This window comes from Dipteris shenzhenensis, chromosome 22, assembly GCF_047967505.1.
Source record: "Dipteris shenzhenensis isolate YYH24624 ecotype China chromosome 22, Dip_SZ_1.0, whole genome shotgun sequence".
Lineage (NCBI taxonomy): Eukaryota > Viridiplantae > Streptophyta > Polypodiopsida > Gleicheniales > Dipteridaceae > Dipteris > Dipteris shenzhenensis.
In genome coordinates this window covers 39,808,622-39,952,800 of record NC_141617.1, presented here as the reverse complement: position 1 = coordinate 39,952,800, position 144,179 = coordinate 39,808,622, and the positions used below count along the sequence as shown (strand labels likewise).

Sequence of the window (144,179 nt, the reverse complement as noted above, 5' to 3'; positions counted from 1 at the left end):
TGTTATGCATTTTTCATACTAAGGTTTTGAAACCTTAGATTTATGCCACATGGCAGTGGATAAGTGTTGACTCCCATTTCTCACTCATCGGTTGGGATTTTGGAGTTCTGGCAGAAGAGAGATATTTGCAGATTTTCTTGCTGAGTCTGATTATGCAATGGCGCCCATGTTTTGAAGCATCTCAGGTTCTATTTTCAGTAGCGCTCATTACCGTGGGACTATGATTTCTTGAGCATACCTTATGCAGATCACTCTGGTTGTAGTTTGAGCAATGTGCGCTCATTCGTGGTGTGCATTAGGTTTCAGTGGATGATTTATAGGCCATTTGGATGCCAAATGACTCAAGCATAAACACTGTCCACTGGCATATGCATCAATAATGTCTCATCCAAGAGAGCATAGCACTATCAGTCCATCACCTGCAATGTGTCAAAGCTGTCCCTCAGCTTAAAATAGCATCCATGTGCAAAGCGTCCATAAAAAATAGCATCCCACAAGGTAATTGGGGCCTATCAACGCATCATTGGCATTTTCTTTTGGGCCAGATTTGCTCATATGGATGCATAGTATATGCACATGAGTCAGATGCATCTTTTGATGCTTTGAGTTTTGAGTTTTGGTGATATTTCACTCTATTGTGGCATACACATTTGGGTGCACCTGGTATTTGGTGTGATTCTCTCTTTCAGGCACTAGCATTTGGGATTTTGCTTTATTTGCATCATGGCATCCTCTTCCATGCCTGAAAAGGAGTTTTTCAGCATTAAAAAGTTTGATGGGACAAACTTTTCTTTGTGGAAAGAACAAATAAGGGATGTGCTTATTCAAAAGAAGCAGATTAAACCCTTGACAGGGATTGAAGCTAAGCTTGCAAATATGTCTGAGGATGATTGGAATGAGTTGGATGCATTAGCAAAGTCTACTATTAGACTTCATCTTGCAGAATCAGTTTATTTCACAGTAGTAAATGAGCGGACTACGGAAGATTTGTGGAAGAAATTGTGTGCCACTTATGAAAAGGAAACTGCCTCTAATAAAGTTTACCTCATGAAGAGGTTGTTTGAGCTGCAGATGAAGGAAGGGGTCTCCATTGCTTCTCACTTGAATGAATTCAATATTATTTTCAGCCAGCTTCAGGCTCAGAAAATGAATTTTGATGCGGAGACTAAGGCAATATTTCTCTTATGTTCATTGCCATCCTCATGGGATACCTTCCGTACAGCTGTCAGTAACTCTGCACCTGGTGGAGTACTGAAATTTGATGATGTTGTGGGTAGCTTGTTGGCCGAGGAGATTAGACGGAAGTCTATGGATGGCAACAAGCAGGATGCAGCCTTAAATGTGCAAAGGGGCAGATCACAGTTCAGGGGGAAGTCCCAAGAAAGACGGAAGTCTCGTAGCAAATCCAGGGCACGGAACATTGAGTGTTACCATTGTGGCAAGAAGGGCCATATGAAAAAGGATTGCTACAAGCTGAAAAGAGAGCAAAAGGATAAGAAAAAGAATGCAAATTGGGGTGCAAATCAAAAGGAAGAGAGTCCAAGGGAGGACAAAGGAAAAGTGAAGATCGAGGAGATCAATGCAGTCACACGTGATAGTGACAATGATGTTCTCTTCATGTCTAGTTTATCTGCAGAGTTGCTTACCACTTCAGATGATGCATATTCCCAGGATTGGATTTTGGATTCTGGTGCTTCATTCCATGTTACTCCCCATAGGGAATGGTTCTCCACTTATGATAGTGGAAAGACAGGTTGTGTGCATCTTGGAAATGACTATGCATGTGATATAGTGGGAGCAGGTGACATAAAGTTTTCTTTTGCAAATGGGTCTGCATTTGTTTTGAAACATGTGAGACATGTGCCTAAGCTGACCAAGAGTCTTATTTCAGTGGGTCAGCTAGATGATGCTGGTTTTCACACCACTTTTGGCTTTCAGAGTTGGAAAATTCAGAAGGGCTCTATGCTTTTGGCCAGGGGTGCCAAGTGTGGGACTTTGTATCCCTTACATGTATCAGGGGTATTTGATCATGTTGTTGCAATAACCGAGCAGCCAAGCACTTCTTTGTGGCATTGCAGGTTGGGGCACATGAGCCAGAATGGAATGAAACTCTTATGCCGTTTGGGTTATGTACCGCATTTGAGTTTCTCTGATTTTGAATTTTGTGAGCATTGTCTCTATGGGAAGCAAACTAAATCAGCCCATAAAAGAAGGGGAAAGAAAGAGTTTGAAATGCTTGATTTGGTGCATTCAGACGTATGTGGTCCCATGCCTACACGGTCATTAGGCGGGGCTGAATACTATGTGACATTCATTGATGATGCAACTAGGAAAGTGTGGGCTTATGCTATAGCTCGGAAGAGTGATGTGTTCCAGGTATTTCAGAAATGGCTGGCCTTGGTTGAGAATCAGTCAGGTAGAACGCTTAAATGCCTACGGACTGACAATGGTGGAGAGTATCTCTCTCATGACTTTCAGCATTTCTGTGATACACGTGGGATTAAGAGGGAGCTCACATCCCCTCGTACTCCAGAGCAAAATCCAGTTGCAGAAAAGATGAACCGTACCATTCAAGAAAGGTTGCAATGCATGCTTTCCAATGCAAGTCTTTCTGGTGGTTTTTGGGCTGAGGCAATGAAGACTGCAGTGCATGTGATCAATAGATCACCTAGTAAGAGTTTGGATGGTGGTATTCCTGAAGAGGCATGGAGTGGCAAGAAGCCCTCTTACTCTCATTTGCGTATATTTGGGTGTGAGGCATATGCACATGTGCCAAAAGAGCTTCGAAAGAAGCTAGATCCTAAGTCTAGGAAATGCATTTTTCTGGGTTATGGTGAAAGTGGAGAGATGGGCTATCGTCTCTGGGATCCAGAAGCAAAGAAGATCATACGCAGCCATGATGTGGTCTTCAACGAGAAGAAGATGCATAAGGCACCCATGAGGGATGTGGAAATGAGGAGAATCACTTTCCAGGATGTGAATCCACCTATATATGTTGATAGACAGCAAGCTGTCCATGCACCAAATGTGCAAGAAATGGTACAACCAAGTACTCCCACAGGTATACAATCAAGGGTAGATGATGGATCATCTATTGGTGGAAATGATGAGCCAAATGTGGCTGATATGCAAGTGGGACAGCAAGCTGAAATGCCCTTGAGAAGATCATCTAGAGTGTCTAGACCACCTGATAGGTTTGTTCCAGGGGTAGACTATGTGATGCTTACTGATTGCGGGGAGCCTTCTTGCTACAGAGAGGCTATGATGCGTGAGGATCAACGCAAGTGGGAGTATGCTATGCAATCAGAGATGAGTTCACTTATGAAGAATAAGACTTGGGACTTGGTTTCTTTGCCACATGGAAAGAAAGCATTGCCATGTAAATGGGTCTACAAAATGAAGGTCACAGGTGATGATGTGCCTAGGTACAAGGCCCGTTTGGTTGCTAAAGGGTTCAAGCAAGAGAAGGGTGTGGACTTTGATGAGATATTCTCTCCGGTTGTGAAGATGACCACACTTAGATGCATGCTTGGACTAGTGGCAGTAGAGGATATGGAGCTTATGCAAATAAATGTCAAGACAGCTTTCTTGCATGGGGATTTGCATGAGGAAATTTACATGGTGCAGCCGGAAGGCTTTGAAGAAAAGGGCAAAGAGCATTTAGTTTGCAAGCTGAAAAAGAGTCTCTATGGTCTTAAGCAAGCACCTAGAGAATGGTATCAGAAGTTTGATGCTTTCATTCGGTCCCACGGTTTTAGAAGGAGTGAAATTGATCACTGCCTCTACACTAAAAGGGCTAAGGATAATAGCCTGATAATCCTGGCACTATATGTGGATGATATGCTATTGGCTAGCAAGAATACTTATGAGCTAGATGCATTAAAGGCCAAGTTGCATGAGGCCTTTGATATGAAGGATTTGGGACTTGCAGGTCATATTCTTGGTATGCGCATCACGCGTGATCGGAGTGGGAAACTCCTTTGGCTTTCACAAAAAGAGTATGTTACAAAAGTATTGCAGCGTTTCAATATGGAGGGGGGGAAGGCAGTGAGTACTCCATTGCCTCCATATGTGAAACTGAGTCATACAGATAGTCCCAAATCAGATGAGGAGAGGGCCATGATGGCCAAGGTTCCTTATGCATCAGCGGTTGGGAGTCTTATGTATGCTATGATAGCTACTAGACCAGACATTGCATTTGCAGTGGGAGTTGTTAGCCGGTATATGGCTAATCCAGGAAAGAGGCATTGGGAGGCAGTTAAGTGCATCATGAGGTACATGAAGGGTACCAAGGAGATGTGCATTTGCTTTGGTAAAGGAGACATGCGTGTACTTGGGTACACAGATTCAGACTATGCAGGGCATGTGGATAGTAGGAGATCCACTTCTGGTTATGTGTTCACCTTTGCAGGTGGTGCAGTGTCGTGGATGTCTCGCACACAGAAGTGCGTTGCTTTGTCTACCACAGAGGCTGAGTATGTTGCAGCCACAGAGGGTTGCAAGGAGGCTATATGGCTTGATCGGCTAGTGGGAGATTTGGGGATTCATACAGGTGTACCGACATTGCATAGTGATTCCATGAGTGCTATTCAGCTAGCACGGAATCCGGTCTTTCATGCAAAGACCAAACACATTGAGGTCAGGTACCATTTCATCAGGGAGGTACTTGAGGACAAGCGCATAGAGCTTGTCAAGGTTCATACAGATGATAACCCTGCAGATATGCTGACGAAGAGTCTACCTAGTCAGCGGTTTGAGTATTGTCGTGTATTAATGGGTATTGGATAGTATGCTCACTGGTTGTTCTCCCTTAAAGGCACATTGTCCTTTAAGTGGGAGGTTGTGGGGGTTAAAGGTCACTGTGCCTTAACCCCAATTATGTACAATACTCAAACACATATATAAATGAATGAAAAAGAAGATTAGGGTGGTTCTGCACCCACCAAAACTTGTGTGGCTCTCTGTCTCTCTCTCTCTCGCTCTCTCTCCCTCTTCCGTTCTTGCTTCCGTTGAGAGCACTCTCACATCAGATCCTTGTGTTTTTGATAAAATACACGGGTTGTCAAATCCGGGCGATCTTGTGCTCTTTGACCTGGCAATAATCCTTCAGATATTTCTGACCATTTTGGGTTGCAGGTGAAGGTAATAAACAAATCTGGTTTACCCTTTTTTCTCACAATTGCCATTGCATCCTGGTATAACTGGCACATATACCGCGGTCCTCCTGTAAAAGAGGATGGCAACACAACTCTACATCCGACAGCATTGCCCAATACATTATGGACCGCATCAGTTGCGTTTGGCATGTCCATCAATCCTTGATAAACTTCTGCACGTAAAGAAGATTGATTGTTACGTATCCACACCAATCTGGACTCTTCCATACTACTATATGCATCAACAATATATTGTTGCAATAATCTCCCCCCTTGTAGAAGGCACGCACTTGTATCAGGCCTTACCTGCACGGTACGCATAATACTGTCTCTATGTCACACAATTTTTCCTTTGTACATCATGTAATGATACGTGAGAAGGAACATCTCTATAAGGAATATATAAATGCCATCCATCCTCCCCTCGGGGAAATAGAAGAACATACATGAGAGACATGTATGATCGATGCAAATTTGATATTCTGGTTATCAATCCATTGCGTCTTAAAAACTGGATGTCTCGATTCCCAACATCAGAATCATCCCCTTGCCCTGGCATGATAGCGGCAACCTCGCTAGCTATTGGGACCAAGTACTGTCTTGAGGTTGACCGGCTCTCACAAATTACCATCTTCAAGTTTGCATGTGGATTTCTTCTCAATACTTCCCCCACAGCAACCAGTGCATTGGCATACGGATTGCATTCATGCATCATCCTTTGCAACAATTCCAAAATGCCAAGATTCAAACCAGGCATCCCATCCAAACGGTTTTGCAACTCATGATCTGTATCATGGACATATAATTGTGCAAACCGTGGAAGCTCCTGTCTAGACTCATCAGGTAGCAAACTCCCGACACGATGGTACACTGTGCCATGAATCCGAAAATTATGTATACCCCTATTCCCAAAAAACATTTGATCAACTTGGGCTCCCAATGAGGCAAACGCCATGACACTATTATAGGCTCTTATATTATCCTTAAATGATCTGCTTCTAGCGTCACTTCCATGAAGTAGAACTTTTAAAATCTCTGGTGGATCTTCCAATGGCAACAATGACACACGGCCAACTTTACAACAATACTTTCCCACAACCCGATGCATACTTCTGGTCTCTTGCTTCCACAATTGAGCATGACAAAAACTGCATATGCAATCCATACCTCCAAGTGAATGAACAACAGGACTATTGAAAGTTGTGTGTATGTATGTATCTACATGCATGACATACGCTAATATCATAATTAAATATGTACTCAAAAAGAGAGCACATTAAATAAATGTATCTGAAGGACTTAGGATCATTCAAGGTTACTCACATATATTTCACTCATCAATCTTTCTTCCTTACCTTCCATGACATATAACGATACTCCATCAATTGTAGCTCAAATAAAGATAAGAAAGCTCAAAAAAATTTATTATTGCAATTGAAAACCAAATACAGAAGTTTTGTGTGGTAGGCACAAAAGGCTATCCTACTAAATAACTTAAGATTGACCCCAGTATGCAAATAACATAGAAGAACTTTGCGATCCTTTACAAAAAGCAATATAGAAGTCCCAAAACCATCTCAATTTTCATGAGCTGTAATGCGCTCCAACTTACGGCTCATCCTTGTCATCAAGGCTGTTAGCCTCTTCAAACCAATTTTGAATGTTGACACCTCGGTGCACAACAGATCAACTTGCTCTTTTAGCTTGTCAACTTGCAACCTACATCCTCTATCACATACTACTGAGCCTTCTTCACCCCCCCCTAAAAGTTGTCGTACATACTGGTTCGTGTCATTTACATTATTCTCAATATGAGCAATCCTCTCAATGAGAGTTTCAGAGGATGCACCCCTACCCTCTGTTACCACTCCATCATTTTCAGGATGGACTTCTCTCCATAAGGATGTTAGATATCTTGTATTCATAGCATTCACATCACCATTATGCTCGCATACATTTTGAATGGACTTCAAAGGACGCGTAATAGAGAGACCATATTGCCTTGAAGATGACAGACACTTCCTTGCAGACTTTTTTGCACGGGTGGAAGGTCCCTCCCCTCTAAGACGTTTCATTATAGCAAAAGTGCGATGTTCATGGATGGACTTAATAGTAACACCATTTTGTTTGGCGAAGCACTTAGCTGTTTGATTTGTCCCACCAGTGGAAGCCCTCGCTCTTGCTACTCGTTTCATTGCACGAAGGCTTCGTCGTTCATGAAAAGATGACACGACAATGTCAGAAATCGTAGAACTCTCTGCCCTTGCAACTTGTTGCATTTCACACACACTTCGTCGTTCACAAAAGGATGGCACCACAATGCCAGAAATTTCCTCTTCAATGTGGGGAACAATGGCAGAAGTCATCCTTGCAAACTCCGGCCGAAACAAAATAGAAACACATTTTTAGGGATGTATATTGACTCAGTTGTCAAACTGCATTAGACTCAAGGCTTTAAAGATTGAGACAAATCCTATACATCTATCAAAGCCTCCTACATTGGATCCTTAATTGACGCTGAACTCCCTATTGAAGAAGGGCATCTCCTAAGCTATGATGCAAGCTACACCATTTTGCAAATGCTTCTTCTACCTCCCATCCTCATCTACAGGGACATTCCCAAGGTCACATGCCCCCCAACAACGTCCTTCTTGCTCTCACCCCTCCCGACATCTCATTTGGCAACCCAAACCTGCTCTTTGAGCAACATCATGGCTTTCTCATCAACAGCCACAAACAAACTTTTCAACCCTACTACCTTCCCCACGAATCATCATGCACCAAGTCTAATTACCAACACTGCCTAAAATTTATGGAACGCCCACCACCATTGGCTTTGGACACATTTCTATCTATTCCTAGACATCTATCAAAGTCTCCTATATTGGATGCTTAATTAATGCTGAACTCCTTGTTGAAGAATCTTCATCTCCTTTAAGCTATGATGCAAGCTATATTGATTTACAAATGCTTCTTCTACCTCCCATACTCATCTACAGGGACATTCCCAAGGTCTATATGCCCTGAACAATGTCCTTCTCCCTCTCAATCCTACAACCCAAACCTGCTCTCTAAGCTACATCATGCCTTTCTCATCAACGGCCACAAACAAACTTTTCAACCCTACTACCTTCCCCACGAATCATCCCTCGCCCCCCTCCTCTCCCCCCGAAATAAATGCTTCTCTTTTTGCTTTCTCCTTGTGGTGCAACTACTGTTGAACTCTCCATCACCTCTACTCACCATCACCTCTCTCTCTCTCTCTCTCTCTCTCTCTCTCTCTTCCCTCCCGCGTCTCTATATATTATTATAACGAACAACTATGTGTGTGTGTGCCTATGTGTCTGCATATGTCATGGTGTGTCTACACATATATGTGTGTTGGGCCTTTGGGCATGCTTTAGTGTGCACATGGGGTCTATTAGGTGTCTCTCTCTCTCTCAAGGAATATACCTTATTATTTCTTACCATTAGCCCCTAACCTATTGCCCTCCATTATAACACATTCTCAATGACGGTTTGCCCTTATAAAGTGTAGAAAATGTGGATCATTATTGCCCATTTCATGCATTTTTTTAAAGAATCTATGGCAATATGTCAAACATACATCCCTCCCCCCCCCCTCTCCCCCCGAAATAAATGCTTCTCAACTATGTGTGTGTGTGCCTATGTTTCCGCATATGTCATGGTGTGTCTACACATATATGTGTGTTGGGCCTTTGGGCATATTTTAGTGTGCACATGGGTTCTATGATGTGTGTGTGTGTCTCTCTCTCTCTCGTCCCTCCCGCATCTCTATATATTATTATAATGTTAGAAAAATAAGTTGGGCATGATCAACTATGTGTGTGTGTGCCTATGTGTCCACATATGTCTTGGTGTGTCTACACATATATTTGTGTTGGGCTAGAAATTTCCTCTTTAGTGTGGGGAACAATGGCAGAAGTCATCCTTGCAAACTGCGGCCGAAACAAAATAGAAACACATTTTTAGGGATGTATATTGACTCAGTTGTCAAACTGCATTAGACTCAAGGCTTTAAAGATTGAGACAAATCCTATACATCTATCAAAGCCTCCTACATTGGATCCTTAATTGATGCTGAACTCCCTATTGAAGAAGGGCATCTCCTTTAAGCTATGATGCAAGCTACACCATTTTGCAAACGCTTCTTCTACCTCCCATCCTCATCTACAGGGACATTCCCAAGGCTTTAAAGATTGAGACAAATCCTATACATCTATCAAAGCCTCCTACATTGAATCCTTAATTGATGCTGAACTCCCTATTGAAGAAGGGCATCTCCTTTAAGCTATGATGCAAGCTACACCATTTTGCAAACACTTCTTCTACCTCCCATCCTCATCTACAGGGACATTCCCAAGGTCTACATGCCCCCCAACAATGTCCTTCTCCCTCTCACCCCTCCCGACATCCCATTTGGCAACCCAAAACTACTCTTTGAGCAACATCATGGCTTTCTCATCAACGGCCACAAACAAACTTTTCAACCCTACTACCTTCCCCACGAATCATCATGCACCAAGTCTAATTACCAACACTGCCTAAAATTTATGGAACGCCCACTACCATTGGCTTTGGACACATTTCTATCTATTCCTAGACATCTATCAAAGTCTCCTATATTGGATGCTTAATTAATGCTGAACTCCCTGTTGAAGAATCTTCATCTCCTTTAAGCTATGATGCAAGCTATATTGATTTACAAACGCTTCTTCTACCTCCCATACTCATCCACAGGGACATTCCCAAGGTCTATATGCCCCGAACAATGTCCTTCTCCCTCTCAATCCTACAACCCAAACCTGCTCTCTAAGCTACATCATGCCTTTCTCATCAACGGCCACAAACAAACTTTTCAACCCTACTACCTTCCCCACGAATCATCCCTCCCCCCCCTCCTCTCCCCCCGAAATAAATGCTTCTCTTTTTGTTTTCTCCTTGTGGTGCAACTACTCTCGAACTCTCCATCACCTCTACTCACCCCTTCTTGCCCATATGGGATTTATTACCTCAAGGAATATACCTTATTATTTCTCACCATTAGCCCCTAACCTATTGCCCTACATTATAACACATTCTCAATGAAGGTTTGTCCTTATAAAGTATAAGAAATGTCGATCATTATTGCCCATTTCATGCATTTTTTTAAAGATATGGCAATATGTCAAACATACATCCCTCCCCCCCCTCTCCCCCCGAAAATCTAGAGACCATGCTAAAAAAAAGCCGTTAAAAATATTATTATCTAAAAATGCCATAAATGTTTTTGTTTTAAAAACATATTAAAATCTAGAGAGCATGCTAAAAAAAAGACGTTAAAAATATTAGTATCTAAAAATGCCATAAATGTTTTTGTTTTAAAAACATATTAAAGTCTAAATCTCTCCCTCTCTCTCTCTCCACATTCAAGAACATGTCCACATAGTAATGTTTTCATAAGATGTTTTCAAAACAATAAAAACATGTTCTTGAATGTGGAGAGAGAGAGAGAGAGAGAGAGAGAGAGAGAGAGAGAGCATGCTAAAAGAAAGACTATGCCTTGTTCCCAAGGAGAGCTCGATCAATTCCGTCCGCTCGAGGTAAGATTCCGTCTGCTGGAGGGAGAGCTGGCACTTCAACTGGGCAGCTGTCAATAAAACATGTTTTCATAACATTAAAAAAATAAAAATTATTATCGAAGCAAATTAAAAACATGGGGTCTATGGTTTTTAATGTCTTAGCAGAGCATGCTAAGGCATGCTCTGCTAAGACGTTAAAAATATTAGTATCTAAAAATGCCTTAGCATGCTCTCTCTCTCTCTCTATCTCTCTCTCTCCACATTTAAGACATGTTTATGGTATGTTTATAGTACGTTAAAAATATTAGTATCAAAAAATGCCATAAATGTTTTTGTTTTAAAAACGTATTAAAATCTAAATCTCTCTCTCTCTCTCTCCACATTCAAGAACATGTTCACATATTAATGTTTTCAAAAGATGTTTGCAAAACAATAAAAATATGTTCTTGAATGTGGGAACATGTGAATGTGGGGACATGTTCTTGAATGTGGAGAGAGAGAGAGAGAAACATGTTGAAACATTATTAGTATTAATTATTATTATCAAATTGATTCATTAAAAACATCTTTAAAAATAGTATCTTAAAAACATAATAAATTTCTCTTTTAGATTAAAAATAGTATCTTAAAACCATACTATAATTATATTTAAAATAATTATAAAAATATATTATTAAAACGTTGAAAATAGTATCTAAAAATGCCATAAATGTTTCTAACATGGTAAAATCTTATAAAAATATATGATTAAAATCATCTTGAAACATGTTTTCAAAACATTAGAAATATTAATTGCTTCATTAAAAACATCTTAAAAATTAGTATCTTAAAAATTAGAAATTTCTATTTTAGATTAAATTTATTATCTTAAAAACAAACTATAATATTATTATGTTAAATGATTATGGAACTAATATGATCATAAAATATATTTAAAAATTTTATAAAAATATATTATTAAAGCATTAAAAATATTAGTATCTAAAAAGTGCCATAAATGTTTTAACATGCTAAAAAATGCTATTAAAACGTTAAACATATTAAAATCTCTCTCTCTCTCTCTCTGTTTCACTCTCTCTCTCTCTCTCTCTCACTCTCTGTGTTTTTATCCCTCTCTCTCTCTCTCTCTCTACATTTTTATCCCTATCTCTCTCTCTCTACGTTTTTATCCCTATCCCTATCTCTCTCTCTCTCTACATTTTTCTCTAGGGATAAAAACGGAGAGAGAGAGTAAAACGTAGAGATCTCTCTCTCTCTACGTTTTTATCCCTATCTCTCTCTGTCTCTACGTTTTGCTCTAGGTATAAAAACGTAGAGAGAGAGAGCAAAACGTAGAGAGAGAGAGAGATAGGGATAGGGATAAAAACGTAGAGAGTGAGAGAGAGAGAGAGTTTTTATCCTAAAAACGTAGAGAGAGAGAGAGGGATAATTTTTTAGGATAAAAACGTAGAGAGTAAGAGAGAGAGAGAGAGAGAGCATGCACTGATGTAAAAAGAAAGACTATGCCTTTTTTCCAATGGAACATAGGAGAGCTTGATTGATTCCGTCCGCTCCAACCAAGATTCCGTCTGTCAAGATGTCATGAGACTCCAGAAATCTGTCAGGCGCGTGTCGGAAGAACAGAGGGCAGGTAGGTGTCGGAAGAACAGAGGTGGCGCGCGTGTTGTTAGGCGCAAGGTGAAACGAAGGGGAGGCGAATCGGAGTTAGAACGGAGGGGAGGCGGGAGTCGGAACGGCCATGGGTGGAGTCAGATGGGAAATTTGGAGGAGGTTGGAGCACGGGCGGCGAAAGTGGAGGAGGCTGGAGTGAGAGGCGACTCTGGAGAGAAGGCGGGTGCCCAGGTGGGTTGGCGCGCCGTGCAGTCGTTCAAAAACCCGCCGCCATGCATTTACAGCACAGTGCACCTGCAACAGCCGCCAACCTCGGGTCCTCATGAATGATACCACGCAGCCAGCTCACGCACTGCCTCTGATCCGTGCACCCTCTGTGCACTGCCTCCACGATGTCTCTCTGCTCCCACGCTGGGCCACGCCATGTGGCAACTCGAAGCCTCCCTATCCTCCACGCCGCCATCCCACCTGGTGTTGCTCTCGAAGTTCACGTCATGCCCCCACTCTGGTCTGCGCAGTGTCTAGCAATCTGCCTCTGCCGCGCCATGTCTGGCAGCCCCGCCTCCATAAATGCTCCCATGGCCCAGTCTGCTGCGAGGCTGCCCGCCACATTCTCCATGGATTTCGCCAGCTACCGCTAAGTGGCCCTCTACTACGGTTGTGATGCCACATGGGAGCGTCTGCTTCCGCCCCACCTTCTGCCACATGGCAATGGAATCCTGTACCCCGCGCTCTCGCTCGTGCCAGCCTATCGCGTGCTTCTACGTGGCAGTTTCGCCGCCTTCTTTACTCGCGTCTGAACTCGAGTACTGTGCATCTTCTGTCCGCATTGGGACTGCGTGCACCGTCAGCCAACCGTTACAGTGAGGCAGCCCACTGCGCATTTACTGCGCCTCGCGGCCCCTTCGCTGACGTGGCCTCGGCGCCGCCTCAAACTCCCACCCTTGCATGACATGTGGCATTCACCACTCGCCGCGTGTCCTTGGCACGTGTCTGCCGTTGCGCCCCCCCGAAACCCGCGAACTGTGCAACTGTCTGTCCCTCCCCCCGAAACCCATGAACTGTGCAACTGTCTGTCCCTCTGTCCCGCTGTCCCGCTGTCCTGCTGTCCCGCAAACTGTGCAACTGTCTGTCCCTGTCCCGCTGTCCCGACCTCCTTCCTCCTCCCCTGTCCCTGTCCCGCTGTCTGTCCCTTCCTCCACCTCCCCAAACCTCCCTCCTCCTCCCCCGAACCTGCCTCTTGCTTCCCCGAACCTCTATGGCAGGTCTGGTAAACCCCGCCTTAAGAGATGTAAGAGAGAAGAGAAGAGAAGAGAAGAGAAGAGAAGACGAGTGAGAGCACGTATATGTGCAGCACCTTGTCACCCAGTGCAAGCTCGGACATGGGCTTCATCAGACCGTCTACAGTTTGAACCATGGCATCTCCTGCACAAGTGGAAATTCGGCAGACCGAGATTATTTACAACCGTCACGGCGGATTTGAGCGCTGCAGAAACAAAATATGTAAGCTGAGGAAAGCAGTAGCAGTAACTGAGACCCATTCATTGTTTGAACACCCACCTGGGAAGCAGTTGCTAGTGGGTATGCATCCTGAACCACCAAGCGCACCAAAGATGATTTCGATTCCGAGCACACCAGCCAGACAGAAGGGTGCGTAGACGGTGAGGTAGCCGCACCCAAGCGCAGTTAGAGCTCCAGTGCCCAAACCAATAAGGCCACCTGCACAGCAGCCGGAGTCCGGAGCACACAACCGCGTTGAACAGAGCCATGGCGCTAATGAACACAGGCTCGGACTAGTGTTTATGATGGACAATTCAATCGACACTAGTTACATGTACATGATCTTCAAGTGCACCATGCAGAGTGGAGATTCGATAGGATATTGATGAGAAATTTGCAGTAGGCAGCTTAATTACCTATAGCTGCTCCTTGGGCATTGCAGTCGAGCATCCTGCGGCCCGGCAACGTAAGGAGCTTGCGCTTAGAGCCTCCAGAGGAGTAGAAGGCGCTTATGTCGTCTCCTGTGACGAAAACTCCACAACCCACGGATCCAGCGTTGCTGGGGCACACGATCTGATTGATAGACCACTTGGACGTTAGTAGCTAGAGAAAGCTACGTACCATGCCCAGGAATTAAGAAACGAAGCGAGAGAAGTAAAGGAAAGAATACATACTGCGCTTGTCCGAAAAAAATTGTCGGTAAAAACAAACTCGGTTCCTGAAGCATCGCTCGCAGCAAGGCAACCTCCAGTCGCCACGAGCTGTGACAGCAGGTGGAGACAAGGGCGTTCAAAACTCAGTGTACACTTCTTTTTGGTACATTTCCACACTAATTTGCAAGATCAATATAGAAAAGAGAACACTAACAAGATCACCTGGAGCGTGAGATCCTCGCTCCCTCCACCCCACTCATTGTTCACGGTGGCGGTGATGGTCTGTGTTCCGGTATTGACGATGAGCTGGCAAGCTGCATTGACGGAGTCGGAAGGAATCAGAGCCCACAATAGGGCGGGGGTGCCGGAGGCCAAGAGGGAGCTGGCGATCTCACTACCAACGGCGCCGATGAAGGTGTTCGGGACGCCGGTGGAGCTGGAGGAGATGGAGGGGGTGATGGCGGAGATAGTAATCTGCTGAGACAAAGTCGATGTAGGCAGAAGGATGGGCAATAAGAGCACTAGCAATATTGCAGAACGGATCGATGGAGTACAGAAGCGAATCATTTTGCGAGGGAGGAAGGAATGTTGGTGTGGCACTATCTGCAATGGAATACTGAAGTTTCTTCTGCAATTCCTCACTAAACTAAACTACGATGGCTATGGCCGCGGACGTTGATTGATTGTGATCGCTCACAACGGGAAACGAAACTACGATGGCTATGGCTGCAGACGTTGATTTATTGCTCAGAAGCTGCTTCATTGTTTCATGAAAGGAGGGAAAATGAGAGAGAGATGGCGTATTTGGGCTGCCCGCAGGGCTTATATAATACCATGCGCTCACGACTTCGTTAGCTAATAGCTAGTACTCAGTCAAATGAGATCAGCCTTTTCTTCCTTTGGCTTTCAAAGTCAAGCCTTGATTTGGGGTTGCGTTCATAGTTAGTACTCAGTCAAATGAGCTTACCCTTTCCTGATGTCAAGCCTTGATTTGGGGTTGCGTTGTCGAAAATCTTCAGTTTTCTCTCTACTCAAAATCCGGATCTGATTGATTGCTTCAGTCGAACAGAAACTTTATCGACACTCATACATGAATGTAATGTGTACACTCCAAGAGTATGACACGAGTACAAGGTTTTCCAAGGGACGACGAATTCCATGCTCTCTTTGTTGACGCGTTGGTAAGGAACATCGGGAGGAGGGAAAGTGACGTAGATGGCTAATGTCGTAAAGGGCGAGAAGGAAAGACGACCATTAGGCCACCATCTCCTCTCGAGATGACACTTCGCCATCGCTACCTTCTGTCCCTCGCAAATCCCAACCTTGCTTTCCCTCCCTCCGAATTACTTGGGAGAGAGAGTGCTTAGCTTCACCAAAGAGGGAAGCCTTGTGGCAAGCCAACAATGTTTGCAAGGATCTTGCACTCTCAAACTAGTGGGAAGAGTGTGGCAAGCATGGAGTAAAGCTATAACTCTTAAAGCTATAACTCTCACTTTCAAAGGTTTTCAGAATAAAGCTATAACTCTTACTTTCAAAGGTTTTCAGTTCAAAGACATTACAATTTCTCTTATATTCTTGGACATATTAGGAAATTACAAGAGAGAAACACAAACTACCGAATAGAAACACATCATAGAGACATAGAAAGGAGGATTGAGGGGGATTGTTCATGCTCTAGTGATATTATAGTCATGATTTGGTGCAAGAAGTTTGGATACAAATGCACAATGTTTGCAAGGATCTTGCACTCTGAAACCATGCTGGTGTGATCCTACTCCTTTCAGAGACATGATAGTCGAATGCTTTGCTTTCTCATTACATTCAAATAGATATCTACATTTGCATTGGAGAAGTGCTCCTTGCACGTCATGAAGTCATGTCATGTAGGCTCCTCTTTGATGGATAGTGTGAACACTCCCTACTAGCTACGAGGCAACCTTTTCTTTTTGCCTCTAATAACATAAACCTTGCTGTGAAAATGTATAGCAAGATTATGATGATCAAAATTGGATGTCCACTTTTTTCAGGCAATGCAACGAAGTCACCCTTCTCGTTTGTGATTGTTCAAGAATAAGTCATTTGAAAGGTGAAAGAAAGTCTGAGATAGCAAACTTTGTAAGAGTCAAAGTATTTTAGGTGCCATCCACAATCCTTGTAATTACAAAGATCATAGACCAACTCTCAAGAGTGTTAGAAATCCTAGGTAGAGGATGAAGGGGCCTTGGCCTATCATCAAGCTTCAAGTAGCTACATAATCACGGGCCATTTTACGTTAATAACATGTGTTAATAACAACTTCACATCATCATGTTATTAAGAGCTTGGTAACAAGCCAATGTGCAGTGACCTGGTAACCTGCAAAAACCCCAGCGAGATTTGGCAAAATTCTACTGGGGCCCATCGGGAAATATGCTTTTCCCACCAAGCCCGACAAGAAAACTCAAAAGCCTGTCGGGATAATCAAAAAGCCCAACGGGCTATATATTATATAAGGCGGGCCTGCGGCTGACTCCCTCACATTCATCTCCCTCCCTACAACCTACTTGTCCTATAGCCTTCAAGTAAAATTTATACCTTTATCATTATGTTATTTTGAAATTTAATTTCGTAGTTTTGATTTAGCTCTATGTCGTTAATTCGACATAATGAGTCGTCTCACTAGTTTAGGTAGTCAATGTAAAAATGCTCATCTTGATGTCGTACTTTCGACATATCAGGTCGTTCAAAAATACTATAAGTAGTAACATAGTAGGCCGTATACATGGTACCTAGCTATCGGCCCTTTGTCATCAGGGATTTGTGACAGTATTAAAAAGTCAGTTTTAAAACATTGTATTAAAACATTTTTAAATTTGCTCTAGGGCATGATTTTTATCCATAACTCACTCCAGTTGGTTCCCAGTCGGTATACCTATACATTGGCTGGTATCTTCACACCATACCGACCGGTTTAGAATATACCGATTGGTTTTTATCTACATGAATCTGTATACCTCTACACCAACCGGTGTTTAGTGACACTGGCCGGTGTTGTTAATGTTATATACACCTGCGTTGCACTTGTACTATTCATAAAATCTGAGATTCCTAGAATATTGTGGAGTCTTGGGAAAGACAAGAAGCATAAGAAAGATGATAAACAAAGCTACAAAGAAATTTGTAAGTTTTGTTAGTCCTTCAAATATGAAAAAGTATCTAGTGCCGGTGGTGGGCTCGCTTTTGCCAGTCGGAATCCTCTTGCACTTAGATACTAATTGGAAAATTACCAATTGCGTTACACATACTATTAGGTGAAGAGTAAATTAGTTGCATGTGACATTGTACTTAGCTTTGAAAAAATAGATGATTTTGATTTTATGCATGAAGTATATAAGTTGTTACTTCTCTAGATTGGAAACTTTTTGGAATGACTTGTCACTTAGGGCTAGCCTCTAGGTAGTTGCATGGCTTGGAATTTTAGTTTAGTATCATAACTTATAAGTGAAGAGTAAGTTAGTTGCATGTGACATTGTACTTAGCTTTGAAAAAATAGATGATTTTGAATTTATGCATGAAGTATATAAGTTGCTACTTGTCTAGATTGTGAACTCTTTGGCATGACTTGCCACTTAGGACTAGGGAGCTGCATGGCTTGGAATTTTAGTTTAGTTTCATAACTTATGATTTCATTCTACATGCATAAAATATAGTACATAGATACTAGTGAAATTTAGGAAAATGGTAGAGTAGACATTAGTGCATGAAATGATTTACTTTTGGAATAGTTCATGTTTGTGTGTATGATTTTCTTACTTTTAGCATATTTATAAGCATGTAAGTATAGCTTGCAACTATACCTAAAGTAAAAGTTAATGGGATGGTTGGAGGTTCCCTTAAGCCATCCTATAACAACTCATTCGTTGGTGAATAATATTATACCACGTGCTGGATGGAGGTTCACTTAGGTCGACCCGAAACATCTCCTATGTGATTGAAATTCATACTATATATTACTGAAACTCTACAAGCTAGTATTTAAGAGGGATGAGGGAATATTTGACTTTGAGCTAGTTGCGGGCTCACTTAGGCTAGCCGTTTACATCTCACTCGAAGTCTAGCTAGCTGTGGAGCTTGCAATTGCTGGCTCATAGCAACTCGCAAAATTATGTTGCGTATGTGTGGAAAGATAGTGGTATACATAGGTTCACTATCCTTGTATTTTATGGATTATTAGGTGAAACAAATCATGTATGAATATATTACATCCGTTTTAATTTGTAGCTTTTATTAGAACTCAAACACCATAGTACACGTATACATAGAAAAAAACAATATTGAGGATTGAGGGTATTAGGTTAACAGTTTCTCCTAGCTTAGAAAGTAGTAGTAAAACAATTTCTCATAGCTTCAAAAGTAGTAGTAAAATTATTTACAAGTACATGTGTAAGTGATGCTAGCTATTGTACTAGTCACTGTGTGTAAAATACCGACATCCATCATTAGAGCATGATGTTGCAAATGATCATGGTGCAGATACAGGCTTACTTGAGAGAGAGTGGAACGTGGGAAAAGGCAATTTGCCATCCCATGCCTATTTCAAGAGGTATATTACCATGTTCACAATCATCCAATTACGTCGGGAGGGGACAAGACAATTGGATGATTTCTCTCTCTCGAGGTCTAGCAAGCTTGCATGGATTATTTTAAGTCAGTTTTGCAAATAGCCATATTGATTTTGGACGTAGAACTGCAAATGATTCAAGATAATGTGATGTGATACAGATCCTAAATGATATGGTAGTATCCAGAACATGATTACTAATGGGAATATACATAGAACTTATATAAGTTTTTGTATGTTTCTCTTACAGCTTGTATTGAAAGCATGGCTCCAAAAAAACGAGGAAGGAATCCAACAAAGGCTCGCGATTACGTTACGATGTTGCCTAACAAGAAGTGGAAATGCAACTTTTATAATGAAAAGTACTGAGGCTCTAGCACAAAAATGCTAAAGCATTCTTGGGTGATAGCAACAAACAGATTGGAAAATGCAAGGGGCCAGGAGTTGAGACAGTTATAGCCACTCTAGGCAGCCAAATGCCTAAAAGTATAGACAACCAGGTAGATGATATAGTCACACATCACCAATCCTAGCCTCAAGAACATATGCCTAATGATTTACTCAGACCTCCAGCTAGTAGATCTGTAAATGTGCCACCTCAAAGTAGTGGTGTGGCCTCATTCACACAGACGGCAAGCTGCTCTATGAAGTATATGGATAGTGGACAATGTAGTGACATTTCTTGCTCACAATTGCATGCATGTTCACATCAAAGATCTTTGGAGGAGTCATTTAGACAACAACATATAGAGAAAGCGCAACAAGATGTTTTTGAGGCCATTTGTCGCACTGGTTACCCACTAAGCATGGTTCAAATCCCACATTGGAAGAGAGCTATGGAATCTGTAGCAAAGGTAGGTCTAGGCTTTACATTGCCCAGTTACAATGCTGTCTACAGCAACTACCTAGATGCATACTATGAGAGGATAAACTAGAGATGGAGCAAGTAGTATATGATAGTGATGGATAGAAAAATGTCACCAAGAGGCCTCTTATCAATATTATGGTAGTGACATTTAAGGGAGAGGCATTTTGTCAATCCATCCACACAAGTGGGACATCCAAGAGGTGAATACATTGCTGAACAATTGGAGGTGGCAATCCTAGATGTTGGGGAGCATAACGTGGTTCAGGTATTCATTGACAATGTGAAGAACTGTAGGAAAGCTAGAAAATTATAAATAAGAAATATCCTACCATTTGGGCATTGCCGTGCTCTTGCCATTGCCTTGACCTTATGCTTGAGGATTGGTATAAATCAATGGAGACCGTGTGGTTCAAAGCCACTGTAGATGAAGAAAAAGGTTGGTGTTATACTTCCTCAACCACGAGAGATTGTTTGGCATATTCAAAAACCACCACCCTACAGAACATCCACTAGTCTAAGAGTTTTTGAAACTTGGTGAAACACATTTTGGAACAAACTATGTAATGTTGGACCATTTGCTCAAGCTATAAGGAATTGTAACAGAGACATTAATCAGTGTAGAAGCTAGCAAGTTTATAGCTGAGTCAACCACACAAAACACTCGCACTGAATTCACAGAGATGAAGCAAATGGCTCACACTACTAGCTTTTGAAAGAGAATAGCTGATGCGGCTGATGCAATGAGGCCGGTATGGTTTGCCATTTGGAAATTAGACATGAAAGGTCTAAGTTTGTACAATGCTTACATGACATGGTGGATTGCCGAGCAAGACCTCTTAAAGAAAAATAGAAGATCCACAGGTGACAATGTTGGCTATAGCTCCGTTCATCGTGCCACTTTGCAAAAGATGTTTGGAAAGCGATGGAATCATGCTCACAATGGCCTCCACTATGCTAGCCATTTTGTAGATCCCTAATGGTGGGAGTATCATGCGAAAACATTGGAACACCTAATGCAGAGCCTTGGCATAATCTCTTGGGACGATTTTTTGAGGATGGATCTGAATATGATGCTGTTGTCAAGGAATTATCCACTTTTCAAAATAGGAAAGGTTTGTTTGCATATACAAGAATACGAGACCTTGCAAAGGAGATGCCTACATGGAGATGGTGGGAAGAGTGTGGAGCAAATGTTGGCATTGAAAGTGCTATCCTAGCCTTGTAGCAATTCGTCGAGTGAACAAAATTAGAGTAATTACAAGTTTGTTCATTCAGTCACAAGAAATCGCTTGAAGATAGAAAGAGTAGAGAAATTGGTATATGTTTATGCAAATGGTAGAGTTTTGGATGATGTTAAGGGAGAGAGCAATGATGGAGATTTAGGCAAGTGGGTACATTGTGATCTCCCAGGTTCATTACATGATCCTCCCAATGTTGCACAATTGCAATTTGCAGCTACTGTAAGAGAATAATACAACGTCTATGCTCAATAGATAAAAGGATCTTGTATGCAAGAGAGAAAACAAGATAGTATGGAGAATCAAAAATTTGATTACTGTAGAATTAATACAATAGATGGCGCTGCCTCCCAACCGTGCGTTCCTGTGAAAGAAGCTTCAATGGCTTGCTAGAAACAGTAGAAGATGGAGGCTGAATGCCAAGGAATCAAGGTTGTTGTAGCCAGTGATGAAATGGGCTTCACGGGCTTGCTCTTATATAGCCACCGATCATAGTCAGTTAGGATCAATTGGGTGGCCGACCCAGTCCGCCCAAAATGGTCGACTGGGGGTCGATCCTGAAATAGGCCACCGACCATATGATAGAACCGGTGCGCAAAACAGAGCAACTGACCTATGGCCTCCATTCAGCCACAGCCATCCGGGATCATCTGAGGCTCCAAACGGGCCTCGCAACCTAAGAGTGGGCTACCCCGAGAAATGCTTCGTCTACCCTCAGTGCGGTCAATCAAGGGATGCCTTCCCACACTTGCATGTAGCCTAGTTGGCGGTGTGCCAACTCTATCTGAAGCCGTCTAGCCATCAGGCCACACATGGCCCCCATCTGGTGTCCAAACCAGGACCTACTAGATAACCAAACTACTCAAATGCCTTCTCCTCATATGGGGGGCTTACAAGTAGAGTTAGCTGGTTCTTGTGTAGTTACACAAGAGTGGAGCATTGATATCTAGCACCCCCCCTCAATGTCCACCCGCAAGTGAAATTACTTTTCTGGCCTAATGCCAAGTCGATGAAGATGCCTCTTCAGCAGGTCTCTTCCAAGAGCCTTTGTGAAGATGTCCATAGCATTCTCTGTAGTCGGACAGTACACCAAGTCGACCTCTCCATCCATGATCAGCTCTTGTACAAAGTGATATTGAATCTCAATGTGTTTTGAGCGAGCATGGAATACCGGGTTCTTTGCAATTGCCATGCAACTCTAATTATCACATGATAACTGTGTAGGCTTATTCTGCGGCTTATTCTACACTGCACCCATATCCCCTAAAATCCTCCTCAACCACACTGCCTCGCAAGAAGCAAAGCATGCAGATTTGTACTCAGCTTCAGTAGAAGAAAGAGCAACTGTGGGTTGCTTCTTGCTAACCCATGACACAACTCTAGATCTAAGTGACAAACAGTACCCTGTCACTGATCTCCTGCTGTCCATGTGTCATGCCCAATCCGAGTCACAGGATCTGGTCAAGATGTTGCCCTTGGTATAGGTGATGCCATAATAAAGTGTGCCTTTGATGTATTTCAGCACCTGCATCCCTGCCCTCCAATGGTTCTCCCAGGGCTTATTGGAAAACTTGCTTAGTACACCAGTCGCAAAGCTAATCTCCAACCGTGTGTTGCACAGGTAGATCAAGCTGCCCACAAGCTTTTTGTACTTCGCTTCATCCACCAGTGGTGATGAATCCTCATTTGAGAGCATCGCATCAACCTCCATAGGGGTACCAACTGTTTTGCACTCAGTCATGCCAAATGCTTTCAGTATCTCTCCAGCATATTTCAGCTGTGAAATGAAGATCTTTTTTGGCTCCTGCCAAACTTCAATTCCCAAACAAAAATGCATCAATTCGATGTCTATCATTTCAAACTCTCTTCCTAGTAAATGCTTCGTTTGTGAGATCTTCTCTTCATGGTTCCCTGTTATGACAAGGTCGTCCACATAAAGGACCACGATCATACACCTGCCTCCTTCTCTGAAGATATAAAAATTTGCATCAGATGGGCTCCTCCTGAACCTGTTTTGCAAAAAGTAGGCACCAATTCGTTGGTACCATGCTCGTGGGGCCTGTTTCAGCCCGTAAAGTGCCTTCTTTAGTTTGTAGACTTTACCTTCTGAACCAGGAATCTCAAAACTTGGTGGTTGTTCCACGTATACCTCCTCCTTTTGAGATCTCCATTCTGAAAGGCAGATTTCACATCCATCTGAAACACGGGCCAACTTCCGTGGGCAACTAAAGCCAAAACACTGTGAATTGTGGTTAGTCGAGCTGTGGGAGCAAAAGTATCTTGATAATTAAAACCATGTACCTATGCAAATCCTTTTGCCATGAGCCGAGCCTTGTACTTATCCAACGTGCCGTCGAACTTGTACTTGATCTTGTACACCCACTTGGTTCCGATTACCTTGCACTTTGGTGGTCGATCCACAAGGTCCCAAGTGTTGTTCTCCATTATGGAGCCATACTCCGACTGCATAGCCTCCTTTGCTAGTTGACCAAGTGTTCTTGCGTCCTTCTTTGCTCCTCTAATATCTTGGACCGACGGTGTTCGGATGGTTCCTCCTCAATTGCTGGAGGTTCTCTGCCATCCAAAAGCTGCTTTACCCACTTTGTGAATGGCCGTTGTCATTGTGGTTCTGTAGGCTCTTCTTCATCTTCTTTGTCTTGAATCCTCCCAAGCACTATTGGGGGAGTTCGGTCTGCTGTTGGTGATGGTACTGGATGGATATCCTGGTCCTAGTTGTTTGGGAAGGAAGCATCCTCCTCCAATTGATGCGGTTGTTCTGAGAAGACCACATCGCAAATTATAATTACCTTCTTGGTAACAAGGTTATAGAGACAGTAACCCTTCGCCCCTTCACTGTAGCCCAAGAAAATACACTTCTGGCTCTTCGGTTCCCATTTGTTCCTAGTAGCATCAGGGACATGCACAAAACAGTCACATCCAAAAACTCTGAAATGTGCAGCTAAAGGTTTCTTACTAGAAAAGGCTTGCAGTGGAGTCATCCCATTCACAGCCTTCGTGTAGCTATGATTGAGGATGTAAACTGCAGTGTTACATGCTTCAGCCTAGAAAGCCTTTGGCAAATCTTTCCCTTTCATCATACTCCGGCCCATTTCGCAAATGATGCGCATCTTGCGTTCTGCTACTCGATTTTGCTGTGATGTATGTGGCGGGGGTTTCTGCCTCTTGATTCCATGACTTTTGCAGTAACTTTTGAATTCAGTCGATGTGAACTCTCCACCTCTGTCTGATCTCAGCTTCTTCACCTTCCTCCCCGATTCTTTCTCGACCATTACATGCCATTCCTTGAGCCTACTGAAAGCCTCGTCTTTCGTCTTCAGGAAGTATATCCATATCCTTCTACTGTAGTGATCGATCAGCATCATGAAGTAGAAGGAACCACCCAAAGCTTCTGTCTCCATCTTTCCGCAGAGGTCCATGTGAAGAGCTCTAGAGGAGCCTTTGCTCTGCTGGCCTCTTTAGGAAAGGGTTGCCGATGCTGCTTGCCCATCATGCAAGCTTCACATACATCGAGCAGATCTGAAATTTCTGGTAGGTCTGAAATCATTCCACTTTTATGCATCTCCTTCAAAGAACTAAGTTTTAGATGACCAAACCTCTCATGCCACAGCTTAGTGTTCTTTAAATCTGCTTGAGCACTGAAAGCTGAGAGTTTGTAAATGTTGTTGCGCCGTGTACCTTTACCAACAACCTTTCCTGAAAGGTCCTGGATATGTGCACCATTCTTATCGAATTGAACTTTGAGGTCCTGATCCGTGATCGCAGAAATAAACAACAAGTTCCTCTTGATATTTGGCACATAAAGAACATCAGACAACTGTTTTACAACTCCATCTGACTTGAGAGCAATCGTACCTTTTCCTTTTGCTGGACATTTTGCATCATTGCTGACTGCTACCATGATGTCATTCCCTATCGTTTGTAGAGAGGTATACCAATCCTTCCGACTGGTCATGTGGTGCGATGCACCACTGTCAATGATCCAAGGTTCATCTGCGGGTACATGAACTGCCTCCATGCAAATCTCCTCAATTGAGATGAATAGCTCTATGGGTACTGCCTGCGTGCTGTTATTGGACTCTTTCTTCACTCCGTTCTTCTCATCTACAATCTTCTTGCGGCACTCATTCTACTTGTGCCCTGCCTTGTTGCAATAGAAGCACTTGATCTTCTTCTTTCTCTTTTTATCATTAGAAGAAGATGGCTTACGAGAGTCCTTACTCTTACCTTTCTTTGATCCAGTCTAAAAAGCCGAATCTTCTCCAGTCCTCGTCTTTTGATGCATCTCCTCCTCTAGAAGCATTGCACTGAAATCCTCAAAGTTGAGAGGCGGATTTCTATTCTGCGTATTCAGTGCTGTAACAAGACCATCGTACTTTGGTGGGAGAATCCATAGGCACCTTCATGCTAGATTCTCGCTGGTGATGGTGATGCCAATCGCAGTCATCTAATCACACAGATTCTTCACCCTGGTGATGCTAGATGTTGCACTAGTGTGTGTAAAATACCGACATCTATCAATAGAGCATGATGTTGTAGATGATCATAGTGCAAATAGATGCTTACTCAGGAGATTGAAGGATGTGGGAAAAGGCGACTTGCCATCCCACGTCTGTTGTAGATGATCATAGTGCAGATAGATGCTAACTCAGGAGATTGAAGGACGTAGGAAAAGGCAACTTGCCATCCCACATTTGTTTTAATAGGTAGATTACCACGTTTATAATCATCAAACCACATCGAGAGGGGGTAAGACACTTCAATGATTTCTCTCTCTCTCGGTCTAGCAAGCTTGTATGGAGTACTCATGTGCTGCAAGTTTGGTTAAAAATTCATTTCAAACAGATAAATTTTTTTTTATGATTATGAAAGCAATTGAATTGACTCAACTCCTTCATTTGATAGTACTCAATGGCTCTAGAGAGGAATGGAGGAACAATAGCAGCATGTAACTACATTACAATGATAGCAGGAAATTGTTGGAGATGTGATATCTCCCATCAAGAATTTCGAGGCTCACCAGAGAGGATGTTATGGCACTTCGTGGGAGATGTTAATAAGGCAATGCCATGGTGCAGAGGCGATAGTGCACAAAGAGTGACTGCCATCTTACAGCCACCTGCTACTATTGATGTTGACATAACAATGCAGTCTACAGATGTGGGTGAAGTTGTCGCAAACATGGAGAATAATGTTATAATGCTAGATGGTGGACGGTGGAGATCATAATATCTATCATCAAACATACATTGGATCTCGCTTAAGAAGAAGGTTGCATTTCTTGGGTGATGTGCATGGAAGAATTTCAAAATGCAAGGGACTAAGAGATTAGGGCCCTACAAACTTTTGTTGCAACCGTTTTGGGACTTGTTGTCTAAAATTACTATTTTGAGGCATTGTAAATCACCTTTTTAATTTTGAATTGACATATGGTAAAATTGATTTTGCAAAGGGTGAATATGGTGAAACTAACATTGAATTTTTATTTCACTTCAAATTATGCTGATAATAATTACTTCAGTAATTGCACTTATGTTGATAATAATAATTCCTAGTTTTATAGGTTGACTGAAGGATGTTACAAAATTATCACTTGAAATGAAGTATGTTACAAAATTATTATTTGCAAACTGTGATCTCTTATTAAAGTTCCTTGAGTGGACCGTATTTAAGTGGAGTAGACGATGCATTATTTATAATTTCACTTCAAAGTATGACAATAACAATGCATCCACATTAATTACTTCAATAATTTTCAACAATCAATGCATCTATGGTAATTAATTCAACAATTTTAAACAAATAAAGTATTTTTAACAATTCAACATGGAGCACTCCAACCTTTTCACAATAATAATTAGACTTGGAAATTACGTGTCCAGCATTTGAAAATATTATTATTACAAAAAATGAGCTACCAACATGGATATGAGCTCATTAAAAAAATAGGCTATAACATGGAAATATTCATACAGTATCGAGTATATGGCAATACCGGTACAAAATTGCCTTAGCAAAAAACTAAGCCAACAGATGCCTAAATGCATAAAAGATTCTATCAAGATTGGCTATATTCATACATGACTTCATGAAGATCAAATTAAATTAACCAAAAAATGTTCTCTAGCCAAACTCATGTGCCAGTGGTGGTTGGTACGTGGGTTCGACCCTAAGCACCCAATAGAATATGCAACCCGTGACAATATAGCATGATGAAATAATCGCAAACAATCGTTATCCCGAGCACCATGCTAGTGATAAGCATCAGTATTACGAGGGTGATCACCATGGATAATATAGATGATCGACTACTAAAACAAAGTATTACAGTTATGAGAATAAGATACATTTCAATTATCATCGTAAACAAATTTATGCAGAATTGAGAATACACCATTGTAATAGGAATATTAATTCAATACACCTTTGAAACAAACCTTCAAAATGTGACACTCCAATTTTGTATATGAAATATTTTGGAATATATATCACAGATATTAGTGTTCAAAAAGGATGGTTTTCATGTTTTGAAGGTTTTGGGAAAGTTTAGTGTTGGTGAAGAAGAGCCTGCAAAACCACAACGGCAAAGGCCATTCCCCAAATGGGTAAAGCAGCTTTTGGATGGCAGAGAACCTCCAGCCATTGAGGAGGAACCATCTGAACACTGTCGGTCCAAGAGATTAGAGGAGCAAAGAAGAGCGCAAGAACACTTGGTCAACTATGCTTTGATGATAGAAGTGATCCGTGCTAATGAACCCAAGTGTCTTGAAGAGGCAGAGGGTGATGATACGTGGATGGAGGCTATGTAGTCGGAGTATGGCTCCATAATGATGAACAACACTTGGGACCTTGTGGATCGACCACCAAAGCACAAGGTAATCGGAACCAAGTGGGTGTACAAGACCAAGTACAAGTCCGACAGCATGTTGGATAAGTACAAGGCTCAACTCATGGCAAAAGGATTTGCACAAGTACATGGTTTTGATTATCAAGATACTTTTGCTCCCATAGCTCGACTAACCAGAATTCGTAGTGTTTTGGCTTTAGCTGCCTAGGGAAGTGGGCCCGTGTTTTAGATGGATGTGAAATCTGCCTTTCTCAAATGGAGATCTCAAGAAGGAGGTATACATGGAACAACCACCAGGTTTTGAGATCCCTGGTTCAGACAGTAAAGTCTACAAACTGAAGAAGGCACTTTACGAGCTAAAACAGGCCCCACGAGCGTGGTACGAGCGAATTGATACCTACTTTCTACAAAATGGGTTCAGGAGGAGCCCATCTGATGCAAATTTGTATATCTTCAGAGGAGGCAGGTGTATGATCGTGGTCCTTTATGTGGACGACCTTGTCATAATAGGGAACCATGAAGAGAAGATGTCACAGACGAAGCATTTGCTAGGAAGAGAGTTTGAAATGACAAATCTCGGACTGATGCATTTGGCATGGCTGAGTGCAAGACAGTTGGTACCCCTATGGAGGTTAAAGCTAAGCTCTCAAACAAGGATTCATCACCACTGGCGGACAAAGCAAAGTACAAAAGGCTTGTGGGCAGCTTGATTTATCTGTGCAACACACAGCCGGACATCAGTTTTGTGATTGGTGTACTAAGCAAGTTTTCCAATAAGCCCCGGGAGAACCATGGCAGGGCAGGGATGCGGGTGCTCAAATACATCAAAGGCACACTTGATTATGGCATCACCTATACCAAGGGCAACATCTTGACCGGATTCTGTGACTCGGATTGGGCAGGAGACGTGGACAATAGGAGATCAGTGATAGGGTACTGTTTCTCACTTGGATCTAGAGTTGTGTCATGGGTCAGCAAGAAGCAACCCACAGTTGCTCTTTCTTCTACCGAGGCCGAGTACATGCTCTTCATTGATTTTTTTGTTCTGAAACTTGGACATGAATATATGAGCTTCAAAGGCTTGATGTGCATGCTCTTGTACTTTTATTTTCTCAAAGGATCAAACATGTCTGAAAAAGAAAAAAAATTTGTCATTGGGAAAAACTATCTTTTAGTGTCGGTATGAGAAAAAACACTTTCTGTAAAACGTAGCTATAGAAAACTGTCTCAGTGTTGCTATATAATGACCATTCACAAGTCTAATAAGTGTTGCTATATAGCAACCATTTACAACTAATAAAGGTCGCTATATAGCAACATTCTTTAAACGTCACTATATAGCAACCCTTAATGAATCCCGCTTTGATTACCGATGATTAGCACCCCATGCACGCTAATGGTCGGTCCTTAAGCATCGGAATAGGATCCGTGTGTAGTAGTTAGGACGATTGGAGAATTATCCATCGTTAGATTAGAATAGACAATCGTGGGCTATTGGATGATGATTTTGGGAAACATTCCAAAATTGGTAGTTAACATGCAAATTTGGCGTTCAGCATCTTGCTTCTCCTGCATTCCTTGTCGCTTCTTGCGTCGCTTGATTTCCATCTTGCTTGTCCTACAGTCCTTGGCGCTCTTTTTACAGATTCCTTCACATCTTCTTTCCTCATACATACCGTGCTAAAGCGTCAGTTTTCATTCCATGCAAAATTGCAAAATGTTTTCTCGGAAGTGTTTTATTATCTCTTACATACCCCCCACATCTCCTTCTTTGCAACCTTGCAAGGTCAAGAATTTGTTTATCGGTCTTAACCTTTCTTGAAAGTTTTTATCTGCCCTTCACGAATGTCTTTTGTTGTTCCGCCTTGATGTGGTCCGCCTTTCCGTCTATAAATTTGTCCTCGCTGCCCACCATGAGTAACATGCAGCATCTGAATCCTTTCTCCCTTCGCAGGTGATCTCACATGGACGGGTGACATTTGGAGTTTCTATTTGCTTTGAACAAGGCCAAGACTCAATGGTACCACTTTACGATGATCATCATTGCAGGGATGGTTTTCTTTATGGATGCCTGGAGTCGCCTTTTGTTGCTTCTTGATGCATAGAGCCATTGGGCTTCTTCACTAGTAGAGTGATTGGATGTGTGTTTGCTAGAGGAGCAGTTGTTGTTGAAACACCATTTGTGTTGAGGCATGAATGTCGGCCCTCGTGTCTCGTTAGAGTCATGCTGTTAGACTCTGTTGATGGCAAGAAAGCCCACATGTAAGTGGAGAGTGACTCTGTGACAGCAAAGAAGGCAATTTCTAATGAGTACTAGCGTGGGACTCACACTATGTTATATTGAACATAAACATGAATATATACATGAGAGCCCCTTAGGGTTAGGATTAGGGTTTTTCCCTAATGCCCTATCTAGATGGTGCAATTTAAAACATCCTTAATACCCCCTCTGAATTGAACCTCTCTCTAATACCATTATAAAGTGGGGGAAGAGAGAGAGAGAGAGAGAGAGAGAGAGAGAGAGAGAGAGAGAGAGAGGTGTACATGATATAGCTACATGTACACTCTATTTTATTGAACATAAACATGAATATATACATGTGAAACCCTTAGGGCTAGGGCTAGGGCTACGGCTAGGGTTAGGGTTAGGGTTGGGGTTAAGGTTAGGGTTAGGGTTAGGGTTTGTCCCTAATTCCCTAGATGGTGAAATTTATACCATCCTTAACATAGTCCTCTTTTTCCCTATCTGTTCACTTAATCTTAAACTCAAGAACTTCGTGAAATCAAATACTCTTTCAAGTTCATCTAGAATACAGATCAAATTCTCATCTTTCATGTAATGATTGCAAGTATCTGTTTTGCATCTCTACGGTGACCAAGCTACCAGGCTGTCATTTGGCAGCACTGCAAAGTCGACTTGAGGAATCCACGAAGAGATTGATATTCAACTTCGATTGATGATTCGATTTACTTCATAGCATGCATAGGATCGAAACAAGGTGCTCGATCACATTGTCAATATGAGAGAACCACTACCCGAGCAGTAGTAGGTTGTAATATATACAAAACGAAAATGAGCTTTGAAATCTAGAAGGTGGCTCGCAGATGTAGTTCATTGTTTACATTGAATTGGATGTCGTAGCAATGTGCGGGTGATGTACTAGCTGTATATATATATGTATATCTATGTATGTATGTATATGTATGTATATATATATATATATATATATATAGAGAGAGAGAGAGAGAGAGAGAGATAGAGAGAGAGAGAGACTTGGGGGGGGGAGATATTGTTATATGCTAGTCACATATTTTTCATGCAAGTGTATTTGAGTTGCAAAATGTCTTTGGGGATTTGCATATGACAGAAGAGTATATACCATGAGTCATGATAGTTGAATTTGAATGGATAGAGAAGAAACTTTAGCTACATAATTTTTTTAATTATTAAATTTGCATTTTGTTTCCTTTGCCCATCTCAATAAATTCTGCTCACCCATAAATGTATTTATCCTATACATAATACAAGTGATGAGATAGAGCTGAAAGAAATATGAGTGTATCCATAGATGTAATTGAGAGAGCAAAATGAAAAATCAATGGGGAAAAGAAATAGGTGATTGTTACCCATTGTCATTAACATTGAAATAAGACTACATAATATCTTGAGTAAAGTAAGAATTCCATGTATCTATAGGGTAATAATATCTTCCAATTAACTTAGTTGTTAAAAAGATACAAGGTATAAGAATGGACAAGATTCCTTCTTTCAACCATAAGAACATTAGTTTGTTGAAGGACTAAGCCAACATATGGCTTTGTAGTTGCCAATTAAGTAAGCATAGCTCTGTAAGCGTTGAGTACACAACTTGTACGACATAAAGCATTCACTCAATAGTGCTTGCATGCAAGATGAAGCATCCATTCACTTTGAATATTTATAAGATGCATGCAGAACTTTGAGGAATGGTACATTCCATTCACTTTGAATATTTATAAGATGCAGGTAGAACTTTGAGGAATAGTACATTCCATTCTATTGGGTGGACTTGCTTGTGCCTCCAAACTTGAACCATGTAGACTTGGCTTCTATGGCTACAATAGTGGCCGCTATGAGAGAAGAGACCACGCTATAAGTCGCTAGTATCCCACCATAGTGAGTGCCCAACGTAGCCACATCAAAACGAGCATCGAGCCACTTATAGATGCATATGTAAAGATTCTTGCCCAAGACGGAGTATAAGACACGAACTGGCATTAGCACAAATTGGTATGTAGCTGGTAGCCAATGTGACAGACCGAGTGTGTCGAAAGTTTTATCCAGAAACCAATCGCTGTGAACCGAAGCCGCTACACCATCCACCACGATGGTACCACTCAAAGTGAAAGGATTGTATAGTCCAAGCTTCGGTGTTGATGAAATTTCTACAAGAAGCATGAACGTTGCTATGGAATCAAACACACGAATACCGTATACATATTATTGCGAAGATTCTCTGTACCCAACTCGTAGTGTGTTTCAACTATTGCTCTTGAATGAAAGGTAAAAGTGTATTCATACCTGTTACCCTATAAGGCGTAGCAAGTTGATTTGCCTGATCGCGTGGACTATCATTAATCGTACCCCACATGATGTCGCCCACTCTGATGTCCTGTGCACGCTTGAACGTAACTTGGGCTCGGATGTCTGCATCAATGACACATAATTAGTGGATAAAAAGGAAAGAATATAAGTGATGTAGTCACTACCAACGGCGCCGATGAAGGTGTTCGGGACGCCAGTGGAGCTGGAGGAGATGGAGGGGGTGATGGCGGAGATAGTAATCTGCTGAGACAAAGTCGATGTAGGCAGAAGGATGGGCAATAAGAGCACTAGCAATATTGCAGAACGGATCGATGGAGTACAGAAGCGAATCATTTTGCGAGGGAGGAAGGAATGTTGGTGTGGCACTATCTGCAATGGAATACTGACGTTTCTTCTGCAATTCCTCACTAAACTAAACTACGATGGCTATGGCCGCGGACGTTGATTGATTGTGATCGCTCACAACGGGAAACTAAACTACGATGGCTATGGCTGCAGACGTTGATTTATTGCTCAGAAGCTGCTTCATTGTTTCATGGAAGGAGGGAAAATGAGAGAGAGATGGCGTATTTGGGCTGCCGTATTTGGGCTGCCTGCAGGGCTTATATAATACCATGCGCTCACGACTTCGTTAGCTAATAGCTAGTACTCAGTCAAATGAGATCAGCCTTTTCTTCCTTTGGCTTTCAAAGTCAAGCCTTGATTTGGGTTGCGTTCATAGTTAGTACTCAGTCAAATGAGCTTACCCTTTCCTGATGTCAAGCTTTGATTTGGGGTTGCGTTGTCGAAAATCTTCAGTTTTCTCTCTACTCAAAATCCGGATCTGATTGATTGCTTCAGTCGAACAGAAACTTTATCGACACTCATACATGAATGTAATGTGTACACTCCAAGAGTATGACACGAGTACAAGGTTTTCCAAGGGACGACGAATTCCATGCTCTCTTTGTTGACGCGTTGGTAAGGAACATCGGGAGGAGGGAAAGTGACGTAGATGGCTAATGTCGTGAAGGGCGAGAAGGAAAGACGACCATTAGGCCACCATCTCCTCTCGAGATGACACTTCGCCATCGCTACCTTCTGTCCCTCGCAAATGCCAACCTTGCTTTCCCTCCCTCCGAATTACTTGGGAGAGAGAGTGCTTAGCTTCACCAAAGAGGGAAGCCTTGTGGCAAGCCAACAATGTTTGCAAGGATCTTGCACTCTCAAACTAGTGGGAAGAGTGTGGCAAGCATGGAGTAAAGCTATAACTCTTACATTCAAAGGTTTTATGTTCTAAGACATTACAATTTCTCTAATATTCTTTGACATATAAGCGTGCAGCAAGCACGAATGAAGCTATAACTCTCACTTTCAAAGGTTTTCAGAATAAAGCTATAACTCTTACTTTCAAAGGTTTTCAGTTCAAAGACATTACAATTTCTCTTATATTCTCGGACATATTAGGAAATTACAAGAGAGAAACACAAACTACCAAATAGAAACACATCATAGAGACATAGAAAGGAGGATCGAGGGGGATTGTTCATGGTCTAATGATATTATAGTCATGATTTGGTGTAAGAAGTTTGGATACAAATGCACAATGTTTGCCTCTAATAACATAAACCTTTTCTTTTTGCCTCTAATAACATAAACCTTGCTGTGAAAATGTATAGCAAGATTATGATGATCAAAATTGGATGTCCACTTTTTTCAGGCAATGCAACGAAGTCACCCTTCTCGTTTGTGATTGTTCAAGAATAAGTCATTTGAAAGGTGAAAGAAAGTCTGAGATAGCAAACTTTGTAAGAGTCAAAGTATTTTAGGTGCCATCCACAATCCTTGTAATTACAAAGATCATAGACCAACTCTCAGGAGTGTTAGAACTCCTAGGTAGAGGATGAAGGGGCCTTGAACTATCATCAAGCTTCAAGTAGTTACATAATCACAGGCCATTTTACGTTAATAACATGTGTTAATAACAACTTCACATCATCATGTTATTAAGAGCTTGGTAACAAGCCAATGTGCAGTGACCTGGTAACCTGCAAAAACCCTAGCGAGATTTGGCAAAATCCTACTGAGGCCCATCGGGAAATATGATTTTCCCACCGAGCTCGACAAGAAAACTCAAAAGCCTGTCGGGATAATCAAAAAGCCCAACAGGCTATATATTATATAAGGCGGGCCTGCGGCTGACTCCCTCACATTCATCTCCCTCCCTACAACCTACTTGTCCTATAGCTTCCAAGTAAAATTTATACCTTTATCATTATGTTATTTTAGGTAGTCAATGTAAAATTTATACCTTTATCATTATGTTATTTTAGGTAGTCGTCTCACTAGTTTAGGTAGTCAATGTAAAAATTCTCATCTTGATGTCGTACTTTCGACATATCAGGTCGTTCAAAAATACTATAACTAGTAAAATAGTAGGCCGTATACATGGTAGCTAGCTATCAGCCCTTTATCATCACGGATTTGTGACAGTATTAAAATGTTAGTTTTAAAACACTGTATTAAAACATTTTTAAATTTGCTCTAGGGCGTGATTTTTATCCATAACTCGCTCCAGTCGGTTCCCGGTCGGTATACCTATACATTGGCTGGTTCAGAATATACCGATTGGTTTTTATCTACATGAATCTGTATACCTCTTCACCAACTGGTGTTTAGTGACACCGGCCGGTGTCGTTAATGTTATATACACCTGCGTTGCACTTGTACTATTCACAAAATCTGAGATTCCTAGAATATTGTGGAGTCTTGGGAAAGACAAGAAGCATAAGAAAGAGCATAAACAAAGCTACAAAGAAATTTGTAAGTTTTGTTAGTCCTTCAAATATGAAAAAGTATCTAGTGCCGGTGGTGGGCTCGCTTTTGCCAGTCGGAATCCTCTTGCACTTAGATACTACTTGGAAAATTACCAATTGCATTACACATACTATTAGGTGAAGAGTAAATTAGTTGCATGTGACATTGTACTTAGCTTTGAAAAAATAGATGATTTTGATTTTATGCATGAAGTATATAAGTTGTTACTTCTCTAGATTGGAAACTTTTTGGAATGACTTGTCACTTAGGGCTAGCCTCTAGGTAGTTGCATGGCTTGGAATTTTAGTTTAGTGTCATAACTTATAAGTGAAGAGTAAGTTAGTTGGATGTGACATTGTACTTAGCTTTGAAAAAATAGATGATTTTGAATTTATGCATGAAGTATATAAGTTGCTACTTGTCTAGATTGTGAACTCTTTGGCATGACATGCCACTTAGGACTAGGGAGCTGCATGGCTTGGAATTTTAGTTTGGTTTCATAACTTATGATTTCATTCTACATGCATAAAACATAGTACATAGATACTAGCAAAATTTAAGAAAATGGTAGAGTAGACATTAGTGCATGAAATGATTTACTTTTGGAATAGTTCATGTTTGTGTATATGATTTTCTTACTTTTAGCATATGTATTTATTTATAAGCATGTAAGTATAGCTTGCAACTATACCTAAAGTAAAAGTTAATGGGCTGGTTGGAGGTTCCCTTAAGCCATCCTATAACAACTCGTTCGTTGGTGAATAATATTATACCACGTGCCGGCTGGAGGTTCACTTAGGTCGACCCGAAACATCTCGTATGTGATTAAAATTCATACTATATATTACTGAAACTCTACAAGCTAGTATTTAAGAGGGATGACGAAATATTTGACTTTGAGCTGGTTGCGGGTTCACTTAGGTTGGCCGTTTGCATCTCACTCAAAGTCTAGCTAGCTGTGGAGCTTGCAATTGCTGGCTCATAGCAACTCGCAAAATTATGTTGCGTATGTGTGGAAAGATAGTGGTATACATAGGTTCACTATCCTTGTATTTTATGGATTATTAGGTGAAACAAATCATATATGAATATATTACATCCGTTTTAATTGTAGCTTTTATTAGAACTCAAACACCATAGTACACGTATACATAGAAAAAAACAATATTGAGGATTGAGGGTATTAGGTTAACAGTTTCTCCTAGCTTAGAAAGTAGTGGTAAAACAATTTCTCATAGCTTTAAAAGTAGTAGTAAAATTATTTACAAGTACATGTGTAAGTGATGCTAGCTATTGTACTGTAAAATACCGACATCCGTCATTAGAGCATGATGTTGCGAATGATCATGGTGCAGATAGAGGCTTACTCAAGAGAGAGTGGAACATGGGAAAAGGCAATTTGCCATCCCATGCCTATTTCAAGAGGTATATTACCATGTTCACAATCATCCAATTACGTCGGGAGGGGAAGACAATTGGATGATTTCTCTCTCTCAAGGTTTAGCAAGCTTGCTTGGATTATTTTAAGTCAGTTTTGCAAATAGCCATATTGATTTTGGACGTAGAACTGCAAATGATTCAAGATAATGTGATGTGATATAGATCCTAAATGATATGGTAGTATCTAGAACATGATTACTAATGGGAATATACATAGAACTTATATAAGTTTTTGTATGTTTCTCTTACAGCTTGTATTGGAAGCATGGCTCCAAAAAAACGAGGAAGGAATCCAACAAAGGCTCGCGATTACGTTACGATGTTGCCTAACAAGAAGTGGAAATGCAACTTTTATAATGAAAAGTACTCAGGCTCTGGCACAAAAATGCTAAAGCACTTCTTGGGTGATAGCAACAAACAGATTGGAAAATGCAAGGGGCCAGGAGTTGAGAGAGTTATAGCCACTCTAGGCAGCCAAATGCCTAAAAGTACAGACAACCAGGTAGATGATATAGTCACACATCACCAATCCTAGCCTCAAGAACATATGCCTAATGATTTACTCAGACCTCCAGCTAGTAGATCTGTAAATGTGCCACCTCAAAGTAGTGGTGTGGCCTCATTCACACAGACGGCAAGCTGCTCTATGAAGTATATGGATAGTGGACAATGTAGTGACATTTCTTGCTCACAATTGCATGCATGTTTACATCAAAGATCTTTGGAGGAGTCATTTAGACAATAACATATAGAGAAAGCACAACAAGATGTTTTTGAGGCCATTTGTCGCATTGGTTACCCACCAAGCATGGTTCAAATCCCACATTGGAAGAGAGCTATGGAATCGGTAGCAAAGGTAGGTCTAGGCTTTATGTTGCCCAGTTACAATGCTGTCTACAACAACTAGCTAGATGCATACTATGAGAGGATGAAACTAGAGACGGAGCAAGTAGTATATGATGGTATTGAGAGAGCGGGATGTACCATTGTTAGTGATGGATGGAAAAATGTCACCAAGAGGCCTCTTATCAATATTATGGTAGTGACATTTAAGGGAGAGACATTTTGCCAATCCATCCACACAAGTGGGACATCCAAGAGGTGAATACATTGCTGAACAATTGGAGGCTGCAATCCTAGATGTTGGGGAGCATAATGTGGTTCAGATATTCACTGACAATGCAAAGAACTGTAGGAAAGCTAGAAAATTATAAATAAGAAATATCCTACCATTTGGGCATTGCCGTGCTCTTGCCATTGCCTTGACCTTATGCTTGAGGATTGGTATAAATCAGCGGAGACCGTGTGGTTCAAAGCCACTATAGATGAAGAAAAAGGTTGGTGTTATACTTCCTCAACCACGAGAGATTGTTTGGCATATTCAAAAACCACCACCCTACAGAACATCCACTAGAGTTTTTGAAACCTGGTGAAACACGTTTTGGAACAAACTATGTAATGTTGGACCATTTGCTCAAGCTACAAGGAATTGTAACGGAGACATTAATCAGTGTTGAAGCTAGCAAGTTTATAGCTGAGTCAACCACACAAAACACTCGCACTGAATTCACAGAGATCAAGCAAATGGCTCACACTACTAGATTTTGAAAGAGAATAGCTGATGCAATGAGGCCGGTATGGTTTGCCATTTGGAAATTAGACATGAAAGGTCCAAGTTTGCACAATGCTTACATGACATGGTGGATTGCTGAGCAAGACCTCTTAAAGAAAAATAGAAGATCCACAGGTGACAATGTTGGCTATAGCTCCATTCATCGTGCCACTTTGCAAAAGATGTTTGGAAAGCGATGGAATCATGCTCACAATGGCCTCCACTATGCTAGCCATTTTCTAGATCCCTAATGGTGGGAGTATCATGCAAAAACATTGGAACACGTAATGTAGAGCCTTGGCATAATCTCTTGGGATGATTTTTTGAGGATGGATACGAATATGATGCTGTTGTCAAGGAATTATCCACTTTTCAAAATAGGGAAGGTTTGTTTGCATATACAAGAATACGAGACCTTGCAAAGGAGATGCCTACATGGAGATGGTGGGAAGAGTGTGGAGCAAATGTTGGCATTGAAAGTGCTATCGCAGCCTTGTAGCAATTCGTTGAGTGAATGAAATTAGAGTAATTACAAGTTTGTTCATTCAGTCACAAGAAATCGCTTGAAGACAGAAAGAGTAGAGAAATTGGTATATGTTTATGCAAATGGTAGAGTTTTGGATGATGTTAAGGGAGAGAGCAATGATGGAGATTTAGGCAAGTGGGTACATTGTGATCTCCCAGGTCCATTACATGATCCTCCCAATGTTGCACAATTGCAATTTGCAGCAACTGTAAGAGAATAATACAACGTCTGTGCTCAATAGATAAAAGGATCTCATATGCAAGAGAGAAAACAAGATAATATGGAGAATAAAAAATTTGATTACTGTAGAATTGATACAATAGATGGAGCTGCCTCCCAGCCATGCGCTCCTATGAAAGAAGCTTCAATGGCTTGCTGGAAACAGTAGAAGATGGAGGCTGAATGCCAAGGAATTATCAAGGTTTCTGTATCCAGTGATGAAATGGGCTTCACAGGCTTGCTCTTATATAGCCACCAATCATAGTCATTTAGGCTCAATTGGGTAGCCGACCTAGTCCGCCCAAAATGGTTGACTGGGGGTCGAAATAGGCCACCGACCATACAATAGAACCGGTGCGTAAAATAGAGCAACTGACCTATGGCCTCCATTCAGCCCACAGCCATCTGGGATCATCTGAGGCTCCAAACGGGCCCCGCAACCTGAGAGTGGGCTATCCCGAGAAATGCTTCGTCTACCCTCAGTGTGGTCAATCAAGGGATGCCTTCCCACACTTGCATGTAGCGTAGTTGGTAGTGTGCCAACTCTATCTGAAGCCGTCTAGCCATCAGGCCACACATGGCCCCCATCTGGTGTCCAAACCAAGACCTACCAGATAACCAAACTACTCAAATGCCTTCTCCTCATATGGGGGGCTTACAAGTAGAGTTAGCTGGTTCCCGCGTAGTTACACAAGAGTGGAGCATTGATATCTAGCACCCCCCCTTAATGTCCACCTGCAAGTGAAATTACTTTTTCGCCCTAATGCCAAGTCGATGAAGATGCCTCTCCAGCAGGTCTCTTCCAAGAGCCTTTGTGAAGATGTCCATAGCATTCTCTGTAGTTGGACAGTACACCAAGTCGACCTGTCCATCCATGATCAGCTCTTGTACAAAGTGATATTGAATCTCAATGTGTTTTGAGCGAGCGTGGAACACCTGGTTCTTTGCAATTGCCATGCAACTCTAATTGTCACATGATAACTACGTAGGCTTGTTCTGCACTGCACCCATGTCCCCTAAAATCCTCCTCAACCACACTGCCTCGCAAGAAGCAAAGCATGCAGATTTGTACTTAGCCTCAGTAGAAGAAAGAGCAACTGTGGGTTGCTTCTTGCTGACCCATGACACAACTCTAGATCTAAGTGAGAAACAGTACCCTGTCACTGATCTCCTACTGTCCATGTGTCATGCCCAATCTGAGTCACAGGATCTGGTCAAGATGTTGCCCTTGGTATAGGTGATGCCATAATCAAGTGTGCCTTTGATGTATTTCAGCACCTGCATCCCTGCCCTCCAATGGTTCTCCCAGGGCTTATTGGAAAACCTGCTTAGTACACCAGTCGCAAAGCTAATCTCCAGCCGTGTGTTGCACAGGTAGATCAAGCTGCCCACAAGCCTTTTGTACTTCGCTTCATCCACTAGTGGTGATGAATCCTCATTTGAGAGCCTCGCATCAACCTCCATAGGGGTACCAACTGTTTTGCACTCACTCATGCCAAATGCTTTCAGTATCTCTCCAACATATTTCAGTTGTGAAATGAAGATCTGTTTTGGCTCCTGCCAAACTTCAATTCCCAAACAAAAATGCATCAATCCGAGGTCCATCATTTCAAACTCTCTTCCTAGCAAATGCTTCGTTTGCGAGATCTTCTCTTCATGGTTCCCCGTTATGACAAGGTCGTCCAGATAAAGGACCACGATCATACACCTGCCTCCTTCTCTGAAGATATACAAATTTGCATCAGATGGGCTTCTCCTGAACCTGTTTTGCAAAAAGTAGGCATCAATTTGTTGGTACCATGCTCGTGGGGCCTGTTTTAGCCCGTAAAGTGCTTTCTTTAGTTTGCAGACTTTACCTTCTGAACCGGGGATCTCAAAACCTGGTGGTTGTTCCACGTATACCTCCTCCTTGAGATCTCCATTCCGAAAGGTGGATTTCACATCCATCTGAAACACGGGCCAACTTCCCTGGGCAACTAAAGCCAAAACACTGTGAGCAAAAGTATCTTGATAATCAAAACCATGTACCTATGCAAATCCTTTTGCCATGAGCCGAGCCTTGTACTTATCCAATGTGCCGTCGGACTTGTACTTGATCTTGTACACCCACTTGGTTCCGATTACCTCGCGTTTTGGTGGTCGATCCATGAGGTCCCAAGTGTTGTTCTCCATTATGGAGCCATACTCCGACTGCATAGCCTCCTTTGCTAGTTGACCAAGTGTTCCTGCGCCCTTCTTTGCTCCTCTAATCTCTTGGACTAGCGGTATTCGGATGGTTCCTCCTCAATTGCTGGAGGTTCTTTGCCGTCCAAAAGCTGCTTTACCCACTTTGGGAATGGCCGTTGTCGTTGTGGTTCTGCAGGCTCTTCTTCATCTTCTTTGTCTTGAATCCTCCCAAGCATTGTTGGGCGAGTTCGATCTGCTGTTGGTGATGGTACTGGATGGATATCCTGGTCCTAGTCGTCTGGAAAGGAAGCATCCTCCTCTAATTGATGTGGTTGTTTTGAGAAGACCACATCATAAATTACAATTACCTTCTTGGTAAGAGGGTTATAGAGACAGTAACCCTTCGCCCCTTCACTGTAGCCCAAGAAAATACACTTCCAGCTCTTCGGTTCCCATTTGTTCCTAGTAGCATCAGGGACATGCACAAAACAGTCACATCCAAAAACTTTGAAATGTGCAGCTAAAGGTTTCTTACCAGAAAAGGCTTGCAGTGGACTCATCCCATTCACAGCCTTCGTGTAGCTATGATTGAGGATGTAAACTGCAGTGTTACATGCTTCAGCCCAGAAAGCCTTCGGCAAATCTTTCCCTTTCATCATACTCCGGCCCATTTCGCAGATGATGCACATCTTGCGTTCTGCTACTCGATTTTGCTGTGATGTATGTGGCGGGGGTTTCTGCCTCTTGACTCCATGACTTTTGTAGTAACTTTTGAATTCAGTTGATGTGAACTCTCCACCTCTGTTTGATCTCAGCTTCTTCACCTTCCTCCTCGATTCTTTCTCGACAATTACATGCCATTCCTTGAACCTACTAAAAGCCTCATCTTTCATCTTCAGGAAGTATATCCATATTCTTCTACTGTAGTGATTGATCAGTGTCATGAAGTAGAAGGAACCATCCAAAGCTTCCGTCTCCATATTTTCATAGAGGTCCATGTGAAGAGCTCTAGAGGAGCCTTTGCTCTGCTGGCCTCTTTAGGAAAGGGCTGCCGATGCTGCTTGCCCATCATGCAAGCTTCACATACATCGAGCAGATCTGAAATTTCTGGTAGGTCTGCAATCATTCCACTTTTATGCATCTCCTTCAAAGAACTAAGGTTTAGATGACCAAACCTCTCATGCCACAGCTTAGTGTTCTTCAAATCTGCTTGAGCACTGAAAGATGAGAGTTTGTAAATGTTGTTGCGCCGTGTACCTTTACCAACAACCTTCCTTAAAGATCCAGGATATGTGCACCATTCTTATCGAATTGAACTTTGAGGTCCTGATCCGTGATCGCAGAAATGGACAACAAGTTCCTCTTGATATCTGGCACATAAAGAACATCAAACAACTGTTTTACAACTCCATCTGACTTGAGAGCAATCGTACCTTTTCCTTTTGCTAGACATTTTGCATCATTGCCGACTGCTACCATGATGTCATTCCCTATCGGCTGTAGAGAGGTATACCAATCCTTCTGACTGGTCATGTGGTGCGATGCACCACTGTCGATGATCCAAGGTTCATCTGTAGGTACATGAACTGCCTCCGTGCAAATCTCCTCAATTGCAATGAACAGCTCTATGGGTACTGCTTGCATGCTATTGTTGGACTCTTTCTTCACTCCGTTCTTCTCATCTACAATCTTCTTGTAGCACTCATTCTACTTGTGCCCTGCCTTGTTGCAATAGAAGCACTTGATCTTCTTCTTTCTCTTTTTATCATCAGAAGAAGATGGCTTATGAGAGTCCTTACCCTTACCTTTCTTTGATCTAGTCCAGAAAGCCGAATCTTCTCCAGTCCTTGTCTTTTGACGCATCTCCTCCTCTAGAAGCATTGCACTGAAATCCTAAAAGTTGAGAGGCAGATTTCTCTTCTGCGTATTCAGTGCCGTAACAAGACCATCATACTTTGGTGGAAGAATCCATAGGCACCTTTGTGCTAGATTCTTGCTGATGATGATGATGCCAATCGCAGTCATCTAATCGCACAGATTCTTCACCCTGGTGATGCTAGCTATTGCACTAGTGTGTGTAAAATACTAACATCTATCAATAGAGCATGATGTTGTAGATGATCATAGTGCAGATAGATGCTTACTCAGGAGATTGAAGGACATGGGCAAAAGCGACTTGCCATCCCACGTCTATTGTAGATTATCATAGTGCAAATAGATGCTTACTCAGGAGATTGAAGGATGTGGGAAAAGGTGACTTGCCATCCCACGTTTGTTTTAATAGGTAGATTACCACATTTATAATCATCAAACCACATCGAGAGGGGGTAAGAAACTTCAATGATTTCTCTCTCTCGAGGTCTAGCAAGCTTGTATGGAGTACTCATGTGTTGCAAGTTTGATTAAAAATTCATTTCAAACAGATAAATTTTTTTTGATGATTATAAAAGCAATTGAATTGACTCAACTCCTTAATTTGATAGTACTTAATGGCTCTAGAGAGGAATGGAGGATCAATAGCAGCATGTAACTATGTTACAATGATAGCAGGAAATTATTGGAGATGTGATATCTCCCATCAAGAATTTCGAGGCTCACCGGAGAGGATGTTATGGCGCTTCATGGGAGATGTTAATAAGGCAATGCCATGGTGCAGAGGTGATAGTGCACAAAGAGTGGCTGCCATCTTATAGCCACTTGCTACTATTGATGTTGACATAACAATGCAGTCTACAGATGTGGGTGAAGTTGTCACAAACATGGAGAATAATGTTATGATGCTAGATGGTGGACGGTCGAGATCATAATATCTATCATTAGACATACATTGGATCTCGCTTAAGAAGAAGGTTGCATTTCTTGGGTGATGTGCATGGAAGAATTTCAAAATGCAAGGGACTAAGAGATTAGGGCCCTACAAACTTTTGTTGCAACCGTTTTGGGACTTGTTGTCCAAAATTACTGTTTTGAGGCATTGTAAATCACCTTTTTAATTTTGAATTGACGTATGGTAAAATTGATTTTGCAAAGGGTGAATATGGTGAAACTAACATTGAATTTTTATTTCACTTCAAATTATGCTGATAATAATTACTTTAGTAATTGCACTTATGTTGATAATAATAATTCCTAGTTTTATAGGTTGACTGAAGGATGTTACAAAATTATCACTTGCAATGAAGTATGTTACAAAATTATTATTTGCAAACTGTGATCGCTTATTAAAGTTCCTTGAGTGGACCCTATTTAAGTGGAGTAGATGATGCATTATTTACAATTTCAGTTCAAAGTATGACAATAACAATGCATCCACATTAATTACTTCAATAATTTTCAACAATCAATGCATCTACGGTAATTAATTCAACAATTTTAAACAAATAAAGTATTTTGAACAATTCAACATGGAGCACTCCAACCTTTTCACAATAATAATTAGACTTGGAGATTACGTGTCCCGCATTCGAATATATTATTATTACAAAAAATGAGCTAGCAACATGGATATGCGCTCATCAAAAAAATAGGCTGTAACATGGAAATATTCATACAGTATCGAATATATGGCAATACTGGTACAAAATTGCCTCAGCAAAAAACTAAGCCAACAGATGCCTAAATGCATAAAAGATTCTATCAAGATTGGCTATATTCATACATGACTTCATGAAGATCAAATTAAATTAACCAAAAAATGTTCTCTAGCCAAACTCGTGCACCAGTGGTGGCTGGTACGTGGGTTCCCTGAGCACCCAATAGAATATGCAGCCGATGACAATATAGCATGATGAAATAATCACAAACAATTGTTATCCCGAGCACCATGCTAGTGATAAGCATCAGTATTACGAGGGTGATCACCATGGATGATATAGATGATCGACTACTAAAACAAAGTATTACAGTTATGAGAATAAGATACATTTCAATTATCATCGTAAACAAATTTATGCAGAATTGAGAATACACCATTGTAGTAGGAATATTAATTCAATACACCTTTGAAACAAACCTTCAAAATGTGACTCCAATTTTGTATATGAAATATTTTGGAATATATATCACAGATAGTGTTCAAAAAGGATGGTTTTGATGTTTTGCAGGTTTTGGGAAAGTTTAGTGTTGGTCGAAAAATTTTGGTTTTTGTCCATCGTGGTGTCGGCTGGATTTTGTAGCTTGATTTTGAGTTGGTTAGAGAAATAATTTGAAGAAACCCTGTATGAGAGAGTTTTAGATCTTGTTGAGTAGAAAAACTTTGTTCTGGTGAAAAATTTGTGGTTCACTCGTTTGCATGCCTGTATGGAGGTCAGAAGTTGCTAACAAAGTAGTTTTGAGCTAAAAGTGCATCTAGATTTCTGTGTCAAGAGATGCAGGCATTAGACGTAGGTCGAGATGAAAGAGTTAGCCATGAAAGGTCAATGCAAAGGGAAAGAAGAGGTTCTGATCTTCGAGATGAGCCATTGAGCTTGTCCATTGGATCTACAAGGCAAGTTTGGTGATGCTCCGAATAGGGCCATTTTCTATCAAAGGCGCACGCTAAAAGATGGTGAAAAGCACATGCACACTTTCCAAGAAAAGCTATTTTTGGAAGATTTTGGGGGCTTTTGGCCGCTTTTGGAGAGTCGTGAAAGGCTATAAAAGAAGAGGAGATCGTGAGAAGGAGAACACACAATCCAATGCATGCATATCGAGGCTGTACGAAAGAGAAGAGAAGGCACACATCTCAAGGTCGTGCGAGCGAAAAGAAGGCATGCATATTGAGGCGCTACGAGAGTGACAATAGTGCACGCGAATCGAGGAAGCGCAAAGAAGAAGATAAGATCAAGATATTTTGAGAGTGAGAGTGAGAGTGTGATTGAGATTTGATCATTTGATCATCTGATTTGAACATCTTCATGCGAGTGAGAGAGAGTGAGAGTGAGATAGCTCGGGGGTGGATGGGTGGTATCGAGCTCCTTCACGGAGTGATTCTTCTCCAAAATTATTGTAAAGACTCATCAATTTGATTCATATTGGAATCTCTCTTCTTGTTCATTCGTGATTATTATCTTGCTACAATTTTGATCGTGATTGTGAAAGAACAATGCATGACACAAAACATTTATTGCAAATAGATAACAGTATATGCCCAAAAATTAATTTTATATTATAAATATGTTTGTATACAAAATTAATTGAATGTAGCCTTGGATCGGGAGAGTATGTTGTGCCATGATACTGAGGATGTCATACAACTCACGTGCCACAAGAGCATTGCATGCCGCACATGCACTTCTCACCTTTAAGGTATTCACCAAACAGACGAGGTGCAAGCGATGATCACAAGGGAGGGCATAGTATCTTGTGTCCTGTCAAGACGATCTTGGCAAATTAGGCAACATGGCTCATCCACGATGTATTGTAATGTTCTAGGTATCGTTGACAGTTTGCACATGGCAAGGCCAACAAAATAATGATTGATTGCCAAGACTATGCCCCCATCTGCAATATGTTGTAAGGCGGCTTGTATATCATGCGCTTGTTGAGAATAATTGCTTGCTATTATGCACATCTCCGCATATGCATTCTTGATATCAAGCCGCTGGTCGGTTTGGGATAATTTAGTGCATGCAATCTTTCATTGTCGCTTCTCACCTGCTCAAGTTCTTGCAGCACTCATCGATACTCTACTGTTGCATCTCGTATAGTGGCAGCCGTAAATGTGACGTCTCGCTCGACACGTACTCCCTATCTAGCTCCCTCTTTGATATTCATATAGAGATCTTCACTTGTGACATTCAATATTCATATAGAGATCTTCACTTGTGATAGAGGCTACACATTCAATAAAGTCACACACAAGCTTATCAATTGATGTTGGGTTGGAATTCTTCAAAAAAACCCGAAAGTAAATGATCGACATATTTAAATATTATATTCACCTGAGACTAGATTGCCGATGCTTTCTGGAGGTCCAACTACCACAAGTTTGGCATTTGGCGTACGGGATCCTCGCGTACTTGAGTGGGTGAGGCAAAGTCCACTTCACACCTAAGCACAAACTTTGCATATAGCATCTTTGCAAAGTATTTGGGAATTTCAGAGCAAAATTTCCTAGCAAAAATCATCTCCCATATGCATTGTGGATTCTCTTTCATGGCTTCATTATAACGCTGCATAAGGGACCATCGCCCATGTTTAGGAGCATTTTTGCTACAATCCCATATGGTCTCTGAATCATCATCCGAGAGGAGGATATTTATAGCCGAATACTTCATGCCATTAGGGTTGTGGAAATACTGGCTTGGGCAATTGACTTTGTTTGCTCTTTTAAAGACAAATGTGTGGTAGCATCAGCCATGTCCATCATGAACTGTACATTGCTTGACTACCGTGTGTATGTTTGTCGTGGGCTTGGTACTCGGCCTATGTGGATGGTCGAGAGGGTGAATTAGCTTGTCATCCTATTGTAGAAGATTGTTTTCTCAAAATTTCAAAACATAAATCCCAAACAACCAATGAAAAACATTAATCCATTTCAAAATAGTGCAAATTTTATTTTAGGAATATTTAAAAACTACAAGATTGCAAATGGAAATATGATGAGTTGGAAATGGAAATATGATGACTTGCAAATGAAAAATTTATAGATCAGTTTTCATATCGTCCCCATTAGATACATTGCATCATTTTCATCAACATGGTGTGCATGAAGTTTAGTTAGTAGCAAGTCCATTATCATCCCTTCTTGAGGCTCATTCTGGTGCAAGTTGAGTTTACAATCCTACAACAGCTTGATTACATGCCGCGAGTATAGTTCATCACTTAGCAGTGCAGACCTGCACCCCACAAGGAAGTTGGCTATTTTGCCAAGCAACCAACCAACAGCATAGCAACTTGACATGTTTGACCATGCACCATTTGATTAAGGAAAAGCATCATTTCTTGTGTAAAGCTCTCATGCAACCCAAGGATATCTTAACTTTGGAGCAGCACATGAACCTGCTCGGGCTTGCTCTCTGCTTTGTGGAGACACCTTCCCCAATCAATAATCCTCACCCGCACAGATTTCCCATCTGGTGTGAAATCCAGCACATAGTTTCCAACATTCAAATCAGTGTGTCTAAACCCCCTCTCGTGCACTACTTTCATTGCATTAGCAATAGCTACACAAATGGCAAGAGCATTCTTACAAAATAGGCGTGCTTGCATCAGAATCTGTCTATCATGCCATGCATTGCGGGGTTGCTCACGAGGGTTGCCTTGCCATGCCTTGTTTGGATAATCATGATACATGGAAGGTAGGCTCATGAGCATGTCATGAATACTGCCTTCATTGAAGTATGGACTGATTAACCAAAGATCGCTAACGTGTGTGTAACCAATTGCGCGACACATGGACCTATGCATTACAGTCATTGCGAGCTCTGTCTTCAACGATCTATGTGCATGTGCAGTATCATGCCTCAACTTCTTACCAGCATAAGATAGGGTTGGCTTCAAACCTAGCACACCCTCTATCTTAACCTGGTACACTTTCCCTTCCACCCCCCCATCTAATTCCTCAAGAATTGTCAATGCAACTAGTGGGAAGTGTACCATTGTAGAGCACATGCTTGGCAAAATTCGTGCACAAGTCTATTTGTGCCTTGCCATATTGACTTCTCGTGTCTATTTTTTTTGATGAGCCACTTGCAACTTGGGTATAATATTGCATGGCGCCATTTGATAGTCTACTGGCCGCACCTTTTTCCTTTCAATTTTTCCTATGAATGGCAGCGTAGGATTCCTTCCATTCTACGAGCCACCTATCCAACTTTGACCTTGCTGTTTCTATCGAGTGCTCTAACTGCTTTACCACTTCCCATTGTGCAACTATATCACCTAGCACTCTAGGTAGGAAACTTAGTACAACCTCTTTCTCATCTGTCTGCTCCACCTCTCTGCACCTCGGTACTCTTGAGCAAGTATGCGCTGATACATTTCATCTAGCTTAGACTTGGTATGCAAAATGTCTCTTATTTGCTATGTCTCTCTTTGAAGGGGTGGCTACCATGAGAAAGGCAAGGGTATAGATCTAATTCACACAACAATCAGTATGTAAACACTCGTGAGCTTCTCTACCACAATGAGTCACAAAGTGTACATACGAAAATCAACGTATAGCAATGAAGTAATTGAGACATCTAGGTCCAATTGTAATGCATTATGTTAACACTCAATAGTCATTACAAAAACAAATGCGAAAAAATCAAGAAATAAAATTGAGATCTACACACATGCTAACATGAATTTCTAATAGTAGATAATTATAACGTGGACCCTAAAATCAATAGCGTGCCTCATACAAAGTACTCCAACAAATCCTATTACGCTATCGAAGAAGGATAGGCTATAAAAGACAAGTAGGAAAACCAATGTTGATGACAACAGGTAACAATCACCTATTTCTTTTCCCCATTGATTTTTCATTTTGCTCTCTCAATTACAATTTATTGAGATGGGCAAAGGAAACAAAATGCAAATTTAATAATTAAAAAAATATGTAGCTAAAGTTTCTTCTATATCCATCCCTTTTTTTTTTTCAAATTCAACTATCATGACTCATGGTATATACTCATCTATCATATGCAAATCCCCAAAGACATTTAGCAACTCAAATACACTTGCATGAAAAATATGTGACAGGCATATATCAATATCTCCCCCCCCAACCCCCCCCCAAGTCTCTCTCTCTCTATATATATATATGTTGTGCTATTTATTTGAATCTTCCAAGATTTAACGTCACCAAACCCTCATATTTATCATCTAGCCATTATCTATTGAAGTTCTAGAAGCACTCTAGGGAAAGCTAGATACCCCCTCTTAAGAATGTCATATATATCTTAAGTTAGACAAGGCTTGCAGGAGACTTGATTTCTTTCATACAAAAACACATTTAGTTTATCTTTAGGGACCATTGTTTGTAGAAGGAGCTTATTTAGTGACCTATTGTATAATTTTTATCCTATTTCTTAATGTTGAACAATTTGATAATTTGGACAAAATGAGGGACTCACTAAGCTATCTAGATTTAGGTTTTCACTTCCATCCAATCGTTGAAATTTATTGCTAGATTGAAACTTTCAAAGATTATATAATAGGCATAAGGCATCCATGTATAGTCCAAGCTTCAATAACATCGATTGATTTTTTTATAAAACTTTTGACACACTAGGTCTATCACATTGCCTACCAGCTACATACCAATTTGTGCTAATGCTAGTTCAAATTTTATACTTTTTCTTGGGCAATGCCAATTTTGATGTGGCTACATTTGGCACTCACTATGTTGGGATGCTAGTGACTTATAGCATGGTCTCCTCTCTCATAGCAACCACTGTTGTAACGTAGCAGCCAAGTCTACATGGTTGAAGTTTGGAGGTACAAACAAGTCCACCCAATAGAATGTACCATTCCTCAAACTTCTACATGCATCTTATAAATATTCAAAGAGAATGGATGCTTCATCTTGCATGTCTGAACTATTGAGTGAATGCTTTATGCCATACAAGTTGTGTGCACTCAATGCATACATAGCTATGCTTACTTAATTGGTAGCTACAAAGTCATGTGTTGGCTTAGTCCTTCAACAAACGAATGTTATTATGGTTGAAAAAATGAATATTGTCCATTCTTATAATGACAATGGATAACAATCACCTATTTCTTTTCCATTGATTTTCATGTTGCTCTCTTAATTACATCTTTGGATCACAAGTCCCTTAATGACATGCATACACTCCTATTTCTTTTAACTCTATCTCATCACTTGTATTTATGTAGAGGACAAATACATTTATGGATGAGCTAAATTTATTGTGATAGGCAAATGATACAAAGTGCAAATTTTATATCAACTAATAATGTAACTAAAGTTTCTTCTCTATCTATCCTTTTTTTTTCAAATTTATCATGACTCATGATATATACTCTTGTGTCATATGCAAATCCCCAAAGACATTTAGTAACTCAAATGCACTTGTATGAAAATATGTGACTAGCATATTGCAATACCCCCCCCCTCCCCTTCTCTCTCTCTCTCTCTCTCTCTCTCTCTCTCTCTCTCTCTCTCTCTCTCTCTCTCCCTCTCTCTCTCTCTATATATATGCATGAAAGCATGCTACGGTGTATGTACTATTGGCAAGAATGTGGTAGTACTAAGTAGTGTGCTATATGGAGAGATTTCTTGAATCGATGTGCACTAATATATTTATTGATTATAGATTCTCATGCACAAGATATTCTCAAGTATGCATTCTCATGCTCATATACACATTCTCATGCACTGGGTCTCCTCTCAAGAGTTTTAGTTTTGAACCTACACTCTATTACTTCCACTTTTGAACTTCTAAACTTTTGATTTCCAGCCTCCACTTTTGAACTTTTGAACTTCTTATTTCTTATACGTCAAATTTTCTCGCAAGCCATTGACGCGGGTTGCTCTCTCACGAGTACTCTCTCTCTCTCTCTCTCTCTCTCTCTCTCTCTTTGTTCTTCTCTTTTCCCCCATTCTCTATTCGTTCTTTGCTTTTCGTCCATTCTCTAAATGCTTTCCCCCATAATTCAATATTCGGACCTTCATGCAATTATTGTTGTTGCTCTCTCTCTCTCTGTCTTTGTTGTTTTACTTCATTTCATCTTAGTGTGAGTCCTAGTACTAAAATGTTACTCTCTTTGCAGTAGTTGAAGACCGCCATGTCTCCAAGGAAGCCCAAAGGCATCACATCTCCCGCCTCCAAGAAGCCCAAAGTCCTTTCTCTAAGAAGAAACACTCCATCCAAGAGGTCTACAACCAAAGAGAAGGCAAAGGATATGGATAGCAAAGCGGCTTCTATTTTGACTCCAACCAAAAAGAAGCCAAAGACTAAGGACAATAAACCAATAGCAATTCCAACTGGAGTCAACCTTGGATGGAGATTTTTCCTGAAAGTGAAGCCAGACTCATATTTAGAGTTGGACACCTAGATCCTAGAAATATTAGGAAATGATGACAAAGAGAGTCGGCATGGCTTTCATATAGATCGGCTAAAGAAATCGTTGCTGAATGATATTATGAAGATTTACTATAGGATTTACAATTCGAAAACAGTCATGAACAATGAAGTTGGTACAGTGTTGGCGCGGGCATTTGCTGCATCTACTCATGGAGTAGATGTGGATTGGGATGAATTTGCCCAACATAGAGATGTGAATCTACACTCGGCTAGCTTGGATAGCACGTATATCAAGCACAAACGAGATGTAGGCACATCTATAGCAAAATGGGAGCTTGTAAGTTTATAGGATCAATGGAAGTTCAGCGTGGAGCAAGAAGGTGTACTACAAGAGTAGAAGGGTATAGTGTCAAAGGAGAATGCAAGATTGCATGCAGATTTTGAGGTTGCTACTACAACTGAGGGTGAAGCCCTCACAAAAGTTGAATCATTTGTACATACACTTAGCTGGGTGCATAGTAAAGTAGACAATTTATTACATGGTAGTGTACTGCAGAACGAGTTCTTGAAGGATGTAGCAAAACTTGAGGTAGATTAACTAGATGTAGCAAAAGTAATTTCTGAATCAGCAAAAAGGCAGTGAATCAGTGTTGGAGAGCACTACCAAGCAAGCTCAAGTTTTTTGAGCAACATGCATCATCTGATTAAGAAGCTCCCAAGTCAGCATCCGGAAGTTCTAAATCTAGCACCAACAAACCATCCCACAGGCTCTGCAGGAGCGACTATGAATGTGAATATTGAATGGTGAGATTCTTAACTTCCATGTACTGTAAATCAATGTTTAGTTTTTAGAGTTGGGTCCTCTTACAATTAGTGTATACTCACCCTTTCAATAAATGTGCAGGTGTGCTTTCTGTGGGCTTGGATTTTCTCAAGAAACTATTATGTGCTTTTTGCACCATGCTTGCACACATACATCATGTGTGCAGCATTCCATTTTTCTTAGAGTTTCCAATGTATTCATCCATCCTACAATGTATTGGTGTCAAATGCATGGTTGGCTACCATGGGCTTTGATAAACCAGATATATTTTGTTCACTCTTTTTTTCTTATTACTTATTACTCAATAAAGTAATATAATATTATACATGCTAAACATTTGAAGTCACTTATTTAGTACTAAATAGTATTGTTTATGTGATTTAGCAATATTTAGGATTTAGAACTATTTGACATTTAGCAATGTTTAACATTTTGCACTATCTAGACTTTTGTACTATTTAGCACTATTTAGCATTTAGTAGTATTCAGCGCTATTTAGCATTCAGTAGTACTATTTAACTTTTAGTACTATTTAGCACTATATAGCACTGCTAGTACTGTGTGTTTCAGCATTAGTTAGCATTTAACACTATTTGGCATTTAGTAGTATTTTTCATTTAGTACCATTTAGCACTATTTTAGCATCAAGTACTATTTAGCATTTAGGACTATTCAACATTTACTAATGTTAGCACTACCTAGCAATTAGTATTATTTAGCATTTAGTACTAAAAGCATAAGCATTTAGTACTATTTGGCACTATCTAGCACTGCTAGTACAGTTGTGTTTCAACACTATCTAGCACTGCTAGTACTGTGTATTTAGTACTAAAAGGATAGCTAAAAAGGCTAAATACTACTAAGCATTTAGTACTAGTTAGTACTTAGTACTATTTAGCACTATCTACCACTGCTAGTACGGTGTGTTTCAACACTATTTAACATTTAACACTATTTGGCATTTAGTAGTATTTGGCATGTAGTACTATTCAACACTATTTAGCATTTAGTACTATTTAGCATCCAGGACTATTCAACATTTAGTAATATTAGCACCACCTAGAATGTAGTACTATCACTACTACACACAGGCCTTATTCTAACGGTTAAGAACCAATGTTTAGCATGCACAAGACACTAATTTTAGATGTACAAAGGGGGCTTCAAAAGTGTTTCTATATAGCAACACTTGCTAGACTTGTATAAGGTCATTATATAGCAACATTTTACAAAGAGTGTTTTTCCCCATACCGACCTTTAAAGATAGTTTTACCTAATGACAAAAAAAAATTCTTTTCATACATGTTTGATCCTTTGAAAGAATAAAAGTACAAGAGCATGTACATCAAGTTTAAAGCTCATATATTCATGTCCACGTTTGAGATGAAAAAAATCAATGAAGAGCATTTACACCAACGGCTTCATCCTAAGGCAAGTCTAGTGTGCCAAACAAGTCTATCTCCAACTCTATACTGAGTTGATCTCCTATATCATCATCATACTCTGGCATCGTACGTTCAACATAGACTTGATCATCTTCTTCAATAAAGTTGGGTGATTCTTGATGATCGTCATCTTCTTCCTCAATATCATGATCTCCATCTTCCTCCTTTATGATGTCATTATGCACATCTTCCTCTTGGCTCATATTGTGATCTTGATCTTCTTTGCTAGATCCATTTGGATCAATTGGATCCGGCATTGGTAGTGGCATCTCCATATCCACATCTCTATCTTCAAAAATTTACTTACTTCATGGTGCAACTTGGATCACGTACCACCATCTTGGATCAGAATGATCCGGATGAAAAACCACCTATATTGAAGATGGGTGCCAAATGCCATCAATTATATGAAACTATGCTTAAGCACATGTACCAATTAATATTTAAAAATGAAAGATTCAATTAATTAAATCATTAGTATGCACTTGTTCACAATGCTTGGAAAGAAAAAAGACCATCGTAAATAGTTCTAAACCATTTTACATCAAGAATGAAAATACTAAATCGTGTGAAATCAATTTCATAGATTTTGTATATGGTCCCACAATAATCCAACTGCGAGGAGAGAAGATTGGTATCCGAAGCACTTGCTCGGCTATCATGTGTGAAGTTAGCCATGACTCCACAATCATATGTGACTCTCTTTCAATCAATGGGTTTTACACAAAAATGTCATTGATATGTCTGGGAGCTCTAGAAATATCAAAGACCTGCACTCCTGTCCATAAGCTTTGTAACTCCTCTATCAATGGTACCATGTACACGGCCTCAAACTCGGACATCACGTGCATTGCCCCTAAAAATAGAATCCATCATGTCCACATCCGAGAGACTATACTTCTTCTCAAAGTGTGAAGGTATACACACACCACCCTCGCCAGCCTTTTCATCTTGTCTCAAGGTTTCGTGTATATATAAGAACTTGTCTCAAGATTTCGTGTCATGTATGCATGCAATATTAATCACGAACTCAAATAGCATTGACTTTTCGATGATCCATCACCACGTGCACTACCAATGGTGGGTATTGGTTTGGGCTCCTCCCCATACATCCTCAAGTGGCGCATGATAATATGGCATTGATGTTGTACTTCTCGCTTGCAATGACAATACAACCTCCATAAGCCACTCTGTGCTCCTGAGCATTGGCACATCATCTGACAAGATTCGACTCCCTTCCATTTGCATTCCTCCAAAATCACAACATGAAATGCAAGGAAATCCATTAAGATCCAAAAAATAGCCACCCATGAGCTCCTTCCCTCTCTTCTTAGATCAAGTGCCCTGAACTGTCACTATATAGTGATGCTTTGCCTTGTTTTGTGTGAAGTTAGCCATGACTCCACAATCATATGTGAGTCTCTTTCAATCCATAAGCTCTGGAAATATCAAAGACCCGCACTCCTATCCATAAGCTCTGTAACTCCTCTATCAAAGGTACCATGTACACGGCCTCAGACTTGGACATCATGTGCATTGCCCCTAAAAATAGAATCCATCATGTCCACCACACCCTCCTCATCATCTGGCACATCTGGGAGACTATACTTCTTCTCAAAGTGTGAAGGTGCACACCACCCTCTCCACCCTCCTCAACCTAACTCGAGGTTTTGTGTAAATATAAGATCTTGTCTCAAGATTTTGTGTCATGTACACATGCAATATTAATCACAAACTCAAATAGCATTGACTTTATAATGATCCATCACCACATGCACCACCAACGGTGGCCAACGGTGGATACTGGTTTGGGCTCCTCCCCATACATCCTCAAGTGGCGCATTACAATACAGCGTTGATGTCGTACTTCTTGCTTGCAATGAGTGCAATGACAATACAACCTCTCTGTAAACCACTCTGTGCTCCTGCGCATTGGTGCATCATCTGACAAGCTTTCACTTGTCCCTTCCATCCGTACACCTCCAAAATCGCAACACAAAATGCAGGGAAATCCATTAAGATACAAAAAATAGCCACCCATGAGCTCCTTCCCTCTCTTCTTAGATCAAGTGCCCTGAACTGTTGCTCTATAGCGATGCTTTGCCCTGTTTCATTACTATATAGTGATGCTTTTATGGTATAATTATATAGCAATACTTTTAGGGTATGAGTGTTGCTATATAACGACTAACCAATGTCGCCATATAGCGATGCTAGGGGACTAAAACCCGAAACCCCGCACAACACTTTCACAACTCTATTGTGAGAAAAGAAAAAATCTCTCCTCCCACATTATATTCGGTGACCTTGCTTTTCTCCTCTATTCCCCATGCTCCTCACCCCTACCAAGCCCCTCTCCCATTGACACTTGTGCTCCCTCTCCACCCTTCTCCCTCTCTACTTGTGTGAAAGGAAGTTTTTCAAGAAGGTGTGTCTCTTTAAGCAATGTAGGTTCATTTTTTATGAGATTTCATTTTGTGAGTGTTGAAGCATGTTTCTCCTTGCATTGCAAAGCCTATGTGCTAATTTTCATGCTTTGATTTTTAGAGATTAAGGACAAAAAACGAGATTTGGTGAAAGAAAGAAGACTTACCTCTTCTCTTTTTGGTATTTCTTTTCCTCCTCTTTCCCTTCCTTTCGTGCTTTCTCCTTGTTTGTAGGCTTATGCTTGTCCCCTCAATCCAATCTCTTTGGAAAGTTGCTTCTCCAAACTCCTCCTTCCTGTAACTAGTTATCTAAAAAATGGTATGTTTCCTCTCTTTTGTAGGGCCAGTCCACGAAACACCGAGCAGGACTTTTCCAGGTAAGAAAGTGCTTCCTCTTTTTTCCTTTCTTGTTTTCTTTATTTGCATTGGCCTACAACTAGCGCTTTAAGCGTTAGCGACAGTGATGGGCATAGAAACCCTTTCTACCCCTCTCTTCTCTTATTCCCTCTTCTTTCCCTCTTTTCCTCTTTTCCTCCCTCTTTCCCCCCTTCTTTCCCTCCCCCTCTTATTTCCTCTTCTTCCTCTCTTTTCCTCTTTTTCCCTCTCTTTTTTCATTCTCTTTTCCCCTCTTCCTTCCTCTTCCTTCTCTTCTTTTCCCCTATCTTATTTCCTCTCTTTCATCCTCTTTTCTCTTCTTTTCATAAGCATATGCATTTGCCTATGCTTATGCTCATATGCTTATGCTTATGCATGAGCATATGCTCATATGCTTTTCCCCTCTCTTTTTCCCTCTTCCTTCTCTTCTTTTACCCTCTCTTATTTCCTCCCTTTCATGATCTCTTTTCCTCTTTTCATAAGCATATGCATTTGCCTATGCTTGTGCATGAGCATATGCTCATATGATCATGCATAAGCATAAGCATATGCTTTCTCTCTTTTTCTCTTTTTTTCTCTCTTTTCTTCTTTTCCCCTCTCTTTTTTCCTTCTGTTTTCTCCTCTTTCTTTGTCTCCTTTCTTTGCTTTTCCTTATATATGCTTATGCATGAGCATATGCTCATATGCTCATGCATAAGCATAAGCATATGCTTTCTCTCTTTTTGTCTTTTTTCCCCTCTTTTCTTCTTTTCTCCTCTTTTTTCTTATTTTCCCCTCTTCTTTTTCCTTCTCTTATGCTTATGCTCTTTTCCCCTCTCTTTTTTCATTCTTTTTCCCCCTCTTCCTTCCTCTTCCTTGTCTTCTTTTCCCCTCTCTTATTTCCTCTCTTTCATCCTCTTTTCTCTTCTTTTCATATGCATATGCATTTTCCTATGCTTATGCTCATATGCTTATGCTTATGCCATGAGCAAATGCTCATATGCTTTTCCCCTCTTTTTTCCTTCTCTTTTCTCATCTTCCTGTCTCTTCCTTCTCTTCTTTTCCCCTCTCTTATTTCCTCTCTTTCATCCTTTCTTCTATTCTTTTCATAAGCATATGCATTTGCCTATGCTTATGCTTATTCATGAGTATATGCTCATATGATCATATGCTTTTCCCCTCTCTTTTTTACTTCTCTTTTCCCCTCTTCCTTTCTCTTCTTTCTCTTCTTTTTCCCTCTCTTATTTCCTCTCTTTAATTTTCTTTTCTCTTCATTTCGTAAGCATATTCTTTCTCTCTTTTCTCTTTTTTCCCCCCTTGTCTTCTTTTCTTCTCTCTTTCAAAAGGGTAATTTTGTAACAAACAATGTTGTATATCTTCGACATGTATATGCTTCCGTCGCTTGGCTCATTTGAGCAATTTTGTATCACCCTTTTCACAAAGAAAATTTTGTAACAAACAACATTCTTTTGTATTTACTTTAAAAAAAACATTAGTGCGGCAAAACAGGGCTTGTTATGGCCCTGTTTAGCCCCACTAATGTTTTTTAAAAGCTTCTATTAATTGTCGCTATATAGTGATGTTTACCAATGTCTCTATATAGCGACATTTATTAGTGTTGCTATATAGCGACGCTTATATAGCAACTGTTCTTTTTTTATGCTAATAGCGACAAATACCGATATTTGCGCTCGTCAAAAAAAAACTTTTTAGTGTAAAAAAGGTTGGTATTTCCGTCGAAAGAGGGCTTGTGCCTTGTAGTGTATATATCATTTAGTACTAAAAGGATAGCCTAAAAGGCTAAATACTACTAAGCATTTAGTACCATTTAGCACTATCTAGCATTTAGTACTATTTAGTTTTTAGAACTATAATTTAGTATAATTTTAGTACTATTCATCATTTAGTACAATTTAGCATTCAGTACTATTTAGCATTTAATACTATTTATCATCTACTATTCAGCACTCTAAGTTAGTAGTTAGTACTATTTATAAGTAGCATTTAGTACTATTTAGTAGTATCAGTAGTATTTAGTAGCATTTATCACTAGTTAGCACTTAGTACTATTTAGTATCAGTAGTATTTAGCAGTATTGAGTACTATTTAGTATTCGTAGTATTTAGTAGTATTAGCAGTAGTTAGCACTTAGTAATATTTAGTATTAGTAGTATTTAGTACCTTAGTTAGCACTTAGTATTATCTAGTAGTATTAGGATTAGCATTAGTATTGTTTAGTACTTAGCAATATTAGTATATTTAGTACTATGTACTAGTACTTAGCAATATTAGTAGTATTTAGCACTATTGGTGGCACTTAGCATTGAGTACTGTTTAGTACCAATCACATCTAGACTCCAACACAACCAATGGAAATATGGCCCTTGAGGGGTCCCCTTTAGGGGCAAGGGCTATGTTGGAGTATGTCCCTTGCTTCTAAAGGGGACCCCTCAAGGGTCATATTTCCTTTAAGTTAAATACTACTATTTTTTTTAAATTGTCTATCTTTAATTAATCTATTTGCCTTTTGAAATTAATTTCAAATAATTGTTCTTTTCCTTACACAAATATGTAAAGACATTGAAATACCATGTCCAAAAAAGTTGAAGGCCAGTACAAAGCAAGCTAAAGCTATTGAAGATGAGAAATGCAAAACTCCTAATATTTCAAATGTGTTCATAAACACCAAGAAAGAACAATAGGTAGAGGGGCACGCCTCATGTGGAAAAGAAGACAATGAACAACTATTCGATGGAAGTCGGTTAGAAGATGAAAACTCCTTGGAGGATGTTGGGGATCAGGAATTATATGACGAGGATGAAATATTGGACAAAGTAAAAAAGCAGTAGGTAGTGGCACAGGGGGACCTGAAAGTTGTAAAGAAGAGAGGTAGGACCGTTTTTTTCCCTATGTGGCCAAAAGAGGGTATTTATTTTTATAAGTTCCTGTTTGATCTATTTCATTTATTCTAGTTTTATTATTGCATCTATTCATGTATTATATATTTTTCAGCAGATGAAAGTTTTCCAGTTAAGGAAGCTCTTTCTAAGATGAAGCACCACATACAACAGAAGAAGAAATGTGCTATGCGGTCATTGTATAGAAGCAAGAATATAGAGGAAAAGGAGGGTATGTATTTTTTCGTGAAGATGCGCAATTATAGTCTTCTATGTATAGCACCTCAAACACACTTCTGATCTAACTTTATTTCTTTGTAGACAATCTAACTGGAGAGATCGAAGACAATCAACACTTGGATGAAGATGATCTGTTGAACTTGGATGAAGAGAATCTCTAGCAACCGGATAGGATTATAGAGGAAGCAATAGCAAGATTGGCTTGCTGGGAAACCACAGCAAGGACAAAGACATTCGTGGCAATGGGGAGTTGACTAGAAAGAACAGCAAGGCTGAACACAATGATAGTGGTGAAAATCTCGACACCGATAGTAGTGAGAGGGTCACTGAGGTAGCTGAGATTATATTAGGGCTAAAGTCTAAATTGCTTGACAGCTCTAATGGAGAGCAAATGGAGGATGACACAGTACTAGGTAGCCTTCTCCCTATAGGGACAAAGAAGAGGAAATTTAGTCAAATAGTTACTAAGTCGTATTTGATTGATCAGGTAGCAAATGCCCAACCCCAAATGTTAGGACAAGATCGTCTATGAAATGACATTGTATGAGAGCTGGTCTCACAAGTTTTAAATGAAACTCTTTTCGCAATTTGTCTTCTTGTTTTTTGAATGAAATTATTTTTGCAATTTAACTTCCTTGTTTTTCTAAAGAAATTATTTTTGCAATTTATCTTCTACAAAGTTGATATGAAATTCTTTTTGCAATTCATCAACTCAAGTATGATGGATTTGTATATGTGTTATTGTTGCTTCTAGGTGACTCCAAAGAATTTTTTGCCTAAAAAAAGGTTGTTAATCTTTGATTTGAATGGAATATTATTAAAGAGGTGGTGGTGGACTGATCTTGAAATGGCCCAAGGTGGTGATGTTCATAAATTAGGCAACCATGTCATCTCTTTGCGGCCACAATTGATCACTTTCATGAAATCTTTGTGGGAGCATTTCGAGATCGCTACATAGAGTAGTATGACAAGGAGAAATGTCAGTCCCATAGTGTCTTTAATAGAAAGCAAATTGGGATATGATGGGTTTAGGGAGTTCAAGTTCCTGTTCAACTTTGCATAGGAGGATTGTTGTACAAGGGAAGAATTCTGCCACCCAACACGGCTGGATGAGATGTGTCTTCTTAAGCCATTTAGTGCATTAGCTGCGCATGACATTGACTATGATCCCATGAACACACTCTTGGTTGATGACACTCCTTTGAAAGTAGCATTAAATCGACCTAGTTCCTGTATAACTCATTTTGCCTATGACGGAGATCCTAATGATGATCCTTCTTATTGGATTTAGCAAATGCCAAAGAAATAGCATCTTCAAAGACTTTACAGATGCAGGGTATGGCCCAGAAGATATAGCAACTTTGGATGTCCGAGACGACAGTCCATCAGGTCAGCTACTAACGAGGATGTTGAGGAAGAAGGGCCGAAATCTCCTATATTCTAGGGTCGTTCCTTCCTAGAGCATAGTATATTAGGGTGTGGGGAGTGCAGCGCCGTAGAGCTATTGTATGTTTCCAAGCCAGGTTGTATATTAGGGTGTGTGGAGTGCAGCACAAAGCTATTGTATCCAAGCCGTTTGGGCTTCGTAATGTCATATGACTGATTTTACATGTCTCATTATGATTTTATACGGTGCCTTTTGATTTTGTATGGCTCATTTTAAAGTATAAGTGCACTATATTAAAAAGAGGAACAACATTACAAAAATATGATATGAAAATCGTACAATGGTTCTCTCTCTCTCTCTCTCTCTCTCTCAATTGATAGCAAATGTGCTACTTAAGATAGTACTACATAGTATCACATAGTACTAATCAAATAGTACTAAGTAGTATGATATGACAGTAGTACAATGGTTCTCTCTGTCTCTCTCTCTCTCTCTCTCTCAATTAATAGCAGATGAGTTACTTAAGATAGTAGTACATAGTACTAAATATTACTAACCAAATAGTAATAAGTAGTATGATATGATAGTAGAACAAACTTAATATGAACTACAAAAATTACTACAATAGTACACGATCACTAAAAAATAGGGCTAATAGTATGATATTTTGATAGCAGTACCTAAACAGTAAAAATATAATAGTACACAATTAAAACTAATAGTACTAAAAATTGGTAAAGTTCCTCACTACGGAGCATCCCTGAGAGAAACAAATAAGTCATGTGAAAATTTTGTTTGCTAGCTCCACTATCACTACACTTGCATAATTTTTGGATTCCTTTTCTTTACTAGTAGATGCATATTCATTTGTCCCATTTAAACACTTGATTTTAAACATTTGTCCCATAATACTTGGCATGGAAACACTCCCATTTAATCAATGTACTGAAAAAAAGCACACTTAACTTTTCAATTTTTTTTTGTGAAGACAAGATGCCTTTGTATCTCAAAAAGCAGTCCCCAAAGGGCAGCTAAAAATACAAAGCGTGCACAAACATATGTAAGAGCCATTGCAAAAATACATGCTCAGCAACACTTCTTATAGAGAAATGTTTATCAAGATTCATTTGTGCACCTCCTGGGGTACACGATACACCATTCTCTAGCCTTTAACCTTGTGCTTTTCTTGCAACATTTGGATTTTTATTGCCAACACTGCATCAGCATGCACTATAGCAGGAGTTGCATCCTTTAGTAATGCATAACTGCTTTTGCATTTTGGGATTTTTGCATAAAAGATTCCAAAAACTACTTCATCCCCAATGTTGAAGACATTAACCTATCCATCCATCTCTTGCTCTATGAGGACTGTTTTTTATTTTGAGCACAGCACCACATAATAATCCTCATTATCTTCGTTTGTAGGGAACTGTTCTCTGGCCTTTAACCTTGTGCTTTGCTTGCAACATTTGGAGCTTTATTGCCAACACCGCATCAGCATGCACTATAGCAGGAGGTGAATATTTTATTAATGCATAACTACTTTTGCATTTTGGGATTTTTGCATAAAAGATTGCAGAAACCACTTCATCCCCAATGTTAAAGACATTACCCCAGCCATCGATCTCTTGCTCTATGTAGACTATTTTGTATTTTGAGCATAGCACCACATAATAATCCTAATTATTTTTGTTTGTAGGGGACCATAGTACTGAAAAATGGTCACCCATCTGAAGCATGTCAGCCAGTAGGTCTCTATCCATCGCATATGTTATAGATTCCTTCTCCATGTCTGATGTAGTGTGTCCACTGATGGCTATTCAAGGTCCATGGACTTGCATGAGATAAATTGGTGAACTAATCCCATGTTTCATCCATGCAGATTGAACAAAAGCATGACAAATGTCTGAACAACACTTATGTGGGATCTTTGTTACTAAAACCCAATATGCAGTGTGTTGAACGACTTCCTTTGATGGTATAATAATTCCATGCTTTAGACCTATCAACATCACCAACCTTTACTTCTACAAAGAGACTTTGTTTAGAATCATCTTCCATCTTACATGCCAACCATTCCACAACATCGTGTGCATTTTGTATCTTTGCACCATTTACATCCAATTGCTCACTCGTTAGTGCACCCTTTATGACTGCACCAGCCCCATCATGTTCTCCCTGGCCATGACTTCTTTCAAAAAAGTTCCACATCATCCAAATGCTAGTCAAAGAGCAATACCTATCATAACAAACAATAGACATATTGCATTTTAAAATATGCAACGTCTTCAGTGTGATGTAGAAAATAAGGGGGCAGTGTCCAATCTCTCACCTTACAACAAAGTAAAATGGGTGAGCAGCCTTGAATCTCCATGCAACAATGTGCTATTCTGCCTCATGGAATTTACTTCTAGTTGGAAAAAGTCTATTCTTGTATGGTAAATACAACAACAAGTATTCCTTTCCTTCAAGTTTTTAATGAAATAGGGCTTTAGATTCTGAAATGAACGGAAACCAATATCTATGGAAGGATGCTCCTCCTTGAAATTAAGGAAGAATTCTGCTTGCAAAATCAATCATCAACAATTAGTATTATTTAAACCTAGACAGAAAACCAAAAAACTATAAGTTATTTAAAACTTAGAGTGCCATCATTATTTTTCTAAGTTCTATCACTCAATTACTAAGTCTTAATTGCTACTAGTAGTGCCAAATATGAGTAAGTGCAAGATAGTATTAAATGCTAAATAGTACTTGGTGATAAATATTGTAGTAAATTATAGATAGTACTAAATAGTAAGTACTAAATACTAAATGCTAGATAGTACTAAGTGTGAATATTACTAACTCCTACTTTATAACTATTAGTAAGTGCTAATATTAGTACTATTAGTAAGTGCTATATAGCACTAAGTGCTAATATTAGTAAGGGCTAATATTACTAAGCGCTAGATAGTACTATTAGTACTAAATATTAAGTGGTAATATCAGTAAGTGCTAATATTCCCAGTGCTAGATAGTACTAAATAGTAAGTGCTAGATAGTACTAGATAGCAAGTGCTAATATTACTAAATAGTAAATGCTTGATATGTAGTACTATTAGTACTAAATAGCAAGTGCTAGATGGTAAGTGTGATATTACTAGGTGCTATATAGTACTTTTAGTATTGAATAGTAAGTGCTAGATAGTATTGAAGAGTACTTACTAAGTGCTGATATTACTAAGCGCTAAGAATTATTGAGTCCTAAATAGTACTTACTCAATGCTAAATGTTACTAAGTGCTACATAGTCCTAAATAGTGCTAAAATAATGCAAAATAATACTAAATAGAACTAATAGTAGTAATAGTAGAGTTAAGGCAGGAAGAGAGCAATATCTAAACAATAGCAGGGTTAGTGCAAGGGATAGTATTAGAGAGTACTAAATAAAACTAGTAGCAGGGTTAGTGCAAGGAGAGAATGATTATGCTTGAAGTCCTTCTCTAATACAAACAATTTCAAACATCACACACTACTAATTAACACTAAATAGTACTATTTAGTCATAACGAGTATTCTATTTAGTCAGAATAACTGACTTGTAAGAGCAAACAATACTATTTTGTCCTATCTTTATTCCTAGGACTAATTTCTAAAATATGGTCTATACTAAAAAACATATTAAGTCCCCGGTGTAGTATTTAGTACTATGATTCTATAATTTAGTGCTAAATTCACTTCATATAGAGTCTGTTATAGTGTTAAATGTTAGCTTTAACATCTGAACAATACTAATATTATCCCTGACAGTACTAAATAGTTGTAAAGAGTACCAAATAATAGTGTGTAACTTGGGCTTCGTTGAAAGAAGGAAGATGCACCTCTGTAAGCTCCAAGAAATGGTGGGATGTATTGCATACTTTTTTGGGCCAAGCCTATGCCTGCAAACATCCTTCTTGTTTGGGGAAACCCTGGTGTTGTGTTACCATAACTGGACAACACATTGAATAACTTCACAACTTAAGGAATCCTGTTTATGCTTTCGACCTCCATCTACCCAATTGAAGGAAGCTTGTTTTATGTCCACGCGATGTTTCTTTAGATTCCATGCTTGAATTCCAAGGGCTTTAGCTACTTTGCTATCACTATATTTTTTAAATGTTGAAGTGTTAGCAATCATGCGGAGAGCTGCTCTCTTTGCAGCTAACTTATCAGCACTTTCTACTCTTTTCACAGACTCAATGATGTCTTTAGATTATCCACTATTGCCATTGATATGGACTAGCTTTGAAAATTTGTGTCATCAACAACCTCTTGCATATTTGGATGTTTTATAACCTCAAACAAAATGTCAGCCTTCGTTCTCAAGTCCAAGTTCTTTGTGGTATGCTTGAAATGTCACACAACTGTTAATGTCAAGTGTCTCATGTTCCTTTTGGAGCAATGCTATGGCAGTACAGCATTGAGTGAGTTCCCTTCATGGTGTGGCACTTCTAGTGCAGCATTGAGCGAGTTCCCTTCATGGTGTGGCACTTCCAGTATGGAGTTCTCCATCCTGTGCACAACTATATTTCAAAGGTAAATCATAAATTAATGAATGACACAAGAAGACAATACATCAAAACATGCATGCTGAATATGACTGTACAATAAATTCATCTTGAGAGAGAGAGAGAGAGAAAGAGAGAGCTCAAGAGATATAGAATCACTCAATCATAGCTGGTTTTTGTGCCAGAGAGAACATACGGCCCTGTCCCTAATGCTACCAGGACCAAATGGGAACCGAAGAGCCAGAAGTGTATTTTCTTGGGCTACAGTGAAGAGGCGAAGGGTTACTGTCTCTATAACCCTATTACCAAGAAGGTAATTATAAGTCATGATGTGGTATTCTCAGAACAGCTGCATAAATTGGAGGAGGATGCTTCCTTCCTAGACATTTAGGACCAAGATATCCATCCAGTACCGCCACCAACAACAGACCAAACTCCCCCAATGGTGCTTGGGAGGATTCAAGACAAAGAAGATGAAGAAGAGCCTACAAAACCATAATGGAAATGGCCATTCCGGAAGTAGGTAAAGTAGCTTTTGGATGATAGAGAACCTCCAACCATTGAGGTGGAACCATCCAAACACCACCGGTCCAAGAGATTAGAGGAGCAAAGAAGGGCACAGGAACACTTGGCCAACTATGCTTTGATGACAGAAGTGATCCGTGCTGATGAACCCAAGTGTCTTGAAGAGGCACAAGGTGATGATAGGTGGATGGAGGCTATGCAGTCGGAGTATGGCTACATAATGAAGAACAACACTTGGGACCTTGTGGATCGACCACCAAAACACAAGGTAATCAGAACCAAGTGGGTGTACAAGACCAACTACAAGTCCGATGGCACATTGGATAAGTACAAGGCTTGGCTCATGGCAAAAGGATTTGCACAAGTACATGGTTTTGATTATCAAGATACTTTTGCTCCCACAGCTCGACTAACGAGAATTCACAGTATTTTGGCTTTAGTTGCCCAGGGAAGTTGGCCCGTGTTTCAGATGGATGTGAAATCCGCCTTCCTGAATGGAGATCTCAAGGAGGAGGTATACATGGAAGAACAACCAGGTTTTGAGATCCCTATTCAGAAGGTAAAGTTTGCAGACTGAAGAAGGCACTTTATGGACTGAAACAGGCCCCATGAGCATGGTACCGGCAAATTGATGCCTACTTTTTCTAAAACAGGTTCAAGAGGAGCCCATCTGATGCAAATTTGTATATCTTCAGAGAAGGAGGTAGGTGTATGATCGTGGTCCTTTATGTGGATGACCTTGTCATAATAGGGAACCATGAAGAGAAGATCTCGCAGACGAAGCATTTGCTAGGAAGAGAGTTTGAAATGACAGACCTTGGACTGATGCATTTTTGTTTGGGGATTGAAGTTTGGTAGGAGCCTAAACAGATCTTCATTTCACAGCTGAAGCATGCTGGAGAGATACCAAGGCCGAGTACAAATTTGCATGCTTTTCTTCTTGCAAGGCACTGTGGTTGAGGAGGATTTTGGGGGACATGGGTGCAGTACAAAACAAGCCTACACAATTATCATGTGACAATCAGAGTTTCATGGTGATTGCAAAGAACCCGGTGTTCCACGCTCGCACAAAACACATTGAGATTCAATATCACTTTGTACGTGAGCTGATCATGGATGGAGAGGCCAACTTGGTGTACTCTATGACTAGAAAGAATGCTGCGGACATCTTCATGAAGGCTCTTGGAAGAGACTTGCTGGAGAGGCATCTTCACCGACTTAGCATTGGGCCAAAAAAGTAAATTCACTTGAGGGTGGACATTGAGGGGGGGTGTTAGATATCAATGCTCCACTCTCGTGTAACTATGCGGGAACTAGCTAACTCTACTTGTAAGCCCCCCATATGAGAAGAAGGCATTTGAGTAGCTCGATTATCTGGTAGGTCCTGGTTTGGACACCAGATGGGGGCCATGTGTGGCTTGATGGTTGGATGGCTTTAGATAGAGTTGGAACACCGCCAACTAGGATACGTGCAAGTGCAGGAAGGCATCCCTTGATTGACCGCACTGAGTGTAGATGGAGCATTTCCCGAGGCAACCCACTCTTGGGTTGCGAGGCCCGTTTGGAGCCTCAGATGATCCCGGATGGCTGTGGGCCGAACAGAGACCGTAGGTTAGTTGCTCTGTTTTTTTGCGCACCGGTTCTATCGTATGGTCATTGGCCTAGACCAACCCCCAGTCGATTGTTTTGGGAGGACTGGGTCGGTCACCCAATTGAGCCTAACCAACTACGACTGGTGGCTATATAAGAGCAAGCCCGTGAAGCCCATTTCATCCCTAGCTAGAGCAACCATGATTCCTTAGCATCCAGCCTCCATCTTCTACTGTTTTCGACATGCCATCGAAGCTTCTTTCATACGAGCGCACGGTTGGGAGGCAGCGCCATCTATTGTATCAGTTCTACAGTGATCAAATTTTTGATTCTCCATACTATCTTGTTTTCTCTTGCATACGAGATCCTGTTATCTGTTGAGCATAGATGTTGTATTATTTTCTTACACTATAGCCAATAGCTTTGGCTACCATGGTCACTTGGGAAGCCTAGAGTCTAGAGTTAGTAGTGTGCAATCTCTGCACATCACACTGCAAGTTGTTGTGATCCCTTTGTAGCTCGGTGTGAGAGTGGTGAAGTTGGTTGTACATCTGCACCAATTCATTGTAGACATCCTTTCTACTATCTAGCTACTCCTATAAGGGATGCTCAATTGTTTAGTACTTTCACAAAATCATTATGGGCTCGTATTTTTTGCTGTTCAGTACTTCCGGCTGACCAGTTGTTTGGTACTTTTGGGATGCTCAATTGTTCGATACTTTTAGATGTTCGGATGCTCATTGTGTTTCCAAATTATTGGTTCTTGATTTGCACAATCATTATGGGCCTTTCTGTTGTGTTGCTACGGCTTTCTCACACTACCCAAGGGACATTTCAGTTCTGGCTTTATGGTTAAATCGCCCCTCCATACCCATCTTTGGAGTGACTGAAGCAATTTTCTAATACATTCATCCTTGGTACAATAGAAACGAACACTTGAATATTTGTTGTGTTCATATACATTGCATGAAATCGGTCATTTTATGTGGATCAATTGTGCAAAACATGAAGGCATGATTATAAAGGTTTGAGGAGGTTTGACCAAATTCATCTTGGAGACAACAAGCTCTACTATTCAGATGAAGAGCTCAAACATCGAACTTGAAGATCTCAACCCCTGATTATGCATCATCACTATGTCAAACAAGTTGAGATTTCCCAGAAGATTTTTCTATTTTTCACACATACTTTGCACTGTGTCATGCACCAAACATAGTGCCTATACTTTGCAATGTACTATGGACAAGTGCTTGTCTTATGCCCTTGTACTATCCACGTGCAATTTCCACTATATCATCCAGCATTACACTGTATCATTCAAATTGGCATATGGCCATCCTTGTATAAATATTTTCACATAGATATATATAGTGGCTCGGGTTTTTTTTTAAACTCCCCAATGGGTTTTTTCATCCATAGCTAAAGGGCCTAGTTTGAGTGGGAGTGTTAGAGCTATATATAGCTTGGCAATGCCCTAACTCAGCCTAGTCCTCAACTATATATATGCCTATGATCTATGAATAGAATCACTTTCTTGGTAGCATCTCTTGTGTCGGTCTCTATCCTCTTTCTCTTCCTCTCAACACAACTCTTGTTTTCATCTCTCTCCTCTTTCTCTTCCTGTCAATAGCCATGTATTTGGGAAGCTACTTCTCTGCTGAAGGAGATTTTTGCCCTTTCCATACCTATAGTCGAGTATGAGCTTTTTGATAGTCTTTCATAAAATGGTCATAACTTTCTACTCCGGCTCCATTTTGAATGAAACTTATATCAGAATCTTCCTCTTTTTAAGATCTATCACTGATGTATTCAGATATTTGTTCCATTTAGTAGAATAAAAGTTATTGTTGTCTAAGTGGTCAGGTCTATTGTTTGGAGCAGTTTTGAGAACCTTTTGTAAAAGCGTCATAACTTTCTATTCCAAGCTCTGTTTTGAATAAAACTGATATTAGATTCTTCGTCTTTTTGAGATCTATGTTTTGCCCCAATCGTCCCATTTAGCCAAATCAGACCTATCAGTTCACACCTTTCACATCTGTTCACATTGTCTTGAGTTAAAAGATTTTTTTCCAACAATAGCTCGCCCATACTTTTGGGGCTAATTGATTAGCTAAAATCAATGCTTCCCCTCGGCATTTCTTATTTCCAATGCTAGAGTGCAACCTCACCTTTGACGTTTATATCTTTGTTTTAATCTAAGAAGATAGAGAGTGAGTGTCTCTACAAGCTTCATCTAATGCCCAAATCTCTTCTCTCTTCTTCAATTTTGGGTTGAGATGTGACCAAAAACAAACCCCTAGTTTGTGTCACAATACCATGTTAAAATATCAAGCGCAAAGTAGAGAGAAATCACAAGGGTGAAATTTCTATGAATATTTCTCACAAAATATAAAGCCATAGAAGACTAGTCAATGCGAGAGAGCGATATTAGCCAATACCAAATGTTAGACTTCATTCTCTATGACACACTCAAATGGGTGTGTATAATGCTTGGGGTCCTTATCCCAACAAAGATTAGGGTCCTCATCCCAAATCCACAATGCATGCATACCTATTTGTCTTACCTCACATTCTTAGCCAATCCACTCACCCATGCACCCATCACTTGCTTATATTGCATTAATATATTTAAGCACCCATAGCTAAGAAAACAAACAATTACTACCCATAACGTGTTATAGTAGCATATTTCACCTAGAAATGTCTAGATAGGTTAGATGTTTATGAGGGCTAATAAACAAAAAATTAGTTGGAATTTATGGTTTATGTGGATCCACAATATTCCCGTATACCTGATCACGTGCCCTAATAAAGACCAACAATGCACCTTTAGAAAAAAATGTGTTAGGTCATAAGTAAAGAGGGGTGGTTTTATTGGGGAATATATTTTAGTTGAGGGGTTTTTTAAATACCCTTTGATGCTAGAAGTAGATATAGACATCCATTTTTTTGTTGTTGTTCGACCATCAGATGATGATTATGAGAAGTGAAGTTCTCGGTTCCAAAAGTGGTGGACGTGAGCATGAATGACCAAGGGAGGACTACAACATTTACAATGGTATAATATGATCCAAGGGGTAGGAAGGAGAACCACGATAACATAACAACGTATACTAGTTGTAAAAAAAGATAGACTAAATTATAGTCCTAAAAAGCTATGACTGTGGTACATAGCATCTGGGAGTATGACAATACTACTAAATACCACGGTCCATATGACAGTAGGCATTAGAACCTTAATAGTCTTAAATAGTACTAAATAAAAGTAGCATCTGATAGTCATACTTGGAATCTGAGTGTGGTAACTAGCATATATCAATTGGGTACTAAATAGAACTAAATAGTACGAGTACTCATAAGATGTATCAAATAGTAGTAAGTAGTTTCACTAGCATATATTATAGTGATTATTTAATGTTTCTTAGTACTAAATAGTATTCAATAAAACTAAATAGTTTAAATAGTACTAATAGTGCTAGTACTCATCAAATAGAGGATGATGTACCTTTGTAAGCTCTAAGTAGTGAATGGGATGACGTGCGTAATGATTTGGGCTAAGCCTCTACTTGCAAACATCCTTATTGTGTGGAGACACCCTAGTGTTGTGTCTCTAGAAGTTGATGGCAAAATTAACCACCTCAAAACTTAGGAAATCTTGCGTGCACATCTAACTTCCATCAGCCCATTTGAATTTGCTTCTTTTGTGACGACACGATGCATCTCACAATTGTGTGGTTGAATACCAAGGGCTATAGCCAATTTGATATCACCAAATTATTTCGCTACTACTGATGTGTTGGTAATCATGTGGAGTGCAACTGTCTTTGCAACTAACTTATTAGCACTTTGCACTCCTTTGACAACACCCAATGATGTCTTCAAGTTATCCAACAATCCATGTTGATATTGACTCCTTTGGAAATCGTGTCTCATTTACAACCTATTTCATGCCTAGATGTTGTATAATCATGGTTGAAATGTTTGCCTTTGCACTCAAGTCAAGTTTTCTAGTCAATTGTTTAAAATGTCACACAATTTCTAAGTTCATGCGTTGCATGCTCCATTCAGATAACTTTAGTAGAGATGAGTAGGATTCATCTTCGTTAGCATAATTGTGTTAGATGGTTGGGATAATGGTATGACATCAACATTAGGCTCCACTCTAGTTGAAGTTGAATCATCCATCCTACATACAATCTTTCAATGGCTACACTTCAATGATCTATCTTACACAAAAAATGAGGGACTCGAAGGCTAATCTCAATAGCTTAATGAATGGTGACACCAAATATTGATGAACTAATACAAGCATGCTTGGTGAAGTAATATTATGTATTGGAAAGAGAATATCATGTCTGTTGAAACTTTTGGCACAATGTTTGAATCAACAAGAATTAGTGTCCTTCATCTATGTGTGGGAGAGAGATTAAGAGACGGAGAGTGTAGAAATGAGCAAGGGAGGTACTTATGTGAGAATGATAAAAGGATTGGAATCCTATGATGAGAGAGATGAAGCCTATGAGACAACGAGAGAGACTAGAGATGTTGAGAGAGAGACTACACACACACACACATACACACACACACACACACACAGACTATTGGAGGTACATTAAGAACTAAAAAATCCTCGTTGTGTAGGGGAACATTTTATTAGAGATCATTGTGTGGGGAATGATCCTCATTTTACAAAATACTACTATACTACTTAGTACTAAATGGCTTCTCTGAGCTTTGCTCTGGTTTTTGCCAAAAAGAGTACTTTTTATTGAGAGACCATGCTCAGAGTGATTGAGAATTCTTGAGTTCATTACATTCTTTTCAATAGAGAGAGGATTGTTGTCCATTTTGAGAGAATTTCATCCATTCTCTTCTCTTGAGAGTTGCGAGGGACATTTCTATTGAGAGATTTCAATTATATTTCATTTATAGAGAGATTAAGAGAGATCCATTGTGAGAGATTCAATTCTCGAAGGAGAGAGCATTGAAGAGTGCAAAGTAGATCTATGTTTTTTGAGAGAGATCTGAGAGAAAGAGAGTGTCATTCTTTCTTTTGAGAGAGATTCTTGTCTACGAGAGAGAGTCATGTCTACCAGAGAGAGAGTACTACCTGCTAGCCTTCAAATCCTACATCATCATCAAGAGCTCCATCGATAAGGCAATGATCTTGCCATAAGTACTTAGCTTCCTACATAACAACTTCAACAGCACATGACTGACCACAAGCTTCAGGAAATGCCCCCCGACTCCTACAACAATCAGATGCTAAGTACCTATGCAAGACGACCTATGTAACAAGAATGTGACCTCTACACCCGTGCATGAAAACTCGACTCCAGCACTACCTTCAGCAACTACCAAAGCTACATAGTACAAGCTACTACAATGACTAGCAGCAGCCACTGAGCTCCAAGCAGCTTCGAACAAGTCACAACAAAGGTGATCGATGAACAAACTCCTCAGCTCTTGAGAGATTGATCACCAACAATGGCCCTTCTACAATAGTGCTAGCGACTCCAACTACTCAGCGGTCACCCACGCTCCTACCACAAGAATCTTCAATGAGCACCACTTCCAATAGAAGTGCTCTCCATGCCATGAATAGCTTCAGGGCCAGCACCACACCATCTGATCTCCACCGAGCCCACCAACATGGATCAATGCTTCTCCAAACAAAGTCGCCTCTTTCATCACCCATTGCTTCTCCAACTGATGAGCCATAGCCTCCTTCTCTACCAGCAACAGCAACCGGCTCCCAAATCGCGTCCTTCATAGTAGACGACCATTGACCCCCACAACGAAGAGGTAGCTCTGATGACCAAATAATAAATGGCAGCAGCACTTGCCTTCTACTGCTCCAAATGGTGCATCCATGCCGGCACATCCAAGTTGCAACGCCTCCGTCGCCGCTCTGTCGTTAACCTCAATCGCCATTGCAGAGGTTTTTACAAGCTGTTCCTAGCTTTTGACACATGGCATGTGTGCCATGTCACCTTATCTCCAACCCAAAGTTGGTTCACACACTACCACATGGCATATATCTAACCACACCCAAGCTTGGCTAGCCTTATGCCACGTGTAGATAAGTGTTAACCTTGGTCAGGTCAATCAAACTCAGGGTCAACATTGGTCAAGTGAAGGACTAGTCAAAATGCCACATCAAGCATCCTAGTTAGCGCTATCACATCAACATCCTAGTTAGCAATGCCACATCATCAGACATGTCATCAGTGACACATCATCAATCACGTGGCACACACAGTGCTAGCTAGGCACAGTTACCTCTCCACAAGCACAATCTTCCCACAACTTGTGCACACAACTACCACATCACCATTGTGCTTCATAGGCACACCTCTTCACGAGCAGAGTTTAAATGTGAATCTGATTGCCACATCATCACTGTGCACATTTTCACCCTTTTTGCCTCTCCACCTAGATCAAGCCATATCTCTTGATCCAAGAAGAATTTGAGGGTGCTCCAAAATGGAAAATCGCTTGCCATTTTATGCTCTACATGCTCCTCATATCACAAGTATCACTCACTTTTGAGCCTCACCGACAAATTCCCTTCCCACATGCACATTAGCCTTTACATCAACGCATCTGACTCAGCACATAAAAAGAACCAAGGAAAAGAAATTATTTTCTGTTCTTTCATCAATTGACGGTTGGTATAGATATAGATCAAAGTAGACTAGATTTCCATGGAGGACACGCTTTGAATTTCTCTAAGTTGCGAATCTAAGCCATGCCCAAAATTCCAAAATAGCTCCTATTTGGAGTCAGTCCCTATGCTCATGTATGGTTTCACATCATCACATTACCTGAAACCTGACATTCATCAGTTGAGTGAGCATACTTCAGAGTGTTCAGAGGCATTATCCATTGATCAGTGGGAAGATAGCACATGATTTGATTTCACACACACATGCCATCATTGTAAAGCCTATTTGGCTATTTCACGGCATTGTGCACTTTATTTCAGCCTTGTAAAGCCTCTTGGCTATTCCCTACATCATTTGCCACAAGCCTTGTAAGAGATCAGAGTATATATATTGTAGTTCTATCTTCACTGATAGTTCAGATTTCACTTGCCATAGTCAGTGTTTGTTGATTCAGACAGTGATTTTCATGACACTTTGAGTACATTTCTTGCACTATGTCTATGTCTAACAACCTTAATTTGGAGGCATCTGGTAAGCTAGACAACTCCAATTATGGCACCTGGAAATACCAAATGGATACCATTCTTGTCCTTCAAGACAAATGGGAGTATGTCGATGGGTCTACACCTAGACCATTGGATGGTCCAGCGAGTAGTATCTCTACTCCACCTGTTGTCACAGCACTAGCAGCAGGATCTATAGTGGGATCTCTAGCTACACAACTAGTTTCTACACCTATAGTAGATCTTGCCATTGCCCGAGAATAGGAAGAATGGGATAGGAAAGACAAGTATGCATATCATCTGATCAAGCAAAATGTGCAAGATGTCATGCTAGGATAGCTCAACACCATCAAGACATCAAAAGAAGCATGAAATATATTGGCATCTCTCTAGAGTCCAAGACAACTAAAGTTTTCATAGCAGTAGGCAAAACCAGTCATGCTTACGTACTCAGGATCAAAGACTACAACAATCAACTCACAGTGACAAGAGAGACCATGAATCCAATAGAAATGGTTCAAGTCATCCTGAATGGACTAGGAGAGAGATAATAGAATCTAGTCTAGAGTATTGCCATTCAATGGCAAATTCTGACACTAGAAGAACATCAGTTAGCAGTCTTACTTGGTGAAGAACTCAGGACTCAGGCCATTCATGCATCCAAAGGTCATTCTAATGATCAGGCATTCATAGATTCAAACAAAAGCAGAGGCAGAGGCAAGGTAGATCATTCTAGAGAAGTGGTCATAGTTCAAGGGACAAGCATTATCCCTATGAACAATTTCATTGGTACAAAAGGATTGGTGAAAGATGTACTTTATGTTCCGAAGCTCAGCAAGAACCTCTTGTTAGTAGGTCAAACGACAAAACACAACAACTGAGTCATCTTAAATGGATATGAATGCACTATGAGAGATAAAGCTAGAAGATTTCAGCTAGTAGGAAAAGGAGTCAAGGAAGGACGCTTGTACATAATGCTAGCTACAGTACCAGTTTTGCATGCCATGTTAGCTCAACCACAACAAATGCCACTATCAGCAAAATGGCACAAGCGATATGGTTATGTCAATTTCAAGAGCTTACTAGATCTCAGGAATCATAATATGGCACTTGGGTTTCCTAATCTACAATTTCTTGGAAAAGTTTGTGAAGCATGCTGCTTCGGCAAACAAAAGTGAACCAACTTTGGCAAAAGCACCTCTTGAGCAAGAAGTATTATTGATTTGATACATACAGATGTATGTGGTTATGCCCAGACCCACAGCATCAATGGTTCACTTTACTACTTGACTTTCATTGATGACTACATAATATATTATTGGGTCCACTTTTTGAAAGAGAAATCTGCTATGTTTTCTAGATTTCAAGAATTCAAAACCATGGTAGAAAACCAGATAGAAAGAAATATCAAAGTCATGAGATTAGATAGAGGAGGTGAATACATGTCTTCAGCATTCATGAACTTTTGCAGGAGGTATGGCATTTGAAGACAATTCACTTGTGTAGATACTCCTCAACAAAATGCAGGAGTTGAAAGGAAGAATGGTACTTTAGCAGACAGTGCTAGAGCAATGCTTAGTGAGAAGTAGCTTTTGAATCAGTAATGGGTAGAAGCAATAGCCTTTATAAACTACTTGCTTAATCAGCTTTGTACCAAATCGATATTACAGGGTATGACATCTTAAGAGGAATTAACTGGACAAAAGACACACATTGGGCATCTCTGCATATTTGGTTGCGTAGCATATGCCCACATACATGATGATCATTGTAGGAAATTGGATACAAAGTCATGCAAATGCATCATGGTTGGCTACAGTGAAGAAATCAAAGCATACAAGTTGTATCATCTCATCAACCGCAAGGTCATTGTCTCCAAAGATGTAATCTTTGATGAGAAATCAGAATGCAAAACAGGAGATAGATGCACCGATTACTCAATCATCTACATAAAAGGTGGAAGAAGAAGAGCTAGAATTGCCAAAAACACCCCAAGCAGAGCCACAACAACTCAGATGGTCTACTAGGGAAAGCAAACCTCCAGTGAGATTGAAATATACTCAGAAAGGCAAAGCAATTCAGTCTAAAACCACCAAATTTTCTCTTATGACTACCATCAAGGCTACAGAATAGCCAGTGTACTTTGAAGATGAAGTAGACAAGCTAGAATGGCAAACTGCTATGAATGAAGAAATGGATGCTTTGTACAAAAATAATACTTGGGAATTATGCGACCTTCCACCAACAAAGAAGGCCATAGCAAAAAAATGGGTATACAAAGTGAAGTACAATCCAAATGGAAGCATTCAAAGATACTCAGGGAGGTCACTATGTATAAACCCTCTATATCATGTGCGCTCAAGGCCTATTTTTAAAATCCCTTATCTATAATTTTTTCATTAATAAAATGTACCCCTTTTCTATACAAATCTGTAATTTTCACTTGCATGTAGCCTAGTTGGTAGTGTGCCAACTCTATTTGAAGCCGTACAGCCATCAGGCCACACATGGACCCCATCTGGCATCCAAACCAGGACCTACCGAATAACCGAGCTACTCAAATGCCTTCTCCTCATATGGGGGGCTTACAAGTAGAGTTAGTTGGTTCCCACGTAGCTACATGAGAGTGGAGCATTGATATCTAACACCCCCCCTCGATGTCCACCTACAAGTGAACTTACTTTTTTGGCCCAATGCCAAGTCAATGAAGATGCCTCTCCAATAAGTCTCTTCTACGAGCCTTCATGAAGATGTCCGCAGCATTCTCTGTAGTCAAAGAGTACACCAAGTTGACCTCTCCATCCATGATGAGCTCGTGTACAAAGTGATATTGAATCTCAATGTGTTTTGTGCGAGCGTGGAACATAGGGTTCTTTGCAATTGCCATGCCACTCTGATTGTCACATGATAACTACGTAGGCTTGTTCTGCATTGCACCCATGTCCCCTAAAATCCTCCTTAACTACACTACCTCACAAGAAGCAAAACATGCTGATTTGTACTCATCCTCGGTAGAAGAAAGAGCAATTGTAGGTTGCTTCTTGCTGACCCATGACACAACTCTAGATCCAAGTGAGAAACAGTAATGTGTCACTGATCTCCTGCCCAATCCGAGTCACAGAATCCAGTCAAGATGTTGCCCTTGGTATAGGTGATGCCATAATCAAGTGTGCCTTTGATGTATTTCAGCACCTGCATCCCTGCCCTCCAATGGTTCTCCGAGGGCTTATTGGAAAACCTACTTAGTACACTAGTCACAAAATTGATGTGCGGCTACGTGTTGCACAAGTAAATCAAAACTGCCCACAAGACTTTTGTATTTCGCTTCATCCTCCAGTGGTGATGAATCCTCATTTGAAAGCTTCACGTTAACCTCCATAGGGGTGCCAACTATCTTACACTCAGCCATGCCAAATGCCTTCAATATCTCTCCAGCATATTTCAGCTATGAGATGAAGATCTGTTTTCTCTCTTGCCAAACTTCAATCCCCAAAAAGAAATGCATCACTGTCATTTCAAACTCTCTTCCTAGCAAATGCTTTGTCTGCGAGATCTTCTCTTCATGGTTCCCTGTTATGACAAGGTCGTCCACATAAAGGACCACGATCATACACCTGCCTCCTTCTCTGTAGTTATACAAATTTTCATCAGATGGGCTCCTCTTGAACCCATTTTGTAGAAAGTAGGCATCAATCCACTGGCACCATGCTCGTTGGGCCTGTTTCAGCCTATAAAGTGCCTTCTTCAGTTTAAAAACATTACCTTCTGAACTAGGGATCACAAAACCTAGTGGTTGTTCCTTGAGATCTCCATTCAGAAAGGTGGATTTTCCATCCATCTAAAACATGGGTCAACTTTCTTGTGTAGCTATAGCCAAAACACTGTGAATTGTGGTTACTCGAGCTATGGGAGCAAAAGTATCTTGATAATCAAAACCATGTACCTGTGCGAATCCTTTTGCCATGAGCCAGGCCTTGTACTTATCCAACGTGCCGTCGAATTGTACTTGGTCTTGTACACCCACTTGGTGCCGATTACCTTGCGTTTTGGTGGTCGATCCACAAGGTCCCAAGAGTTGTTCTTCATTATGGAGCCATACTCCGACTGCATAGCCTCCATCCACCTATCATCACCCTGTGCCTCTTCAAGACATTAAGTGCTTCAGCGCGGATCACTTCTATCATCAAAGCATATTTGACCAAGTGCTCCTGCGCCCTTCTTTGCTCCTCTAGTCTCTTGGACTGGCAGTGTTCAGATGGTTCCTTCTCAATGGTTGGAGGTTCTCTACCGTCCAAAAGCTACTTTACCCACTTTGGGAATGGCCGTTGCCATTGTGGTTTTGTAGGCTTTTGTTCCTCTTCTTTATCTTGAATCCTCCCAAGCACCATTGGGGGAGTTCGTTTTATTGTTGGTTGTTATACTGGATGGATATCCTGGTCCTGGTTGTCTGGGAAGGAAGCATCCTCCTCCAATTGATGCGATTGTTCTAAGAAGACCACATCGTGACTTACTATTACCTTCTTGGTAATATGGTTATAGATACGGTAACCCTTCGCCTCTTCACTGTAGCCCAAGAAAATATACTTCCGGCTCTTTGGTTCCCATTTGGTCTTGTTAGCATTAGGGACATGCACAAAACAGTCACATCCAAAAACTTTGAAATGTGCAGCGGAAGGTTTCTTACTAGAAAAGGCCTACAGTGAAGTCATCCCATTCACAGCCTTCGTGTAGCTATGATTCAGCATGTAAACTGCCATGTTATATGCTTCATCCCAGAAATTCTTTGGCAAATCTTTCCCTTTCATCATACTCCTTCCCAGTTTGCAGATGACGCGCATCTTGCGTTTTGCGACTCCATTTTACTGTGATGTATGTGGTGGGAGTTTTGGCCTCTTAATCACGTGACTTTTGCGGTAACTTTCGAATTCACTTGATGTGAACTCACCACCTCTATCTAATCTCGACCATTACATGCCATTCTTTGAACTTACTAAAAACCTCATCCTTAATCTTCAAGAGGTATATCCATATCCTTCTATTACAGTCGTCGATCAGCATCATGAAGCAGTAGGAACCACCAAAAGCTTCCATCTCCATCTTTCCACAAAGTTCCATGTGAACGAGCTCTAGAGGAGCCTTTGTCCTATTGGCCTCTTTAGGAAAGGGCTACGAATGCTACTTGCCCATCATGCAAGCTTCACATACATTGGGCAGATCTGTAATTTCTGGTAGGTTCAATCATTCCACTTTTATGCATCTCCTTTAAAGAACTAAGGTTTAGATGACCAAACCTCTCATGCCATAGCTTAGTGTTCTTCACATCAGCTCGAGCACTGAAAGCTGAGAGTTCATAGATGTTGTTGCACCATGTACCTTTAACAACAACCTTCCCTTGAAGATCCAAAGTCTATGCACCATTCTTATCGAATTGAACTTTAAGGTCTTGATCCGTGATCGCGAAAACGGACAACAAGTTCCTCTTGATATCTGGCACATAAAGGACATCGAACAACTATTTTACAACTCCATCTGACTTGAGAGCAATCGTACCTTTTCCCTTTGCTGGAGATTTTGCATCATTGCCAACTACTACCAGGATGTCATTCCCTACCGGATGTAGAGAGGTATACCAATCCTTCTAACTGGTCATGTGGCATGATGCACCACTGTCAATAATCCAAGGTTCATCTGTAGGTACATGAACTGCCTTTGTGCAAATCTCCTCAATTGCTACCAATAGCTCTACTGGTACTGCCTCTGCACTATTGCTGGACTCTTTCTTTACTCCGTTCTTCTCATCTACAATCTTCTTCTGGCACTCATTCTGCTTGTACCCTACCTTGTTGCAATAGAAGCACTTGATTTTCTTCTTTCTCTTTTTGTCATCAGAAGAAGATGGGTTACCATTGTCCTTACCCTTACCTTTCTTTGATCCAGCAAAGAAAGCCAAATCTTCTCCAGTCCTCATCTTCTAACGCATCTCCTTCTCCAAAAGCATTGCACTAAAATCCTCAAAGTTGAGGGGCAGATTTCTATTCTGTGTATTCAGCACCGTAACAAGACCATCATATTTTGGTGGGAGAATCCATATGCACCTTCGTGCTAGATTCTCACTGGTGATGGTGATGCTAATCACAGTCATCTAATTGCATAGACTCTTCACCCTAGTGATGAACTGCTCTACCGCTTCAGACTCAAATAGTTTCTCATTCACGAGTTGAGTCTCTAGATTTTGAATCCGCGTTTGATTCATGGTCTTGTACTGATTTTTCAAGACAGTCCATGCCGCCTCCACTGTGGTGACATGTTGAATTAACGCCATGACAAAATCACTTACACTGTGGACAATAGAACACAGTGCATCTGCATTTCTTCTTGTCCACGCAAGAATCTCATTTGCAGTTGGTACTATCTGTTGTCCTGCATTGGTTGGATCCTTTCTTGCAACTGGTTTCACGTCCACCCCAGTAGCAGTATCCCAAAGCTTGTATGCGCTTAGGATGATCTTCATCTTGAACTTCCAAAGTGGATAGTTAGTGCCGTCCAACTTTTCGCTTTCGCCAAACGCTGGGATTCGCAGTCTTGTGGGTTGGGCCATCCCTCACAATTTGCTCACAAATAGAAACACACTACCAAATCTTCTTGCTAGAGCCCAAGCTTTGATACCATGTAAGAAAACAATACAACATTTGTGCTCAACAGATAATAGGATCTCATATGCAAGAGAGAAAAGCAGATAGTATGGAGAATCAAAAATTTGATTACTGTAAAACTGATACAATAGAAGGCACTGCCTCCCAGTTGTGCACTCCTATGTGAGAAGCTTCGATGGCATGCTGGAAATAGTAGAGGACGGAGGCTAGATGTTAAGGAACTAGGGTTGCTATAGCCAATGATGATGATGGGCTTCATGGGCTTGGTCTTATATAGCCACCAGTCGTAGTCAGTTAGACCCAATTGGGTGACCGACCTAGTCCACCCAAAATAGCCGACTGGGGTCGGTCCTGAAATAGGCCACCGACCACACAATAGAACCGTGGCCTAGAGCCACATCCGAGATCATCTGGGGCTCCAAACGGGCCCCGCAACCCGAGAGTGGGCTGCCCCAAGAAATGCTCCGTTTACCCTTAGTGCGGTCAGTCATGGGATGCCTTCCCACACTTGCATGTAGCCTAGTTGGTAGTGTGCCAAATCTATCTGAAGCCATCCATCCATTAGGCAACACATGGCCCCCATCTGGTGTTTGAACCAAGACCTACCGGATAACCGAGCTACTCAAATGCCTTCTCCTCATACGGGGGGCTTACAAGTAGAGTTAGCTGGCTCCTGCATAGTTACATGAGAGTGGAGCATTGATATCTAATAGGCTATTCAAAAGTGGGATACTGGAGAATTGATTTTACCGGGAAATGATAGGAAGATGCACTACAACATCAAAGTCGCAAAAAGGAAGTTGTCAAGGAGGAGTCTTCAACATCAGAGAGTTCGAGCTCGACTTAACTGATGAAGAAGAAGAGACAGGGTGTAGCTCCAAGGAGTCCAGCTCAGAGGGTGAGGTGGAAGGAGTGGCCTTTGGTCTTTGTCTTGGTGCTGATCGGGATGAGTCAGGAGGGAACAATGTGGTGGTACAAGAAGATCCTATAGAGACACTTCATGTGGAGGATGTGGAGCACACTAAATGATGCTAATGAAGAGCTTCTTGGTAATTCTCTATCAGGTAGTGAGAAGCTCCATTACTTGGATATGTTAGATGATTTTCAATGTCTCTTTGCAATAAGCTATTCAGAGATTTGACCAATCTCTCTTGTGGAGCACAAGTTTGAAATCAAGCCAGAGTTCAAGCCAGAAAGCAACCTGGTTGTGCAACGCTTAAGGCAATTGGGGGTGATCCAAGCTAAGGCACTAAAGAAAGAGGTAACACAACTACTTGAGGCAGGATTCATCTTTCTTATTGATGATTCAGAATGGATATCTCCTATACTTGTCACACAAAAGAAAGGAAATTTGTCTAGACTTTCATCCTTTGAACGCATGCACTAAGAGGGGTCATTTTCCTTTGCCATTCCAAGATGAAATACTAGACCAAGTAGCAAGGCATGAGATGTATTCTGTATGTGATGGGTATTCTGGGTACTTTCAAATTTGTATTTCGGAGGAAGATCATAAGAAAACATCATTTGTCACACCTTGGGGAGTTTTTGCTTACAAAGTGATGCCTTTTGGGTTGACCGGCACCAGCTACATTTCAGAGGTTCATGAGTCAAGTGCTCAAGCCTTACTTGGGAAAGTTCATGAGGTTGTTTTTGGATGATTTTTGCATTTATTCACGGTGCATAGATCACATGGAGAAGTTAAAGATGACCTTAGCTAGGATTGATGAAGCAAAAGGGTGTCTAAATCCTAGCAAGTGTCATTTGGCTCAAACAAAAGTAATCTTGTTGGGTCATATTGTGTCTGAAGAAGGCCTGCAAATGGATCCTGACAAGGTTCAAGCAATCATGGCATTGCCAGGTCCTGAGAGTGTCACTGGTGTTCGCAGAAGTCTAGGAAAAAGCAAGTATTATCAATGATTTTATGATGATTTCATAGGGATAGTGCATTCCATGAACTTGTTGACAAGAAAAGGAGTTTCTTTCTAATTGGGTGTGGAGCAACAAGAGTCTTTTTAGCAACTTAAGGAGGCCATGAGTAAAGGACCAAAATTGAAGCCCCCTGATTGGCCTCAAGACTTTTATGTAAATCCAAGTGTATCTTTTCATTCAGTTGGTGCTATATTGCTACAAAAAGAAGAGGCAGGTAGAATGCAACCCATATAATATGCTAGCTGATAGATTACAGAGGTGGAAACAAGGTATGAAGAAATGGAATAGCAAGCCCTCTCTTTAGTGTTTTCAATTAGAAAGTTTTGCTCCTATTTATTATCTCAGCCATTTTTCTTCCTTACCTCTTAGTCTATATTAGCATATCTAGTTCACAAGCCCAATCCTGGGGGAGATTTGCAAAGTTGTTGTGAGAGCTTCAAGAGTTCTCTTTCCCTTTTGTCATTGAAAATACCACTAGGTCGACTATGGTAGATTTGCTCAAAAGACATCACGATCTAAGAGAAGAAAAGAAATATAAGGAGGACATTAATGATGAAAGGGAGACACCACCAACAGCTTTTGTCTTGTATTTTGATAGGGCTTTTAGTCCTTCATGCCAACAACGAGCTGGGGGATAGTCTTGATGAATTTTGAAGGTCAAGAGGTGTGGGCAAAAGAGGAGATTCTCAGCTTATTATAAAGCAAATGCAAGGGCATTACAAGACAAGAAGTCCTCATTTGAAGGAGCTTAATCAAAAGGCTATGGCACTATGTAGTCAGTTTGATTTTTGCAAGTTTGTTCATATAAACAGAAAAGAAAATCAAAGGGAAGATGAGTTGACTACTCAAGCCATTATAGTACAAGACTGGGGGGTGGTTTCTTTGGTAGACACTGGATGGCTAGAACTGCAAGATGTTCATCAATATGTGGAAGAAGGCATGTTTCCTCAAGGGTTGACTCCAAAACAGAAGCAGAGATTGGTAAGGAAGGCTTGTACCTATACTATTGTTAATGACATTCTCTATAAATTGGGAAAAGATAAGGTGCTCTGTCGGGTGGTCCATCCCATGGAGACTAGGAGAATCCTAGAAATGTGTCATGGGTGCTCTCGTCATTTTGCTTCAACAAGCACAGCTAGGAGAATTCTTAATGCAGGTTACTTTTGGCCACGCCTCCATAAGGATGTATATGAATGGTGTCGAAGTTGAAAAGTATGCCAAAAGTTTGGAAGGCAACAGTTGAGATTCCTGGGCCCTTGAAGCCTATTCCAGCATATGGACCATTTGAGAGGTGGGGGGTGGACTTTGTGGGACCACTCCCTCGCTCCAAGAATTATTTATTAGTGGCCACAAATTATGCGACTCGATGGGCATAGGCCAAGGCCACAGTCAATAGCAAGGCAAGCACAGTTGCAAATTTTCTCTTTGATCAAATTTTCTCACACTTTGATTGTCCTTTGGAAATTCTCAATAATGGAGGAACCTCTTTTAGAAATGAACTAATTGAAGATGTGGTGCATAAGCTAAACATAAATCATAGCATTTCCATGCCATACTATCCCCAATGTAATGGCTTGTTGGCTGAGAAAACAAATGGATTGTTGTGCAATTCAATGGGAAAGCTTGTAGACACCAAGAAAAGGCATTGGGATAGGCAGTTGGTAGAATTTTTATGGGCTTATAGAACCACACACAAGCTAGCTATTGGGTTTACACCATTCCAACTAGTGCATGGAATAGAAGCAATTTTACCCATTGAATTGGAGATACATAGTCTTCGCACTACTATTGTAAGAAAAGAAGGACAGGAGGATGCCTATGCTCAATGCTTGGTACAGCTAGAAGCCTTGGATGAATGCAGATTACAGGCCTTACAAAACTTGGAAGCTTCTCAAAAAAGGTGCAAGGCCCGTTTTGACACCAAATTACGCAAGAAGAAAGATATTAGAGAAGGAGATTTGGTAATGAGATTTGATAGCCATTTGGACAAGCAGCGAGACAAAAAAGTTTATTGGGAAATGGGAGGGACCATATCGAGTGAAAAAGAAGTTCATGAATGTATTGTATGGGATTGAGAGGATGAGTGGAATGGATCATTGCAAATACCATAGGTACGAATTATAAATACCTTGGTATGGGGTGAGAGTTATTTGTGTATGGGATATTATTGGGTTTTTAGAAAATAGGAAGAGTGAATCATTTAAAGAGGTGGGCTCATATCCATGTGTTCCAATAATATAAGAGAGGCCACATGCCAAGTGTGTGGAAGAGTGTGGAGTGAAGAGGAGTCCTTCTAGAATTCCCATGTGGAATAAGGAGGATGTGGAGATATGGAAAAGAGAGGGTCCCTATGGGCTCCATGTGCGGAGACTCTTGACTTTCTCAATATTTTAAGAGTCTTGAGCATCTTTTGATAGGACACATGGCAAGAGTAGCCAAAAAGGACATGGATGTTGACATGTGGGCTTATGTGATTGATGGGGAAAGGAATCTTTAGGCAGCAATTGTAAATGGGTTAAGGAGGGTGACAAAATCTCTATAAAAGGAGCCCTCCTCTCCCTTGTTCATCATCTCTCCACCATTAGGCCTCATGTTGCTATAGCTCTAGTCTCCTCAAGCCTTTTCCATGAGCCTTCTCTCCCTCTTGTAGATATTCTCTTATGTAGACTCGAGTCCATCTCTCTCTAGTTCATTCTCTCTCTATGAGTAGTCTTGGAGCTTTTGCTCCCTCTTGTATGTATGAAACCTCTTCTTCTCCCTTGTGTTTGTAGTATTTTGAGTTGTATTGGAGTGGAGTCTCACCCTATTGACAATGAAGATCACTTCGTATTCCCTCTCTTGAGTCTCTCTTCCCTTTTCTTTCTTTCAAAGCCTTAAAAGTTCTTTCTATTCAGCCACTCATTGCACACACATGGTCCATCCATTTCTCGAGCCACCAAAGGAGTTACTTACTCTCTTCCAAGAAAAATCTATGAGTGGTGTATCGTTGATGAAGGTCGAATCTTGAGGGAGCATCTTGCTCAGGCGAAATTAGCATGGGTGGAGAGCAATTTTTATGACAGTTTGACCCCTTGTTAATTTTTTGCTCATAACTTTCTGCTGGGTAGTTCGATTTTGATGAAACTTATATCACCACAAAGCTCTCTTAAAGGCGCATTTTTTTATGTGATTAGACTTTGAATCAAATACTTCTATAAAAAGTTATGATTTTGTACGTCTGATGGCTAGTTTTCATGATAGTTTGACCCCTGTTAGGGTTTTGCTCATAACTTTCCACTCGTTAGTCCAATTTTGATGAAACTTATATCAGCATGAAGCTCTCTTTAAGGGCATGTCTTTGTGTTATTAGACCTTGAATCAGATACTACAACAAAAAGTTATGAGTCTCTACGTTTGACAGTGTGTTTTCATGATAGTTTTTACTCCCGTTTGGTAAACTGCCCATAACTTTCTAGCCACTTCTTTGTTTCTTATGAAATATATATCAACACGAAGCCCATCTCAAAGTGCATCTCTATATGTGTTTGAATTTTTGAAAGCAGTAGGAAGTGAAGAGGTGCATGAAGTTTATTACCCCCAACTTTATGTCATAGTGTGTTAGTCAAACAAGTACTTATCAGATGGGGATGCCACTTTGCACGCAAGTCAATAACAAGTGGGTTGAGACACATGAAAAGTATTGTGCCCATTGGATATGCTTTTGATGGTCGATCATGTGTTATACGCCATTTTTCCCTTAGTGTTATGCGCCATCGTTAAAAAAAGCACTCCCAGGTGTGTTACGTGAACAAGTGATTATAGGATGGATGCGTCACTTTCCATGCAAGTCAATGCCCCCTAGGTTAATGTGCATACAAATTATGGTGCTCATCAGATATGCTTGACATTGTCGATCAAGCATTAAACACCATTTTTGTCTTAGTGTCATGAACAACCATCAAAAAACCATGTCCTAGGTGTATTATCCAAACAAGTAAAGTATTATGCCCTTCGGATATGCTTTGCATGGTCGATCAGGCATTAAATACCATTTTTGCCTTAGGGTCATGTGCATCTGTAAAAAAACACACCCTTAGGTGTGTTATTAGACCAAGTACTTATTGAATGCACATGCCACTTTGCATGGGACTCAATAATACCTAGTTTGAGGCATGTGCAAATTATTTTGTCTATCAGATATGCTTTTCATGGTCGATCGAGCGTTGAATACTATTTTTGCCTTAGCGTCATGCACATCCATCAAAAAACAAGGACCTAGGTGTGTTATTCAAACAAGTACTTATCGAATGGGGATGCCACCTTCCACACAAGTCAATACTACCTATTTTGACACGCGTGCAAACTATTGTGCCCATCTGATATGCTTTTTATGGTCGATCACACATTATACACCGTTTTTACCTCAATGTGACACATATCCGTCAAAAAAGGCACTCCCAGGTGTGTTATACGAACAAGTACTTATCGGATGGGCATGACACTTTGCATTCAACTCATTACCCATTTGATATGCTTTGCATGGTCGATTGAGCATTAAATACCATTTTTGCCTTAGTGTCATGCACAACCATCCAAAAACATGGTCCTAGATGTGCTATTCAAAAAAGTACTTATCGCATGGGGGGGCCTCTTTGAACACAAGTCATAATAACATCTAGTTTGAGGTCCGGGCAAAGTGTTGTGCCCATCAGATATGCTTTGCATGGTCAATCACAATTATACATTGTTTTCCCCCTAAGTATTATGCACTACTGTCATCAAAAAATGTGCTCTCAGGTGTGTTATCCAAACAAGTACTTATGGTATTTGCACGCCACTGAGAATGCAACTCAATAGCATATAGGTTGAAGAATCTACAAAGTATTGTGCCCATCGGATATGTTTTGCATGGTCGATCACGCATTATGAACTATTTTTTCCCCAGTATTATGCACAACTGTCAAAAAACACGCTCCTAGGTGTGTTATCTGAACAAGTACTTATGGGATGGGCGCGCCACTTTGCATGCAAGTCAATAACACCTATGTGGAGGTGCGCAAAGAGTATTGTGTCCATGGCATATTATTTGCATTGTCGATCAAGCATTAAGCTCCATTTTTGTGTAAGTGTGATGCACATCTGTCAAGAAACATGCTCCTTGGTGTGTTATCCGATCAAGAACTTATTGGATGGGTACGCGACTTGCAACTAAATACTACCATGATGGAGGTGCATGCATAGTATTGTGCCCATCGGATATGTTTTACATGGTCTATCAAGCTTCAAACACCATTTGTGCCTCAATGTCATGCACAACCATCGGTCCTTGGGGTGTTATTTAAACAAGTGCTTACCGGATGGGGGTCCAACTTTGCATGCAAGTCAATACAACTTGGGTTGAGGTGCGTACAAAGCATTGTGCCCATTTTCTATGCTTTGCATTGTCGATCAAGCATTAAACACCATTTTTGCCTTAGTGTCATGCACAACCGTAAAAAACACAGTCCTAGGCGTGTTATTCAAATAACTACTAATGGGATGGGTACACAACTTTGCATGTAAGTCAATAACACCTAGTTTTTGCTTGTGTCATGCACAACCATCAAAAAACATAGTCATAGGTGTGTTATTCAAACAAGTAGTTATCGGATTGGGGCACCACTCTGCACGCAACTGAATTTCAACTAGGTTGAGATGCGTACAAACTGTTGTGCCCATAATATATGCTTTTCATGGTCGATCAGGCATTATATACCATTTTCTCCCTAGAGTTATGCACAACCATCAAAAAATGCGCTCCTAGGTATGTTATCCGAACATGTACCTATGGGATGGGTGCACCACCTTGCATGCAATTCAATACCACCTATGTTGAGGTACGTTTAAAGTATTGTGCCCATCAAATGTGCTTTGGATGGTCCATCGAGCATTAAATACCGTTTCTACCTTAGTGTCATGCACAATTGTTAAAAAACATGGCCCTAGGTGTCTTATTCAAACAAGTACTTATCGGATAGGTGTGCCTCTTTGGACACAAGTCAATACCACCTAGATTGACGTGTGGGAAAATTATTGTGTCCATCGGATATGCTTTGCATGTCTAATCACACATTTTACACCATTTTCCCCTAGTGTTATGCACTACTGTAACAAACGCCTCCTAGGTGTGTTATCCATGTTAGATATCAATGCTCCACTCTCATGTAACTATGCAGGAACCAGCTAGCTCTACTTGTAAGCCCCCCATATGAGGAGAAGGCATTTGAGTAGCTTGGTTATCCGATACATCTTGGTTTGGACACCAGATGGGGGCCATGTATGGCCTGATGGCTGGATGGCTTCAGATAGAGTTGGCACACCACCAACTAGGCTACATGCAAGTGCGGGAAGGCATCCCTTGACTGATCGCATTGAGGGTAGACGGAGCATTTCTCGAGGCAGCCCACTCTCGGGTTGCGGGGCCGGTTTGGAGCCTCAGATGATCCCAGATGGCAAACGGTGACCATATGTTAGTTGCTTTGTTTTGTGCACCAGTTCTATCATATGGTTAGTAGCCTATTTTGGGACCACCCCCAATCGACCGTTTTGGGCGGACTAGGTCGGTCACCCAATTGAGCCTAACCAACTCCAACTAGTGGCTATATAAGAGCAAGCCCATGAAGCCCATTTCATCACTGGCTACAGCAACCTTGATTACTTAGCATCCAGCCTCCGTCTTCTACTATTTCTAGTATGCCATCGAAGCTTCTTTCATAAGAGTGCACGGTTGGGGGAGGTAGCGCCATCTATTGTATCAGTTCTACAGTAATCAAATTTTTGATTCTCCATACTATCTTGTTATCTCTCTTGCGTACGAGATCCTATTATCTGTTGAGCATAGACGTTGTATTATTTTCTTACATGGTATCAAAGCCTAGACTCTAGCAAGAAGGCTTGTGAGAGATGGCCCAGCCCACAAGACTATGAATCCCACTGTTCGGTGAAAGCGAAAAGTTGGACGGCTCTAACTATCCACTCTGGAAGTTCAAGATAAAGACCATCCTAAGCGCATACGAGCTTTGGGACAGTGCTACTAGGGTGGATGTGAGGCCGGTTGCGAGACCGTATCCAGACAATGTAGGACAACAGATAGTACCAACTACGGATGACATTCTCGTGTGGACAAGAAGAAATGTAGATGCACTATGTTCTATTGTCTGCAGTGTTAGTGATTCCATCATGGCGTTAATTCAACATGTCACCACAGCGGAGGAGGCATGGTTGGTCTTGAAAAATTAGTACGAGACCACGAATCAGACATGGATTCAAAATCTAGAGACTCAACTCGCAAACGAGAAGTTGTCTGAGTCTGAATCGGTAGAGAAGTTCATCACCAGGGTGAAGAATCTACACGATCAAATGACTGCGATTGGCATCACCATCATCAGTGAGAATCTAGCACGAAGGTGCATACAGATTCTCCCACCAAAGTACGACGGACTTATTATAGCACTAAATATGCAGAACAGAAGGATTTCAGCGTGATGCTTCTAGAGGAGGAGATGCATCAAAAGATGAGGACTGGAGAAGATTTGGCTTTCTGGACCGAATCAAAGAAAGGTAAGGGTAAGGACTCTGGTAACCCATCTTCTTCTGATGATAAAAAGAGAAAGAAGAAGATCAAGTGCTTCTATTGCAACAAGGCAGGGCACAAGCAGAATGAGTGCTGAAAGAAGATTGCAGATGAGAAGAATAGAGTAAAGAAAGAGTCTAGCAATAGCGCGCAGGCAGTATCAGTAGAGCTGCTCATCGCAATTTAGGAGATTTGCATGGAGGCAATTCATGTACCTGTGGGAACCGTGGATCATTGACAGTGGTGCATCACGTCACATGACTAGTTGGAAGGATTGGTATACCTCTTTACAGCCAGTAGGGAATGAGATCCTAGTAGCAGTTGGCAATGATGTAAAATGTCCAGCAAAAGGAAAAGGTACGATTGCTCTCAAGTCAGATGGAGTTGTAAAACAGTTGTCCGATGACCTTTATGTGCTAGATATCAAGAGGAACTTCTTGTCCATTTTTGCCATCATGGATCGGGACCTCAAAGTTCAATTCGATAAGAATGGTGCACAGATTCTGGATCTTTAAGGAAAGGTCATTGGTAAAGGTACATGGTGCAACAACATTTACGAACTCTCAGCTTTTAGTGCTCGAGCGGATGTGAAGAACACTAAGCTGTGGCATGAGAGGTTTGGTCATCTAAACCTTAGTTCTTTGAAGGAAATGCATAAAAGTGGAATGATTGCAGACCTACCAGAAATTTCAAATCTGCCCGATGTATGTGTCGAAGCTTAGATGGTGGGCAAGCAACATCGGTAGCCCTTTCCTAAAGAGGCCAGCAGGGCAAAGGCTCCTCTAGAGCTCGTTCACACGGACCTCTGCAGAAAGATGGAGACGGAAGCTTTGGGTGGTTCCCACTACTTCATGACGCTGATTGACGACTATATTAGGAGGATATGGATATACTTCCTGAAGACTAAGGACGAGGTTTTTAGTAGGTTCAAGGAATGGCATGTAATGGTCGAGAAAGAAATGGGGAGGAAGGTGAAAAAGTTGAGATCAGACAGAGGTGGAGAGTTCACATCAATTGAATTCGAAAGTTACTGCAAAAGTCATTAGATCAAGAGGCAGAAACCCCCGCCACATACAGCAGTAGTAGGTTGTAATACAAAACGAAAATGAGCTTTGAAATCTAGAAGGTGGCTCGCAGATGTAGTTCATTGTTTACATTGAATTGGATGTCGTAGCAATGTGTGGGTGATGTACTAGTATATATATATGTATGTCATATATATATATATGTATGTATATATATGTATGTATGTATATGAGTGTATATGTATATATATATATATATATATATATATATAGAGAGAGAGAGAGAGAGAGAGAGAGACTTGGGGGGGGGAGATATTGTTATATGCTAGTCACATATTTTTCATGCAAGTGTATTTGAGTTGCAAAATGTCTTTGGGGATTTTCATATGACATAAGAGTATATACCATGAGTCATGATAGTTGAATTTGAAAAAAAAAGGATGGATAGAGAAGAAACTTTAGCTACATAATTTTTTTAATTATTAAATTTGCATTTTGTTTCCTTTGCCCATCTCAATAAATTCTGCTCACCCATAAATGTATTTATCCTATACATAATACAAGTGATGAGATAGAGCTGAAAGAAATATGAGTGTATCCATAGATGTAATTGAGAGAGCAACATGAAAAATCAATGGGGAAAAGAAATAGGTGATTGTTACCCATTGTCATCAACATTGAAATAAGACTACATAATATCTTGAGTAAAGTAAGAATTCCATGTATCTATAGGGTAATAATATCTTCCAATTAACTTGGTTGTTAAAAAGATACAAGGTATAAGAATGGACAAGATTCCTTCTTTCAACCATAACAACATTAGTTTGTTGAAGGACTAAGCCAACATATGGCTTTGTAGTTGCCAATTAAGTAAGCATAGCTCTGTAAGCATTGAGTACACAACTTGTACGACATAAAGCATTCACTCAATAGTGCTTGCATGCAAGATGAAGCATCCATTCACTTTGAATATTTATAAGATGCATGCATAACTTTGAGGAATGGTACATTCCATTCACTTTGAATATTTATAAGATGCAGGTAGAACTTTGACGAATGGTACATTCCATTCTATTGGATGGACTTGCTTGTGCCTCGAAACTTGAACCATGTAGACTTGGCTGCTATGGCTACAATAGTGGCCGCTATGAGAGAAGAGACCACGCTATAAGTCGCTAGTATCCCACCATAGTGAGTGCCAAACGTAGCCACATCAAAACGAGCGTCGAGCCACTTATAGATGCATATGTAAAGATTCTTGCCCAAGACGGAGTATAAGACACGAACTGGCATTAGCACAAATTGGTATGTAGCTGGTAGCCAATGTGACAGACCGAGTGTGTCGAAAGTTTTATCCAGAAACCAATCGATGTGAACCGAAGCCGCTACACCATCCACCACGATGGTACCACTCAAAGTGAAAGGATTGTATCACTACTACACACGCATCCTATTGCGACGTTTACGTACCGACGATTAGCGCCCGCTTAGCGTTAATCGTCGGTATAAAAATCGGGTGTCGTAAATCGTCACTATATAGCGACTTTTAATAAGCGTCGCTATATAGCGACGTTAGTAAAAGTTGCTATATAGCGACTTTGAAAGGTCGCTATATAGCGACCTTAGTAAAAGTCGCTATATAGCGACTTTTAAAGGTCGCTATATAGCGACACTGAGACTATATTATAGCGACGTTTTACAGAGAGGTTTTTTTTTTTTTTAAGCCTTAAAATTTATTTTCTTCCAATGACAAAATTTTTTAAATTTTCATACATGTTTGAGCTCATAGAGAAATAAAAAATGAGAGCATGTACATCAAGCCTTTGAAGCTCATATATTCATGTCCAAGTTGGAGATGAGAAAAATCAAATTAAATAAGAGCATTTACATCAACTGTTTCATCTTGAGCCAAGTCTAAGGCGCCAAGCAAGTCTATCTCCAACTCTATACCGAGTTGATCTCCTATATCATCATCGTACTCTAGCATCGTACGTTCACCTAAAAGTATTTGATCATCTTCTTCAATTAAGCTTAAGTGTGGTGATTGATCTTGACGATTGTTGTCTTCCTCGTCAATATCGTGATCTCCATCCTCCTCCCGTGCGATGTCATTATGCGCATCTTCCTCTTGCCTCATATGGTGATCTACATCTTCTTCGCTAGATTCATCAATTGGATCCGGATTTGGTAGTGGCATCTCCATATCCACATCTCGATCTTCAAAAATCTGCTTACTTCGTGGTGCAACTTGGATCACGTACCACCATCTTGGATCAGAACGATCCGGATGAAAAACCACCTATATTGAAGATGAAAAATCACGTGCCAAATGTCGTCAATTATATATATATCAATGGACTTAAAAAACGAAAGCTTCGACTAATTAAATCATTAGTATGCACCTGCTCACAGTGCTCGGGAAGAACAAAAGTATCACTTTCATCGGTCCAATGTTTGGTGGAGTCTATTGCAAAGAGACCGCTACCATCTTTTCTCACAGTTGCATGGGGACCGTTGTAAGTAGTTCTAAACCATTTTACATCAAGAATGAAAATAGTAAATCGTCTGAAATCAATTTCATAGATGTCGCGTATGGTTCCACAATAATCCAACTATGAGGAGAGAAGATTGGTATCCGAAGCACTTGCTCGGCTATCTTGTGTGAAGTTAGCCATGCCTCCACAATCATACGTGACTCTCTTTGAATCGATGCGTTCTATGCGAAAATGTCGTCCATATGACCATAATGCACTGTACTTTTTGTACTGTAAAAGAGCATCATTAAAACAATGAAGATGCACCTATTTTATAGCATATATTGCCACAAATAATTACTTAATTACATCAAGAGATAAGAAACTTACATGCACCATACATCCAGATGATAACTCCCGCTCGCGCTCGTTTATTGTCTCTCCATCACGTTCGGCTTTACGTATAGCTAGTTGTAGCCAATCAAGTGACATGTGAGTAGGGAGAAGAGCCAGATCTCGTGGATATGGTTGTGATCGCTTGTACATTACTCTGAATCTCGTCCTTGCATTTATTCTTTCTGCTTTGGCCACTTCATATCTCTCAATCCACTTCTGCATCTCAGGGCTATTGAGGATACAAAACTTATTGAATTTCTCCATTTGCTCTTCGCTCATCTTTCTTTCAATCCCTTTTCCTTGGGGGACCTCGCCAATGATGCGATCATCATCCTTGTTGTGCCAAGCTTGCGGCATATCAGGATCCGTGGATGCAAGAAACTCTGTGATATATACTAATGACTCTTGCACAAGCCATCCCTCTGCCATGCTTGCTTCTGGTCTTGCTCTTTGTCTTACAAACCCCTTTAAAGTTTTCATAAACCGCTCGAGAAAAAACATCCATCGATTATGAACGGTACCTGCTATAGCCACCTCATCAACTATGTGCACAAGCAAGTGGACTTGAGTTGTCATAATGCTTGAGGGAAAGTGCTTCTCAAGCAAGCATACGGCTTCGATGGATTCCACCCTAGCCTTCTCGATGCTCGATATAGAGATCTCTTTTTGAGATATCCACCTATTTCACATGTCCATGCATATGTAAGATATTTGAGATATCCACCTATTTCACATGTCCATGAAGAAAATAGATAATGCGAATTGATAGTAAGCATACCTCACAATACCACAGATCTTGAATATAGCATTTCTAACATCTTCTTGTAAGCACCCTTTTATTGTAATTGGAAGGATGAACTATCAAAGCAACAATGAAATCATGTCAACAATATAACATAATAATAATTACGCTAATGCATCACTATTATCGGTACACTAATTCTACTTAGAATACCTGTAAGACCTTGTGCCAATCATGGGACTTGAGGCCACTAAGCTTATTGTCCTTTGAAAATGCTCCTTTCAAGCAACGCATGTACCCTGTCGGTGTTTGAAAAGAGGCAATGTCTGCCTTGATCGCTGCCTCCTCCCTCGTAGAGAGGATCCACGTTGCTTTCGGGAGGACAACTTTTCCTGAAGCATGCACTTGGGGCCACAAACGAGACATCCTATTCATAGCACGCAAGTCTTCTCGCACTCCTCTCGAGTCCTTGGAACCAACCAAGTGTGCCCAAATGGTAGCCCCCACATTCTTAAAGATATGCATGGGATGTTTCTTGCCTTGTACTTTCCTGGCACAAGTAGTGCAAGCATGAGGTGTCCCTTTTTTATTGTTAGCCATGGTGGGATATTGTAATTCACCACGACTATGGGCCATGTCGACCAAGATGTCGAGCGTAACCCGAAAGGATTCACGCCGTCCATGGCTAGCCCAAGATGTAAGTTGCGTGGCTCTCTCGCAAAGTCCGGCCACTGATTATCTATGTGCTTCCAAGCCGCACAATCTGCGGGAATCCTCAATGTGTGATCAGTGGACCGATGAGATGCATGCCATGTCATCAACTCCGCTATGGATTTGCATCGAAACATGTGTTGTATTCTTGCAATGATGGGAAAGTGTCTTAAGACCTTTACCGGTATCCTCTCACCCTGCAAGTCATCTCTATATCGTTGTTCCCCACACTTTGGACAACTAGCCAAATCTCCATGCTCACGACGAAAGAGAATACAATCATTACGGCAAGCATGGATGGTATCATAATCCATACCCACCATTGTTAGCATCTTTTTCGCTTCATCTCTTGATGCGGGCATGGTATTTGGTGCAGGCAACATCTTTTGGAGCAACCTATGACAAAGATACTATCCAAATGATGATTCTCAAAACAAACAATATCCAAATAATGAGTCAATCAAATTAATGCAAGGGCTAACCTCATTAAGGCCGAGACACTTGTATTCGACCACCCATACTGTACTTGTAGATTCAAGATTGAGAGACAAGCACGTAGTTTAGACATCCTGGCACCCTCGTACAATTGTGTTGATTGCAACTCTCGCATTTTCACCTCAGACTCTGACATCACGTGTACGTGGGATGTAGTGCCCCTAAAAATGGAATCCATCATGTCGACCATACCCTCGTCGTCATCTGGGAGACTATAGTCTTGTTGAAAGTGAGAAGGTATATGTGTACCCTCGTCACCCTCGTCATCCTGTCATAAGCTCATTCGTGTAAATAGAAGATCTTCTAATTCCGGGTATACAATAAGATTGCGAACTTAAATAGCTTTGACTTACCGATGATCCATCAACATGTGCAACACCAACGGGGGGTACTGGTTCCGGCTCCTCCCCATACATCCGCAAGTGGCGCATGATAATACGACGTTGATGTCGTACTTCTCGCTTGCAATGAGTACAATGACAATATAACCTCTCCGTAAGCCACTTCGTGCTCCCGGGCGTTGGCGCATCATCGGATGAGATTCCACTCGTCCCTTCCATCTACACTTATAAAACCAAAAAAAAGCATGAAGAGGAGATGTACACAATTATGAGCATAGCATGTTTAATTTGAGCTTCTCTTGAGGCTATATAAAAAGAATGACATCGCTATATAGTAAGGATTGAAACAAAAAATCCTATATAGTAAGGCTATGTAGTAAGAGGAGATATTGACAATTATAGGCATAGCATGTTTGAGTCACAAGAGGCCTCATTAAAAAACAAACAGTAAGCGTCGCTATATAGCGACGCTCTGTTCCGTCGCTATATAGCGATGATTTTAATTGAAAGCGTCGCTATATAGCGACGTTTTCAATTAAAAACGTCGCTATATAGCGACGAATAAGCGTCGCTATATAGCGACGCTGTGGGTTAAAACCCGAAACGCCGAAACCCGCGGCGTTTTGCTCAAAGCTTTCCTAATCTCTAAACTAAGCTCTCCAAAATCTCCTCCCACCTATTTTCACTGACCTCCCATCTATTCCAAGCAACCTCCTACCCTATTTCCCACTCCTCACCCTCCTCCTACATCTTGTGCACCCTCTCTCTCCTTTTTCCCTCTTTGGTTTCCAGAAAGAAAGTTCTTCAAAAGGTGAGTTTTTTTCAACAATGTAGGTTGTTTGTTTGTTAGCTTTGGTTTTGTGAGTGTTTCTACTTGTATTGCTAAAGTTTTAAACTAGTTTTCATGCTTGATTAGAAAGGATTCAAACAAAAAACGAAATTTCAAGAAAGAAAGAAAGAAACTCACCTCTTCTTTCTGTATTTCTCTTCCTTCTCTTCCTTCTCTTCTCCTCAATCTCCTCCTTTCCTTGTCTCCTCAATCTTCTCTTTCCTTGTCTCCTTTCAAGAAGTTGCTTTTGTGATCTCCTCTTTCCACTAACATCTTATTTGAAAAAATGGGTTGTTTTCTCTCTTTTGTAGGGCCAGTCCACTACACCGAGCGGGACATAGTCTCTCTTTTGTGGGCCCAGTCCACTACACCGAGCGGGACATACTTTTACAGGTAAGTGCTTCCTCTTCTTTCCATTTAAGCTTTTTGTTATTTGCATTTGCCTGCAGCTAGCGCCTTAAGCGCTAGCTGCAGTGATGGGCGTAGGAACCCTCTCTTCCCCCTTCTCTTTTTCTCATTTTCCCCCTTCTCTTTTTTCCCTCTTCTCTTATTCTCTCTTTCCCCCTCTCTCTTTTCCCTTCTCTCTTTCCTTTCCCCCTTATTCTCTATTTCCGCATCCCTCTTATTCTCTTATGCTTATGCTTCTCTCATTCCGCATAAGCTCCTCCTCTATTTCCGCATGAGCATAAGCATGAGCTTATGCTTATGCTTATGCATAAGCATAAGCATAAGCTCATGCTTATGCTCATTCCGCATAAGCTCCCTCTCTTTTTCCGCATGAGCATAAGCATGAGCTTATGCTTATGCTTATGCATAAGCATAAGCATAAGCTCATGCTTATGCTCATTCTTCCGCATGAGCTTATGCGTAAGTTTCCGCAAGAGCTTATGCGGAAATAGAATATGAGAGAAGCATACGCTTCTCTCATTCTCTTTTTCCGCATAAGCTCCTTCTCTCATTCCGCATAAGCTCCTTCTCTATTTCCGCATGAGCATAAGCATGAGCTTATGCTTATGCTTATGCTTATGCTTATGCATAAGCATAAGCATAAGCTCATGCTTATGCTCATTCATCCGCAAGAGCTTAAGCATAAGTTTCCGCAAGAGCTTATCCGCAAGTTTCCGCAAGTGCTCCTTCTCTTTTTCCGCATAAGCTCCTCCTCTATTTCCGCATGAGCATAAGCATGAGCTTATGCTTATGCTTATGCATAAGCATAAGCATAAGCTCATGCTTATGCTCATTCATGAGCATGAGCTTATGCGTAAGTTTCCGCAAGAGCTTATGCGGAAATAGAGAATGAGAGAAGCATATGCTTCTCTCATTCTCTTTTTCCGCATAAGCTCCTTCTCTCATTCCGCATAAGCTCCTTCTCTATTTCCGCATGAGCATAAGCATGAGCTTATGCTTATGCTTATGCTTATGCTTATGCATAAGCATAAGCATAAGCTCATGCTTATGCTCATTCATGAGCATGAGCTTATGCGTAAGTTTCCGCAAGAGCTTATCCGCAAGTTTCCGCAAGAGCTTATGCGGAAGTTCCCCCTCTCTCTTTTCCCTTCTCTCTTTCCTTTCCCCCTTATTCTCTATTTCCGCGCTGAGAAGATAGTGTACATCTGTGCCAATCAAAAAATGTTGAAAAATGTTAGGAGATGTTGGATATGAGGAGACCTCTTATTCTCTTATGCTTATGCTTCTCTCATTCCGCATAAGCTCCTCCTCTATTTCCGCATGAGCATAAGCATGAGCTTATGCTTATGCTTATGCATAAGCATAAGCATAAGCTCATGCTTATGCTCATTCCGCATAAGCTCCCTCTCTTTTTCCGCATGAGCATAAGCATGAGCTTATGCTTATGCTTATGCATAAGCATAAGCATAAGCTCATGCTTATGCTCATTCTTCCGCATGAGCTTATGCGTAAGTTTCCGCAAGAGCTTATGCGGAAATAGAGAATGAGAGAAGCATACGCTTCTCTCATTCTCTTTTTCCGCATAAGCTCCTTCTCTCATTCCGCATAAGCTCCTTCTCTATTTCCGCATGAGCATAAGCATGAGCTTATGCTTATGCTTATGCTTATGCTTATGCATAAGCATAAGCATAAGCTCATGCTTATGCTCATTCATCCGCAAGAGCTTAAGCATAAGTTTCCGCAAGAGCTTATCCGCAAGTTTCCACAAGTGCTCCTTCTCTTTTTCCGCATAAGCTCCTCCTCTATTTCCGCATGAGCATAAGCATGAGCTTATGCTTATGCTTATGCATAAGCATAAGCATAAGCTCATGCTTATGCTCATTCATGAGCATGAGCTTATGCGTAAGTTTCCGCAAGAGCTTATGCGGAAATAGAGAATGAGAGAAGCATATGCTTCTCTCATTCTCTTTTTCCGCATAAGCTCCTTCTCTCATTCCGCATAAGCTCCTTCTCTATTTCCGCATGAGCATAAGCATGAGCTTATGCTTATGCTTATGCTTATGCTTATGCATAAGCATAAGCATAAGCTCATGCTTATGCTCATTCATGAGCATGAGCTTATGCGTAAGTTTCCGCAAGAGCTTATCCGCAAGTTTCCGCAAGAGCTTATGCGGAAGTTCCCCCTCTCTCTTTTCCCTTCTCTCTTTCCTTTCCCCCTTATTCTCTATTTCCGCGCTGAGAAGATAGTGTACATCTGTGCCAATCAAAAAATGTTGAAAAATGTTAGGAGATGTTGGATATGAGGAGACCTCTTATTCTCTTATGCTTATGCTTCTCTCATTCCGCATAAGCTCCTCCTCTATTTCCGCATGAGCATAAGCATGAGCTTATGCTTATGCTTATGCATAAGCATAAGCATAAGCTCATGCTTATGCTCATTCCGCATAAGCTCCCTCTCTTTTTCCGCATGAGCATAAGCATGAGCTTATGCTTATGCTTATGCATAAGCATAAGCATAAGCTCATGCTTATGCTCATTCTTCCGCATGAGCTTATGCGTAAGTTTCCGCAAGAGCTTATGCGGAAATAGAGAATGAGAGAAGCATACGCTTCTCTCATTCTCTTTTTCCGCATAAGCTCCTTCTCTCATTCCGCATAAGCTCCTTCTCTATTTCCGCATGAGCATAAGCATGAGCTTATGCTTATGCTTATGCTTATGCTTATGCATAAGCATAAGCATAAGCTCATGCTTATGCTCATTCATCCGCAAGAGCTTAAGCATAAGTTTCCGCAAGAGCTTATCCGCAAGTTTCCGCAAGTGCTCCTTCTCTTTTTCCGCATAAGCTCCTCCTCTATTTCCGCATGAGCATAAGCATGAGCTTATGCTTATGCTTATGCATAAGCATAAGCATAAGCTCATGCTTATGCTCATTCATGAGCATGAGCTTATGCGTAAGTTTCCGCAAGAGCTTATGCGGAAATAGAGAATGAGAGAAGCATATGCTTCTCTCATTCTCTTTTTCCGCATAAGCTCCTTCTCTCATTCCGCATAAGCTCCTTCTCTATTTCCGCATGAGCATAAGCATGAGCTTATGCTTATGCTTATGCTTATGCTTATGCATAAGCATAAGCATAAGCTCATGCTTATGCTCATTCATGAGCATGAGCTTATGCGTAAGTTTCCGCAAGAGCTTATCCGCAAGTTTCCGCAAGAGCTTATGCGGAAGTTCCCCCTCTCTCTTTTCCCTTCTCTCTTTCCTTTCCCCCTTATTCTCTATTTCCGCGCTGAGAAGATAGTGTACATCTGTGCCAATCAAAAAATGTTGAAAAATGTTAGGAGATGTTGGATATGAGGAGACCTCTTATTCTCTTATGCTTATGCTTCTCTCATTCCGCATAAGCTCCTCCTCTATTTCCGCATGAGCATAAGCATGAGCTTATGCTTATGCTTATGCATAAGCATAAGCATAAGCTCATGCTTATGCTCATTCGGCATAAGCTCCCTCTCTTTTTCCGCATGAGCATAAGCATGAGCTTATGCTTATGCTTATGCATAAGCATAAGCATAAGCTCATGCTTATGCTCATTCTTCCGCATGAGCTTATGCGTAAGTTTCCGCAAGAGCTTATGCGGAAATAGAGAATGAGAGAAGCATACGCTTCTCTCATTCTCTTTTTCCGCATAAGCTCCTTCTCTCATTCCGCATAAGCTCCTTCTCTATTTCCGCATGAGCATAAGCATGAGCTTATGCTTATGCTTATGCTTATGCTTATGCATAAGCATAAGCATAAGCTCATGCTTATGCTCATTCATCCGCAAGAGCTTAAGCATAAGTTTCCGCAAGAGCTTATCCGCAAGTTTCCGCAAGTGCTCCTTCTCTTTTTCCGCATAAGCTCCTCCTCTATTTCCGCATGAGCATAAGCATGAGCTTATGCTTATGCTTATGCATAAGCATAAGCATAAGCTCATGCTTATGCTCATTCATGAGCATGAGCTTATGCGTAAGTTTCCGCAAGAGCTTATGCGGAAATAGAGAATGAGAGAAGCATATGCTTCTCTCATTCTCTTTTTCCGCATAAGCTCCTTCTCTCATTCCGCATAAGCTCCTTCTCTATTTCCGCATGAGCATAAGCATGAGCTTATGCTTATGCTTATGCTTATGCTTATGCATAAGCATAAGCATAAGCTCATGCTTATGCTCATTCATGAGCATGAGCTTATGCGTAAGTTTCCGCAAGAGCTTATCCGCAAGTTTCCGCAAGAGCTTATGCGGAAGTTCCCCCTCTCTCTTTTCCCTTCTCTCTTTCCTTTCCCCCTTATTCTCTATTTCCGCGCTGAGAAGATAGTGTACATCTGTGCCAATCAAAAAATGTTGAAAAATGTTAGGAGATGTTGGATATGAGGAGACCTCTTATTCTCTTATGCTTATGCTTCTCTCATTCCGCATAAGCTCCTCCTCTATTTCCGCATGAGCATAAGCATGAGCTTATGCTTATGCTTATGCATAAGCATAAGCATAAGCTCATGCTTATGCTCATTCCGCATAAGCTCCCTCTCTTTTTCCGCATGAGCATAAGCATGAGCTTATGCTTATGCTTATGCATAAGCATAAGCATAAGCTCATGCTTATGCTCATTCTTCCGCATGAGCTTATGCGTAAGTTTCCGCAAGAGCTTATGCGGAAATAGAGAATGAGAGAAGCATACGCTTCTCTCATTCTCTTTTTCCGCATAAGCTCCTTCTCTCATTCCGCATAAGCTCCTTCTCTATTTCCGCATGAGCATAAGCATGAGCTTATGCTTATGCTTATGCTTATGCTTATGCATAAGCATAAGCATAAGCTCATGCTTATGCTCATTCATCCGCAAGAGCTTAAGCATAAGTTTCCGCAAGAGCTTATCCGCAAGTTTCCGCAAGTGCTCCTTCTCTTTTTCCGCATAAGCTCCTCCTCTATTTCCGCATGAGCATAAGCATGAGCTTATGCTTATGCTTATGCATAAGCATAAGCATAAGCTCATGCTTATGCTCATTCTTCCGCATGAGCTTATGCGTAAGTTTCCGCAAGAGCTTATGCGGAAATAGAGAATGAGAGAAGCATACGCTTCTCTCATTCTCTTTTTCCGCATAAGCTCCTTCTCTCATTCCGCATAAGCTCCTTCTCTATTTCCGCATGAGCATAAGCTCCAGCTTATGCTTATGCTTATGCTCATTCATCCGCAAGAGCTTATGCGTAAGTTTCCGCAAGAGCTTATCCGCAAGTTTCCGCAAGTGCTCCTTCTCTTTTTCCGCATAAGCTCCTCCTCTATTTCCGCATGAGCATAAGCATGAGCTTATGCTTATGCTTATGCTTATGCATAAGCATAAGCATAAGCTCATGCTTATGCTCATTCTTCCGCATGAGCTTATGCGTAAGTTTCCGCAAGAGCTTATGCGGAAATAGAGAATGAGAGAAGCATATGCTTCTCTCATTCTCTTTTTCCGCATAAGCTCCTTCTCTCATTCCGCATAAGCTCCTTCTCTATTTCCGCATGAGCATAAGCATGAGCTTATGCTTATGCTCATTCATGAGCATGAGCTTATGCGTAAGTTTCCGCAAGAGCTTATCCACAAGTTTCCGCAAGTGCTCCTTCTCTTTTTCCGCATAAGCTCCCTCTCTTTTTCCGCATGAGCATAAGCATGAGCTTATGCTTATGCTTATGCATAAGCATAAGCATAAGCTCATGCTTATGCTCATTCTTCCGCATGAGCTTATGCGTAAGTTTCCGCAAGAGCTTATGCGGAAATAGAGAATGAGAGAAGCATATGCTTCTCTCATTCTCTTTTTCCGCATAAGCTCCTTCTCTCATTCCGCATAAGCTCCTTCTCTATTTCCGCATGAGCATAAGCATGAGCTTATGCTTATGCTTATGCTTATGCTTATGCATAAGCATAAGCATAAGCTCATGCTTATGCTCATTCATGAGCATGAGCTTATGCGTAAGTTTCCGCAAGAGCTTATCCGCAAGTTTCCGCAAGTGCTCCTTCTCTTTTTCCGCATAAGCTCCCTCTCTTTTTCCGCATGAGCATAAGCATGAGCTTATGCTTATGCTTATGCATAAGCATAAGCATAAGCTCATGCTTATGCTCATTCTTCCGCATGAGCTTATGCGTAAGTTTCCGCAAGAGCTTATGCGAAAATAGAGAATGAGAGAAGCATATGCTTCTCTCATTCTCTTTTTCCGCATAAGCTCCTTCTCTCATTCCGCATAAGCTCCTTCTCTATTTCCGCATGAGCATAAGCATGAGCTTATGCTTATGCTTATGCATAAGCATAAGCATGAGCTTATGCTTAAGCTCATGCTTATGCTTATGCATAAGCATAAGCATAAGCTCATGCTTATGTTTATGCGGAAATAGAGAAGGAGCTTATGCGGAATGAGAGAAGGAGCTTGTCATGAGCTTATGCGCAAGTTTCCGCAAGAGCTTATGCGCAAGTTTCCGCAAGTGCTCCTTCTCTTTTTCCGCATAAGCTCCTTCTCTTTTTGCGCATAAGCTCCTTCTCTCATTCCGCATAAGCTCCTTCGCAAGTTTCCGCATGAGCATAAGCATGAGCTTATGCTTATGCTTATGCATAAGCATAAGCATAAGCTCATGCTTATGCTCATTCATGCTTATGCTTATGCTTATGCTTATGCTCATGCTTATGCTCCTTCTCTATTTCCGCATGAGCATAAGCATGAGTTTCCGCAAGTTTCCGCAAGTGCTCCTTCTCTCTTTCCGCATAAGCTCCTTCTCTTTTTCCGCATGAGCATGAGCATGAGCTTATGCTTATGCTTATGCATGAGCATAAGCATAAGCTCATGCTTGTGCTCATTCATGTCCATGAGCTTATGCGTAAGTTTCCGCAAGAGCTTATGCGGAAATAGAGAATGAGAGAAGCATATGCTTCTCTCATTCTCTTTTTCCGCATAAGCTCCTTCTCTTATTCCGCATGCAAGTTTCCGCATGAGCTCCTTCTCTTATTCCGCATAAGCTCCTTCTCTTTTTCCGCATAAGCTCCTTCTCTATTTCCGCATGAGCATAAGCATGAGCTTATGCTTATTCATGAGCATGAGCTTATGCGGAAGTTTCCGCAGGAGCTTATGCGGAAATAGAGAATGAGAGATGCTTCTCTCCTTCTCTTTTTCTGCATAAGCTCCTTCTCTTTTTCCGCATGAGCATAAGCATGCGGAAACTCATCCTTCTCATGCTTATGCTCATGCATGTGCATGAGCTTATGCTTAAGTTTCCGCATAAGCTCATGCACATGCGTGAGCTTATGTGGAAATAGAGAATGAGAGAAGCATAAGCTCATTCTCTATTTCTGCATAAGCTCATTCTCTATTTCCCACTCTATTTCCCCCTTCTCTCATTTCCCCCTTCTCTCATTCTCTATTTTCCCTCATCTCTTTCCCTTTCTCTCATTCTCTATTTCCTCGTTCTCATTCTTTTCTTTCCTTTACATCTTCTTTCCCTCTTCTTTCCCTCTTTCCTTTCCCTCTTCTTTCCTTTCCCTCTTCTTTCTTCTTGCCTATGCCTATGCCTATGAGAATGCTCATGTTTGTTTATTTGTTTTCTGTTTTCGTGTTTGTGTCTATGTTAGACATGGGATCACGTCGCTCATCGGACGAGTACGGACAGCCTCGCAGGAGGAGAGCTCACGATCTATATGCTCCAGAGGACTTTGATTCCTCTCAGGCGACTACCCCGAGGACTACCCCTGGTCCGACTCCTCTCGGTCCTAGCACTGTGACTACCCCTGGTCCGACCCCTCTTCCACGTAGCACTGCGACTACCCCTCAGGGGACTCCTTTGCTAGCCGCGCATGGCTTTGTTGGGACTCCCGACGAGTTTGTAGCGCAGATGAGCGATGAGGAGGCAGCGAGATTCTTCTCTCTGCTCTCTCAGAGGACCTCCGCAATTCCTTCCCCTACACTGACGGGTGGACGTACAGCCCAGCCATCCCCTCGCGCCCCTTCGACCGCGGGATCATCACCTGCGCATGCCTCCCGCAAGGGAAGGAAGAGTAGGATGGGCGGCTCATGTTGTGCTGACTCAGGAGATGTAGACGAATCAGCACACTCACGCTCCTTTAGGTCTCCACTTGGTCCGGAGACACAGTATCAGTCAGGTCCCTTTCCCTCTCCTACTCCCACAGCTACTCCTCGATCCGGAAGCGGTCACGCAGCTTCCACTCCTTCAGACTCTGCTACCGTCAGTCCCCCTTACTCATCAGGGGATCTCTCCTATCAAATCACATCTGCCGGAGAGATAATAGAAGACAAAAAGGGCAAAGCAGTGATGGCCGCCATGAGGCGGTTGATGAGTCATCACTTCAAGAGCGGCATAAATATCGATTGGCGGTATCAAGATGGCCAAAAGAAGCAGGCGGTGATCGATGAGTTAAAACTCAGATTTCCTAATCCGCCAAATGTGGAGTTTAATAACAGTTATATGCTCGAGCGCATGGGTTTGGTCCTAAAGCATCGCAGATCAACCATGCGTACTTCCATTACAAAGGGGTTGTCTAAACCCAGCTGGGCAGACAAAGCTGATTGGAAGTTCTTGAAGAAGCAGAATAGGGACCATCCTGAAATGTTCGAGGGTCAGAGGAGGGCTGCGAAGAGACGGCTGGATGTCGTAGGTACTTCGCACTTTGGTGCAGGTGGACGGTATGCGTTCGAGGCAACCGTGGTAAGTTTACTTCTTTCCATTTAATGTATTGTTCTATTTGTTTTATTTACATATTACATGCACTTTAGCTAACTCTAACTCTCGTAAATTGGATCCACAGCAAGCTGCGATGGGTCGTCTTCCTACGGATGCAGAGACGCGGCGCGCATTTCGGATAGGAACCAAGCCGTGGTTCATTGAGCAAGAGGCAATGGGAGCGACAGTCGATTGGGCTGAGGTGGCTGCTCGCACGGTATAAGTTTACTCCTGCTTGTAATCTCACTTTTTAATTTAAGTTCCAATCTAATTTTTGATTTATATGGTTCACTCTCAGGGTCAAAGCTCAAGCGTCCCATCATCAGAGACGAGCGATCAACAGGGGCAAGGATCGGACGCAGGTGCCGATGACGAAGGAGAAGACGCAGGTGTCGGGGACGAGGGAGAAGATGCAGGTGCCGAGGACCAGGGAACAGCCCAACAAGACGATTCGGATTCGGATTCGGATTAGTAGTGGTAGTAGCATTTTTCATATCCGCTCGTTAGAGCCATTTTGTATCGCCCTTTCACAGGGTAATTTTGTTTCAAACACAGTTGTATATGTATATGCATTTCTTCCTCATCGTTCACAAGAACAATTTTGTATCACCCTGCAAGCAAGGGAAATTTTGTTATAAAAAACTTTCTTTTGTAATTACAAAAAAAAAAAAATGGTTAGTGGGGCTAAACAGGGCTTCCTTTTGGCCCTGTTTAGCCCCACTAACCATTTTTTTTACCTTCTGTTAATCGTCGCTATATAGCGACGTTTACCAGTGTCGCTATATAGCGACGATTAACAGAGTCGCTATATAGCGACGTTTTTATCGTCGCTATATAGCGACGTTTACATCGTCGCTATATAGCGACGATTAACAGCGTCGCTATATAGCGACGGTTTATAGCGACGCTCCTTTTCCGACGATTTTAACGACTTTTATAGCGACCTTTGCGCCCGTGAAAAAAAAAAATTTTAATGTAAAAAGCGTCGGTATTTCCGTCGGAAAATGGCCTATGCCTTGTAGTGTATAGTCCAAGATTCGGTGTTGATGAAATTTCTACAAGAAGCATGAACGTTGCTATGGAATCAAACACACGAAAACCGTATAAGTGTATTCATACCTATTACCCTATACGAGTAGCCTGACCCGTCTACGATGGGTTGGAGACCCGCTCTGCTGGGTCTCAAGGTGGGATCTTTAATTTCAAAAGAGAAATTCTGAAGTTCCAACACTGGAACCGCTTGGCTTGGCTCACTCAGTGTAATTTTGTCCAACAGCTTTCCTAAAACCCCCTCTCTGCTTTCATACATAAAATTTTGCAAGATTAAGTGCATAAAATTCATGAATTTGTTTGAATTAAACATGTTTGTATGCATATCCCCTCTCTGCTTTCATACATGGAATTTTGCAAGATTACGTGCGTAATGCATTGTATGCCAATGTAGTGCTAGATTGCAACACAATCAATTTTGGTTTATGGGATACATTAGTTTCAGTGTAAATAAATAAAATTCATGAATTTCTTTGAATTAAACACGTTTGTATGCATATCCTCTCTCTGCTTTCATACATGGAACTTTGCAAGATTACGTGCGTAATGCATTGTATGCCAATGTAGTGCTAGATTGCAACACAATGAATGTTGGTTTATGGGATACATTAGTTTAAGTATAAATAAATAAAATTCATGAATTTGTTTGTATTAAACATGTTTGTATGTATATCCCCTCTTTGCTTTCATATATGGAATTTTGCAAGATTATGTGCGTAATGCATTGTATGCCAATGTAGTGCTAGATTGTAACACAATCAATCTTGGTCTATGGGGATACATTAGTTTGAGTATAAATAAATAGAATTCATGATTTTTTTTGAAATAAACGTGTTTGAGTATAAATAAATAGAATTTATGAATTTGTTTGAGTATAAACGTATATGTGCATGCTTCAATAAACACAACAAAATAAGATTTACTTAAAATTAGCATACCTAACAAAATATACGCTCTATAAAAGAGTACTACAAAATCTTACAAATTCATATATCTACATACAGAGTGTCTATATCAGCTCCCCTAAGAAAATAGACTACGTCTATGTCCCACCCCACGCACCACCACACGTGCACGGCGTCGACCTACGCAAGGCAAAAAGATCATTTAAGAATTATAATCATTAAATCAAGTAATACTCCACATTAATTAGAATACTTACGCTGGCGCACAGGAGTGTGTATGTGGTACATAAATGCATATACAAAGTCTCCGTTCGCCCCTCGATAAAATACATCTGTTCCCATCGGCTCCAGGTACCCAATGAAGCGCACATAGATGGTCTGGGGACTATTATTCCCAGCAAGACGCTGAGAACTCACGGCAAAATATCCAAGATTGAGACGTTCCACCCCATCATACGCTGGACCGAGGAGATTCATTGCAAAACTTGAGTCGGGAACCGCCCTAAAGGAAAATAATATCATGTTTATTCACTTATATATGTAACCTAAGTAGCTTTCACCTATATGAAAAATATATATATATATATAGGTTATCTACCCAATAAAGCTCTCCAACTCCAAGATGTCAACCAATAGCTGGGCGCGCACCCCAGCTCTCCAACCATCGGGATCTGTATATTCCTAAAGGTAAATGACTATACTATTAAATAAGTCAACTTAGCAACTGACTACTACACAATTATGTACCTGCTACCTGTACAGTTGTCTCGGTGGTGAATGTAAATAATGACGCTGCCATCCTATCATATCATATTACAATAACAATACATATCATATTACAGTAACAATAGATGTGTCAACATAAATATAGAGAAGAAATTAAAAGGCTTCACCAAGCCACAAATTAAAAAGAAAATTAGTTATAGTACATTTGATAATCCATAATTTGAAGAAAAAATAACAATGCGTGAACCCATAAAACTCACAAAAATCATACATTGTCAAAATTCTAGAGACGACATTGTTTGAATGGAATATGGAATGAGCTCATGAAAATTATACAAAAATAGTCATCACCAATTTTTAATCCACACTTCAAAGGCTTACAATTGATAGACCTTTGATTGCCTAAAAGAACACAACGATACAAAAAAGACTGTGAAAATTTGTCACCCACCAAAGTCTGAAGAGGCTTTCAAAGAGCATTGGCATACTGCTAGGTTCTTCTTGATGCCAATTGTAAAACCTCTTTGTATACAACATTTGTGGTACAACTCATTTCAGCATCCTCATCACTAACTCGATCCACACTCTCTAGAAGGAATACTTTGACTACATTTGATGATCGGACACGCGAGAAAGCCACGTATAATTGCCCGTGACTAAACACCGGTGTTGCCAAGTATAACCCTAGGATAGACATTGTTTGGCCCTGTGCCTTGTTTATCGTCATGCCAAATGCTAGCCGAACAGGAAATTGCCTTCTTCTCATATCGAATGGAAGTTTCAAGTTACTGGGAATGAAAGTTACTCTTGGAATGAACATCCTATCTCCAGCATTGGTACCAGTGATAATCTCAACTTCCAATACCTTCGTGTGGAACTCTTTGCATATCAGCCGAGTCCCATTGCATAATCCTTGTCGAGGATTTAGATTGCGCAACAAAATGAGGGGAGCATTTTGTTTCAAAACCAACCAATGAGGTGGGTATCCACCACCAAGATCGAGCGTGTTAAGATACTCTACTGCATACAAAAAAGAATCTCCACATGAGCTCTCTACTGAGTGTGCACTTAGATACTCCTTTTCCTCGCCGGGCATTGCCTTTAGTGCAGTAGCATTGACTGCATCAACTTCAAGGTTTCGAGGTGCGAGAATAGCGCGGTCTCGAAAATACGATGCATAATCCACAACCCTTGTAAGTCCTGTATACACCCACTCAATCAGACCTTCCATAGAGTTTGTCCTTAAAAGCATCTTTGATGGGATTGCAACAGTGTCTTCTCTTATATGCCTACTAGTTCCATTTCCAATATCTAACACCCATTGTATGAATTCCTACTCTATTGAATTATCACCTTCCTGAATAACCCGCATATTCTGTACCAGCTTCAATACCTTGATGCATCTCCAAATCCTTGAGTGGCACAATGTAGAATTGACAATATCTTCTCGTCTTGCCTTGGGAATAACTGGCAAGACCTGCCTAAAATCCCCCCCTAACAACACCACCTTTCCACCAAACAGTTGGTCATTTGACATGATATCTTGCAGTGTCCTATCCAGTGCCTCAAATGCAAATCGATGAGTCATAGGTGCCTCATCCCATATTATCAACTTTGCTATCTTCAGAACATCTGCAAGATGACTGTTAACCTTTATATTGCAACTGCTGGTGGCATCCAAATCCAGTGGTATCTTGAACCGCGAGTGTGCTGTGCGTCCATTACTTAGTAACAACGCTGCAATCCCAGAAGAAGCGCATGCTAAAGCGACATGCCCCTCCCCACGCAACCTAGAAAGCAAACAATTGTATAGGAAAGTCTTTCCAGATCCTCTTGGACCATCAAGAAAAAACATCGCACCAACATTTGCATAGACCGCTGTCAGAATCTGATCGAAGGCAGTCCGCTGGCAATGATTTAAGGTACTTTCCATCTGTTGACCAAGTCGTGCCTCACTCTCAAAATCAAACATTCTTTCTTCTTGCAATAGAACATTTGTAGCTGCCAATACACATGATCTATCCAAGGTAGGCAATCCATGAAACTCTACCAACCTTCTCCCATGTTGTTGGAGAATATGCTCCAAGTGCCATAGAGCCTCCTTCCGTGCCAATCCACGACGGTCAACCATACTTGATTCGAATGCATGGAAGAAATCATCCGATAGATCGTCTGAGAATCTTTCCCACAAAATTCCTGGAGATGTTGGCTCACAAAAAATCAAAATTGCAACAAAAAGGTGCCTCAATTGTGTGCTATTTTGATGTAAAACGGCCTCTTGCATGCAGATAAACCATTCCTCATCACTTTCCAATAACCCTCTAGCTATACATGCTGCCTTGAAAGTAGGGTAAACTTGCCCATCAAAAGTGCGCAAGTCATCAAAACACTTACAACCCTTGCAAACGTTAAGTAGCATACGCATGAAATATAATTCACCAGTAGATGGAGAAATGTTATACATCCGACCAATGCTATTGCCCTGCCTTCTTCTAGACCACTTTTTATTGGATTTGTTCCAAACCATCTCGCATGGAAAGTCACTGTAAAGCAAATTATCTGCATCATGTTGCAATCGGTTGTAAGTGAACCATTCTGTGAGGCTGGTCTTTCTGTTCTGTTCCCTATCAACCACATTGTGCAAATCATCATCATCTCTGAATATCACATTATTCAACATCGGAAGATGGACTTGCAACCTTTGTACATCTGGCTTTTCATCATGCATATCATACTCATAAATGCGCCAGCATGCTTCTGATGCTGATACATAACGTGAATCTAGGTAATAGTTTATCTCATCAATTCCACAATCAACTGGGTTGTGTAGTTGTCCTTGTCCTTCCACACGATTTATCTACATCCTGACGGTTGCTCTGTCATGTCCCTTATACACGTATTTATATAAATACTTGACTGCAGTAATTGTGGAACAAATTTCAACGTTGATATGTGCCTTGTACTTCATAGAGAGGAAAGGATTGAATGGCACAATCCAACGATTATCCACTATACCCTCTTTCACCCGTATCTTTCTACCATCATCTTGACGCATGTAGATAGGGTAACCATCATTACCCACCACAGTAGACTGAGAGAAGGGACGTGGATAGTGATGACTACATTTGCCATCAAACATGCAAGGAGCAGAGACATTAAGTACACCACATGGGCCATGAACATTGCATTGTGCAATAATCTCATGCAACTCAGGGAAAAGGGTTTTATCTGGAACTTCTGCACATACCAATTGATCATAGTGACCAACCTGAGTAGGTTTGAATGCACCTTCCAAAATCAATAGTATGTGTGAGTGCGGAAGACCTCTCTTTTGAAACTCAATCACACATACGTACCCAGCAACTTTTCCAAACAAATCATGCTTTATAATCGACTGCATCAGATCCTTGTGTTTTTGATAAAATACACGGGTTGTCAAATCCGGGCGATCTTGTGCTCTTTGACCTGGCAACAATCCTTCAGATATTTCTGACCATTTTGGGTTGCAGGTGAAGGTAATAAACAAATCTGGTTTACCCTTTTTTCTCACAATGCCATTGCATCCTGGTATAACTGGCACATATACCGCGGTCCTCCTGTAAAAGAGGATGGCAACACAACTCTACGTCCGACAGTGTTGCCCAATACATTATGGACCGCATCAGCTGCGTTTAGCATGTCCATCAATCCTTGATAAACTTCTGCACGTAAAGAAGATTGATTGTTACGTATCCACACCAATCTGGACTCTTGCATACTACTATATGCATCAAAAATATATTGTTGCAATAATCTCCCCCCTTGTAGAAGGCACGCACTTGTATCAGGCCTTACCTGCAGACGGTACGCATAATACTGTCTCTGTGTCACACAATTTTTCCTTTGTACATCATGTAATGATACGTGAGTAGGAACATCTCTATAAGGAATATATAAATGCCATCCATCCTCCCCTCGGGGAAATAGAAGAACATACATGAGAGACATGTATGATCGATGCAAATTTGATATTCTGGTTATCAATCCATTGCATCTTAAAAACTGGATGTCTCGATTCCCAACATCAGAATCATCCCCTTGCCCTGGCATGATAGCGGCAACCTCGCTAGCTATTGGGACCAAGTACTGTCTTGAGGTTGACCGGCTCTCACAAATTACCATCTTCAAGTTTGCATGTGGATTTCTTCTCAATACTTCCCCCACAGCAACCAGTGCATTGGCATACGGATTGCATTCATGCATCATCCTTTGCAACAATTCCAAAATGCCAAGATTCAAACCAGGCATCCCATCCAAACGGTTTTGCAACTCATGATCTGTATCATGGACATATAATTGTGCAAACCGTGGAAGCTCCTGTCTAGACTCATCAGGTAGCAAACTCCCGACACGATGATACACTGTGCTGTGAATTCGAAAATTATGTATACCACTATTCCCAGAAAACATTTGATCAACTTGGGCTCCCAATGAGGCAAACGCCATGACACTATTATAGGCTCTTATATTATCCTTAAATGATCTACTTCTAGCGTCACTTCCATGAAGTAGAACTTTTAAAATCTCTGGTGGATCTTCCAATGGCAACAATGACACACGGCCAACTTTACAACAATACTTTCCCACAACCCAATGCATACTTCTGGTCTCTTGCTTCCACAATTGAGCATGACAAAAACTGCATATGCAATCCATACCTCCAAGTGAATGAACAACAGGACTATTGAAAACCAATGGATACAAAGATGGGTGCCCTATGTCATCCCTTAATGGAAATCGATGCAGGATAGATAGGATCCCCCTAGACCCTAAACATGCATTCCTATTGCTGCCAACAACATGCTCTCGTGCCCTTGACTGCCCATAATCTCTAACTGCATCCAATTGAATTGTTGTACCTATTACTGGAGCATCTATTGTATTTCTTCCCCCAACAACACAATGCTGCACATTCAGTGCACCATCGGGGCAAAAAGTAGATTCTGCTGGCTCTAGAAAGTAACACTTCTAATTGCAGTACAAAAAACATTCCCTTCTCTAAGACTATCAGCAAACTCCGTACTCATACATTCCATAGTTGTACTTGTACCTTGCTTTTTGAGCATTGTTCTCTGCCTAGCAACATTGCGACGTGCCTTACGTGTTGAACGCAATAAACTTCTCTGATCAAGAGAAGTTAAATTATCTACATTCCATTGTATATCATTATGTCCCTGCATTTGATTATGTTGTCTGCAATGAACAACCTCTACAATTGGCTCCATGTGTCTAAAACCTTGTTTTTTCAACATTGTTCTCTGTCTGGCAATACTGCGACGTGCTGTGCGTGTTGAATCCCATAATTTTCTCCTATGACAACTTGTTTCTTTTGCCATTGTCTGTTTATGAACAGAACTATATATATCTTATTCTCTCTCTCTCTCTCTCTCTCTCTCTCTCTATATATATATATATATATATATATATATATATAAGGTTTGGGATTTATGGCATATAAGGCAAAGGATTAAATTGTCAATCAAATAAATGGAGTGTACATGGACTCATTTGGTAGAAGTAATGATGCATGCCAAATGGAGTCAACTAATAGAAATATTCATGCATGCTAAATGGAATGCTTGACAATGCAAAATGCAAAAATAGCCTATAACTTCCTATTGTAATTTTGTAGCATGAAGCTTTCACCTTTTCGCTTAAGATATGCATCCATGAAACATATGTAGGTGTAAATGCTTTGTGGGTATGAGTGCATGCACATGAGTGCATAATTGCATGCATATATGTGTAAATTCATGCAAACATATGTATGGAAAGACTCAATGCCATGTATGTAGATGCAACCTAAAGAATATGATGATCAGACATTCTTGTAACATGTATTCTAGTAAATACAAAGATTGGGAACTAAGATGAACAACATAAGGGTGTGAGTACATGAACATGAGCAATATATGTAGGTAAGTTGTGTGTATGTATGTATCTACATGCATGACATACGCTAATATCATAATTAAATATGTACTCAAAAAGAGAGCACATTAAATAAATGTATCTGAAGGACTGTCCCACCAGTGGAAGCCCTCGCTCTTGCCACTCGTTTCATTGCACGAAGGCTTCGTCGTTCATGAAAAGATGACATGACAATGTCAGAAATCGTAGAACTCTCTGCCCTTGCAACTTGTTGCATTTCACACACACTTCGTCGTTCACAAAAGGACGGCACCACAATGCCAGAAATTTCCTCTTCAATGTGGGGAACAATGGCAGAAGTCATCCTTGCAAACTGTGGCCGAAACAAAATAGAAACACATTTTTAGGGATGTATATTGACTCATTTGTCAAACTGCATTAGACTCAAGGCTTTAAAGATTGAGACAAATCCTATACATCTATCAAAGCCTCCTACATTGGATCCTTAATTGATGTTGAACTCCCTATTGAAGAAGGGCATCTCCTTTAAGCTATGATGCAAGCTACACCATTTTGCAAACGCTTCTTCTACCTCCCATCCTCATCTACAGGGACATTCCCAAGGTCTACATGCCCCCCAACAACGTCCTTCTCCCTCTCACCCCTCCTGACATCTCATTTGGCAACCCAAACCTGCTCTTTGAGCAACATCATGGCTTTCTCATCAATAGCCACAAACAAACTTTTCAACCCTACTACCTTCCCCACGAATCATCATGCACCAAGTCTAATTACCAACACTGCCTAAAATTTATGGAACGCCCACCACCATTGGCTTTGGACACATTTCTATCTATTCCTAGACATCTATCAAAGTCTCCTATATTGGATGCTTAATTAATGCTGAACTCCTTGTTGAAGAATCTTCATCTCCTTTAAGCTATGATGCAAGCTATATTGATTTACAAACGCTTCTTTTACCTCCCATACTCATCTACAGGGACATTCCCAAGGTCTATATGCCCCGAACAATGTCCTTCTCCCTCTCAATCCTACAACCCAAACCTGCTCTCTAAGCTACATCATGCCTTTCTCATCAACGGCCACAAACAAACTTTTCAACCCTACTACCTTCCCCACGAATCATCCCTCCCCCCCCTCCTCTCCCCCCGAAATAAATGCTTCTCTTTTTGCTTTCTCCTTGTGGTGCAACTACTCTTGAACTCTCCATCACCTCTACTCACCATCACCTTCTTGCCCATATGGGATTTACTGCCTCAAGGAATATACCTTATTATTTCTCACCATTAGCCCCTAACCTATTGCCCTACATTATAACACATTCTCAATGAAGGTTTGTCCTTATAAAGTATAAGAAATGTCGATCATTATTGCCCATTTCATGCATTTTTTTAAAGATATGGCAATATGTCAAACATACATCCCTCCCCCCCCTCTCCCCCCGAAAATCTAGAGACCATGCTAAAAAAAAGCCGTTAAAAATATTATTATCTAAAAATGCCATAAATGTTTTTGTTTTAAAAACATATTAAAATCTAGAGAGCATGCTAAAAAAAAGACGTTAAAAATATTAGTATCTAAAAATGCCATAAATGTTTTTGTTTTAAAAACATATTAAAATCTAAATCTCTCCCTCTCTCTCTCTCCACATTCAAGAACATGTCCACATATTCAAAACAATAAAAACATGTTCTTGAATGTGGAGAGAGAGAGAGAGAGAGAGAGAGAGAGAGAGAGAGCATGCTAAAAAAAAGACTATGCCTTGTTCCCAAGGAGAGCTCGATCGATTCCGTCCACTCGAGGCAAGATTCCGTCTGCTGGAGGGAGAGCTGGCACTTCAACTGGGCAGCTGTCAATAAAACATGTTTGCATAACATTAAAAAAATAACAATTATTATTGAAGCAAATTAAAAACATGGGGTCTATGGTTTTTAATGTCTTAGCAGAGCATGCTAAGGCATGCTCTGCTAAGACATTAAAAATATTAGTATCTAAAAATGCCTTAGCATGCTCTCTCTCTCTCTCCACATTCAAGACATGTTTATGGTATGTTTATAGTACGTTAAAAATATTAGTATCAAAAAATGCCATAAATGTTTTTGTTTTAAAAACGTATTAAAATCTAAATCTCTCTCTCTCTCTCTCCACATTCAAGAACATGTTCACATATTAATGTTTTCAAAAGATGTTTGCAAAACAATAAAAATATGTTCTTGAATGTGGGAACATGTGAATGTGGGGACATGTTCTTGAATGTGGAGAGAGAGAGAGAAACATGTTGAAACATTATTAGTATTAATTATTATTATCAAATTGATTCATTAAAAACATCTTTAAAAATAGTATCTTAAAAACATAATAAATTTCTCTTTTAGATTAAAAATAGTATCTTAAAACCATACTATAATTATATTTAAAATAATTATAAAAATGTATTATTAAAACGTTGAAAATAGTATCTAAAAATGCCATAAATGTTTCTAACATGGTAAAATCTTATAAAAATATATGATTAAAATCATCTTGAAACATGTTTTCAAAACATTAGAAATATTAATTGCTTCATTAAAAACATCTTAAAAATTAGAAATTTCTATTTTAGATTAAATTTATTATCTTAAAAACATACTATAATATTATTATGTTAAATGATTATGGAACTAATATGATCATAAAATGTCTAAAAATATATTATTAAAGCATTAAAAATATTAGTATCTAAAAAGTGCCATAAATGTTTTAACATGCTACAAAATGCTATTAAAACGTTAAACATATTAAAATCTCTCTCTCTCTCTCTCTCTGTTTCACTCTCTCTCTCTTTCTCTCTCTCTCTCTCTCTCTCCACATTCAAGACATGTTTATATTATGCTAAAAATATTAGTATCTAAAAGTGCCATAAATTTTTTCATTTTAAAATCAAAATCTCTCTCTCTCTCTCTCTCTCTCTCTCTCTCTCTCTCTCTCTTTGTTTTTATCCTCTCTCTCTCTCTCTCTCTCTCTCTCTCTCTCTTTGTTTTTATCCTCTCTCTCTCTCTCTCTACATTTTTATCCCTATCTCTCTCTCTCTCTACGTTTTTATCCCTATCCCTATCCCTATCTCTCTCTCTCTCTACATTTTTCTCTAGGGATAAAAACGGAGAGAGAGAGAGCAAAACATAGAGATCTCTCTCTCTCTCTACGTTTTTATCCCTATCTCTCTCTCTCTCTACGTTTTGCTCTAGGTATAAAAACGTAGAGAGAGAGAGATAGGGATAAAAACGTAGAGAGTGAGAGAGAGAGAGAGTTTTTATCCTAAAAAATTATCCTAAAAACGTAGAGAGAGAGAGAGGGATAATTTTTTAGGATAAAAACGTAGAGAGTAAGAGAGAGAGAGAGAGAGCATGCACTGATGTAAAAAGAAAGACTATGCCTTTTTTCCAATGGAACATAGGAGAGCTTGATTGATTCCGTCCGCTCCAACCAAGATTCCGTCTGTCAAGATGTCAAGAGACTGCAGAAATCTGTCAAGATGTGGAAGGGGACGATCACTGTCAAGCAGGTGTCGGAAGAACAGAGGGCACGTAGGTGTCGGAAGAACAGAGGTGGCGCGCGTGTTGTCAGGCGCGAGGTGAAACGAAGGGGAGGCGAATCGAAGTTAGAACGGAGGGGAGGCGGGAGTCGGAACGGCCATGGATGGAGTGAGATGGGGAATTTGGAGGAGGTTGGAGCAGGGGCGGCGAAGGTGGAGGAGGTTGGAGTGAGAGGCGACTCTGGAGAGAAGGCGAGTGCCCAGGTGGGTTGGCATGCCGCGCAGTCGTTCAAAACCCCGCCACCATGCATTTACAGCACAGTGCACCTGCAACAGTCGCCAACCTCGGGTCCTCATGAATGATACCAATACGTGCACCCTCTCTGCACTGCCTCCACGATGTCTCTCTGCTCCCACGCTGGGCGACGCCATGTGGCAACTCGAAGCCTCCCTATCCTCCACGCCGCCATGCCACCTAGTGTTGCTCTCGAAGTTCACGTCATGCCCCATCTAGTCTGCCTGCACTCTGGTCCGTGCAGTGTCTGGCAGTCTGCCTCTGCCATGCATCGATTTCCGCGCGCGGTGCACACTGCACTGCAAGCTCTGCAAGCTGACGCGATGGCTCTGGAAGACTGCGTGTCCCTCGCTGACGGCCCCTCGCATGGTGCCATGTGTGCAGCCAAAGTTACTCCAGCCGTCGCCCCATTTACTCCAGCCTCTGCCACTGACTAATCTGCCGCCACTCTGGTCCGCGCAGTGTCTGGCGACTGCTGCCTCTGCCAGACACTGCCTCTGCCAACCCTCGCTGCGTGGTCGCCATATCCCCGAGCCTCTCTCCACTCACTCCAGCCTCTGCCACTGACTAATCTGCCCCCACTCTGGTCCGCACAGTGTCTGGCAGTCTGCTGCCTCTGCCAGTCACTGCCTCTGCCAACCCTCGCTGCGTGGTCGCCATATCCCCGAGCCTCTCTCCACTCCTTCCGGACCTCCCGCGAGCGACCATATCCCCGAGCCTTCTCTGCGTGGTCGCCATCTTTTATATATCTCTTATATATCCCCGAGCCTTTCTCCACCCCTTCCGGACCTCCCGCGAGCCTCCCTCCTCTCACCGGACCTCCCGCGAGCCTCCCTCCTCTCACGTACGGGATACTTCGCCGTAAGAGATATAAGAGAAGGCATAGCAAGTTGATTTGCCTGATCGCGTGGACTATCATTAATCATACCCACATGATGTCGCCCACTCTGATGTCCTGTGCACGCTTGAACGTAACTTCGGCTCGGATGTCTGCATCAATGACACATAATTAGTGGATAAAAAGGAAAGGATATAAAGTGATGTAGAGCACACGGGACGTAGTTCGATGCGCGTGTTGCGACATATATGTAGCAGCATTTACAGTAGTACATAAAAGGACGATAGAATGTACCTGTTGACGTTGGAACAAAGTGAAGGCCTGTAAGCTGAAGAGTTTTGGACTGAGAACGAACGTTAGAGAAGATGGGTGCCATGCTGATTTCGAAAAATGTGGTGGCCGCATCGGAATCTTTGTGGCCGAATGCGTAGACGTCCTCATACATGATGGTCTTTTTGAAATGGCTTAATACAGCGACCTATAATTGCATGCCCGAAACACAACGATCAATCAGATATAGGCGTTTTGAAATGGAACACAAGAGCTCCTCGCAGTTGTCTAGCTCTCGCGAATCGTAAAATGTTCCTCAATCAGATCTCCTGAATTCTAATGACAAGACGAGTGAGAGCACGTATATGTGCAGCACCTTGTCACCCAGCGCAAGCTCGGACATGGGCTTCATCAGACCGTCTACAGTTTGAACCATGGCATCTCCTGCACAAGTGGAAATTCGGGAGACCGAGATTATTTACAACCGTCACGGCGGATTTGAGCGCTGCAGAAACAAAATATGTAAGCTGAGGAGAGCAGTAGCAGTAACTGAGACCCATTCATTGTTTGAACACCCACCTGGGAAGCAGTTGCTAGTGGGTATGCATCCTGAACCACCAAGCGCACCAAAGATGATTTCGATTCCGAGCACACCAGCCAGACAGAAGGGTGCGTAGACGGTGAGTAGCCGCACCCAAGCGCAGTTAGAGCTCCAGTGCCCAAACCTATAAGGCCACCTGCACAGCAGCCGGAGTCCGGAGCACACAACCGCGTTGAACAGAGCCATGGCGCTAATGAACACAGGCTCGGACTAGTGTTTATGATGGACAATTCAATCGACACTAGTTACATGTACATGATCTTCAAGCGCACCATGCAGAGTGGAGATTCGATAGGATATTGATGAGAAATTTGCAGTAGGCAGCTTAATTACCTATAGCTGCTCCTTGGGCATTGCAGTCGAGCATCCTGCGTCCCGGCAACGTAAGGAGCTTGCGCTTAGAGCCTCCAGAGGAGTAGAAGGCGCTTATGTCGTCTCCTGTGACGAAAACTCCACAACCCACGGATCCAGCGTTGCTGGGGCACACGATCTGATTGATAGACCACTTGGACGTTAGTAGCTAGAGAAAGCTACGTACGGCGAGGATAATCCTCATCCTGCTCACTTTGTCTTTTGTGGGAGCAGCGATTGCATGGGTCCCTCCTTCCGTCAACGGGCCTGGAGCTTAACGGAGTAACGGAAGGGCATGCCTGCATTTATCTGAGGCGAATTAAACGAAAGGTTAACCTTCCCCAACGAGGTAAGCATTTATCCCCTGCTGCGCTCCATCTCCTCGGCTGCCGCTCCATCGCCCCTGCTGCTTCGCCTTATCCAAAGCTGCATCGCTCCTGCTGTTGCACTCTATCACGCTCCATCCCTGCTGCCCTCCATCACGTGGAAGACCAACTCCCTTATCCAACGCTCCTCCATCACTGGCCATATTGGTGGAATACTCTGTTATCACTAGCCTTATCCATTGCTCCCACTCCCTGCTGCTTCGCAACTCCAGCCTGAGGCCTCCCGTTCGAGGTGTGCTCCAAGGTTTGCTCCCACCTTCACCTGCAGCGCTTGCATGGGTCCATTGCTCCAGCCACAAAGTCGACGCGTGTCCCCTTCCATGTGTCCCCTTCCACCAATATTCCATCTGTCCTTCCACCGATACTCCATGTGTCCCCTTCCACCAATACTACATGTGTCCCCTTACTCCCCAAACGTTACTCCCTCCATTAATCCCCCCTTTGGATCTCCTTCTTCCTCATAGTTATTTACGTCTTCTTGGCCCTCGCTTGTTCTATAGGTTCGGGAGGCCAGCACGTGGGCATCTGCAAGAATTACAAAAGCATCTCTGTGAAGATTACCATCCACCGTCGACCCCATGGCTTCCCTCCCAGTGACTGCGTACGTTGTGCCTTTCTATTCAATCATGGTGGTTGTGTTTTTTTTAAATCCTTTTTACCTATTTCTAAACTTCTTCAATGACAGGCTTCAAGACATTGAGAAAAAAGCAATTTGCTTGAAACAAACTTATTCTGGATACCATATCAGCAAATTGCAGACACCTCCCATTGGGTTATTTAATGCAAGCAACCTGCATTGGGATCTTGTTGAAGACCTTGGATCTCGATACAAGGTCTGTCGCATAGCATACATCAACATGGATCGTGTTGACGACTTCATTGAGGGAGAGAGCCAAAACTCGATGTTCCCTACAAGCTTTCGCATCCAAAAGACAGAACATAAAAAGGATGGGTGCCTCAAAAAGTCAAAAGACAATTCTTGGTTACTTAAAAAAACGTAAGCTCTTATCAATTTATGTTGAGTTCGATCCTTTGTTGTTAATAGGTCCTCCCTCATTGCAATATGGGTGTGGTGTAGGTATTGGTGCTCCTTCGGTCCCTTGGATGCCAAATTTATGTTGAGTTCGATCCTTTGTTGTTAATAGGTCCTCCCTCATTGCAATATGGGTGTGGTGTAGGTATTAGTGCTCCTTCGGTCCCTTGGATGCCAAAAATGCTCTACTACTCCCTGTGGATCCCAACAAAGTTCCAAAGTTAGGAAAAGGATCTAGGCCTCATGCAATGCATGGGCGGAATGCAGTAGGCTACCAATGCCATTTTGTGGTAAAGCAGTTGTATCATTGGGTTGACGTAGCATGCATTTCATACATTCACATGCATCGCACTGACTTGGATGACACTATTTGCCATGGAAATTCTATGGATATTATAAGTGATCCCAACCCTGCTTTTGCCCCATGGCTATCCTTAGACAGGAAACAATGGATATTCAATATGTTGTGTAAGGGGTTCACTCCCTCACAAGTTTTGGACAAGCACATTGCAATGGTGCATCAGAGGCAGCAGTTAAGCCCGGATTGTGTTTATCAAAGAGATGATTTTGTTTCCATTAGGGATGTACTTAATATTGCAAAGCGTTTAGCTTCGAGTACGTATGAACTACACTCCAATGATGCCCAAAGCATACGAATGTGGATGATTGAGAATAGAGACCATGTCTTCATATATCAAGAACAAGACAATCACCATGACTTCATCCTTGGTATCCAAACGCCTTGGCAACTACAGAAGATGAGTGAGTTTGGAAATGATAACTTGGTTGCATTAGACTCAACATTTGGAACAAATGTGTATAAGGTAAGAGTTTATATTTCTCTACACCTTATTATAACTGCATTTTTCATTCTCATTCTCATCCTATATTTCTTTCATGTTCTAGTAATATAATGATAACTACACTTTGGCTACCTTGTAGTTTCAATTGTACACTATGTTGGTTTTTGATCCACATCGTAATGGAGTTCCGGTTGCTTGGGTGATCACCTCGAGTTCCACTATGGATGTGGTCGAATATTGGTTGAGAGTGTTACGCAATCGTGTCCTTGACTTTAACAAGTCGTGGGATATCAATGCCTTTATGGTAGATGATGCAGCTGCAGAAATCCAAGCTTTGAGGTACACATACTTATTGGATAATGCATATTGTCATTTGTGTGTTCTCAGTCTCTGCTAATTTAAGACCTCCTAATAGCTTACTTACTCTTTTTTTGAATGCATGTAGACGTGTCTTCAATGTACCTATATATTTATGCCTTTGGCATGTTCGACGGTGCTGGTTAAAGCATGTCATTAAAAAGGTCAACGATTGGCCCAAACGTGCCGAGATTTTTAAGAGGTTGGGATTAATCATGCATATGGGACGTGATAAATCATGGTCTGACAAGCAATTGATGGTTGAGGTTGAGATGGAGATTGACCAATTCATAGAAGACTTTGTCGAGGAATCGAAGTTCCTAGAGTATTTTCAAGATCGATGGGCCCATCGCTTACGTAAGTTCGGACATATCCATACTCAAGGTGGTGTTACTTCTCTATATGCTGACTTGTCTATTGGGTCTACAAATCGTGCGTAACCTCTCTCTTGCTTAGTTGTGCTACAGCTATGTGGGTTCGAGCAGCACGTACTCTCCCACATGCAAATCAAGACACGAACGGGGCAATCGAGTCATACCACGCAACTCTGAAGTCTCGCTTTTTATGTGAGAAGAAAAAAATATATGGGCGACGTCTAGATTGGCTGGTACATAAGCTTACATCAGCCTGCTTACCCTACTACTGGTATATGGATGTTCTTAAAGAGAAGGGCTTTAAGCATAACTTTAACATCGAACGGCTAATAGAGCATTCTGTCACAAGAGCCCTCAATATTAGCGATGCATCTGTTACATTTTCAAGGGATGGACGCACTGCATCAGTTCTGAGTGAAAGCAAACGCGAACATTATTACACCGTGTACAATGCCATCTCTGAATGGGCCTGCTGCAATTGTAACTGGTCCAAGAAAGGGAATGTGTGCAAGCATCAAATCAAAGTTATGCTTCTTCAGGGCTTAGAAGTGCACACGATCGTTCGCAAGTGCCACAACTTGTACCAGGACAAGATTGGTGCTTCCTCTTCATCACATGCTCCAACAACAAGAGTGCATGTACATGACTCGACACTACATCCACATGAACGTTCAGGTAAAGGTACACATAATAAACTCATGAAATTATGTCATTTTATTTTGCAATGAGATGTACGCTTGGTCCAACACCTACACTTCATGCCCACACATGTGATTGGCTAGAATTTCATGCAGATACTTCGTACCAGGACCCACACAATCGAGAAATGTTATTGAAGTCAATTATGTCAGACTTGGATGAAGCAGTCGAGATCGCAGGTGATTTTTTCTTCCACTGCATGCATGTGTGTCATTGCTCAAAGGAGTTTTCATTCATAGGGAAGGGTGAGACCAAAGAACATTCTTTTAATGAATTTGTGCATACTTGTAGCAGACATGGTCTTCAAGGGGGCACCAAGATTAGATATAGCAAAAGTCTGTGCTTGGATTTCCACCTTCAAGGAAAAGACAAAATATTTGCCTACCATGTCATCAAAGGAGTCACATGACATTGATATGGCATTAAGTCCCGATGGACTTAGAGGTGATTGCATAATTTTCCGGTTCATGCACTAGGTATTCTTTGGTAGGGTCAGAGCCAAGGTGTGGCAATGTGTAGAAAAATACATGCAAATGTGTTTACTTGGTTGCTTTTATGTACTTGTAGCAGATATGGAATCGACTTCAGAAGGGGAAGCTGAGGAACACATAGCAATCGACCCTATTGAAATTTCTATCTTCAAGCACTACATGGGAAAGTTACCCTCTAGCATCAAAACAAAAATATATGGGCTTGTGCAAGCCCAATCAAATTGGGAGTGTGGTCTTCCATTATACTACATGCCCACATCTTTGTATACGAGGTGGGTTTACATCTTGGAAAAGAAGTTTCAATTTTATCCCATCCAAAATATGGGACCTTTGCTTATGTGGATAGTTCTAGGCAAAATACAAGTAATTTGTTTTTGTTTGGAAACAAATGGTGAGGGACCATGGATAGAGCAGCAAGTGAGACCACAAATACCCGATAGATTCCTCTGCTTTGCTCAAAATGGCATAGGACATATGGGACATGGTCATGTCAAGATTCCTATGCTGGCACCACAAAGAAGATTGCGCATTGCCATGCCAGGGGATCCCGAAAGTCCAGGTATAATGTCCAAGAGAAGCTTGTAATAAATCATTGTGTGTCTATCTCATGGAATAGGCTTACCTCTTGTATACAACGTGTGGCTAAGGCAACCCTATTTTGGCAGAGTTAGAGATGAATTTGCAAGATTTCATTGATGGCATGGCTCTAAGCATTCCCAGGCACGTGCGAAAAATAATATTTGACAAGGCAGATGAAAAAGTGCCATGGATGTATGGTTTCCCATTGACATACATGCCAAGTGATCCTCATACCAGATGGGCTTTTTGGTTTGAATGTGACTTTCGTATTAGGCCACCCCAAAATTTGGGACATTTGCTCCTATGGCTGCTTTTAGGAAAGATTCAAGTAGCATGTTTTGTATTGTATGGAAGTGAGAACAGTCACTGGATTGAATCTCATATTAGGCAAAATATTCCAGAGCACTTCCTATGCTTCTTGCAAAACGGAACGATCCGCTTGGGAAATGGAGAGTATAGGTGAGTAGGCAATCGAAGTTCATTTGTATGTCAGTGTTGCCGTAAAAATTTGGAGAGTCTCTATTTGTTTTTTAAGAAAATGGTGAGCCTCTAATTTTTAAATTTTCCTCATGCAGGTGATGACATGAGACTACTTCAACATCTAGCATCCCTAATGAGGCGAATGAAGCATAAATTTTGTGATGTAAAAGATGCTAGCGAGGCGACAGATTGTGTACTTCAGTTCGACAGATTGGTTATGATAATAGCATTGTTCGAAAGAAGCCATTTGTGGAACGAAGTCTTGCTAGGCGAAGAACACCACATGAGAGTGCAAAGCCTTTCCAAAGGCCCAAGAAGAAGGCTCCTGTAACCATGCAAAAAAAACTAGACAAGCAAGCTACATCAAGACAACCTAATCATTGATGTTATTGTTAATCTTGAAACATTGAATTGAATGTCTACCTAGGAACATGTCATCAATTATGGATTATTTTTTGCATATTTTGAGATGACTGTATACAAATGTTGTAATTGTGTCTCTAGCCTTCTAATTTGCTTTAAAAATGGGTGGATCCTTCATAATGCACAAAGTCATATGATCATGTAGGCAAAAACTCTCTCTCTCTCTCTCTCTCTCTCTCTCTTAGCTTTAAACTCATTGAGATTACATAGCAATATTAAACTTGGAGGAAACATAATAAAGAGTGGAGACTAATATGAATGAAAAGATTAACATGGATAATAAAGGAAAGCCTTGTATTATGACTCACAATAAATAAGGCTTACAATGTCATTTCCAAATAGAGATTACAATAGTTGCATTTTGAATACAAAGCACAAGATGCAAATAGGTCCTTAGTCCTCCTCCGAGGAATCATCAACAAAAGGATTATCACACTTTGACTCAGGGACGAGGGATGTAGCCATGGAGGCTTGACGGGCTTGCTTCTTTCTGAGAACCTTCTCGGAAGTTCGGGACAAACGCTTCTCCTTACGAGCTGGAGCGTCCCAGGTAGCCATGAAACCTTGAACATGCTCCTCAATCCACTGTGCTTCGTCTATCCCTTCTTTGCAAGGCAAGGTTTTCCATAATTTTTTGGCACTAAGCTTTGCCCTGTATTTTGCCTGAGCCCTACAATTGGCATACCCTCTTCGACCGAGAACGAGCGCTTTATCGATCGTTGTAGGTGGCGAGAAGCACATGATGCATCCTCACTTTTCTTATCTTTGCATACTCGCTTTATCTTCGGACCGCGCTTCAAGTGTGGAATAGGAGACATGTTGTGTATAATTCACCTGTGGTTGTTAAATGTCCTTAGAGTTGTGAACTTCTTGCGTTGAAGCGGGCATTTTTTGACCAAGCAAACAAACCAATAGTGCCCTTCATCCTCTAGTCCGCGCTTGAAATTTTTACCGGCCATGGTTTGTGACGTTCTTGGTGGCTAAGATAAGCTCCTACACACCTCCACACCAAATTCACATGGGTGTGTAATTGGTTATGAAGGTTTACATTACCAAAAAAAAATGTTCTTAATGCAAAAATTATATTCACACATCATGCTATTACATTCAACATGGAGAGATTGGCCAACAAAAGGAAAAAAAGATTGGGGATTTTAAAAATTTCGGCGTTACAAAAAAAAAACCAGAGATAGTGAGATTATATTCACAGAGTGCGTGATTACATTCATGATTATTAGTTTGCCAAACAAACGGGTTAGTAGAGTGTTGCTTACTGAGTATGAGGTGTCTTGCTTGGAGGGCCTGAGGCTTGACGTCGGGGCAGCGAGCCTTAGAGGCTATTGCTTTGTGGATCCTTGGAGCAAAGGAAGGGCGAACGTTGGAGCGGGTACAGCCAGCAAACTTTGCAGGTGAAGGTGGGAGCGAACCTTGGAGCACACCTCAAACGGGAGGCCTCAGGCTGGAGTTGCGAAGGAGTAGGGAGTGGGAGCAATGGATAAGGCCAGTGTTAACAGAGTATTCCACCAATATGGCCAGCGATGGAGGGGCGTTGGATAAGGGAGCTTTGGATAAGGGAGTTGGTCTTCCACGTGATGGAGCGCAGCAAGGATGGAGCGCAGCAGGGATGGAGCGGGATGGAGCGTAGCAGCAGGGGCGATGGAGCAACAGTAGGGGAGATGGAGTGCAGCAGGGGATAAATGCTTACCTCGTTGGGGAAGGTTAACCTTCCCCGTAATTCACCTCAGATAAATGCCCTTCCGTTTGGAAAACTCCGTTAGGCTCCAGGCCCGTTGACGGAAGGAGGGACCCATGCAAGCGCTGCTCCCACAAAAGACAAACCTACGTACCATGCCCAGGAATTAAGAAACGAAGCGAGAGAAGTAAAGGAAAGAATACATACTGCGCGTGTCCGACCAAAATTGTCGGTAAAAACAAACTCGGTTCCTGAAGCATCGCTCGCAGCAAGGCAACCTCCAGTCGCCACGAGCTGTGACAGCAGGTGGAGACAAGGGCGTTCAAAACTGAGTGTACACTTTCTTTTTGGTACATTTCCACACTAATTTGCAAGATCAATATAGAAAAGAGAACAATAACAAGATCACCTGGAGCGTGAGATCCTCGCTCCCTCCACCCCACTCATTGTTCACGGTGGCGGTGATGGTCTGTGTTCCGGTATTGACGATGAGCTGGCAAGCTGCATTCATGGAGTCGGAAGGAATCAGAGCCCACAATAGGACGGGGGTGCCGGAGGCCAAGAGGGAGCTGGCGATCTCACTACCAACGGCGCCAATGAAGGTGTTCGGGACGCCAGTGGAGCTGGAGGAGATGGAAGGGGTGATGGCGGAGATAGTGATCTGCTGAGACAAAGTCGATGTAGGCAGAAGGATGGGCAATAAGAGCACTAAGTCAGTTGCATGTGACATTGTACTTAGCTTTGAAAAAATAGATGATTTTGAATTTATGCATGAAGTATATAAGTTATTACTTGTCTAGATTGTGAACTCTTTGGCATGACTTGCCACTTCGGACTAGGGAGCTGCATGGCTTGGAATTTTAGTTTGGTTTCATAACTTATGATTTCATTCTACATGCATGAAATATAGTACATAGATGCTAGCAAAATTTAGGAAAATGGTAGAGTAGACATTAGTGCATGAAATGATTTACTTTTGGAATAGTTCATGTTTGTGTGTATGATTTTCTTACTTTTAGCATATGTATTTATTTATAAGCATGTAAGTATAGCTTGTAACTATACCTAAAGTAAAAGTTAATGGGCTGGTTGGAGGTTCCCTTAAGCCATCCTATAACAACTCGTTCGTTGGTGAATAATATTATACCACATGCCGGATAGAACATCTCGTATGTGATTAAAATTCATACTATATATTACTGAAACTCTACAAGCTAGTATTTAAGAGGGATGAGGAAATATTTGACTTTGAACCGGTTGTGGGCTCGCTTAGGCCGGCCGTTTGCATCTCACTCGAAGTCTAGCTAGCTATGGAGCTCGCAATTGCTGGCTCATAGCAACTCGCAAAATTATGTTGCGTATGTGTGAAAAGATAGTGGTATACATAGGTTCACTATCCTTGTATTTTATGGATTATTAGGTGAAACAAATCATATATGAATATATTACATCCGTTTTAATTTGTAGCTTTTATTAGAACTCAAACACCATAGTACACGTATACATAGAAAAAAACAATATTGAGGATTGAGGGTATTAGGTTAACAATTTCTCCTAGCTTAGAAAGTAGTAGTAAAACAATTTCTCATAGCTTAGAAAGTAGTAGTAAAATTATTTATAAGTACTTGTGTAAGTGATGCTAGCTACTGTACCAGTGTGTGTAAAATACCGACATCTGTCATTAGCGCATGATGTTGCAAATGATCATGGTGCAGATAGAGGCTTACTTGAGAGAGAGTGGAACGTGGGAAAAGGCAATTTGCCGTCCCACGCCTATTTCAAGAGGTATATTACCATGTTCACAATCATCCAATTACGTCGGGAGGGGACAAGACAATTGGATGATTTCTCTCTCTCTCGGTCTAGCAAGCTTGCATGGATTATTCTAAGTCAGTTTTGCAAATAGCCATATTGATTTTGGACATAGAACTACAAATGATTCAAGATAATGTGATGTGATATAGATCCTAAATTATATGGTAGTATCCAGAACATGATTACTAATGGGAATATACATAGAACTTATATAAGTTTTTGTATGTTTCTCTTATAGCTTGTATTGGAAGCATGGCTCCAAAAAAACGAGGAAGGAATCCAACAAAGGCTCGCAGTTACGTTACGATGTTGCCTAACAAGAAGTGGAAATGCCAATTCTGTAATGAAAAGTACTCAGGCTCTGGCACAAAAATGCAAAATCACTTCTTGGGTGATAGCAACAAATAGATTGGAAAATGCAAGGGGTCAGGAGTTGAGAGTTATAGCCACTCTAGGCGGCCAAATGCCTAAAAGTACGGACAACCAGGTAGATGATATAGTCACACATCACCAATCCTAGCCTCAAGAACATATGCCTGATGATTTACTCAGACCTCCAGCTAGTAGATCTGTAGATGTGCCACCTCAAAGTAGTGGTGTGGCCTCATTCACATAAACGGCAAGCTGCTCTATGAAGTATATGGATAGTGGACAATGTAGTGATATTTCTTGCTCACAATGGTGTGCATGTTCGCATCAAAGATCTTGGGAGGAGTCATTTAGACAACAACATATAGAGAAAGCGCAACAAGATGTTTTTGAGGCCATTTGTCGCACTGGGTACCCACTAAGCATGGTTCAAATCCTACATTAGAAGAGAGCTTTGGCATCTGTAGCAAAGTTAGGTCTAGGCTTTATGTTGCCTAGTTACAATGCTATCTACAACAACTACCTAGATGCATACTATGAGAGGATGAAACTAGAGATGGAGCAAGTAGTATATGCTTAGTATATGATGGTATTGAGAGAACGAGATGTACCATTGTTAGTGATGGATGGAAAAATGTCACCAAGAGGCCTCTTATCAATATTATGGTAGTGACATTTAAGGGGGAGGCTTTTTGTCAATCCATCCACACAAGTGGGACATCCAAGACAGATGAATACATTGCTGAACAATTGGAGGCTGCAATCCTAGATGTTGGGGAGCATAACGTGCTGACAATGTGAAGAACTGTAGGAAAGCTAGAAAATTATAAATCAGAAATATCCTACCATTTGGGCATTGCCGTGATCTTGCCATTGCCTTGAACTTAGGCTTGAGGATTGGTATAAATCAGCAAAGACCGCCGTGTAGTTCAAAGCCACTGTAGATGAAGAAAAAGATTGGTGTTATACTTCCTCAACCATAAGAGATTGTTGGGCATATTCAAAAACCACCACCCTACAGAACATCCACTAGAGTTTTTGAAACCTAGTGAAACGCGTTTTGGAACAAACTATATAATGTTGGACCATTTGCTCAAGCTACAAGGAATTGTAACGGAGACACTAATCAGTGTACGCAGAAGCTAGCAAGTGGATAGCTGAGTCAACCACACAAAACACTCGCACTGAATTCACAGAGATGAAGCAAATGGCTCACACTACTAACTTTTGAAAGAGAATAGCTGATGCGGCTGATGCAATGAGGCCGGTATGGTTTGCCATTCGGAAATTAGACATGAAAGGTCCAAGTTTGCACAATGCTCACATGGCATGGTGGATTGCCAAGCAAGACCTCTTAAACAAAAATAGAAGATCCACAGGTGACAATGTTGGCTACAGCTCCATTCATTGTGCCACTTGGCAAAAGATGTTTGGAAAGCGATGGAATCACGCTCACAATGGCCTCCACTATGCTAGCCATTTTCTAGATCCCTAATGGTGGGAGTATCATCCGAAAACATTGGAACACGTAATGTAGAGCCTTGGCATAATCTCTTGGGATGATTTTTTGAGGATGGATCCGAATATGATGCTGTTGTCAAGGAATTATCCACTTTTCAAAATAGGGAAGGTTTGTTTGCATATATAAGAATACGAGACCTTGCAAAGGAGATGCCTGCATGGAGATAGTGGGAAGAGTATGGAGCAAATGTTGGCATTGAAAGTGCTATCCCAGCCTTGTAGCAATTCATCGAGTGAACGAAATTAGAGTAATTACAAGTTTTTTCATTCAGTCACAAGAAATCGCTTGAAGACAGAAAGAGTAGAGAAATTGGTATATGTTTATGCAAATGGTAGAGTTTTGGATGATGTTAAGGGAGAGAGCAATGATGGAGATTTAGGCAAGTGGGTACATTGTGATCTCCCAGGTCCATTACATGATCCTCCCAATGTTGCACAATTGCAAGTTGCAGCAACTGTAAGAGAATAATACAACATCTGTGCTCAACAGATAACAGGATCTTGTACACAAGAGAGAAAACAAGATAGTATGGAGAATCAAAAATTTGATTACTGTAGAATTGATACAATAGATGGCACTGCCTCCCAGCCATGCACTCCTGTGAAAGAAGCTTCGATGGCTTGCTGGAAAGAGTAGAAGACGAATAGGTAGATCAAGTTGCCCATAAGCCTTCTGTACTTTGCTTCATCCACTAGTGGTGATGAATCCTCATTTGAGAGCTTCGCATCAACCTCCATAGGGGTACCAACTGTTTTGCACTCAACCATGCCAAATGCTTTCAATATCTCTCCAGCATATTTCAGTTGTGAAATGAAGATCTATTTCGGCTCCTGCCAAACTTCAATCCCCAAACAGAAATGCATCAGTCTGAGGTCTATCATTTTAAACTCTCTTCCTAGCAAATGCTTCGTTTACGAGATCTTCTCTTCATGGTTCCCTGTTATGACAAGGTCGTCCACATAAAGGACCACGATCATACACCTGCCTCCTTCTCTGAAGATATACAAATTTGCATCATATGGGCTCCTCCTGAACCTGTTTTGTAGAAAGTAGGCATCAATTTGCTGGTACCATGCTCATGGGGCCTGTTTCAACCCGTAAAGTGCCTTCTTTAGTTTGTGGACTTTACCTTCTGAATCGGGATCTCAAGACCTGGTGGTTGTTCCACGTATACCTCCTCCTTGAGATCTCCATTCAGAAAGACGGATTTCACATCCATTTGAAACACGGGCCAACTTCCCTGGGCAACGAAAGCCAAAACACTATGAATTGTGGTTAGTCAAGCTGTGGGAGCAAAAGTATCTTGAAAATCAAAACCATGTACCTGTGCAAATCCTTTTGCCACGAGCTGAGCCTTGTACTTATCCAATGTGCCATCGGACTTGTACTTGATCTTGTACACCCACTTGGTTCCGATTATCTTGCGCTTTGGTGGTCGATCCAAAAGGTCCCAAGTGTTGTTCTCCATTATGGAGCCATACTCTGACTGCATAGCCTCCATCCACCTATCATCGCCTTGTGCCTCTTCAAGAAACTTGGGTTCATCAGCACAAATCACTTCTGTCATCAAAGCATAGATGACCAAGTGTTCCTATGCCCTTCTTTGCTCCTCTAATCTCTTGGACCGGCGGTGTTAGGATGGTTCCTCCTCAATTGCTGGAGGTTCTCTACCATCCAAAAGCTGCTTTACCCACTTCGGGAATGGCTATTGCCGTTGCAAGCTCTTCTTCATCTTCTTTGTCTTGAATCCTCCCAAGCACCATTGGGGGAGTTCGGTCTACTGTTGGTGGTGGTACTAGATGGATATCCTGGTCCTGGTTGTTTGGGAAGGAAGCATCCTCCTCCAATTGATGCGGTTGTTTTGAGAAGACCACATTGCGACTTACAATTACCTTCTTGGTAACAGGGTTATAGAGACGGTAACCATTCGCCCCTTCACTATAGCCCAAGAAAATACACTTCCAGGTCTTCAGTTACCATTTGGTCCTAGTAGCATCAAGGACATGCATAAAACAATCACATCCAAAAACTCTAAAATGTGCAGCTAAAGGTTTCTTACCAGAAAAGGCTTGCAGTGGACTCATCCCATTCACAGCCTTCGTGTAGCTATGATTGAGGATGTAAACTATAGTGTTACATGCTTCAGCTGAGAAAGTCTTTAGCGAATCTTTCCCTTTCGTCATACTCCAGCCCATTTTGCAGATGACGCGCATCTTGCGTTCTGCTACTCCATTTTGCTGTGATGTATGTGCTGGGGGTTTCCGCCTCTTGATTCCGTGACTTTTGCAGTAACTTTCGAATTCAGTCGATGTGAACTCTCTACCTCTGTTTGATCTCAGCTTCTTCACCTTCCTCCCCGCTTCTTTCTCGACCATTACATGCCATTCCTTGAACCTACTGAAAGCCTCGTCTTTTGTCTTCAGGAAGTATATCCATATCCTTCTCACTACTACACACGGATCCTATTGTGATGTTTATATACTGACGTTTAGCGCCCGCTTAGTGTTAATCATCGGTATGAAAAGTGGGTTTCCTAAATCGTCGCTATATAGCAACTGTTGCTAAAAGTCGCTATATAGCGACACTAATACAAAATATTATAGCGACGTTTTTACACAGAGGTTTTTTTTTTTAATAGGCCTTAAAAGTCAGTTTTTTCCAATGACAAATTTTTTAAAATTTTCATACATGTTTGAGCTCATAGAGAATAAAAAAATGAGAGCATGTACATCAAGCCTTTGAAGCTCATATATTCATGTCCAAGTTTGAGATGAGAAAGTTCAAATAAGAGCATTTACATCAACTGTTTCATCTTGAGCCAAGTCTAAGGCACCAAGCAAGTCTATCTCCAACTCTATACCGAGTTGATCTCCTATATCATCATCATACTCTAGCATCGTACGTTCACCTAAAAGTATTTGATGATCTTCTTCAATAAAGCTTAAGTGTGGTGATTCTTGATGATTGTTGTCTTCTTCCTCAATATCGTGATCTCCATCCTCCTCCCATGCGATGCCATTATGTGCATCTTCCTCTTGGCTCATATGGTGATCTACATCTTCTTCGCTAGATTCATCAATTGGATCCGGCATTGGTAGTGGCATCTCCATATCCACATCTTGATCTTCAAAAATTTGCTTACTTCGTGGTGCAACTTGGATCATGTACCACCATCTTGGATCAAAACGATCCGGATGAAAAAACACCTATATTGAAGATGGGTGCCAAATGTCGTCAATTATATATATGAAATTATGCTCAAGTACATGTATCAATGGACTTTAAAAACGAAAGCTTCAACTAATTAAATCATTAGTATGCACCTGATCACAGTGCTCGGGAAGAACAAAAGTATCACTTTCATCGGTCCAATGTTTGGTGGAGTCTATTGCAAAGAGACCACTCCTATCTTTTCTCACTGTCGCATGGGGACCGTTGTAAGTAGTTCTAAACCATTTTACATCAAGAATGAAAATAGTAAATCGTTTGAAATCAATTTCATAGATGTCGCATATGGTTCCACAATAATCCAACTGTGAGGAGAGAAGATTGGTATCTGAAGCACTTGCTCAGCTATCTTGTGTGAAGTTAGCCATGACTCCACAATCATACGTGACTCTCTTTGAATCGATGCGTTCCATGCGAAAATGTCGTCCATATGACCATAATGCACTGTACTTTTTGTACTATAAAAGAGCATCATTAAAACAATGAAGATGTATCTATTTTATAGCATATATTGCCACAAATAATTACTTAATTACATCAAGAGGTAAGAAACTTACATGCACCATACATCCAGATGATAACTCTCACTCGCGCTTGTTTATTGTCTCTCCATGACGTTTGGAATGACTCTTGCACAAGCCATCCCTCTGCCATGCTTGCTTCCGGTCTTGCTCTTTGTCTTACAAACCCCTTTAAAGTTTTCATAAACCGCTCGAGAAAAAACATCCATCGACTATGAACGGTACCTGCTATAGCCACCTCATCAACTATGTGCACAAGCAAGTGGACTTGAGTTGTCATAATGCTCGATGGAAAGTGCTTCTCAAGCAAGCATACGGCTTCGATGGATTCCACCCTAGCCTTCTCGATGCTCGATATAGAGATCTCTTTTTGAGATATCCACCTATTTCACATGTCCATGCATATGTAAGATATTTGAGATATCCTATTTCACATGTCCATGAAGAAAATACATAATGCGATTTGATAGTAAGCATACCTCACAATACCACAGATCTTCAATATAGCATTTCTAACATCTGCTTGTAAGCACCCTTTTATTGTAATTGGGAGGATAAACTATCAAAGCAACAATGAAGTCATGTCAACAATATAACATAATAATAATTACGCTAATGCATCACAATTATCGGTACACTAAATCTACTTAGAATACCTATAAGACCTTGTGCCAATCATGGGACTTGAGGCCACTAAGCTTATTGTCCTTTGAAAATGCTCCTTTCAAGCAACGCATGTACCCTGTCGGTGTTTGAAAAGAGGCAATGTCTGCCTTGACCACTGCCTCCTCCCTTGTAGAGAGGATCCACATTGCTTTTGGGAGGACAACTTTTCCCGAAGCATGCACTTGGGGCCACAAACGAGACATCCTATTCATAGCACGCAAGTCTTCTTGCACTCCTCTCGAGTCCTTGGAACCAACCAAGTGTGCCCAAATAGTAGCCCCCACATTCTTGAAGATATGCATGGGATCCAAGAGATGATTGATTTGTAACTGACCCCAATAAGGAAGCTTGTGAAAGATCGATAGCCTCTTCATACCAGGAGGAGGTTCCTCTCCATTCACCCTCCAAGCTTGAATCCAATCACTTGCCTTCAAATATGATGGTGGTGGATCAAGCTAACCTCCATGTGCGAGATGGTTGAGTGGAAGGTATCGAGCATGACCTTCATAAACATTTTTCCTCATATGTTTGGAGTAGCATGCAAGCGATTTTAGAGCCGGTCCACAAACAGGACAAGCATGGTACCCACTTGTAACAAGTCCTGCACGCGTGCATGAATGTGTTAGTACAACACATGCATGCAAAAGAGAGTAAAAAAAGCATAATCCCTCATTATACATATAAAGACACAACCACATACCTGCGCACTCTCCATATCCTGGGTAGTCATGCATGGTCCACATCAAGATACCCCTGACCAAAATATCATTGGTATGTCTAGGAGCTTTGGAAATATCAAAGACCTGCACTCCTCTCCATAATATCTGTAACTCCTCTATCAAAGGTGCCATGTACACGTCCATGAGTGCAATGATAGTATAACCTCTCCGTAAGCCACTTCGTGCTCCCGGGCATTAGCACATCATCAGACGAGCTTCTGATCGTCCCTTCCATCTACACTTATAAAATCACAACATAAGCATGAAGAAGAGATAATAATAGTTATAAAATAGCATGTTGGAGCTTCTTTTGATGCTACATCAAAAAAGTGACTGTAAGTGTCGCTATATAGCGACCTTTTCCTCTATTCCATCGCTATATAGCGACGTTTTTAATTAAAATCGTCGCTATATAGCGACGCTGTGGGTTAAAACCCAAAACTCTAATTGCACGAGCAGCGTTTTCTTCATCCTATTCCATAATCTCTCAAGTAAGCAAGCAAATATCTCCTCCCACCTATTTTCGACGATCTCCCACCTATTTCAAGCAACCTCCCACTCTATTTTCCACTCCTCACCCTTCTCCTACCTCTTGTACTCCCTCTCTACCCTTTTCCCTCTTTGGTTTCTTGAAAGGAAGTTCTTCAAGAGGTGAGTTTGTTTCAACAATGTAGGTTGTTTGTTTGTTAGCTTTAGTTTTGTGAGTGTTTCTTCTTGTATTGCTAAACCTGTAAACTAGTTTTCATGCTTGTTTTGAAAGGATTGAAACAAAAAACGAGATTTCAAGAAAGAAAGAAAACTCACCTCTTTTTTCTGTATTTCTCTTCCTTCTCTTTCTCCTTGTCTTCGCAATCTCCTCCTTTCCTTGTCTCCTCAATCTCCTCCCTTCAAGAAGTTGCTTTTGTAATCTCCTCCTTCCACTAACATCTTATTTGAAAAAATGGGTTGTTTTCTCTCTTTTGTAGGGCCAGTCCACTACACCGAGTGGGACATACTATTTCAAGTAAGTGCTTCCTCTTTTTTCCATTTATTATTTTTGTTATTTGCATTGGCCTGCAGCTAGCGCCTTAAGCGCTAGCTGCAGTGATGGGCGTAGGAACCCTCTCTTCCCCTCACACTCTTTCCTTCTTCCCCCTTCTCTTATTCTCTTTTTTCCTCCTTCTCTTTTTTCCCTCTTCTCTTATTCTCTCTTTCCCCCTTCTCTATTTCCCCCTTCTCTCTTTTCCCTTCTCTCTTTCCTTTCTTTCTTATTCTCTATTTCTGCATAGCATGAGAGCATGAGCTTCTCTCTTTCCTCTTATGCTTCTCTCTTTCCCCCTTCTCTATTTCCCCCTTCTCCCATTCTCTATTTCCACATAAGCTTATGCTTATGCATGAGCTTATGCGGAAATAGAGGATGAGAGAAGCATAAGCTCATGCTTATGCTTCTCTCATTCTCTATTTCCGCATAAGCTCATTCTCTATTTCCGCATAAGCTTATGCTTATACTTCTCTCATTCCCCCTTCTCTCTTTCCCCCTTCTCTCATTCGCATAAGCTCATGCTCATGCATGAGCATAAGCATGAGCTTATGCTTATGCTAATGCTTAAGCATAAGCATAAGCATAAGCTCATGCTTATGCTCATGCATGAGCATGAGCTTATGCTTAAGTTTCCCCCTTCTCTATTTCTCTATTTCCGCATAAGCTTATGACTATGCATGAGCTTATGCGGAAAGAGAGAATGAGAGAAGCATAAGCATGAGCTTATGCTTCTCTCATTCTCTATTTCCACAATATAAGCTCATGCTTATGCTTCTCTCATTCCCCCTTCTCTCCTTCCCCCTTCTCTATTTCCCCCTTCTCTCATTCTCTATTTCCGCATAAGCTTATGCTTATGCATGAGCTTATGCGGAAATAGAGAATGAGAGAAGCATAAGCTCATCTTCTCTATTTTCGCATAAGCTCATTCTCTATTTCCGCATAAGCTCATGCTTATGCTTCTCTCTTTCCCCCTTCTCTATTTCCCCCTTCTCTCATTCTCTATTTCCGCATAAGCTCATGCTTATGCTCATGCATGAGCATGAGCTTATGCTTAAGTATCCCCCTTCTCTATTTCTCCATTTCCGCATAATCTTATGCTTATGCATGAGCTTATGCAGAAATAGAGAATGAGAGAGCATAAGCAGAGAAGCATAAGCTCATTCTCTATTTCCGCATAAGCTCATTCTCCATTTCCGCATAAGCTCATGCTTATGATTCTCTCATTCCCCCTTCTCTATTTCCGCATAAGCTCATGCTTATGCTTCTCTCTTTCCCCCTGCTCTATTTCCCCCTTCTCTCATTCATGCTTATGCTTCTCTCATTCCCCCTTATCTCTTTCCCTCTCATGCTTCTCTCATTCTTATGCTTATGCTTCTCTCATTCCCCCTTATCTCATTCCCCCTTCTCTATTTCCCCCTTCTCTCATTCTCTATTTCCGCATAAGCTCATTCTCTATTTCTGCATAAGCTCATTCTCTATTTCCACATAAGCTCATGCTTATGCATGAGCTTATGCGGAAATAGAGAATGACAAAAGCATAAGCTCATTCTCTGTTTCTGCATATGCTTCTCTACTTCTCTATTTCCGCATAAGCTTATGCTTATGCTTCTCTCATTCCCCCTTCTCTATTTCCGCATAAGCTCGTGCTTATGCTTCTCTCATTCCCCCTTCTCTATTTCCGCATAAGCTCATGCTTATGGTTCACTCATTCCCCCTTATCTCTTTCCCCCTCATGCTTCTCTCATTCTTATGCTTATGCTTCTCTCATTCGCCCTTATCTCATTCCCCCTTCTCTATTTCCCCCTTCTCTCATTCTCTATTTCTACATAAGCTTATGCTTATGCATGAGCTTATGCGGAAATAGAGAATGAGAGAAGCATAAGCTCATGCTTCTCTCCTTCTCTATTTCAGCATAAGCTCATTCTCTATTTCCGCATAAGCTTATGCTTATGCTTCTCTCATTGCCCGTTCTCTATTTCCCCCTTCTCTATTTCTGCATAAGGTCATGCTTATGCTTCTCTCATTCCCCCTAATCTCTTTTACCCTCATGCTTCTCTCATTCTTATGCTTATGCTTCTCTCATTCCCCCTTATCTCATTCCCCCTTCTCTATTTCCCCCTTCTCTCATTCTCTATTTCTGCATAAGCTTATGCTTATGCATGAGCTTATGCGGAAATAGAGAATGAGAGAAGCATAAGCTCATCCTTCTCTATTTCTGTATAAGCTCATTCTCTATTTCCGCATAAGCTTATGCTTATGCTTCTCTCATTCCCCCTTCTCTATTTCTGCATAAGCTCATGCTTATGCTTCTGTCATTCCCCCTTATCTCTTTCCCCCTCATGCTTCTCTCATTCTTATGCTTATGCTTCTCTCATTCCCCCTTCTCTATTTCCCCCTTCTCTCATTCTCCATTTCCCTCCCCCTTCTCTCTTTCCCCCTTCTCTATTTCTGCATAAGCTCATGCTTATGATTCTCTCATTCTCTATTTCTGCATAAGCTCATGCTTATGCTTCTCTCTTTCCCTCTTCTCTATTTCCCCCTTCTCTCATTCTCTATTTCCGCATAAGCTCATTCTCTAGCTTCTCTCTTTCTTCCTTCTCTATTTCCCCCTTCTCTCATTCTCTCATAAGCATAAGCATGAGCTTATTCTCTCTAACTCTTATTCTCTATTTCCCTCTTCTTCCTCTTCTCTTTCCTTTCCCTCTTCTTTCCCTCTTTCCTTTCCCTCTTCTTTCCTTTCCCTCTTCTTTCTTCTTTCCTATGCCTATGCCTATGCCTATGCTTATGTTTGTTTTTTTGTTTTTTGTTTTCATGTTTGTGTCTATGTTAGACATGGGATCATGTCGCTCATCTGATGAGTACGGACAGCCTGGCAGGAGAAGAGCTCGTGATCTTTATGCTCCAGAGGACTTTGATTCCTCTCAGGCGACTACCCCGAGGACTACCCCTTGTCCAACTCCTCTCGGACCTAGCACTACGACTACCCCTGGTCCGAATCCTCTTCCACATAGCACTGCGACTACCCCTCGGGGAACTCCTTTGCTAGCCACGCATGGCTTTGTTGGGAGTCCCGACGAGTTTGTAGCACAGATGAGCGATGAGGAGGCAGCAAGATTCTTCTCTCTACTATCTCAGAGGACATCAGCAATTCCCTCCCCTACACCAACGGGTGGATGTACTGCCCAGCTGTCCCCTCGTGCCCCTTCGACCGCGGGATCATCACCTGCGCATGCCTCTCGCAAGGGAAGGAAGAGTAGGATGGGCGGCTCATGTTGTGCTGACTCGGGAGATGTAGACGAGTCAGCACACTCACGCTCCTTTAGGTCTCCACTTGGTCTGGAGACACAGTATCAGTCAGGTCCCTTTCCCTCTCCTACTCCCACTGCTACTCCTCGCTCCGGAAGTGCTCGCGTAGCTTCCACTCCTTCTGACTTTGCTACCGTCAGTCCTCCTTACTCATCAGGGGATCTCTTCTATCAAATCACATCTGTCGGAGAAATAATAGAAGATAAAAAGGGCAAAGTAGTGATGGCCGCCATGAGGAGGTTGATGAGTCATCACTTCAAGAGCGGCATAAATACCGATTGGCGGTATCAAGATGCCCAAAAGAAGCAGGCGGTCATCGATGAGTTAAAACAAAGATACCCTAATCCGCCAAATGTGGAGTTTAATGATGATTATATGTGAGAGCGCATGGGTTTGGTCTTGAAGCATCGTAGATCAACCTTGCGTACTTCCATCACAAAGGGGTTGGCTAAACCCAGCTTGGCAGACAAAGCTGATTGGAAGTACTTCAAGAAGCAACATAGGGACCATCCTGAATTGTTCGAGGGTTAGAGGAGGGCTGTAAAGAGATGGCTAGACGTCGTAGGTACTTCACACTTTGGTGTAGGTGGATGGTATGCATTCGAGGCAACCGTGGTAAGTCTACTTCTTCTCATTTAATGTATTGTTCTATTTGTTTTACTACATATTACATGCACTTTAGCTAACTCTAACTCTCGTAAATTGGATCCATAGCAAGCTGCGATGGGTCGTCTTCCTATAGATGCAGAGACGCGATGCGCATTTTGGATAGGAACAAAGCCGTGGTTCATTGAGCAAGAGGCAATGGGAGCGACGGTCGATTGGGCTGAGGTGGCTGCTCGCACGGTATAAGTTTACTCCTACTTGTAATCTCACTTTTTAATTTAAGTTCCAATCTAATTTTTGATTTATATGGTTCACTCTTAGGGTCAAATCTCAAGCGTCCCATCATCGGAGGTGAGCGATCAACAGGGCCAAGGATCAGACGCAGGTGGTGAGGACAAGGGAGAAGACGCAGGTGTCGAGGACCAAGGAACAAGCCAACAAGACAAGGATGATTCAGATTTGGATGAGTAGTAGTGGTAGTAGCATTTTGTATACCCGCTCGTTTGAGCAATTTTGTATCACCCTT

General features: G+C 41.1%; 2 protein-coding genes across 2 annotated transcripts; one reads left to right on the top strand and one right to left on the bottom strand.

Moving 5' to 3' along the window:
- Positions 1-32,109: 32,109 nt before the first annotated feature.
- On the bottom strand, positions 32,110-130,610 carry LOC147888100 (uncharacterized). Its single transcript, XM_087393290.1, has 9 exons — positions 130,290-130,610; positions 130,088-130,174; positions 122,545-122,701; positions 122,190-122,347; positions 121,605-121,818; positions 121,431-121,483; positions 121,173-121,193; positions 91,612-91,636; positions 32,110-32,498 (listed from the first exon to the last, which is right to left on the bottom strand). Exons 1-9 carry the CDS (start codon positions 130,608-130,610, stop codon positions 32,110-32,112), a joined length of 1,425 nt encoding a protein of 474 aa, XP_087249416.1.
- On the top strand, positions 124,494-129,832 carry LOC147888101 (uncharacterized). Its single transcript, XM_087393979.1, has 9 exons — positions 124,494-124,805; positions 124,924-125,123; positions 125,230-125,498; positions 125,609-126,190; positions 126,310-126,393; positions 126,509-126,658; positions 126,785-126,977; positions 127,992-128,091; positions 129,512-129,832. The coding sequence occupies exons 1-9, from the start codon at positions 124,494-124,496 to the stop codon at positions 129,830-129,832; spliced, it is 2,211 nt and encodes a 736-aa protein (XP_087250105.1).
- Positions 130,611-144,179: the final 13,569 nt, after the last annotated feature.

Coding starts and splice junctions, on each gene's coding strand:
- LOC147888101 (XM_087393979.1), top strand. CDS start 124,494: ATGGTGCATCAGAGGCAGCAGTTAAGCCCGGATTGTGTTTATCAAAGA. Junction 126,394..126,508: donor TGAAGCAGTCGAGATCGCAG/GTGATTTTTTCT, acceptor TACTTGTAGCAG/ACATGGTCTTCAAGGGGGCA. Junction 126,659..126,784: donor AAGTCCCGATGGACTTAGAG/GTGATTGCATAA, acceptor TACTTGTAGCAG/ATATGGAATCGACTTCAGAA.
- LOC147888100 (XM_087393290.1), bottom strand. CDS start 130,610: ATGTCACATGCAACTGACTTAGTGCTCTTATTGCCCATCCTTCTGCCT. Junction 122,702..130,087: donor ATTTTGGTCGGACACGCGCA/GTATGTATTCTT, acceptor TCTATCAATCAG/ATCGTGTGCCCCAGCAACGC. Junction 32,499..91,611: donor GAATCCATGTCTGATTCGTG/GTCTCGTACTAA, acceptor TGCTTCTTGTAG/AAATTTCATCAACACCGAAG.